Raw genomic sequence first — 142,835 nt, 5'->3', positions numbered from 1 at the left:
TTGTCCTGAGAGCCAGAGGTACTCACTTCCCTTTGCATGAGGCTTGTAGGAGATATACCCTGCAATTTAAAAAATCTGTATCAAACGTGGCAGACTCAAAAGGGGGCATTTTTAAAAAGGCAGGTTTGTTTTCTTTTTTAACTTTATGATCTACAGCCTAGCAAAGAGCTCCCTTTCAGTGTCAGTCGCTTGGCTTTCTCCCCTACTGATGAGGTCCCAGCCTCCCGGTGAGATCTCGCTGGAGATACTCTCAGTTTCCCTCAGGTACGGGGCTGCCCTGGCCCGAGGCCAGCGAAGAAGCTGACTTTGCCCGTGCCTGAATCAGCAACATGTCCAGCAGGCGACTTGCAGAGCCCAGGGAACCCTCGTAAAGAGGTTTGGGGGTGGGGCGCGCCACATCTGCGGCATCGGCCGTGGGAAAGGACCGGCGCAGTAAAACAGGTGGGTGAAACCGCGGTCCGCGCCAATACGTGCTGCTGCCTGGGGCATCGCTTTGCTGCGGGTCAAGTCAGATGCTCTCTGTAAGAGTCAGTCAGGGTAAAGGCAGTAGAAGATTTCTTTTCTGCTCATTTTAACAAAGGCTGGACGGAGCCCATAGAGGAAGGCACTACGCGTCTTGCTGAGTTTGTTTGCCTGCCTTCTCGTAAGCTGTCGCGGAAACGTGCACAAGCAAAGCCTGTGCAAGCTGATGACAGCCACACACGGTTGAAGAGGGAGCAGACGGTGAGAGCAGAGGTGCACGCTCAGGCTGTGCGCTGGAAGCTAATGCTAATGCTGCAAAATAAAGAGTGGATTTTCTTTTTTGGGTTTAGGTGAGCGCTAAACATGACATGTGCGTATGTGCGTGTGTCTCTTGCAGGTTTTTGTCATACACCCCACCCCCCACCCCAAAAAAACAACCCACACATGCCACGCGTTAAACAGTGGTTTTCCATTGTACTTAGAAGTGCTTACATAGGCGTGTTGGTTTTTTTCTTTTTTATTTTTTAATGCAGAAACAGCAATACGATAGATTTAATACAGCTAGCAATTAGATGGGTGTAGCTTTAGAGCGTCGGCTGTTTACAAAGCAACTGCACACCTTCTTTAACTCACAGTTTAAACAAGTAAACTTGCAGTGCATCACACGTGCTTTGTACAGTCACGTTCCGCACGGCAGGCCAGATGCTTCACCCTGCCTTGTCCTTGTTCCCCCGACTCCGACGGGACCGCCGAGGCCATCCTGGGGACAGCGCCGCTTTCTAGCAGCTGGGTTGCTTGCCTGGACGCCCCACAGACAAACAGTCATTTCCCCACTGAACCTCTTCTCAAATATTTTCCTAGCCCTGCAGGCCCCACGTCCTTTGGTTCATATTTCCTTTTTTCCGGGCTTGATGCACAGGACCGACGATTTCCAGAAATAGAAACAGAGGCTGATTCAGTCCAGGCTAAACATTCTCTGACCTAAACCAAACTGTCTTCGAAGAGATAGCTGTACTGTAGGCACCACCTCGGGAACAGAAGTTGCCCTGTCATAAAAAAAAAAAAAAGGAAAACAAGGCATTTCAGGCTGAGGAGGCTGAACGGTGTGCTGGGGGCAGTGGGGGGTTGGAAAGAAACAGTTCAGACGATTAGAGCGAGCTTAGCGTTGCAAAGCGTGCCGTTATTTTTAATTTGGCAGTCAGAAGAAAATAGATTCTGACACTGATTTCCTGCGTGCTGCGGGAGTTCTCTCCTCAGCATTCCTGTGCACCATTTTACTTTTGCGTCCCGTCCGCTTCGCTTTTGCGCTGTAGCTCTCCGGTTCTAGCTACGCTTCCCACCACCCCCATTACTCTTTGACAAGCCCAGCTCTCACTGTGCTTCCCTTCCCTTCCCTTCCCTTCCCATAAAATTCACGGGTGGGTGCTACTTACGTCTCATTTTTAGCGCAAGGGATGAATTCTCAGCACATTCTTGGAGCTGCCCCTTTGGGACTCACGGAGAAGAGGGAGGTTGGCCACGCGGTGCAGCCCAGCTCTGCTTCCCCTAAATGGTTTTACTGTTCAGGTGTTGCCCTAATCTGGCCGGTACCCCTGCAAAGAGTTTGGGATTTCTGCTGCCTCTCCGGGCCAGCCGCAGACCCTGACTTCATCGCAGCGAATGACCCTGCACTCGTCAGAGCGGTTGCCGAGTCACATCCCGCTGCCTTCCCTGCAGAACCGGTGACCCTTTTTCAGCCCTTGCCCCCTCTTCTCTCAGCTCGTTGCCCATCCCTTTATCAGTGCCGGCACCGATCCTGCCTCCAGCTCGCCCTGTCTCCACCTGCGAGCGCCCAACAGGAGCTAAATGTCTCCTCAAGGATGCACGGAAGAGACGCGCAGGTAACCCAGCACAGACCACCTGCAAACATCTTCTTTCCATTTTCTTTCCTCTCCTGACACGAAGAGATGACTTAGGAAAAAGCGTACTGCTCACATTTCACCTTCACTGCTTCTACATTCCCTTTCGCTCTCCTTGGCAGTAATTAATAGCGGTGGCTGGGGGGGCTGGGGCATTCCCCCAAAGCGGCTGCAGTTACATCCGGGCGGTTGTGGCACTCCATTAGCTCTGTAGTTTTTAAATCTAAATCTTCTGGAATTGTGGATAATCCACAACGGGCAACTCACCTGGGCTAACCTGCAGCAGATGATCCGCTCCAGATAACTGACCCACTCCGGAGAATCCATTCCAGATAAGCCCCAGCAATGCCCCTCAAACTGCTGGTGTTTCACCCCAAATTTTCCCCAATTTGGGGTTTTTGGTGCGGTGATAGAACTAAACCCCTGACAGTCCTTGACTTAATCCTTATTGTAAGCATCCTTGTTCTCTTGTGGTTTCCTCCCTTGCAAAGATAGATTCAAAGATTTGAAGAATGCAACTTGGTGCCAGATGGGATTAAAAAGATGGTGCATAAGCTCGTAAATTCATTGATAACAGAGACTCAGGACATCAGTGCCGAGATAAGCACTCGAGGAACTAGTTTAAATCAGCCCCTTGTGGCAGTCCAAGGCTAAAGGACCGAGGAGCTAATTCAATGACTATATATGGGCAAAGGAAACCCAAAGTTCAACCAGCGGATAGGTGAGGAAGACCATCAGAGACCACTGGAGGACTCCCAAAGACCACTAAAAAGACAACTATGCATGCAGCTTGAGCTTTTACATATGTTAATGAATCCTCGTGAATCTTATGAATATGTATGACTTTATAGCATATAATCTTTGGAAGTTTACTGAATCACTGGAGCACTCATGGTGGATCAATCCCCAGTGCTGCCCAGCGCTGTAATAAAGGATGCCTGCTTAATAGTGACTTTGTTGCTATTGAGTTTTATTTCAGGAACTTTCTGGATACTCTGCTTCCTCTTATGGGGAGGTTCGGACTTTGAAGGATAGTATCCGTGAATTTTTGTATCAGTGGTCGTTTGGTGTTGGTGATTTCTGTTTGGATGGCTTGGCTTTTTTTGTTGTTGGGGTTTTTTTGGGGTTTGTTCCTTTGGCTTTTTTTGCTTTTCCATAAGGTCAAAGTTGGGATTGCTTTTCCAAACGGTTCACTTCTGGGTCTCTTTGGCCCTTTCCACAACACAGAAATCAGTGATTTTTGCTCCTGGTTTTGCGCATGAGAATGGTTAGTGGGGTTCCCCCACCACCACCTTTTTTTTCTCCCTCCTTTCCAGCTGCACAAACCCAGCAGGAGTGGGCTTTCCGAGGAGCCCCAAATTGTTTTCTTTCCCCCAAAACTGTTTGGGTGTTTTGTCTGTTTGGGGTTTTTCACCGCCCACTGCAGACCCAGACTCAGGGGCTTTGGGGTGTTTCTCTGCCCTGGCAGCAGCTCCCAGGCTGCCTACGCAGCCCCAGAGGGGGAAGTCCCCATTTGGGGGAATCGGCCCCAAATCGGGATGGGAGAAGGAGAACGGGGAAGCGACAGCATTTGAAAGTGCTTTTGTGCCTTCAGTTGATTGGGGGGTGGGGGTGGGGTGTGTGTCTAATTTTTAAATCCTCTCTATAAACATCTCTTATCAACATGGTTTCTTTGCATTTTAACAACCTTATATAGCATAGACATTTGCACTTATGTGTCTACTTACACATCCTTATGGAGTACATCTATATTTTATATATACTATTTTACATTTACATACAATACCTGTTTAGACTTAGCTATTAAATTTACACTTACACCTATTTAGGCTATTTACACTTACACAGAATATCTATTTACACATACCTGTTTAGATTTCCACATTAACACATACACAAAACACCTATTTAGACTAGCTATCTGCTTACTTACCCTTTGACACTGCAATCTTTTTCGACTTCTCTATTTAGACATCTACTTACAGTTACACCTAGGCTTATTTCACTCTATATAACCTCTATTTAGATTACACATCTGCTTAGACTATGTAACACACACTAAGCGTAGATGCTCGCTCTAGTCAGACTTTCTTCTGCTTTGAATTCCTTCATCTATCCTTTTTCTTCATTTTAAACTCCTTTATTTTTTAATTTAGATATATAGACAGTCGAGTTACTTTTGTGTTTTAAAACCCTATATCTCGATGTAGATTTTTTGTATCCTGAAATCCGTTATATAATATAGGAGAGATAAGTTCTTATTTTAAAATCCCTTTATACACCTATAAATTAATATTACATTTCAATATATATAAAATAAGAGGTTTTTGTAATAGCCCCCCTGAATTTTCAGGCCTCCACTCACCTGTTCCTCTGACGCATTATCAGCTCCCCCAGTGACACCGGGGCGCCCCGCATGACATCATCACCCCCCCCGGGACTCCCCCAATTTTCTTCACCCCCAAGAAGGGCACTAAACAAGGGAATCTGCTCCAACCTGCAGCTCATTACTTTAATAGTGCCATTTACAAAGGTACACACACCCCACACCCCCCAAAAAAGGGGGAGCTCTGCTAAAATCTAAAAGGTGGGGCAGCCCCCCAAACAGCTGCAGCCCCCCCAGCCCCTGTCCGCAGGCTGGTGGCTGCCCCACGGCGGAGCGGGAGCGTGCCAGAGGACGGTGTCACGTCTCTCTCAGGCTCTGCTTGGCCATGCTCCCGGCTCTGTTCCCGCGCTGGGATGGGCTCCCCGGGGCGACAAACAGCCCCGGTCCCTGGGGGCCCCGACTCTCCCCACCTGGCAGCCCTCGCAGCCGCACCTGTGGGGCACCCGCTGGAGACAGAGCCGGGAGCCCCCAGGCAGAGGGATGGCCCCTTACCTTCACCACGCTTAATGACCGGCCCGCAAACCCGGGCCGGGGGGCATCTCTTGAGCATCACGAGACACTTAGAAGACATCTGAAAAACAGAAATCCCAAACTATATTTCAGCACGTGAATAAAATAGCACAGAAGAAAATGGAGGAGCTCAGTCAGCATAAGGGATAGGAAGGAAATTGAGCCGCAGGAAGATTCCAGGCAAACGGGTCATGTCAAAACACAACACATCCTTTAAAAGCTAGAGTGATTGGAACACTTGAAAACGGTATTAAGACTAACCGATACCATTTTGAACAGATCCTTCGCGTAACACTGAACGCTCTGGCTGGTGCTGGAAAACGTCTCATCCCTTCCTTACGGCACCGCTGCAGGGAGATAACCCCGTGAGGCTGCAGGGCAAAGTTGTACCGTAACCGGAACCTCCGCTCACAGATCCACTGCAGCAGCTACAGCCCTCGCCCTGCCGCCGCACGTCTTGCTGCCTGGCTCAATGAAGCCTGAAGTGAAGCGTGTCAAACTTGAAAGAGTAACGTAAAAAATTAAGAATAAATCTCAGTAATTCACTTTGTGCTGAGAAGGCGGGCGCGTGTTTACGCACATCCAATATGAGCGTCTAGGCTATAAAAGCTTTCCATTTTCCTTCTGCGTTCATTTAACTCGCACAGCCGTTCACACCAGCCATAAGATTATCTATCTTCAAAATACACAGCAGCAACGTGACTGGGGGGTTTTGGCGTGTTACGGAGTCGGGAGGGGCGTCCGCCCAGCTGCCCCGCCCAAGAGATGCTGCTGAACTGCCAGGGAAACGCGTGTCGAAAGCGAGACTGAAATAAAATACTTAAGAGCGCTCCCTCAAAACACCGGCGGGAAACACCCCCCCACAACATTCAGTCGCCTCTCATTAAATATTTACAACAAATACCTACCTGCTTAAGTACACCTAACAAATCGTACCCTACATCTGCTTGGCAGTTACAGCTGAAAGAGCGCAAGTCACATCGTAAATCAGACAATGTTAGCTTTTTTTAAACTTTCATTTATGACAGAAGAATCGGTGAGTGAAGAGATCCCCAATCTGGTTTTACTTTTTTTGGGGAAAAAAAATACCACAACAAAAAAACCACACAAAGCAAATCCCCAGTGTTGCAATACATGGGGCTACCAAGAAGGACCGGCAGAGATGCTAATGCGTTTGGCTGTACCGAAGCATGCAGGGGAACCGTATTTTATGGTATCTTGACTGTTACAACTGAGAACACAAGCACCACCAAGGTCAGCAATAAGTATCACACGGGTCAACACAGATCTCTTCCAGAGCACCCCCCTCATCAAAACGAACGTGCCCATCGGCTCACCTGCTCTGCACAGATTCCAGCATCACACCCCGCTTCCGTCATCGCTTGTGGCACCAAATGTATCAACGCACAGTAAACTACCGTTACACTCGTGAGAAATCACCGCCCCGTGACTTCCTCATTACTACCCAGCTCACTTCTAATGCTCATACGCCGTTCCAAAGACAGCCCATGTGTTACCTACAAAACTGAACAGCTCGACAACAGACCACAGCATTCTCTGGTCTTAGATGCTGGCCGCTGCCCCACCTTCTCAGACCTCTCACAGGCATGCGGCAGCACCGCTCCCAGCCTGCCAGCGGCACCTGCAAAAAGCCAAGCGAAAAGGCACCTCCTGAGATGCTGCCCGATGCCACAGCCTGCCTGCACCGATCCCCGTCTCGCACTCCTTTCCCTCAACAGCCTCTTGAGCATCACGAGACACTTAGAAGACATCTGAAAAACAGCAATCCCAAGCTGTATTTTGTCTTCAGTATGCTTAACGACCAGCAGGCAAACCTGAGCTGGGGGGTATCCATTGAACATCACAAGACACCTACAAGACATCTGAAAGACACAAATCCCAAACTAGATTTTAGCATATTGAAAGAATAGAAACAGAAGAAAATGCCGGAATTCAGTGAGAATAAGGGGTAGGAAGTAAATTGAGCCGGAGTATTCTAGGTTAACAGGTCAGCTCTAAGTACAACACATCCTTTAAATGCTAGTGTGATTTGAACAGATAAACGTAGTATTAAGACTAATTGATACCATTTTGAACAGATTCTTCACATAAAACTAAACGCTCCTGCTGGTGTCAGAAGAAGTCCCGTCCATTCCTTACAGCACCACTGCGGTGAGATAACCCTGTGAGGTTGCAGGATAAGGGTGTACCGTAATCAGAATCTACACTTACAGATCCACCACAACAGCTACAGCACTTTCCCTGCTGCACATCTTGCTTACTTGCTCAATAAAGCCAAAAATGAAGTGTCAAACTTTAAAGAGTAAAATAAAAAATAAAGAACAAATCTCAGTAGTTCACTCTATGCTAAAAAGGTGTGCGTGTGTTTATACACATTCAATAAAAATACCTAAGCTATAAAAACATACCATTTTCCTTTTGCAATAATTTAACTTGCACAGTTGTTAATGCACACCATTAGATTATCTACCTCTAAAATAGCAGTAATTTGACTAGGGGGCTTTTGTGTGTTATGGAGTCGGGAGGGACATCCGCCCAGCTGCCCTGCCCAAGAGGTGCTGCTGAACTGCCAGGGAAATGCACCACTGAAAGCAAGACTGAAAGAATGTACTTTACAACAGTCCCTCAAATTATCACGGGAAAAAACCCCAAAATATTCAGTCGCCTCTCTTATTAAATACCTAACTGCTTAAATACACCTAATAAATCATACACTATAGCTATTTGGCAGTTACAGTTTAAAGAATGCAAATCAGTTTGTAAATCATCAATTTCACCTTTTTTTTAAAGCTTCATTTATGATTAAAAAAAAATCAGTGAGATAAGAGATCCCCCATGTGGTTTTACTTTGGCGGCGGGGGAATCCTATCCGCAGTTGTACAATACATAAGGCTACCAAAAAGGACTGGCCGATTTGCTAATGTATTTGCTTGTACTGAAGCATGCAGAGGAACATATTTTATGATACCTCGACTGTTACAACTGAGAAACAAGGACCAGCAATGCCATCAACTTTTGGAAGACGTGCTGCACTTGGGTCTTTGGAAGGAAATTGACTTTTTTTTTTTTTCTTAAAGGGAGTGATGTCTTCTGATGACTGAAAGTCTTGTGATGAGTGAAAAGGCTGATGACGACTACTGCAAAGTACATCATCTCTCTGAGGACTTGGTCTGATGGAAGTTTATAAAATGCAACTTCTTTGAATGAGAAAGATTTCCATTCTGAAAAATCACTTTCCAACTGAATCAAAAATTGCACACTGTAGGTTAAGGAAGAAGTACGCTACCGAACCAGTAACTCACCAAAACCACATCAGGACTCACCGTCACTAGTTACAAGGCTGCTAATGCTTCTTGGGAAAGCCTGGAAAACAACATGCTGAAGTGACGCCGATTTGTCCTATCTTGTCTACATCTCCTCTTTGACCTTGATTACTTTTTAGACACTAGTATCTCAGTAAGGTTTTTGAGTCCTACCATAAGGTATTTAAAGAACTTATTGAATGAAAAAGCATAAAGCTTTTATCATGACGTTGTAGTTTAACCTGGCAGGCAGCTAAACACCACAAAGCCGCTCGCTCACCCCCTCCACCCCTAGTGGGATGGGGGAGATGATCTGAAGGGAAAAAGTAAGGAAACTTGTGGGTTAAGAACACTTTAATAATTAAAATAATAAATTTTAATGAAAAGGAAAACAAGGGGGGAGGGGGGCAGAGGGGGAAACAGGACAAAAGCCAGGAAAAACAAGCGATGCAACCACTCACCACCTGCCAACCGACACCCAGCCTGTCCCTGAGCAGCAATTGCTCCTCCCCAGCCAGCTCCCCATGGTTTACATACTGAGCACGATGTCATATGGCATGGAATATCCCTTTGGCCAGTTGGAGTCAGCCATCTTGGCTGTGCCCTCTCCCAGCTTCTTGTGCGCCTGGCAGAGAACGGGCAGCTGAAAAGTCCTTAACTAGTGTAAGCATTACTTAGCAACAACTAAAACATCAGTGTGTTATCAACATCATTCTCATACTAAATCCAAAACACAGCATTGTACCAGCTACTAGAAAGAACATTAACCCTATCCCAGCCAAAACCAGGACACGTGAAAACAAAGTCTGTTTCTTCTAAACATCTGAACTCTTACTAACAGTTTCTTTCCTCTTTTAGTACAAAATTATTTTCACAGTATCATTTAATAGTAAGCACACAGAAACGGACGACTGTAGAAGTCACATCCTAGCTCAAATGGAATCCAATACGTGGCATCAGAAGCAAGGCTTGCTAAAGCCTTAAGGCCACAAACTGGGAACTTTCACTTAGATATGCTGACCACACACTGAATGTTTACTTAGCAACGTGAAGGAAGGCCCCGGAACCAGTGCGAACCAGACAAGGTAGCCACAACCTTCAGCAGAAGCTGCATCCGTTAAGATAAGAAAAGGGATGTCCTGCCTGGAGACAGAGAAAGGATCCAATCAGGAATAAGGAGACCCCAGACCCAAATATCGCTATTGGACCGAACCATCGGGTAAGGGGAGGGAAACTTAGATTGTAAGGGTATAATTGCCCAGAGGTTCCTTTTTTCTGGGTCCCTCTCCAGGGGCACCCACCTCAAGCTGCTCTTCACTGCTGTATCACTCAAAAAACTTGCCTGGCACACATCGTGTTGAGACTGTGCTTCAGGGAAACCCAGGGTCGAGCCTGAGAGGAGAAAAAGTGCCCAAGAGGGAGTGTGTGTGAGCAAGGAGTCGAAAAGGGGTACCCGTCAGCTCAGTGGAGCTGCCTGCTGCAAAGGGACTCCGGTCCTAGCAGTTAAGTCTCAGGTGGCATCTGTCCGACTCCCTGAATGGCATGTGAATGCTCAGGCTGCAGCTTCTCTTTTAACACGATTACGCTTTCAGGAGGAGAAAACAAATGGAGGGAAGTAAGCTTTGCACAGGCATAACACGCTCCAGAACAGACCTTTTTAGTATTTGTGTTAAAATATTTCATAGAAAAACTATAGAAAGAGAGTTGGTACATTCTTAATGTTAACTTTAAAGTCCATAATACAAATACCTTAGGGAAAACGCAGGCACACATCGCATACATACCTTGTACTGCAGACCACTATGGATTCTTTCCATCTGTCTTGTACTTTCATGGCAGAAAAAGGGTGACTATAGTGAAATGGTGGCAGCTGACATTCTGCTGAGAGAGGAAAAATCCCTTTAGCATAAAGCTGGGTAGGAATCTAAAGCTTCCCTTTTTTTTGTGAAGGCTTCTTAAGACTACAACTGAGCGGAAGAAAAAGTATTTTGTATCATCTTTGCTACAGGCCACCAGAGCTTTTGCATTTTTTTTTAAATGACCATGCCTTTTTTTGACTCCTTGGCAGATTTATTTTCGCTAGAACTCACTTTCATAGATACACACAGGTGAGAGGCAGGGAGATCTCCATACATTGTCTCGAGCCTAAGTATAGCCTAGATTTCCTCACCCTATATGCCCCAAGTTGAATGTTTTTCTTAAAGTGCACAGCAACCCATCTGTCCTTGTGAACTACCTCCTTACAAAAAAGGAATGATTTTTTTCAGGCCATTTCATCAAACGGTCAAGACCTTTTAAAACTGCAGTTGTGCCACCAAGCCTGCTTGGGGTCCTTCCTAGCTTTTGACTGTCCTCACATTTAACAGGCACGTGCTCTATTCCACCTCCAATCAGCAAAAACACAGCACGCTCTCACACTCGGAGCACAACCCAACGGATGTCCACGCACACCTTGCTGTTTTGCTGAGGAGCCACTGAGCATCCCTGCAAGCACAGCTGCATGCACAAGACCAGTTTTACCTACATGGAGTTATTGATTTCAATGACTGTAGTTTCTGAAGCTTTAAACCGACAGCTCTGTCTTGACACTTTGCCACAGTAGAAATGATCCATAACTAGAACTCTACAAAAATGCAGTAACAGAAATGGCAAACCCACAGCAGCAACAGCTTCAGGAACATTTAGACCAGGAACAAGGGAGAAAAATAAAACAGCTTCATCACATGCACAGGAAAGCATCAGAGAAAAGAGTCAGCATTCATAGCCGTTATGGAAAGCAGGCATTTGCCTTCCATTCCTAAACATATTTTAGGTCTAAATATTGCAACATTACTATGGCAACATTGAGAGTAGGGAACAAAAGCCCTGCCACTGGACATGCTATTGACTGATGCTATTCGTGTAGCAGGACACACAGACAGAGGGACATGTTTTGCCACACACAACCCTGAATTCCCTGAAAATTTATGTTTACCAAAAATAGCCATTTGGAACATAATGACAAACATTTGGCCATAAGACTTTGACTTCTTTGATGCACAAATTTTTGAGAACTTGCTATTTGCTTCCTGTTGTTGTTGTTGTTCTTCCTTCAGAAATTCTACTTGTAGCCAAGTTATTCAATACTGGTTCAAGCATTTATCTTCCTGGCATTACCAGCGTATTTACACAGGCAAGTAACTTAGCTGCTCTTCTGAAATCATCCAAATGAAAATTACAGACATGTAATAGGAGTGAAAGATAAGAAAAGGACATGTCGGGCAGCATTAGAGTTCTGCAGGCTACTACTAGTTAACATCGCACTCTTTAAAAAAAAAAAGACAAAAAACCTAACCAAACAAAAACAAACCAAAACCACAACCCCACAAAAAACCAAACCAAACCATGATCTTGTATCTTTTGTTTCTTTTGGAGCTCACCCTGTCTCAGCATATTGTCTTACCAGAGCATGAAGTGCAGATGATCTGTATCCCAACGACATTTGCATGCAACGAATACATGTTCAGAAATAGTCCAGATCTGTAAGACTGGTGTAATTTTTACGGTTTTAATAACCATAACTCAGTTCTATTGGCTGACACATTTGCGAGGAAACTAATTAACTTTTAAACGTAGCATCTCCTTGGGGAAAAAAAATGTGTTAAAGACTGAAAAAAATTGTGAGTCAGAGCTCCCAACCATGATGGAGCAGTGGGGAAATTAATGAAAGTGAAGACAAACAGCAGCTACATTAAGTGAAATTTGGCTTTAATTCTAATCATGTACTTCAGAGACTTTCCAAGTCTGCAGCTGAATCCTATGAATAACTAGCCCCTTCTTTGAAGAGCAAACTTTTTTTTACGTGAAGGTCCTAGACTGAAGGCTCCACGGAACAGAATGTGGATTGAGCCACACAGGACAACATGCCATCAACACGCTAATGAAAAACAAACAAACAAACAAAAATCAACTAAAAGTCAAGTTTAAACACCAGTTTCCGTCATATTTATTTCTCATTTTCTAGCACCTAGATGCCAGTAACTATACTGATGCCACATATTACTAAAAATTTAGTTATGCATATAAAAATAAAAGGCTATTTCCAACTTACCCATAAAGTTAGTACGAACAAACAGAAGAGAAACACTTGACCCTAAAAAATGTAACAGGCAGCTCTTAATTCATCACAGACGAAAGTTCATTCTTTTACCTGAAAGGAAAACATTTGTAACAACCAAGGGACTAACTCAGGAATGAGGCAGGTTCTGCCGACTGCAATTTTTCATCAGCTTTTCTGCAGTGGCAGCAAATTTGCCTTTTCTCTGCATTTGACGTGGACTACCTGTAGCATCCCTGAACTCACAAATGTTTCGCCCCGTACGTGCTATTACCTGAGCAGCAAGTGGAATCAGCCGTGCAGGATTTTCTTCACGATACAGATACACTCCTTTCCCTCGACAGCCTCCCACCCGGCCTACGTCACTTCCAGGTGCCGTGTTCAGCTCGCCCGCCGTCCGTAACACCCAAACGACACGCGTTGCTTATAACTTCACCAGCAACACAACACCTCAGAAAAGAACTGCTACTTCAGCCCCACCAGTCACCACTTGCCTTGCTCGACTTGCCTCCGGTGCCCCGATCACGCTTTGCTCATTGCTACGCTACTTCAAAACCAAAACAAAAGACAAATTCAAGGAGCAACGGAGGCATAGAGCCATCGGTCACATCTTCCCTCTATATACACCACGCACCAACTCACCCGCTTACATCGGTCCCCTCAGTTCCCCTCCATCGCCCTGCACGACTCATCCCTCGGCATCTCCAAAACCAATACCAAACAAGTCGCCTGGTTGCACAGCAGTACCTTAACGGTTCCTGAAGACCGACTATAACCTGCCATTAAAACAAACATATGACATCAAACATGAAGCCCTACGCACGTACAAGCTTGAACACCCTGCAGAGGTAATCTGCTCAGCTGAACTCTAGCTGCCTCTCCCAGATAGCCACGGTCACGGCCTCCGAGCCCACAAAACGTCACGGTGATTACGGTCCTCGCCCGCTGAGGAGGGCCACTCAATCCGAGATGACGGTACAACCTTTCCCCCAACAGCCTTGGCATAACAACAGATGAACCCTAAGCTCTCATCGCTGTGCCACCTACCCGACTCTACACGGCCAGCAAGGCGGTCCGAGACAAACTCGGAAAACGCACACACCAACGCTATGAGAAACACTACAAACCGCGCGCCTCCGAGACGAGAGAACGCTCTCGGCAAACAGAGAGACAACTGGACAGAAGAGCTCGTCCAGCAACAAGACCTGCAGAACCCTGACAGTGACGCAAGGAGGCCCTAACGCGATCCAAAAAGATTAGAAGAGCATCAGGGCCCGTGACAAGAAGTTCCTCTCAAAACTGAGAGGGAGGAGGCACAAGAAGCCCAGCTACAAGACCTAAGAATGTAAGGATGCAGGAAAGAAATCACGCTCCCTGAAAATGGACAGCGACAGAGCAGAGCTGTTCACGCATCTGGGAACGACGCCGCAGACGACAACTGCCCAGAAACTCCTCAAACACCAGAGCGATCCACACTTTAAACTGTAACGCAAAAAAAGAAGCACCCGATGGGCACCGGCCCCACAATTAGAACCTTGCCAGGCCCTAGGGATAGCGCTGTGCTCCTGAGAGCAAAGAGAACAAAGTCACCAGCCCCATGCGTCTCCTCACTGCGACCCGCCTCGCCTGAAATGCTCCTCAAATAGCCTTCAGTCGCATCTTCCCTTTAATCCTGCACACGGACCCGCTGCCTTAGTGTGCTCTACTCAGCTCTGCTCTATCACCCTGCACAGCTCCATCTTCATCCTCTGCAAGAACAGCATGATAGAACAAGTCACCTGGACGCACAGCAACAGCTTAACCATTCCACAGGTCTTGCTTCCACGTAGGAATACCATCTAGAGCCCAACTACTGCATGCCGTTAAAGGAAATACCTTCAATCGAATGTTAAGCCCCACGCACGTACAAGCTTGAACAGCTGAGAGACACCCTCTGCTCAGCTAGCACTCTAGCTGCCTCTCCCAGACAGCTACGGTCATCCCCTCGGCACCCACAAAACACCCCGGAAATTACCGTCCTCGCCCGCTGCCAACGGCCACTCGCTCCGACGAGGGTTGTACGGGCGTTGCCAAAACAGTCTACGCATATTAACATTAACCATATACCCTTATTGCTATTCTTTCCCCCACTCTACCATTGCTACACCCCCAGGCGGAGCAGCTCTGACACAGGCATCGACGTGCACGGAACGACACCGCTCACAAATACTACAAGCGACGTGATCGAGGCACCTAAGAAAATTCTCACCGAGACGACGGACTTCCGGCCCAGAGATGCCACCGGGCGAGAAGATCTGTAGGGCAGCGAGGAAGAAGCTATAGCATCTGCAGAGAAGTCACGCACCATCACCTGCGATAAAACCATATACCCACAACTAGGACGATGCACGAGCGACAAGCCACTCTTAAAGACCTCAGAACGTTCAGGGGCAGGGAACAGGTCCCAGAAAAGGGCTCTGGGTATTCAGACTGCTCTTCAGCAGCAGTACTGAGGCCGCCTTAATCACTGCCGCAAAAAGATGACTTTCTATAAAGGTCTAATATTTAAGACACAAGACAAATCTATGCAGTAGACTTAAAATGCGAGAAAGGAAGCTCTCGGTTACCATTATGCCGATGAGCCAGGGCTTGCAAAACCCTCAATATTGCTACCTAGGTGCCTGCTCAGCACGGAGAACAACAGACACATCGAGACCCGAGTACAGTAAGGAACAAAGACAGACTACAAAATCCACACAACAGCACAAGCACAGGCAGGAACTCCCCTGCCTGGCAGATGCTTCAGTTTTGCAGAAAGGACACCACAACCTCTCTCGGCCCAAACGTGTCCGGTCTCTGAACGGTACCCTCCGCTGATTTGACAACCCCTGCCTGCCCCACCTGCGCTTCCCCCAACCGACCAGCCACCTGCACAAAGACTGCATCGGCCCCTCAGCTTCCCTTCCAAATCAGGGGGCTCAAAAGCCATCCTTTAAAAAGGCCACACAGGCTACGTAGGATGGGGCTGCGGTCACACGGATACTCTTCATCTCCAAACGTGCGGTGCCATCACTCAGCGTCACACCACTCAACGCCGGCCACTTCTGCAACGACAGCCTCCTCGGAAGCGCCGTGAACTTCCGCTCGCCCACACTCTAATGAGGCTGGATGTCGTGGCCGCCGCCACCTACGGTGCCTAGAGAACCAGAGAGACAAGGTGACCGCTGCGCCTGGAAGCGGCCGCCCACTCACAAACAATTCCACACCTCAAAAATGACGGCTGCTACGGTTCCCTGTTCATCGCTCACCTTGCCCGATGAGCTCGGGGCAGACATCCCGCTTTGCATATAGTTTTGTGAGTGCCTAACCCTAACCCCTTATGTTGTGGGGCTGCTGAAGGTTAAAGAAAAACAGGTGCCAATCACCACCACAACAGTGCACCGGTGGCAATATCGCATCAACCGTGACTCCCTGGTTCCCAACCATGAGCTCATTTGTTGCCTGGAGAGCCAAGGAGCCATCAGTAAGACCCGCTAGTCTGGAAGTCTGGCTAGTGTGGAAGCCTAATGGAGAGCAGATACTAACAGTAGACTATCGTGGCCTGAATGAAGTCACTCCAGTGCTGAGTGCTGCTGTGCCAGACACGCGGAACTCCAATATGAACTGGAGTCAAAGGCAGCCAAGTGGTATGCCACAACTGATATTGCTAATGCATTTTTCTCAATCCCTCTGGCAGCAGAGTGCAGGCCACAGTTTGCTTTCACTTGGAGGGGCGTCCAGTACACCTGGAATAGACTGCCCCAGAGGTGGAAACACAGCCCTACCATTTGTCGTGGACTGATCCATACTGCACTGGAACAGCGTGGAGCTCTGGAACACCTTCAATACATTGATGGCATCATTGTGTGGGGCAACACAGTGGAAGAAGTTTTTGAGAAAGGGAAGAAAATAGCCCAAACCCTTCTGAAGGCTTGTTTTGCCATAAAACAAAGTAAGGTCAAGGGACCCGCACAGGAGATCCAGTTTTTAGGAATCAAATGGCAAGATGGTCATTGTCAGATCCCCATAGAGGTGATCCTCAAAATAACAGCCATGTCTCCACCAACTGGCAAAAAGGAAACACAAGCTTTTTTAGGCGTTGCAGGTTTTTCGAGAATGCATCTTCCAAACTGTAGTCCAATCGTAAGCCCTCTCTATCAAGTGACCCAGAGAAAGAATGATTTCAAATGGGGCCCTGAGCAACAATAGGCCTTTGCACAAATTAAACAGGAGATAGTTCATGCAGTAGGCCTTGGGCCAGTCCAGGCAGGACAAGATGTAAAACGTGCTCTACACCACAGCCAGGGAGAATGGCCCTACCTGGAGCCTCTGGCAGAAAGCACCAGGGGAGACCCAAGGTCGACCCCTAGGGTTTTGGAGTCGGGGATACAGAGGGTCCGAAGCCCGCTATACTCCAACTGAAAAAGAGATATTGGCAGCATATGAAGGGGTTCGAGCTGCTTCAGAAGTGGTTGGCACTGAAGCGCAGCTGCTCCTGGCACCCCGGCTGCCAGTGCTGGGCTGGATGTTCAGAGGGAACGTCCCCTCCACACACCATGCAAATGATGCTACGTGGAGTAAATGGGTTGCACTGATCACCCAGCGGGCTCGAGTAGGAAACCCCAGTGGCCCAGGAATCTTGGAAGTGACCATGGACTGGCCAGAAGGCAAAGACTTTGGAATATCACCACAGGAGGGGGTGCCACGTGCTGAAGAGGCCCCACTGTATAACAAACTGCCAGAAAAGGAGAAGCAGTATGCCCTGTTCACTGATGGGTCCTGTCGCCTCGTGGGAAAGCACTGGAGATGGAAGGCTGCTGTATGGAGTCCTATATGGCAACTTGCAGAACCTGCTGAAGGAGAAGGAGAATCAAGCCAGTTTGCAGAGGTAAAGGCCACCCAGCTGGCCTTAGACATCGCTGAACGGGAAAAGTGGCCAGTGCTCTATCTCTCTACTGACTCCTGGATGGGGGCAAATGCCCTGTGGGGCTGGCTGCAGCAGTGGAAGCAGAACTGGCAGCACAGAGGCAAACTCATCTGTGGCAAGACATTGCTGTCTGGGTAGAGAACCTGGTTGTAAAAGTATGTCACGTAGATGCTCACCTACCCAAGAGTCGGGCCACTGAAGAACACCAAAACAACCAGCAGGTGGATCAGGCTGCCAAGATTGAAGCGGCTCAGGTATATCTAGACTGGCAACATAAGGGTGAACTATTTCTAGCTCGGTGGGCCCATGACACCTCAGGCCATCAAGGGAGAGATGCAACATACAGACGGGCTCGTGATCGAGGGGTGGACTTGACCATGGACGCTGTTGCGCAGGTTATCCACGAATGTGAAACGTGCGCTGCAATCAAGCAAGCGAAGCGGGTAAAGCCTCTGTGGTGTGGGGGACGATGGCTGAAATATAAATATGGAGAGGCCTGGCAAATTGACTATATCACACTCCCACAAACCCTCCAAGGCAAGTGTCATGTGCTTACAATAGTGGAAGCAACCACCAGATGGCTGGAAACGTCCTGTGCCCCATGCCACTGCCTGAAATGCTATCGTGGGCCTTGAAAAACAAGCCTTATGGTGACATAGCACCCCAGAAAGAATTGAGTCAGACAATGGGACTGTCATGGTTTTAGCTGGGATAGAGTTAACTTTCCTCACTGCAGCTGGCACAGTGCTGTGCTTTGGACTTAGTATGAAAACAATGTTATTATGATTATTATTTTATTCTAATTAAGCTGTTCTTAACTCACAAGTCTGGGTGTGGGTTTTGTTTTTTTTTTTTTCGCTTTTGCTCTTCTGATTCTCTCCCCCATCCCACAGGGTGGGGGGAGTGAGTGAGCGACTGCGTGGTGTTTAGTTGCTAACTGGGGCTGAACCACGACAGGGACTCATTTCTGAAACATCCTCATAGACAGCTGGGCCAAAGAGCATGGCATTGAGTGGGTGTATCACATCCCCTATCATGCACCAGCACTGGGGTGGGGGCAGTGAACAAGCAGCTGACTGGGGCTAAACCATGACAACACTGAGTGATTCAGGGGAGCCCTAGAGGCATCTTAGGGGGGTTAGAGGGTGGAGGCAATGCTCAGGGCAACAGTGAAGGTCTCCAAAAGGGTTGGTAGAAAAGCAGAGGGCTCCTAAGGGGGCAAGTGGGGCAATACTTGCCCCTGGGGCACAACAATAGCTTCAGGAGGTGTTCTGAGCAGAGTACAAAGAGCTGAAGGAAACAAAAGGACCAGCAGAGGAGCCCTAAGGGGGACAGAGCGAAGCCAGTGTGCTCGGTGGCACAATGAATGACTCAGGAGGGGTTCTAAGGGAACTAAAGAGGTCAGAGGGGGATTACAGAACTAGAAAAGGGCCGTAGGACACAAGGAAGGCTTCAGGAAAGCTCCCGAGTATCATGCCAAATAGATCCTAAGGGGCCCAGAGGGGCAACAGATTCCTCTGGGGCACAAGTGCCTTGGGAGAAGTTTTGAACCAGGTACAGAGGTCCTATCAGAGTTAGGGTGTCATTAGGTGGTCCTAGACTAAGAAGAGGGCAAGCAGACTGCTCTGGGGAACAAAAAGGCTTCAGGCATAGTCCTCAGCTGCAGGCCTGTTTTGATCCAGCCATCAGATCAGGCAGAGCAGAGGGCAGCAAGAAGGGTATATCTCAAAACACTACATCTGGGAACAGATAAACACAGAAGCAACAAGGCATCATGAAGTCCCTGCCTTAGTAAAGAAAATGAAAGTGCTTCCAGTCACAGAATCCCAGCATGGCAGGGGCTGGAAGGTGTCTCTGGAGATCATCCCGTCCCACCCCCTGCTTGAGCAGGCACACCAGACCGCGTCCAGGCGGGTGTGAATGTCTCCAGGGAAGGGACCCCACAGCCTCCCTGGGCAGCCTGTGCCCCTGCTCTGCCACCCGCACAGGGAAGAAGTTTTTTTCTCATATTTAAGTGGTACTTCCTGTATTCCAACCTGTGCCCAGTGACCCTTGGCCTGTTGTTGGGCACCATTGAAAAGAGCCCAGTCTCATCCTCCTGACACCCACCCTTTAGATATTTATAGGTATTTATGAAATCCCCCTTCAGTCTTCTCTTCTCCAGGCTGAACAAACCCAAGTCTCTCAGCCTTTCCTCATATAGGAGATGCTCCAGTCCCCTGATCATCTCCATAGCTCTCCGCTGGCCTTGCTCAAGGAGTTCCACATCCTTTGTAAACTGGGGGGCCCAAAACTGGACACAGTACTGCAAATGTGGTCTCACTAGGGCAGAGTAGAGGGGGAGGATAACCCCTCTCAATCTGCTGGCCACACTCCTTGTAATGCATCCCAGGACACCGCTGGCCTCTTGGCCCCAAGGGCCCGGTGCTGGCTCACGGTCAACTTGCTGTCCCCCAGCACCCCCAGGTCCTTCTCAACAGAGCTGCTTTCCAGTAGTTCAGCCCCCGCCTGTACTGATGCGGGGGGTTGTTCCTCCCCAGGGGCAGGACCTGGCACTTGCTTGTGTTGGATTTCATGAGTTCCCCTGGGCCCAGCTCTCCAGCCTGTCCAGGTCTCACTGGATGGCAGCGCAGCCTTCTGGTGTATCGGCCACTCCTCCCAGCTTGGTATGGTCAGCAAACCTGCTGAGGTTAAATCAGTTAATCAGTAGCTGATTAGAGGTGACTGGGGACCCTCTAGTACCTGGCACTCTTGCAGGCTCTTTGCACACAGTTAGAATGTACTCAAACATGGTGATGTTGGAGCTGCTGTGGGGTGGGTGGGGCTGTTCTTGGGTGTCTTGGGACATTTTGGGGGTTCCTTATACAACTACAGCGCTGTTCAAATTTCCCTGAGACTTTCCCTTCTGCTGGCAAAACAGGACCATTCTATTAACATCTACTCCTGGTACTGCAACTCCTCACAGCTGCTGCCTTTGCAGCTGCAATGTCTGACAAAGGCACCGCTACTGAGAGCCCCCACCAACCTCCATACCCTCTCTGGCACCCTGTTGCAAATGGGGGTGGCCCTAGCCCCTGGTTACAGCCCTAATCATTCCCTTCCAGAACAGTGAAACACACACTGCCCCACACTTGGGGGGGGGGGGTGGGGGGGAACGGGAAGACCTGTATCCCCTTGATGACTTACGTGGACTAGCATGTGAGACACACGAGCGCACTAAGGAACAAACAAGCAGATTGGCCACCACAGGGCGGCAGCGGAAGCTGGAACTACAGCTCCCAGCCAACCACAGCGCGCGACACAGTCAAGCGAATTCCCCTCTGGCAAACAACTGCAAGTCCCAGCACATCACGGGGCATATGAGAAAAAACACCCACCCCTGCGTGCTGCAGGGGCCAACGCTGCGGAAAGACTCCGCGCTCCGGCACGCCCGCGGACCGGGCCGCGCGGCCGGAAGTCGGGTGTCGGAAGACTTCAGCTCCCAGCATGCCACGGAGATCGCCACGTGACCAAGCGGGCGCCCGGTGCCGGAAGTGCTGGCACGCCAGAGAGCGCGGTATGGCTGGCAGGGACGGGCACCGGGAGGCTGCTCGTCCCGGAACGCTGCGGGCTGCTGTCTTCTGAGTTCTGCGGGACACCCTGCCATCCCACCCGGGGGAGCCGGGTGCTCCCCCGGAGCTCAGATGAGAGCGCCGGGATCCCCAGCACGCCACCGGCCGCAGTTCAGGGCCGATGCTCCCCCTGCCGCCCCGCACCTCCTTGACACCGCCCGTCCCTTGCCACGGCCTCGAAGTGTCCCAGCTACGTCCCCCCGCCCCACGCACACCGCACGACCTTTGTCAGGGCTTTCACCGGGACTGCCCTTTTGCACAGCCCCAACCCGACCCAGGCGGTCCCGTAGCCCTACTCTGGTCCCAAAGCGAGCCCCAGCGCTCGGGCAGCCCCGCAGGTTTACCTGCACTCCCCGCCACCTCCTCCAGCCCTGAGCCACCCATGACCCTAGCGCCGCATTCTGCCCTCCTCAGCGCTGGTGTGGGTCTCCCTGGGCCCCATCTCGGTGAGCTCCCCTCTCTCCCCCACCCTTCACCACATTTCTGTCACATTTCCTGGGACATTCCCAGTCGCAGGAACACCCCCACACCAGCCCCATTCACCTGTTTTGCAGTAGTTGTCCCAGTACACAATGCCTCTGTTGTCCTGGACAGGCCAGGTGTGGCAGCATGAACCCCACACCCACAGCAGGAACCCCACCAAAGAGCCCCTCTCCCTGTTGGATGTAGAGGGGCCATTGCCATCAGCCCCACAGGGCATACCTGACACTTCTCATCCCTTGGCCCACAGCTGCAGCCCATGAAGAACACAGGCCATTGCTATCAGCACTATTGAGGACAGCTGTGGCTGCCAGGGTAACAGAGGTATGCCCCAGCTGCTGAGAGCAGCTTGCCAAAAGCTCAAGAGTTCTGGGGTACAGAGAAAGGAAAAAGAGGGAGAACAAAGGGAGAGCTCTGGGGCTCTGGGGGCACAGGAAAGGCAAAGGTAGGGGGGGAGAGCTGAGCCACACAGAAAGGAAAACACATGGCCCCAGAGCACATCAGAAGAGCGCAGGGAAAACTCAGGGGTGGGAGAAAGCTAAATGGGAAGCATTGTGGCTTGCACCAGCACACAGGGCCTTGGGCCACACAGGACTTGGGAGTTCAGAGGGCCTCAGGTCATACCCAAATATACCCCCAAAGGGCCTTGGTGCACACCAGAAGGGCATGCTATGGGGGTCAGTGTGCTTGATGGGAAGTGGCCTGCAGCTGTAACCAGACCCTGTGGAAAATCTGTCTCCCAGCACTGCTTACGCTTACCCCAGCTCTTGAGCCCAGGCATTCCCAGGGCACCTCAGGGTGCTGAGAGCAACCAGGAGCAGTTTGGGGACCTCACACAGCCCTGGAGGGGCTCTGGATGATTGCAAATACCAACAGCCCCAGGTGTCCCTGGCAATGCAAAGGAAATCCCCTGCAGCCTGGTGAATGGCACTGGGGCTGTGTGGGAACCCCCAGTGATCCCAAAGGGGTCTAAGACATCTTGGGACCAGCTCCTGCTCCTCAGACACAATAGGTAACCTCTTTCCCTCAGGCACTGTCACAGGTGTTTACTGAGTCAAGGGAACTGCAGGAGCCACAGCCATGTGTACAAAGAGTAAACCAATCATTTATTAATTATTACACATAAACAACACTTGGGACTGAGACTTCCACAGGTCTTGGTGCCATTATGCGTTCCCCTTCTGTAAAACCTGAACAGTTGCTACTGGATCAGTGTTCGTCAGCCTGGAGGGGAAGGGTCAGTCGTTGCCCTGATGTGGCAAGTCCCCAGGTGGCTGTCAGCCTCCCCTGAGCTTTTTCCTCCTGGGACAGAATTAATTTCTGGTATTTGAGAAGAAAAGCCCTGATCGCACCTGTCTGTGCTCCTGCCTCACCCTTAGATTAGCAGCCTAAAAGCACATTTTACACCTTTTGGCTCCCCACCACCTCACCGGTCTGGCACAGTCCGTCATGCCTGCACAGTGCCAAATCAAGACCTCAGATCAGAGCACAGAACTGAACGCTGGATGGCACAGGGGCAAGTTTTTGTCGTGATCTTGACCACCTGCATTGCCCAGCACTGAACATCAGGTGGCAGCTGGTGGGTGGCCAAAATGCATGTGTGTCTCAGCTGGCTGGGGACATGCCCTGACTGTTGATGTGCTGGTGCGACAGTTCCATCAGAGCGCCTGGCTGCAGGGTTGCACTTGTAGCCACAGAGTGGGCTCAGAGCTGGGCCACCTGCCGAGAAAGCCAGGGCACATACCACTCCCTGCTCCTGTTCAGTCCATCCTGAGCAATCCTGGAGCTGGGGGACAGTTTGCTCCCACCCAGTTTCCAGTTCGGGGCCTGATCCATCCCCTGACCTGGCCTTCTGGAGACCCCTTGGTCAGATGTGGCTCTGCAGTCACTAGGGGTCCCTTGGTGTCCTGGGCACCCTGTTGTGTCATTTTGCTTGTAAAAGTTTCCTTTCCTACTCCTTCATCCTTACTCTCTTCCAGAGCAAATACACTCCCGCAAGAGTAATAGTGTTATAAGAAATGTGTGCCGGAGCGCTCAGTCTTAGGAAGACATCCTTCTGCTTCACACAGTAGGAACAAAGTTGCCACGGGGTTCCCAGAAGTCCTTCGACAATTATTTTTGTCACAGTGGGCATCGCAGAAAATTACCGTACGGCTTGCAAGCTCTCATATAATACATTTAGAGCGTGAAGATTCTGCTTAGCGCTGAGGCTGGTCTACACAAAAGTCTCGGGAGGCCACAACAATGTCTACCCTGCAGCTATAGGAGCAGTCCAGAACTGGGAAAACTGAAAATAGCCTAGGACCATCCTCCAGAATGCACAGTACAGAATATTACTGCCTTATGTGTCTGACAGATGCATAACATGTGGAACAGCTTTTCACATAACTATTTGGAGAAGCAGATATAGGGTAGTTTTGCTCATTGTTTTTGTGTCTATTAGAAATGCAGTCAGAGCTGACTGACTCACAAGAGTGCTTGAGACCCAAGGTGAATGTAATTTTATTTTATACTAATTCTGGCCATTCAAAGAGTGGGGAGAGTCATCGACCATCAAGACTTCACGCTGTCATCTAAATATTCCATACTAATATATATAATAAATGAAAATACAGATTTCAGCAGATATATAATGTTGAAATTCACGTTGAAAACAAACAAGAACAACAATAAGCAAATCCTACCCCTGTGCAAAATGCCATTTTCCAGTTTCACACCGTAGGCAGGAGATCAAAAGCAAGAAATAGCGATTTATGCAAGCCAAGCCATCCCTGACTTGGATGTATCACTTTATCTCCCTGTTCTAGTCATCGATGCATGCGTTTCCAATTGATAGGGCCATAGCAACCCTTTTAAATTTGACTCTAATTCTGCCCACATAACAAGAGCAGAATTTGATCCTTCTGCTGGGGAGTGCTTTGCTAGCGATAAGCACCCTATATGCTGAGCTATCAAACATCACATTTGACAAAATAGCAAGTTCTGATTATGCTCGCTCACTACCAACCAGAAAAAAACCCACCCTCTTTCACAGATGGAGATGGACAGCAGAATAGCTGAAGAGTAATGCAATTATTCTGAAGTGTAGAACCCCAGGAAATCTAAGAAACTCAAAGCCTAGTTCTCACCATTTCCTCATGATCAGTAAGGCAAACAATAGTTTCAGTTACGCAAGATTTGTTTTAAAACCAGAGGAGCAATTTTTCCTCTTGTTCAAGGCCAGTCACTTAGAAAAAGCTGTATGACACTTTAAAAGAGATACTGAATATCAAAATACCAACATCTCTGCATAAATCTTCACTGACATCTTTTTTGACATTTCTACAGTTAAGGTTTCCATACTCCAGGGATGATTTTCTAAAATATTTATTCAGCAATTGAAAGCAGACCACCACTGTTAGCAGAATCACTTTGAGAGAACACTCCAGTACGCTCAAAAATGTGAAAGTCCTCTCTCAGCTGCACACTTAACATGTTGCAGACCTGTGATGCCTTTTCTTTCAGCATCTTAATATATTTAAGTTAAAACAGAGTTCTACTCTGCAGTAAATTGCATATTATAAATGTCAAATCTACGAAACTATTGAGAGTCATACATAAATGGAGAAGGCAAACGTAACAACAACAACAAAAAAGCAACATCAAAGACCTTCACCATTCATTAGTAAAACTCTGAGATATGTACATACTATTGTCCGTTCCTGTAATGATGGAACACTATCTAGCATTTTGCTTTCATTAACTTACAAGGAGTCTCCAAACTAAAATTTCATGAAGTTGGGATATGAGACATACCATTAAGTTGAGCTACCAACCTCAAGTTCCCTTCACAGTGAGTGGTGATATGGTTGTTAAAATTCAACGTGTGATCCACCTGATCGAATGCTGGGGCCTAACTGTGGACAGGATAAATGATCCTTGTGTTTATGAGAGCTCATGTGAGTCAAACAACAGAAATGGCTATCTCAAACCACTTCGTGTATGTGAATGACAATGAACAAGGTTCTGGGGGCACGGAGCTGGCATGCCACAATCATTGAGGAAGAGGGATGCATGCCACTAGGCTGCACAGGAAGGCCACCTTCCAACAGGGTCACTGAGAGAACTGGACTGTGACCGAGCAGCATCACAGATTCTTCCTGCGTTCTGCTATTCTATACATCAGGAACAGTCCAAGATCTGAGCTGCACAAAACTGTATTTCAGCTGGTTTTAAACCCTTTTTGGCTTGATCTCCAAACGTTTCATTCTGCAGCTAAGTATCTGGTCCTTGCTTCGTGAAAAAGCTTCTGCATATATGGAAGACAATGTAGATTTGCAACGAGCGTGCTGATAAACATCATCAGGGCAGTGATCTCTTTGGCATGACAGTCTAACCTTACCACCCCTCAAACTCCTATTATGCTACCTAAGTTGGATCTGTACAGAATAATTATACAAAAAGGATTGTTCTTCCTGAAAGTGGCAAAACCAAATGATGACTTTACTGTAAGACAACTCTTTCAGGTCAGCAGTCTCAAACACAGTTTATCAGTTGCTTCTGCTCTTAAGAGAGGCGATCAGAGTTCATTTTTTGAAGTTTGGCAGGAAATTTATCTTCCAATTTCACCTCTCGAGCACACATACTTGGAGGGTTCTTCTGTAACTCAAGATCGCCAGTAGACTGAGTCAAAGCCTCAGCATTTTTTTTTTAAGGCTTTCAGCTGTATCCTGTCATCACTGTCTTCACCATCAGAGATGGGACTTATTTCTTGAATTTTCAAGAGATCTCCAGTACTGCAAGTCTTCTCTGTGTTACTGGAACTCATTCTCAGGGGTCTTCTTGGAAGGTCTTCCTTTCTCAAGCTAATCTTCTGAAGTTTAAAAGGGAGCTTGTTTTTCTCTCCTCCAATATCAATACAGTCAAGTGAAGAAACCTGTTCTCTTCTGGTTTTGCTATTATCGACAGGACTATTCAAAGGAGATGATAGGGACAGGTTTTCTTCTTGCTCTTTAACACTGTACGGAGGAGTGGGGACTTCAAACGTAGCATGAAACTGAGAATAATCGACACGGAAAAAGCCATCTTCTAGGGACATAACTGGGAGGAATCTGTGACCCCAAAGAACTTCATCTTCTGTATATGAGGTCCTAGCTTGACACGTCATTCCTGGAACAAAAAATACAAGGTGAGGCTGACGGATAAAAATCAATTGTAGCCTGTAAGCTAACAAACTTATAGATTATAAAATGGAACTATTGTTTCTAATCAATCTCCTGACAGTCAATGGAGTGCCTCTGATTGATTGACTAGATTTTTATGCAAATATTTGATTAAATATTGCAGACTCACACCGAGCAAACAGCTTTTGATAAAAGCAAACGCAAAATTAAGACAGTATTAGCTCGCTAGCAACAACAATCTTATAGTTTGTATGTAATAATGTTTCTTAGAAGTCACTCTGGGAGAAAGAACTGTTGCTTGGCAGAGGCTTACAGAACAAAGATTGGGCATGGGGGAAGCCAAAGCTAAATGAAAAATTTCATATTCCATTCCTTCTATAGCCTTCGCTACTTTTTCTCCAAATAGTATGTCAAGATAAAAGCTGTGCAGAGACACTGCAGATGTCTGCCATGCTAGTAAGACATAGACACGGCTGTAAAGCTTGTAGAATTTTTTCCACTCAGTGCAAACATACATCATTGGCAGTATTTACATGTGTGAACTGACAGCTAAAAGGTGTTCTAACCAAGCCAACAAATCTGTTACTATCTCAGCACAACCGTGCTGATGATAATTAATACAAACATCCCCGGTGAGTAGAACTGTAAGACTTTCTGTCATGGTACACTTCAGAGGAAGAATTGGCAGTCATTAAGTCCAAACTCTGATTTGCTCTCCGGGTACTGCTACATTAATTCTCTGACAAGTGTAATATGTTTCCCTTGTGATACTCGGTTAGGTAATTGCACGAAGCGCGGTTATGAATGCTTGCTTATCTAAGACACGTGGTTCAATTGCAGGATGAGAAGAGCCTTCTGTGGGTATCTAGACTGCGGCACTCGACGTGCAAGTGTGTTCTGCCTGGGTGGACTGTGTATTTGTTTAGGGCTCAGTCCATCACGTGGGTTGTGATTAGTCAGTTCTGTTTCTTGTCCACCATGAGACGACAGCACTTGGCTGCACCAAAAGGACGTTACTGTTTCTAAGGCAGGAAATGGACAACCAGTAATCTGGTTGAAAGAAGGATGAAAAAGCTTGTTGATTAATCAAAGTTTAACAAATCCTCAAAAGAAGGGAGAGGAAGATCAGAATATCAAGGAACCTACTGAATGATTTGGACTTTAACAGTACACATGGATCCTCGATGCAGACCATCTTACGTAACTGCAGCGCATTGTCACAGGATCCATAAAAGAATTCAGTCCTCAAAAACAAGGCCACAAAGTCAGCTGTCATGTGGACAATGCCATATTAGAATTAAAAAAAAAAAAAAAAAAGGAAAAGCTAAAAAAACCCCTACTCATATTTGATGATAACCACACTTTCCAACAATCTTTGCGACTATGTGGTCTGTATTTGTACTATAAAATTGGATTTGTTATTTGGCAGTCAATTTAATTCAAGCTAGGCTGAAAGCGATTTTGCAGCCCTGGCAACTTTTGAAGTTCAACATTCTTTCGGAGTGGTGGTCCTTAAAACAGGAGTCTCGTAAGGGTGCTGTACTCCTCTACACGCCATGATCAAGGAGTGGCAGGGTACATCTCGTCTTGGATGTACTGGCCACTTTGGACATCGGTAATGCAGACCCCTATGGGGAAGGGACGTCTCCTGTTGGCTGATAAAGGCCACTGAAGCTCTGTAGCATATGTCAGGATATTCTGGAGCATCCAGGATTAACATCCTGAAAGGATTAACAGCTGCTTTACCAAAAACATCAGGACTGAAAACAAAGACTAAAAATTAGAGCACGCATACATGTTATTCTAAATCTTACCAGTAGTCTCAACGATTCCTTCAAGGATGACAACTATTTCAAATTGCTCGGTTCTTAGTGATCTTTGTGAGAGACAAAAAAAGGGGCTCTTTGAGTTAATTTCGTGACAAATGGTTAACGGAGAAACTAAAAACAGCTGGTCAGCTCCAGTTCCAAATCCAACATCCAGTTCACACTGGTCTAGCGGCAGAAATTCTCCCTCCGGTGTCTGTCGGGACTAAAGACGGAAAGATCATTTAGTAATCACCATGTGGGGCAAAACATGAATGCAATGAATTTTAAACCTGCCTCTTTCGTAACATTATCATCTACATATTAGGTCTGGGGTTTTCATAATAGAGATATAAGTAATGCTAAATACCATAAGGGTACTATATATGATCAATTTTGTCTTATCTTGCCACTAAATCTTATCATCATCTACAAACTTTACCATGATATATATATCTGTAAATTTTGACTAAAACATTGGGTACCACACTACACACCTTATAACTGATGTTTGCCGTGAACATCCCGCAGCAAAAGTTCCCGTTATTGAGAACAAAATCTACAAGCCAGGCACATTTTAATCCATTTCCTGAATTCGCGTTTCGTTATTTTTATGCGTTACTAATTCTTGTTTGGCAGACACTGTGACGTACTAACTCAAAGGTAAGCATCATAGGAATTGTACAGTACATCTGGTAAGCGACATTTCCACAAAACCGTCTGAATCAATATTAACAACGCTATCATCCCTTGCCAATTTGCATGTACCACTTACTGTATGTTGATCTTAATAATGAACTTATGATCATTATTAAGCTAAGTGCCCTGGTTTTATTCACGTCATTTCACAGGTCCAGTAAAATTACTGATAAGGTAGCTTCCCCGTGCCTCATAGTGTTCCCCTCAGATCTTCCTGGTATTCAAAGTATAACTAAAAATTACAACAGTTGGCCAGCCAGCTCCTTGGCTGAATGCTTTAAAGGTCTCTCGTGGAAATTGCCCATTAAAATGAAAAGCTTTGCAGAGCCTATCTAAATTCTTATTTAAAATCCTTTCTGGTTATTGCTTGATTAGAAAGGACTTAACTCTTTAAGAAGCCGACCATTTATTATAAATGATAGATTATTCCATAGTTACTAAGTAGTTTTAACTGTGTTGCATTGGTATTGACAAATGTATCGGCCCCACTGCTTGGAAACTCCACCCATTGGTCCTGAGAGCAAGCCAAAGCTAGCAGTTTCACTACTGACTTAGATCTGATTGGTATTTTTTCAAGAAAGTTTCTGTCTTAAAAAAAAATCCCTAAGCGACTAGTGTACCTTCAGATTGTCTCTCCGCTTCACCTGTACCTTAAAAATGCTGAATTTTTAACTGCCTGGTATTTACTGATGGTTACATGACCAGTTAGAGTACAGCTCCTTATTAAATACAATGCATTATTTCATTTATGTGCTACACGTCTGTTCTTCTGCTGAGGAAAAAAATAATTCTTCCTACCTAATTAAGGAAGTTCTTCCTTACACAAGAGTCAGTTTTTCCACTACTGATGAGGACAGGGAAAATATCAGCTGATTGCTTGTAAAAGGATTCTCTCAGATTATACACTGACTACAAAGCCCTGGGGGAGCAAGTGAAAAGTATCGGTGCCCAAGTCACCTTCTCCGTTTTACCAGCTGGAGAAAAATGGGCAGCCAATAACAGACAAATAATGCAAATCAACTCTTGCCTATGTGGCTGGTGCCGTCACGAGGGTTTTGGCTTTTATGACAATGGGACTTTCCCCAGCAACCATAGCCTGTTAAGAAGGGGTGGAATCCACCTGTCTAGAAGGGAGGAGTGGCCGATACACCAGAAGGCTGCGCTGCCATCCAGTGAGACCTGGACAGGCTGGAGAGCTGGGCCCAGGGGAAATCATGAAATTCAACAATGCCCCTGGGGAGGAACAACCCCCCGCACCAGCACAGGCTGGGGGCTGAACTACTGGAAAGCGGCTCTGTTGAAAAGGCCCCGGGGGTGCTGGTGGGCAGCAACGTGACCCTGAGCCAGCACCGGGCCCTTGGGGCCAAGAGGCCAGCGGTGTCCTGGGATGCATTAAAAGGAGTGTGGCCAGCAGGGCGAGGGAGGTTCTCCTCCCCCTCTGTTCCACCCTAGTGAGGCCACATCTGGAGTAGTGTGTCCAGTTCTTGTCTTCCCAGTTCAAGAAGGACAGGGAGCTACTGGAGAGAGTCCAGCAGAGAGCTGTGAAGATGATCAGGGGACTGGAGCATCTCCTATATGAGGAAAGGCTGAGAGACTTGGGTTTGTTCAGCCTGGAGAAGAGAAGACTGAAGGGGGATTTCATAAATACCTATAAATATCTAAAGGGTGGGTGTCAGGAGGATGGGACTGGGTTCTTTTCAATGGTGCCCAACAACAGGCCAAGGGTCACTGGGCACAGGTTGGAATACAGGAAGTACCACTTAAATATGAGAAAAAAACTTCTTCCCTGTGCGGGTGGCAGAGCAGGGGCACAGGCTGCCCAGGGAGGCTGTGGGGTCCCTTCCCTGGAGACATTCACACCCCACCTGGACACGGTCCTGTGCCCCCTGCTCTGGGGGTGCCTGCTCAAGTGGGGGAGTTGGACAAGATGATCTCCAGAGGTCCCTTCCAACCCCTGCCATACTGGGATTCTGTGATTATTTGTGCTTTGAAAGGTAAAAGACAGTGCTATAAAACAAAAGCAATCAAACCCACTACTACATAGCAATCGTGATAGTCTCTCTTGGATAAAAAGATGTAATCGAACTACTGCAAAAACATCCTTTCTCTCTTCCTGAGGAAACCTGCAGAACTAAGCTGCAGACTATGCCACTGCTTTTGTTGCCTGGCTACTGTTCTTTCAGCGGGTTCACAAATTGGTTGGCAATGTATCATCTTTGCTCCAGGGTAAGAAGGCTCAACATGAGATGTATGAACTGACATCTAAACCTCAAATTTTCCCAAAGTTTTATCAAATACGATTATCTAGACAAAGACGTGTATATTTGCACAAATTGCTGCCTGAACGACTTAAGAACTGATTCATCTACAAACCATTTTTCTCTGTGGAAGAGTCTTCGATCAAATCCACTCAATAGTAAACAAATCCAGCGGAGATGATTAGAGGTAACAGATCTGGGAGAAAGCAAAAGGTTGTGTTTGAGGTATTCAATATCTTACATACAGGACTGACTTATGCAGGGCATGGAGAATTTTTTAAAGAAACTTATTTGTTAAATAAAAAGAAATTAACCTGAATGAAGATAGCTTAATATCCCTAATATGTTAAGACTCCTAGCCAGCGACTTCTGTTGCATATATATAGCTTTACTCAAAGGATCACAAAACAGGGCAGGGGACTATAAACTGTAAGCAGTAAGTTTGGAAAGAACACTGGTGATTATTTATTTTGACCACCATATAACACAAAGCCAAGTAAATTCTGCAGACTAATACACGCTTGAACAAGGGCACAATTACTTAGAAATGCCCCGGCTTTCATTTTAAATGTGGCCCAAGATGGAGAATCCAAAGGTCTAGATGAGTTGCTCCAAAGGTTAATTGCCTCACAGCTAAGAAAAAAAAGATTCCTTCCATGTCCAGATTTTTCCACCTTTACCTTTCTGCTACTGGATCTTTGTTCTGTTTCTTATTACTGGGCAGACTTCTATTGCATCATCACTTGGTCTGGTTTTGTGTCTGACCAAACATTTTATGCTCTTCTAAGTCTTCGCCCCTATCCTTTATTCATTCTCGGTACTTTTCTAAACCTGGTTGTTTATGCACATCCTTCTTGAACCACACACAACGCAGTTTTATTATTATTAACCCTCTTTCAGTTCACTAGTTTAGAGAACTCACATGATTATGTTTTGATACCCAGGTGGACTAATTAAGCATTGGAGTAGAAAATGCAGGATGCAAAAGACAGATGACCGTTGAGCTTAATATTGCAGTACGTTGCAGAGAAGCTCAGGAATCTAGAAAATGCTAAACTGGTGCATGATGATTTGCCATACAGTACTATGGCATTTTCAGTTCTGATATTTGAAAGGCAAAATCCTGATCTCACCTGTCTGTGCTTCTGCCCCACCCTTAGACTAGCAGCTTGCAAGAACATTTATTATATATTACATTACTGAAATAATAGGAACTTGTTACTTTGATACCACTATTAAAGAATTGTATGGGGTTTTCAGTAGTGACTCTGTACCTGGAGCTCTAGTCATTCCCAGGATGACTGCTACTTTTTAACATAGTCGAGTTGCCCCAAGCTGTAAGTACGACCTGCGTGGTCTGAGCTTGTTCAGACCAGAGAAGAGAAGGCATGGAGGTAGATCTAACAGCAACCTTCCAAAACCTAAGAGGAAGGTAATCGAGGATGGAGCCAGGCTCTTCACAGCAGTGCACAGCGGGAGCAAGAGAGACAACAGGCCTAAGTTGAAAGAAGAGAAGTTTGACCTGGATTGAAGAAAAGCTTTTCTATTGAGGGCAGTTAAGCAGTGGAAGTAGCTTGCCTAGCTAGGCTGTGCAGTCTTTGTCCTTAGAGGTTTCCAAAACCAGATTGGTAAAAGCCACGATCAACCTGGTCTGACCTCCTAGCTCACCATGCTTTGAGCAGGAGGTTGGACTAGAGACCTCCTGAGGTCCCTTCCAATCTGAATGATTCTGTGATATTAAAAAACATTTTGTTTCCACTTTCTGCATGTGCACTGTTTATTGAGTTACTGAGATCACAACATAATGGGCCTTCTTTCTTATTTGCAAGGCCTGTCATTTCCCATCTGCAAACTTTCTGTTACAATTTTGTTTGCTTTTAGCTTATTCAAAGCTGTTAATTAGTACAGCTCAAAGAATAAGTGCCTGCTTGTCATAATCCAAAGCGTACCAGCTCTATGGCTACTATGCTTCACAATTCTATTTTTAAAACTACTGCTTAGCACATGTTGAAAACAGGCTACGATGATTTTACATTCGTTGGCTTTCTGAATCAAAATGTCCTACACTACTAGCTGTAACACTTTACAGACCACTTTACACACCATGTTTATCAGTGACATATGTAGTCCCACTAAGAGAAGATAAAAATAGGATTCATAACTAATTTAAAAAAAATCAATACTGATCACCATATGGTGGATGCTGGTTCCTGCTGCTATCACCAGATCACTCAGGCACACTCAGGTACGCCTGACTCAGGTCAGTGTGGGCCAGGAATTAACAGGCAGAAAAATACAGTTCACTGTGACAAAGAAAAGGCCAGGACCTGGAACTGCACATTTTCAGCAGCTAGTTCTAAACAGCTTCTTTCTATTTCTTGCCCCAGGAGTTGGCTTTTTCCTGCTTCTAGAGCGCTCAATGTAAATTAGAAAGACTTGGGCTTCTGGAAAAGTTTTTGCTGAAACATGCACACTTAGTCTTGTAACTCTGTTTTCCAAAGCCTCCACAACTTACTCCAAAAAAGAGCCCCAGACTTTTCCATGACATCACTACGCCGTGCTGCTGGGCAGTCTTCTGGACCAAAAAAAAAAAGCCAGCACAATGTGTTGGCACCACTGTAATCGACCAAATATCCTAGGGCATCTATCACACTTTCAGTAAATGCCATTCCGACAGACTTACATTGGTGTACTTTCTTTACAAATGTAAATCCTTGGGCCTCCATTGGTCCCACTGAAACACTTGATGCTCACTACTAAATATGGCTCCTATCTCAAGTACAAAAGCATGATAAGACGTATCTCTTCACATTCTTTCGCTGTGACACAAGTAAAAAAAATTCTAGCCATCTAATTGGGTGCAGGAGAAGTGTAGCAAGATCAGCTGTCAACAGCACTGCACAAAGCATAGCAGAAAGAGCACAAATCACAAAAAGACAGAAATCGCTAAAGAGAAATGGTGAGTTCCAGCATATTCACCATAAGTTCACAGGACACACAAAGCTGCTCCAAAGGAGCTCATATAAATTCACACACTGCCGGGATGGCCGCTAGGACTGCTGGAACAGTGTGTCCAGTTCAAGGGGCACCTTAACGAACTGAGGATGACTTACAGAAAGACGTAGGAACTAACAACATGCCTTGTAATGAGGACTGAGGAGGCAGCTAGCACGCAAACATTCACTTTTAAACTTTCCTGTGTCCATAGCTTATATTTGCCAAAGATCACAAAGCAGCTTGAAGACAAGTCATGAGCATGATGATTGTTTGAAAGAAATCAACTATTACTCACTTATTCATCGTCTAGTCTATGAAGCAGCTACCGTAAGATGAATTCGTCAAGCAGGTCCATCAAATGTCCTTGTGTTTTCTGTCCTAATCATCTGCACAGCAGCATTGTGTAGCAGCAGAATTATCAGCAGAAAGCACACCATGTTGTGTGTTCAGTGCCTTGTTTCTAAAGAATTTTATAGTGAATTACTATCACTGTAAAAACACAACTGTGACACCGCTTTTATTCCACATTGACTTGCACTCCATCTTGGATGATGGACAGAATTAAATACTTTAGAGGAGGGTTTCGGCTAATTTTTAATAGTTAGAGATCAATAAGAATCATGGTTTAGCTGGCTTTCCAATTCCTACAAAAATTGCTCCATTGTAACTCCTGACAGCTTGTTCCCATATATATATATATATCTCTCCAACCTCTTCTTGAACCTTAGCAAATTCTCAATTTTAAATGGTATTCTGCAGCAAGAAAAATTAACAGGTCAGTCAAGCTTTCCGCACAGAACAGAAGGAAAACAGCCTTTTGCATTTACCATTGCCCCGTCACCTACTGTATCGCGCTTGTTTCTGCAGATTATTAAAATGGCCAAACAGTTGCTCCAAAAAGAGGATTACCATAGAGAATACAGAACATTTATGACATTCAGATATGATATTCTGAAATTAGTGTCAGCAGTGTGATCCAGCATCTGATGCTCCCCATCAAGCGTGCTCCTCTGACAAGATGTAACTGCTACAAGCTGCTATGTTGCTTCGTCTCAGCATGCCACACACAGTATTTTCCTTCCATTCTACTCCTGCCCCACGTCTCTTCTGGACTTCCCTGCCTGCCAAACTCTGCTGTCTCCTGATTATTTTTTTTGTTGCTGTTATGACCTCCTTTAAATTCCAGTTTTCTTGCATTCTGAATCACGCTGACCATTGTCAGTGATTAATAAATAGATAATGTGACAATCAAAGGGCCTTTCCACTAAAGCACCTGCACAATCCCTCTGAAATGCTGCGAGGCTACTGGAGAGAATCATGGGGTAAGGAACTGCAAGTTAAAGCTCCCCAGGTTTCCCCAAGGGGAAGAGGAGGTCAAGGTTTATCTTTGTCCTAATTTACTGTCGCCATGAAATGGGTATAATGAATTTCTTATTCCCAGCTAAGGGACATGCCTCAGTATCCCTCCCTGCCGCTATCCTATATCCTGACACATCCATTCTTCCTGACCAAACTGGCTTCCTGCCAGCCTCACAATCCACTGGAATGCTCCTGGGAGCTCTCTGATGATACCGTCTTTTCCCCTACGCCTGCTTGGTTCTTTCATGGCTCCCACTATGGGCAGCCACAGCAAATTTTTCTGAAGCCCTTCATAATGCCTGCTGTGGTTTAACGCGGCAGGCAGGTAAACACCACACAGCCATTCGCTCACTCCTGCCCCCCAACTCAGTGGGATAATCAGGGAAAAAAAAAGTAAAATTTGTGGGTTGAGATAAAGACAGTATAATAGGACAGAAAAGGAAATAATAATAATAATTATGATGATAATAATAATAAATAATGATGATAAGAGATAATAATAATGGTAAAATAACATACAAAATAAGTGATGCACAGTGCAATTGCTCACCACCCACCGACTGATGCCCAGCCAATTCCTGAGCAGTGGTCCCCACCCCCCAGCCAACTCCCCCCAGTTTATATACTGAGCATAACATCATATGGTATGGAATAACCCTTTGAACAGTTTGGGTCAGCTGTCCTGAATGTGCTCCCTCCCAGCTTCTTGCTGGCAGGGCATGAGAAGCTGAAAAGTCTTTGACTAGTATAAGTACTACTTAGGAAAAACTAAAACATCAGCCTGTTATCAACATTATTTTCATCCTAAATCCAAAACACAGCACTATACCAGCCACTAGAAAGAAAATTAACTCTATCCCTGCCGAAACCAGGACACCGCCCCAGCCACGTCCTCTCGCCCACAGGCGAAAGGACAGGACAGCGTCCCTGAGGCAGGGCAGAGCCCACCAGCAGGCAGCAGCAGGGGCTGGACAGGAGAAGCCCCATGCTACCCACACTATGGGCATGTGGTTGCACTTGGCCTGCCCCCTGCCTATGTTGCCCACCTTAATGCAGGCACCCCACCCCGCCCGCTGTCACGCTAGGCCTCACCTTGATCAGCTTGCAGCGGATCTGGGCAGACACCATGTGGCTGTTGCGGAGGTTGCCGACACGGAACATGAGGCAGAGCTTGCCATCCCGCTGTGAGACGACCGCAGCACGGCTGAACATGAGGGTCTCGGCTCGCTTCTTGGGCTGGGACATCTTGATGAACATGCAGCCGATGAGGAACGCATCGACGATGGAGCCCAGCAGTGACTGGAAGAGGAAGAGCACGATGCCCTCAGGGCAGCGCTCAGTAATGTAGCGGTGTCCGTAGCCAATAGTGGCCTCGGTCTCTATGAAGAAGAGGAAGGCAGAGGGAAAGTTGTACACGTTAGCCACACACGGACTGTAGGTGTCATCATGCACCTGGTGCAGGTCACCTCGCAGATAGGCGATGCCCCACCACATCGAGGCCATGACCAGCCAGGCGACTGTGTAGGTCAGCAGGAAGATGAGCAGGTTCCAGCGCCACTTGAGGTCCACCAGCGTGGTGAAGAGGTCAGAGAGGTAACGGCTGCTCTCGCCACCCAGGTTGCCGTGTTGCACGTTGCAGCGCCCGTTCTTGTCCACGAAGCGCTGCCGCTCTCTGCGGGTGCCGCTGCGAGCCGGGCCCACCACCTGGTACTCGTCCCCAAACTTCCTGCGCACGGCAGACATGCTGCCGGCTGCCGCGGCCCGCCGCGGGCTCGGCGAGGCTGCGGCGGCGGGGGGAGCGGCGGCACCTCGCTGCTGGCGCGCAGCAGCCGCCGGGCGTGGCGCCAGCCCCCGCGGAACGGGGCGCGCCCGACGCCGCGGATCGGGCGTCAGCCGCCGCCAGCGCTGCCCGCCCCGGCAGCGCGGGGCAGGGCCGGCCGGAGCAGCCGCGACCACTCCGCGGGAACACGCCGCTGGGACTGCGCAGCCGGCGGGGCAGCGGGCGAGCGGGGGCGGGGACGGGCGGAGCTCCCGCGCCCCGGGGCGGCGGCAGAGCCAGGGCCGCCTCGCCGCGCCGCGCCCCGGCGGCCGGCCTGCGGCTGCGCGGGGCCCGGCGGCCGGGGCGGCGAGGGCCGCGCCCGGGCGCGCTGGGCGGGCGCCGGCGCCTTCTGGCTCGGAGCCGTTTGCGGCCAGCGCCTCGCTCCGCGCTCGGACACCCTCCGGCAAGGACGAATGACACCCCGCAAATGTCTTTTCACCGTCACACCCCGGTAGCGGAGTTCAGGCTGCCGGAGATCAGAACAATAACGAATGGCACCGAGCCATCCGCTGAGAGGCCGTGCTGCCCGCAGCAGTCGGGGTTTTAAAAGGAAATCCTGAGATAGGTCAGCGCTTAAACAAAGGAATGGGAAGGTGCCGATCCTCAGTTCGCATCTGACAGAAAACAAGTAAACCAGGCCTAGTCCACTGGAGTTCCTGCTTACTGCCAAACTAGCAGAGAAGCTCTTCGAAAGACCGTTCCCGAGAAGCTTAAGCGACTTCAGTGCAGCTCTTGTGTTTCTGAATGACAGAAAAGGTCTGAAATTAGCAGTGTTAATTTCTAATGGCATTAGAAGCTCTAAGTATGGCTATGCTACTGATGTGCCCCCCTGCCCCTTCTTATTTTTAATGTTGTAACTCAAAAATAATCGATATTTTAATTCTGCTACATAAGAACAGTATTATCATTCAGCTCAGTCATTTCAACACCTAATTTTCAGCAAAGCATTGTCATTACAAAACCGTATGCTGCAGTTTTGAGTATTTAGAAAATAAGTCTAATAATTGGCAATTGCGTTTGCTTCAGTTCTAGACCGGGAACTGAATAAACTATTAGTCTGTCTGAAGTTTAATTTCAGTATTTTCACCAAATGCTAAAGCATAAGCAAGTATTTTTAAGATGCTCCACTATCAGTCTTGACATTACTTCATTAATCCTTTCCAAGAAGGCTCTATGCCTAGCTGCAGTAGGTGCCTTGTGGTATTTCAGGAGCTGTATTTTCCAGAACTCAAGAGGATCACAGTTCTCTTCCCTCTAATTTCCTCCCAGACCAAGCACATCACTTTCACTGCAAATATGGAAAGCAAGTATCAGATGGGCCAAAAAATTTGAGAGTAATTTCTCTGGTCAACCAAACTTTATCAAAATATTTCCTTGTCCCTATATATCCATTACCAGAAGAATATTATACTTCTGATATTTCTTGCAAAAGAAGGACTATTGCAGTGGAGTCAATGAAAAGGCATCATCCAAGAGTGGATAAAGCCCTTTAATTTATTTTTTAATGGTCCATCAATAATCATGTATCTCCAGGCATATGCCCGCTGGTTGAGCGGTTTCTTTATACTTGGAAGGGGGAGATAGTAACAGAAGAGTCTACCTTCTAACTCTACATTAATTTTTACAAGCATATACTGTGTCTTTTGGAGGGAGGTTTGCTATCTAACACACACTGAACAGAAATTTGCTTATCTAGCTGTACAGGCTAGAAATATCCAGGTTTGGTAATTCCACGCTCCTCCTTCCTTGCAGGTTAAGTGGATGATGCCAAACCTTAGCACCGAGAGGTGCTTGATGGCTTTTGTCCTCTGATTTCACGCGTATCTATGCTCCACAGTGCAGTAAGGTGGAAAGAATACACAGCTCACATTGGTGTGGCCGGTTCAGCACCGTACAGTTAACAGTAGTTGACCATTCTGGAGCCAGTTCAGACTTTGCTAGTTGCACAGCATATGCCTGATTTTTAAATCCTGCTCCACTCATGGGGTATAATGTCTGCATTTCTTTTATTGTTCCCTGACTGTGCAACATCTTCCACTGCCCTGTCCTCCCTCACCTGTCTCCTTAAAATAATAATAAAAGAAAAAGCCCCCCAAACCTCTCAAATGCCCTTAACCAATCACTTCCAGAAAAATCTGCAGGAACTAAGCACATCAGCCTTAACGGTTTAATGAATCTTAAGACAACACTTGGCTGTATCAGTACGCACTGGACATTATAGATGTAACTCATCTTCCTTGTCAACCATTTTTTAACTCTTCCTCATTCTTTGCAGGCTACATCTAAAATGAGAGTACAAATACATAGCGAGGGGGCAATATTTTAGGTTTTATTTGCTGTCTGTCAGTGGCATAAACCTCAGCTTAACTAGACTCCTTGCAGGCATGCTGAACAGAGAGCTAATGGAGTTTACCTAGAGATTATGGGTTCCATTCATAAAAGGCCATAGGTATCAAAGTTGAAACTTAAAAATTCCTGCACAGCTCCCTCCCTGTTCTGGAGGCTCTCAGGTTTCTGAAGAATGCTCCTGCATTTTGCCTCCTGAACAGAGAGATGCCTTGCTCCCATTGCAATCTGCACTTCCCACGGTCCCTCACCCAATCTGATGTAACAGTCTCAGTCTCACACAGAAGGGAGATGAAACAGGGGTGCTGTGATTCTTCCAAGTGCAAACTGGCTACTTGCACTGTACAAATCTGGCACAGCTTACCCTAACCAAAGATTTAATATGATTATGAATTTGTTTACCACTACCGATAGTAGCATTGCTGCTACCTGCAGTGGTGAAGTTCTATGCCAAAGCAGCAGAGGTTCTGTCTGTACTTCTGTGTGAACAGTACCTCAGGGTATGTTGGAAGTTAGCAGGAGACCCATACTGCTTGCCTGCAGGCACCATCTTCAGTTCTGGGGTGACCTGACTCTCTTTTCTTCACAGGAGGAATACCAGGTATGCCCATCATGGGAACACCTTCTTCTGATTTCCCCCTCCAGATCCCCCTCCTAGGTTGCATGTATTAATCATGTGGATACACCCTGACCTTCTGCTGTCTTAGCTGCTTCTCATAATGTTAGGTAGAAAGTAGGAGCATGGGTTTTGCAGAAAAACTCCTGTGTTGCTTATTGCCAGGGTAGATGGAATTTTTAGATAAAATACAAGGCTAGTCGTGATGTGCAGTTGCATTTGCATCTTGGGATAATGCAGATGGGGCTTCTATCATGTATCATGTGGCTTGAGTATGCATTACTAATGTGCTGGTCTTTCAAAACAGGAGTCATGTTATCACCTCTCTTATGAGGAAAGGCTGAGAGACATGGGTTTGTGCAGCCTGGAGAAGACTCAGAGGGCATCTCATCAATGCTTATAAATATCTAAACGGTGGGTGTCAGGAGGATGGGGCCAGACCCTTCTCAGTGGTGCCCAACGCCAGGCCAAGGGGCCACGGGCACAAGCTGGAACACGGGAAGCTCCCCCTGAACATGAGGACAAACCCCTTCCCTGTGCGGGTGCCAGAGCAGGGGCACAGGCTGCCCAGAGAGGCTGTGGGGTCCCTTCCCTGGAGACATTCACACCCCGCCTGGACGCGGCCCTGTGCCCCTGCTCTGGGGGTGCCTGCTCAAGCGGGGGGGTGGACAAGATGATCTCCAGAGGTCCCTTCCACCCCCTGCCATTCTCTGATTCATGTTACTATTGAACAGCAAACTTGTGAAACTCAGTCCCACTGCCTGGAAATATCTCTTTCAACACCTGCTGCAAGCAAGTTATTAATTTATGCATCAAGTGTCAGAAAGGATGGTTTGTACCTAAGAATTCCAGTTGGTAGCATTCATTTGTCAAATAATAAATAATCTTATAGAATATTTTTCTTATTTTATGTTAACTGCGTATCAACATACTTCACAAACAGTGAGAAACTTCAAGTCTTCCAAGGCTGGACTAGACATTAAAAAATTTCTACAAATAACTGTTTACAAACTGACTGCATTTTCCAAATCATTGTGATTTTTGAACTCATTTTGATGGCATACATAGGAAAAGAGGTTATCCATAACTAAAGCGGGTATGATGGAGGCCAGTTCTGTGGAGTCCATAGCAGTATTTCAATCTGACTCAGCTGCTGCTGAAAAAAGTAAAATAGCTGACAGAACTCTTCTCTTCTAATTCTAGCCAAAGGAAAATCCATCCAATTGTGAACTTTGGATCTTTTTCAGCCTGTTTTCTGCCTCACACTAGTGTTTGAAAACATAATCATCTGAGGTTCAGAGATTTTCTCTCCTAGATTTTAGGCAGGCTTTCCTTCAGAAACTGGAATTTGTCACTTTATTATTTTATTAAGAGCAGACAAAAGAGATACTTTCACCTTGTAAATACTTGCTTATTCTTTGCTTGAAAGTGTAGTTGTTGGAAGAAAGAACAGTCTGTAAAAGGGCAATGCATTCACCTTCAAAATATAAAGTTCTCCATTTTTATAAGAAAATAGACAGTTATTCTGCATGACTGAGAAATCACAGAAACAGCACCTCACTAGCGAATGTTTTTTAATAGGGGTTTCTCATCTCCCTGCACAATGCTTCCCTCCAAAAAAAGCAGTTACTAAATCCATATAATCTGTGCAAAATGCAGTGTTGTTTAAAAGAAAACCTTTTGACTGTCATGCAATAAAATAGTCTAGGGTATTTCAGAATCATGTTTGCATTCAGTGATGCAATCATAGCATGGTAGTGTAAATTTAAACCTCTGTAACTGCCCAGAACTGAAAACTGATTTGCAGGTTTTTGCATTTCATGGGATTTTCCTTCTTTTTGTTGTTTCTTGTTATCTTTTTGTTTTTCTTTTGTAAAATAATAAGTGGAAGAGCGAAAGTAGCATCAGTAAAAAAAAAAGTCCACGGATACAAGAAACAGTAATTTGTTAGATTTTTTTTTCTCCTGGTAACTGAGGCAGACTGGTAAAGTATTATTAGCTGTTCTTGTAATGATTAACTCATATTTGAAAAAAACAGCTGATCCTGTATGCATTTACTAATATTGCTGCCATCATATCTGCAAAACCACACTGAGTAAATCCTTAAACCATCTGCAGTGAAGAACTAACTGTAAAGAAGTAGAACAGATTTGGCAATTACTTGTGTAACTGTGAATTGACTAAAGAAACTGTATTCATGTGTGCATTTTTACGAACAAAGTAAAAATTTTTTAACAACGATCAGAGAGGCCTGCTGACAAGTCTCCACATGCCTTTCTCACTCTATTTTGACAAATTTTAGAAGTTTTTCTACAGTCTTACAATCAGAGGAGTGATTGCTGCAGATGGAAGCACTGCTGCTTGTGCCCTGACTCAGAAGGAAAATGGTTTTTTCTTTCACATTATTCTTTGTTCAAGTGAACCTTAGGAGGATACTGGGAAGCATTTCCACTTTGTCTTTAGGTAATGCCGTTTGTCACCGTAATGACATATCACTAATGAGTATCTTTGGAGAAATTAGTATTTAATTATATATTAAATCTGTAAAGCATAAAATCATCATGAACGTTTAGTAAATACTTTGATGAATAGCTTGGTTACTCTTTCCACAGTAATGTTCTGTGCTGCAGACTAGCCTTCATATGCATATGTATTTTAGTGGGATGCTTTACTCCTAAGAGCTTGACTGACCAAAGCAGCTATACTCCTAATTACTTAGTATTGCATCTGGTGAGTAATAGACCGTCCTATCCTTATCGCTGAGGACTTTGAATGACTGAAGAGCTAGAGAGGACTCTGCAAGCTAAAATTCATCTGTTCCTAGCCTATCCCCCAAATATTATTTTTTTCTAGAAAAAAAAGAGATGCTACCTCTGTAGAGCCTAGCAGATCTTCTGCCATACCGCTGTGACTTTTGTTGACCCTCTCCTTCTGTCTCTCCAATGGCTACCCATTTTACTTCACTGAATACAGCTTCTTGTCTTTAAGGCCTGACTCGCTTCTCGTGCATGCCCTGCCAGCTGTCCTATGCGATCAGTCTGTGAGCTTCTGCGCCCTGGACGCCTGGCCACCAAACATCCGCCGACACTATTTGCCCCGATTATTTTTATGCATGCTCCAATGCCGCGTCCCCCTTTGTGGGATGAATCCCCCTATAATATCCAGAAAGCCACTGCAGTGTCCTCCTGTAAGTCTCCCAAAGCACACCCGACAGCTGCCAGCTAGGGTCCGGGGCGGCCGCGCTCACCACCATCGATGCTCTCCGAGAGTGACTACAGAGAAGGGCCTCAGGAGCGCGGCCGGCGCAGAGCACCGTTACGTCGCGGCAACGGCCCAGCTCCCTACGTTGCCCAGAGGCCTCCCGAGATCCCCTGGAGGTGCGGGGAGCCCCGCACGAGCCGCGGCCGGCGCCGCCACCTCTGGGGCGAGACCTCGGGCCGGAGCTCGCAGCCACCAGGCTTGAGGGTGGGCTGCCAGCCCGACCCTACGCTACCGTTTCGCGGCGAGTCCCCGGCGCCCCACGACGAGCCAGGGGTGCTCCGCTAGCCCCCGGCCCCGCCGCTGCCGCCCGGCCGGCCCTGGGCGGGTTGGGGGAGGGAGGCAGGGGGGCGGCGCGTAGGACGGCTCTAAGGGCGCATGAGCGAGACACGCAGCCGGCTACAGGGAGCGGAGAGGCGGGGAGCTGCTTTACGCCCTGCCGGGGCGGGCAGCCAGCCAGCACCGCACGGGCCCGGGCCCGGGCCCGGACCCCCACCCCCACCCGCAGGTAAGGGTCGCCCGGCGGCAGCACTGCTTCCGAAGCGCGGCGCGGCTCTGTACCCGCAGGGGCGGCCAGGGCAATACCATTTCGCAGCCGGGCGGGGCGGGGCCGGGCCGGGCCGGGCTCTGACGCCGCCTGCGAGGCGCGGTCCCCGGCGTGGCGGGAGCCCGCGGGTCCGATGGGGTTTGCCTGGCGGGCTCTGGCCGAGGCCTCGGGTCCGCGCCTGGCGGAAGCCGTGCGGAGCCGTTCGGGTGGCGGAGATGGCGCCAGAGAGGCGCTCGCAGAGCCGGGACTCGCGGCTGGGGAAGCAGCTCTGGAAGGGGGCGTCTCGCTTCCGGCGTGCGGGATGTCCGGTCCGGGGCGTAACCTCGCTCCATTCCCGCTGGGCTCGCGGCGGGGCCCTGAGGCCTTGTCGCCGCCAGTCGTCGGTGCCCCAGCTCGGTGGAGCGCATGGAAAGCTCTTTCCGAGGAGGGAGAGTGCTGCCCGGCGATGTCCGGGGACCTGGTCCGGCTCGCTGCGCTCCGCCCCTCGGCTTCCCGCCAAGCCCCCAGGTCGCCTATGGGGCGCCCGGCCCAGGCCTGGCCGCGGGCTGCGGCTGGTGCCGAGCGCGGGGCCGCGGGGCTGCTGCGGGGGGCTCGGGCAGGAGCCTGTCCCCGTGGTGCCGAGCAGGGAGTGATGTGCGGTTTTCTCCGTGCTCTGTTCAGCCGTCGGAGCAGTCGCTCTTTCAGTGCTGAAGTAGGTATGGTACCCAGCCAAAGACTAGCTCGGTCGGATCTGGATGCTTTTTGTGCACAAAAGCAAAGTGAGGAGTAATCCTGGGTCACAGCCATCGGCTTTGATCTTATGAGCGTGCAGGTTAGTGACCCAATGACTGGGGTGATCTTCTGGAAAGATGCAACTGCATCTGCTGCAGAACTGCAACTGCTTTCCAAAATGAGATCTTCTACTACTTTGACCAATATATCTGGATTATAGAAGCTTTATGTTGTATTAGGCTGTGACCCCACTACGTTTGTTTTTCAAGGTAATGTGGATATGCCAAAGCATATTATGCTTCTGTTTAATCCCCTTCTTTGACCCCATGTACAGCATCAGTTCAGTTTATTTAGCCCTTTCCAAATATCAACAGCCCTTTTCCTAGGAAAGGAAGGTGGCTCAAACGTTCTGTCTCAGGAACAGCTAGGCAAGGATATGTGTGAAAAATGAATTATCACAGAATCACAGGTTGGAAGGGATCTCAGGGATCATCTAGTCCAACGTTTCTGGGAAGAGTGCAGCCTAGCCAAGATGGCCCAGCACCCTGTCCAGACGACTCTTAAAGGTGTCCAACATGGCCGAGTCATCCCCTTCCCTGGGGAGATTATTCCAATGGTGACTGTCCTCACTGTGAAAAATTCCCCTCTGGTGTCCAATCGGGATCTCCCCAAGAGCAACTTGTGTCCATCCCCCCTTGTCCTTTCCATGTGACTCCATGTAAAAAGGGAGTCTCCATCTTCTTTGTAGCTACCCCTTAAGTACTGGTACATGGGGATGAGATCCCCTCTAAGCTTCCTTTTCTCAAGGCCGAACAAACCCAGTTCTCCCAGCCCATCCTTGTATGGCAGCTTCCCAGTCCTGTGATCATCTCGGTGGCCCTTCTCTGGACCCCTTCCAGCCTGGCCACATACTTTTTGTATAGCGGGGACCAGAACTGTACACACTACTCCAGGTGTGCCCTGACAAGCGCTGAGTAGAGCGGGGTAATGACTACTTTATCTCTGCTGGCGATGCCCTTTTTGATGCAACCCAGCATCCTGTTGGCCACCTTGGCCGCAGCAGCCACTGTTTGCTCATGTTGAGCTTTCTGTCCACCAGGACCCCCAGGTCCCTTTCCACAGAGCTGCTCTCCAGCCAGGTGGATCCCAGTCTGTGCTGCACTCCCGGATTATGTTTTCCCAGGTACATGACCTTACACTTCTCCTTGTTGAACTTCATAAGGTTCTTGCTGGCCCACTCTTCCAGCCTATCCAGATCTCCCTGCAGAGCAGCTCTCCCTTCTGGAATGTCTACTGCCCCACTCAACTTGATGTCATCAGCAAAATTCACCAGGCTACACTTGATGCCGGTATCCAGATCACTTATAAAGATATTGAATAACATTGGGCCCAATATCGATCCTTGGGGGACTCCACCGGTGACAGGTTGCCACTTGGAAAAGGAGCTATTTATCACCCCCCTTTGGGTGTGGCCTGTCAGCCAGGTCCCCACCCACTGCACAGACCCCTTGTCTAGGCCATAACGCATTAATTTCTCCAGGAGGAGACTGGGGGGGACCGTATCAAAGGCCTTGGAGAAGCCCAGGTAGACAGTGCCCACCGCCCGCCCCATGTCAACCAGGCAAGTCACTTTGTCATAGAAGGCCACCAGGTTTGTCAAGCACGATCTGCCTTTAGCGAAGCCATGTTGGCTTTTCCCAATCACATGCTTCATTTGACTTGTGATGGCCCCAGGAGGATTCGTTCCATAACTTTCTCAGGGATTGAAGTAAGGCGGATGGGCCTATAGTTACCCGGATCCTCCCTTGAGCCCTTCTTGTAGATAGGGGTAACATTTGCCTTCCTCCAGTCCTCTGGGACATCCCCCGTTCTCCATGACTTCTTGAAGATTATGGAGAGTGGCCTCGCAATGACATCAGCAAGCTCTCTCAACACCCTCGGGTGGATGGTGTCAGGGCCCATCGATCTGTGGGGGTCAAGCTCCTGTAGTAATTCATGTACTAACTCTTCCTTCACCGATGGTGGGTCGGAGTTTGGATCAGTCGTCAATTTTGTTCCCAAAGCCTGGGACCCAACAGTGCTGGTAAAGACCGAGGTGAAGAAGGTGTTGAGGACCTCTGCCTTTTCTGCATCGTTGGTGATTGACTCTCCTTTTCCGTTTAACAGTGGGCCTATGTTTTCCTTCTTTTTCTGCTTATGGTTGACATGTCTGAGGAAACCTTTCATGTTATTTTTTTATGTCTACAGCCAGTTTCAATTCAAATTGGGCTTTTGCTTTTCTGACTGCGTCTCTGCACTCTCTGGCTATGCCCTTGTAGTTCTCGGCGGATAATCCTCCACTTCTCCATCTCTGGCGTGCTTCCCTTTTGGATTTGAGTAGACCCAGGAGGTCGTGGTTGAGCCATGGGGGCCTCTTGCTCCGTTTATGGTTTAGAGCAGATATTTTTAAAGAGGAAAAGTGTATTTGAGCCTATTCATACTACAGTGATAAAAGGGCAGATCCATGGTTTTGAGCCCCTCTTGCAAAATATCACATGCTAGTGCTGAATTTAATACCTTGAAGCCAGCCCTGAGTCTTGACATAGCACATGCTGGTGACAAATTATTGGATACGGAATGCTTTTCATTCTTCTGGCTGTTCATTCGCATCAGTCCTGGCTAACAGGATTTGTACAGAGTGTGCAAAATCCCTCTAGGGGAAGCCTTCATTTTGATTGCTCTGCCTAACTTGTCTAATTCTAGTGCTCCTGAGTTCGCTGTCAGGTTTTTGAGATGTTAAAATGTATCTTTTCCAGATTCCTGTGTAGGATGCTTTTTCACTAAGAGTCTGGAAAATAACTGAGGTTTTCTTGGGTTTTGGTGCTGGATAGGTTTGACTGTGGTAAGCACACATTCTTACAAAGACAGAGCACACAATTAAATTTCTGTTTTCTTGATAAGTAGAGATTTTAAATACATGACAAATGAAATGCAGTAGTCAAGGAACCAGAGCAGTTAAATGAATTTCCTATAATTTTCTTCTGGCACAAAGTATTGGAGGGGTGTACGATGTGTTCATTTCTTCAAAGCAATAAGTAATAAAAATGCTTTTGAAAGGTAATTAAGTAAGTGTGTAGCATATGTAATAGGCATGAGTGTGATCCATGGATTAGAGTGAAATTCCAGCACTCTTTCAGCTCACTTGCTTAGCGAACTCAGTTCTGTTTTGGACTAATTATGGACTACTTAAGCATAGCAGTAGAAAATACGGGGTGCAAAAGACAGACAACCATCAAGCTTAATATTGCAGTACGTTGTAGAGAAACTCAGGAGCGTAGAAAATGCTGAACATGTATATGCTAATTTTCTAGGCAGTACTATGGTATTTTTCAGGCAGCTAATAAAAATAAAGTTGCATCAGAAAACCATCAAACTCGTGTCATGCGATCAAAATAGATTTATCTACAAATAGAAACTCAAGGAGCATCCTTTATTGCATTTAGCAGAGTTGGAGTATGCCAGATGTCTTTCTAATCCTTTTTGCGTGCTGTTATGATTGTTTATTTTTCTGCAATTAGTCTGATGAATTTTATGAGCATGAACAAGATTTTAAATGCCCTGGAACACACCTTGGACTGGTGATGACAAGCATAGACTCAGTTTTGCAGTTTGAAATGAAATTGCTGTGGAGTCACTTGCTCTCACTGACAAGAAGAATCAGCAGTAAAAGCATCTAATGGCATTTTTGAGCAATGGAAGCAGCCTTATTTTTTGTAGCATCCTTCATGCCCATGACCAAGGTTGTTGGAGTGATGCTCCTACTAGCTTTAATTAGTTGCATGTAACTGTAGTGTGGCCTGCATCAGAATGTCAGGGGGATGTAGAGTCCTTTGCGGTGTGCTTTTAGGAAGCCCTGGAACATCTTGTCATGACAGTGTCTTCCTGCATGCTCTCTCTGTTTCTGTGCATATGGTGTTTATCGTTGCTTTTAGACATCCATTCTGCAGCATGCTTTTTTCTTTTCTGTCTTTTCAGACAGTTGCTTAGGCCTTCTAAAACTATCTATCTTGAGAATAAAACAGGGAAGCATCAGCTTTATCCAAGATACCATATGGTTATTATATAACATAATATTTCTCATGTTTTTACTTACATAGCAGAATAACTGCAGGACTCTGCCTGATTCAGGTTAAACGTAACACTTGAGAGAAAGATGTACTAAGAATTTACTATTTTTACGTGATTGCCATTTTTCTTGCATGCTTGAGCTTAGGTATTATCTTTGCTCATTTCAGGACTGCCTCTGAATCGCAGTCCAGAAAGAAGAAACGATCATCTTGATTTGAACGTTTGTCTCTAAGATTAAGAACAAAACCATGCCAGTGCTTTCGGAAGACTCAGGTAACTAATCTGCATGCTTTCAACAGACCAGTGACTGAAATATTAGTGTATGCGTTTCACACAGGAAATTAATTCAAACTGAGTTAAATAAAATAGAATTAAGGCAATTCAACTAGATTTCTTAGCAATTACCTAAAAGAAAATGAGAAAGGTGGACTATAAAAGGTGGAAATGAATAAAGTTAGATTTCAGGAAATGCCTAGGTTCATAAGAACCCTAGCGCCCCTGGATATATGCTGGTAGACAGGCTCCTATGGACAAACTTGGACCTCTTAGCATAACACTGGCTTCTGTGCATGCTTATTAAAAATCAGTCCTTATATCTCTGCTGCTTGCTGTGCCACTTCTTAATATTTTCTGAATAGGTGTTGGTAAGCTTTGTTAATGTTCTTCCTTTTGACTTAAAAAACTGTGATTCCATTCAAGGCTTGCTAAGCAGTGTCTCCAATACTGTACCCAGGGTGAAGCCATATACACTAATGATAATGAGTTTTAAAGCAGAAATGAATTTGAGACTCCTGGATCCAAATACACTAAAGTTCATGGAGAGAATAGCCAAAGGAGCAGGTTTTAGCTGCCCTACCCTGCTTTTTGTTTTGTTTTCCCAGTCATCGTCCAGCAGGAAGAAACAAACATCTGTCTGGCTCTGTGCACTGCAAAATTAGAAAACTTGCTACAAGCTTTGCTTCCACTGCAGTGGAAATCTACATCAGTCCTTTCCTCCTCTGGTCAGACCTGACTTCTAACAGGTGCCTCAGAGGTACAAAGGGCAGGATAACACTTGTGAGCAAAGTTGCTCGGGAAGTAGAGCTGGTGGCTGTGCAACGGAGGAGGTAGTTCAGTCATTTTGCGAGTCTGCTGTGGCACTCTAGTAATTCAAAGTTTCTTAGAGGGCTAGCTGTTCTAGAAACAAAGAGTAATTAACATGAAGGGGGAAACTTTGAAAGTGATGTCTTTATATAATGCTTTGGTAGCTTTTACCTTAATATGATACCTTAAGCTGTGTTTGCCACTGAAGAAGGGAGCATGAGTGGAAGATAAGCACAAATCTCTCTTCAAACTTAATGATCACCAAAGTGGTAACCAAGTAAATGTAGCTGACGTTAAGTCTGCGATAGAAGGTCCTGTGAGACATACTGTCTGCAAAACTTTTGTTCTGTCTTGAATTTAAATTTAGGATTGCATGAAACTTTGGCCCTTCTGACATCTCAGCTAAGACCTGATTCAAATCATAAAGAAGAAATGGGATTCCTTAGGGATGTCTTCAGTGAGAAGAGTCTCAGCTACCTGATGAAGGTAGAAGTTCATTTATGAACGTACATTTTCTTAGAGGTTACTTATTCTCTGTTCCCTTGATTTATCAACCATTTACTTTGCCAAAGCTTTTTTTTTTTGGTAGAATTCTATTCTGACCAAAGTATGTTGTGTTTAAGCACAAACACTACAAACATTCATTGACGATTAATGCGTTTGTTCAGAAAAAAACATTTCTGCCTTGATTGCCAAAGTACAGATACAATGCCCCATAGCTAAAAAGCAGTGTGAGATGGCTTCATTTTTTTTTCCCTAAATGCTGCTGAAGTCTTAACAGATTTTCTGGCTGTCTGTGAGACTAGCATGAGCAAAAAGGAAACTAAAAGACTTCTAAACAAAACAAAAATAACCCCAAGAGAGATAATTTTTCTGACACTTATCTGAGAAAAATTCTATTCCTTGAATATTAAAAATATTCCAGTGCAGGTATAGTTTTGTATCTCTTTGTAGTAATATCCCTGAATAATCTTTTTCAGATTCATGAAAAACTCCGTCATTATGAAAGACAGAGTCCAACTCCTGTTTTACATAGTGCAGCAGGATTAGTTGAAGATGTGAGTAAAAAATCTTGCCTCCTTATTTTGCTATTATTTAAGCTTGCTTTTCTAACAGATCAAAGCTTTGCAATTGTGCTATATGTCTACATATTTCTCATCTTCCCCGACTGTTTTTAGGAATCTGTTGGCTAGTTTCACTTATGATTGATCAAGGAAATAAGAGCTCAAAAATGTCAAGTTGTTAAATGTCCAGTGAAGATGGACGCAGGCAGGTGGAACTGAAGGATGTTATTAACGGCCTTCGTAAGGGAGAGGCTGCAAAAAGCATTCAGTCTTCTCTTGTCAATAGACTATCCCAGCTAGGCATTCAGTCTTAAGACTTAAATCCATTACAATCCAAGCAGCATTGCTGTTCTCATAGAATGGTTTGGATTGGAAAGGACCTTGAAGGATCATCTAATGTAACTGCCCTGCCATAGGCCAGGCAATCCTTCACTAGGTCAGGTTGCTCAAAGCCCTGTCCAGCTTGACTTTGAACATTTCCAATGGTGGGGCACCCACAACTCCTCTGGGCAACCTGTTCCAGCATCCCATCACCCTTACTGTAAAAAAATTCTTCCTTATATCCAACCTAAATCTGACCTCTTTCAATTTAAAACTGCTGCTGCTTGTCCTGTCACTATAGGCCTTGATAAAGAGCTTTTCTCAATCTTTCTTTTAAGTCCCCGTTATATGCTGAAAGGCAGCAGTTCAGAGCTGGAGCCTTCTCTTTGCCAGGCTGAACAACCCCAAGTCTCTCAGCCTGTGTTCATAGGAGAGGTGTTCCAGCCCTCGGATCATTTTCATGGTCCTCCTCTGGACACACTCTAACAAGTCCATGTCTGTCTTGTCTTAGGGACGCAGTACTCCAGGTCGGGGGGATCTCACGGGGACAGAGTAGAGGGGGAGAATTACCTCCCTCAACCTGCTGGCCATGCCTCTCCTTATGCAGCCTGGGATACAATTGGTTTTCTGGGCTACAAGTGCACACGTACCTGATTTTTTTTTTCGTCCACCAGTATCCCCAAGTCCACAGCGCTGCTCTCAATCAATTCATCCCCCAGTCTGTTCACAGAGTAAAGTTGTATCTTAGACTTGCTTGTAACATGCCATGTGCCTGAAAAACTGAAATTTATACTGCCTTTGACAGCTCTTTACTAGTGGCTTGCATCTGTTTCTTTTGAAAGCGTAGCAAAGGGCTGTGGAAGGTTTGGGAGCTAGAATTCCTTCCTTTGCAAAGCCAGGAGACCCCACTGTGCCATCTGAACCTGCAGCATACCCCTCTCCCCTTTCCCACAAATAGCTTACTGCCTCCATGAAAGTTTTGGCACTGCTGCCTATCAAGTCATATGAAATTACCATCCCCTAAACAGCAGAGGAGACATTTTGTACAGGACTGTATGACTTCTCTCTCTAGAACCCTTTACAGGAAAAGGAAATATCTCTTGCTTCAAGCCGGTCTCTCTTCCTCCTCACTCCCTGCCCCTTCTGTCACCCAACCAGCCTAGTGCAAAAGAGCTTCCATTATTTCTCTAATCTTTTGTTTGGAAGGCCTGAGTCTCCAGGGCATCTTTTGGTATCCAGGCTTTGCAGGGGAAGAAGGGAACTTCTGTTGCACGTTCCGCGCAGGTAATCTCCCTGATTACAGGGAGGATTAAACTTGTTTATTGCAGTACAAGCACAAGAGTGTCGTTTCACACATTGCTTACGGATACCATATAGAATTTAGAATTTCTGAACTTGTTCCTGAAATTATATTGGCGCAGTCACTCTTAAAATCGTGTGTGTAGGGGCTAGGATCCTGATTTCTGATGACGTCTTCCTGCACTATCTAAGAAAAATAAAATAGATAAAGAACTTTCCATTTCTTTTAGGATTCATGCATTATTGATTGGGATTGGTTTCAATCTGTGCACACTACTTTGAAAGATGATAGAAGCTAGCAAATGCTCACCAGAAACACTTACTTGGAAATATATTATCTTGTTTGGTGGGCTCCTTTTATTTTGAGGTTGTTAATTTTTATTTTAAAGGTAATAGAAGAATTGCAGACCACACCAGTGAATAATGAAGAGAAAGAGCTACTTCAGCTGTTGTCAACACCACATCTCAGGGTAAAAAACACACCAGGGACCTTAACAAAATTCCTTTGCAGAATTCCAATGGAACATTTTGTAATGGAAAAGTTACACTGGAGAGTCCCTAAGAGAAAGGAGAAACCTCCTACAAACTGTAGTTGTATTCCACTGTGATTTCCTGCAGAGGCTTTAGGATACAAAGGGGATTGAGATGACACAGTGTAGGCCTTTCGTGCATAATGCACCATGTTGGCTTTCCTCTCCTCCTGAATATTTTCTGAGGGAGCAGAAAAGAAAAGGGTACCATTTCTCAACTTCTTGCTTTCCATAGTCCACCTCTTTTCTGTAAGTTTATTATGCTGAGCTGTGTTATTGCCTGGATTTACTTTAAATATTGACATATACCAACATATAGTTCACGTGATGGGCAAGATGATTGCTAAATCTTTTTTGGGAGGATTTATGGTGAGGGTGGGAAGAGGGAGGTTTAAGTTTGCTGTAATGTTGGAAATAAGAGACTGCAAGCTGTAATATTACCCCATTACATTACTGTTTCTTATTTTCTTTACGCAGGCAATGCTCGTAGTACATGACACCGTAGCCCAGAAGAACTTTGACCCAGTCCTTCCACCTCTACCCGATAACTTTGATGATGATTTTGATGAGGAATCAGTGAAAATTGTTCGGCTAGTGAAAAATAAAGAACCCCTGGTACATCTAACCCATCTCTAGTCATAAAACTCTGTAGTGCAAAAGCGTTACTGTGAGTATGGAGGAGATGCTTGAAGATGTCATCAAATAGCCTGCAAAAACAAGGAATGTTCTGAAGCTAGTAAAATAGCATAAAAAGAAGACTTTACTAAATACATCCTCACAATTTTGCATGAGGGGCTTTATAGGCATGGGTTTATAATGCCAGTTAATGCAAATTGTATATGTTGAGCAATTATGCTTAATATACATAGTAATTCTTTTCATATTGTAGCTAACATTCAATGAATTGAAACCTTTGTTTGCATGAAAGTCAGTGATGTATGGTAAGAGTATGCTTGACAGCTGTATGTAAACATTATATTGACAAGGTACTAATATTATACAAATGGGAATGGAAGAATTGATTTCCTAAGAAAAACCAATTCTGCTGGGGGAGAAATCTGCTGAAGTGCTTTTTGTATATGACAGTAGGTAGTAGAAGAGAGCAGTGACTTAATTCCTGATTAAAGCTTTATATTGCCAGCAGAGGTAGGAGAAGAAAAAAAAAATCTAATTACTTGGTTTTCCTTGCTTTTGTATGTAAAAGTGCTGGCTGTATTGTATAAAGAGTCCGAAGACACATGGATGAAGTTTGTAAGAAATTCTGTTTTGCACGCTTGAGTGACTCTGATCACAATAACGTAGGTAGGGTGAGCACTCGGCAAAGTTGGCAGAAAGGTTTGTGCACCTTCCCACCATCACATGACATGGGCACAGGCAGAAGGTGAATAATGGTGAAAATTGTCAAGAAGGAAGACAAAATTTATAGAACAAAGTAATTCCAGTTTAAAAGACACGTTAGTTTACGTCTTATTTCATCGTTTACTTTATCCTAAGCACATTTCTGATGATGGTTTCGGGGGGGCTATGTTTTATTTTAGGGAGCTACCATCAGAAGAGATGAGCATACAGGAGCTGTGATTGTGGCAAGGATCATGAGAGGTGGTGCAGCTGATCGCAGTGGTAAATTTCTGAAGAAAAGGGGATTTAAAATTGCATTTGTAAACTGTTTTAAAATTTCCAAAAAAATGCATGTGTGCACGTACTGTATACACATACCTAGATCAATAACCTCTAACTAAACTTGATGGTTATTCATTCAAAAACTAATTCTTTAGACACAGGTGTTTAAAATACATATAGACTATTGTGTAAAAAAAAAAAAGATAACAGCCTATTGAAATCTTAATAGGCAACTGTTAGATGTCAAACCTGAACTAGTGTGTAGGCTCTCTGTGTAGTCAGTGGAGGGAGATGGACATTGCTGGAGAGCAAATCATCCCAACGAGCTTTAGAATGGGATAGGTTGTTGCTGGAATTGCTTTTCTTCCCTGTTGACTATAAAGGGAGTCTACGCGGTAAGCTCACACTTGACAGCTGACTGTCAGGTGTTGAGTGGCAGGAGACTTCTGTGTGTAGGCTGTCAGCCTGCTTTTGGGATCTACAGGGTTAATTCATACAGTATTTGACCTTCCATTTTCTAGAAGGTGATCATCCAGATTTTATTAAATAAGCTGAATTGACCATATATGAGATTTATAGACTCCAAGCCTCATTTACTTTTTTTAATATACAAGTAATGCAATACCAAAACTAACTAATTACTGTGATGAAAAAATATTATCTAATTACAGCTTTCTTCTTGATCATTATCATTCTTCAAATTAGTGTATTTGGATTAACGTAATGTGAAATGACTGGAGCACGCACTTAGCATTTCTGTATTTCATCAGTAATCTATTTATTTAATTAGATATGTTTTTCTCTGAAATAGCTGCTAGGAAAAAATGCCAACAGAGATGGGAGAAGTAGGTCTCAGCTTTAGGAGAAAGAAAAGAAAGGAATGTGTTTTACCTTTAATATAGTATCTTGGTTTATTCGGAGTCTCGTGTTGTTTTCAGTTTGATTTACTGAGAAATTCTTTTATGTTCGTTAACAGTAGTTATATAACGTGAGTAAAAATTTTTTTTTTGTGGTGTTTTGGGTTTTTTTGTGTTCTGTTTTTTTGTTGTGGGTGGTTTTTGTTTTTGTTTTTTGGTTTTGGTTTTTTGTTTGGGTTTTTTTTTTTTACTGGACCAGGTAAACAAACCTAAAACTTGTAAGGGCCTCTTCACAGCTTGTTAAAAAATTGAGTCCAGTGTTCTTTCTGGGACTGTGTAGTGTTGGTCTGTCAGTTGACAGCCATGTCATTCCTGGCTTTATAGTCAGTGGCATGTCTCCTGACTGTACAAGATCTGATAATCTTCATGAAACTATTCCAGTTTTGCATTCTTAGTGCTGATCCAAATAACTAGGCAGGGATTTTTACAGAGTATCTGGGCACATGTTCTCTATTTCCATGCTGGTCTCCTATTAGACTGTGCTGCACGGGAAAAAAAGGCCATACAGAGTGAGGGTGGGAGACAATGCCAACAGAGGCATTTGACGCTAGTCAGAAATTAAGCTGGGGGAGGGAGGAGAGCAGGTACATCCTATTGACTTCGGTCAGACATCGGGGTAGTGGTGCTTTCCAGTCTGTAGACTTATTTTCATTTGCTTACCATCTTTTCAGGTCTTGTCCATGTTGGAGATGAACTAAGAGAAGTCAATGGTATTACTGTGCTTCACAAACGACCGGAAGAAATAAGTCAGATTTTGGTCTGCACTGATTTTCATTTCAAGATCTTTTTCTGTTAAGTGATCTAGTAATTGCAATAGATAATGAAATTTAATGATGAGTTTAAAATATGCATAGAGCTAAAAGATGCAGTCCCTGCTTGTTTTTCTTCTCCCAGTGCATTAGTCTTTTCCTTTTGACTTGAGAAACTTCTGTGAACTGAATCGGTACCCAGTAAGATACAGATGGGAAGTTACATGTTACTGTGTCAAGAACTTCCCTTTCATGCTTTGTTTATGACAAGCAAATTGCAAATTAAAAGTGCATTCCTAGAAGATAAGCAGTTTATTCATAATACAGTATGTTAGGAAGCTGAAGAAAATCTTGGTTGTCTGTCCAATAGAGCTATCAGTCTGTTCTGTACCAGCAGATTTCTTTTGACATAAGCGAATTCTTGCTTCAAGCTTCTTTAATGTTAATGTCCACAGATCTTAGTAACTCTTTCTAAACCTCCACATCTGTGGTCTGTCTGCTGCGTTGCAGAAGGCAGTGTAGCTCTTATGCTTATTTGACTCCCCTCTTGTGGCTTGGTGTTCCCCCCGTCTCGGTGTGGAGTGGGATTAGGGACACAGTAAGAATGGCAACACTAGGAAGCTGAAGTATCTGGCACCAGTTCCATCACCTAATTTAAATTTAGATCAAAGTAATCCTGAGTAAGGAGAACGACTGCTTTTCACTTGGGCAGGGCGGGGGTGGGTATGTGTGTTAAAATCACATTTTGAAATGCTGTGTAGTTTTATTTGTGGGGACCCTGGGATGCTATCCATCTGTCCCATTTCAAATGCCTGCAGTGTAATAGTTTTCTTTTCATGGTTTGTTTTTCGAGGAAGATCTACAAATTTTTGTTCAAGGTGGTTGTCTGGCTTTCCTTTTTAATCTGTGCAGAATAGCAGGCTTCTCTAGGACAGCGTTCATCTTGTCTAAAATAAGACATCCAAAATAGATCAGATAAACCTAGTCTGCTTTTCCAAAGCACCTAGAAGTGCTTTTTAATTTACTATAACTGATAATCAAAATTTACTAGCAAAAATTTTAGTGAAAGTACATGTTTACTTTGTAGATGTTTACATTTCACCCTAACCAGGTAGCCGCTCTGTGGGAAAATACAGCAATATTTTTCAAAGGAGCACTTTAAAATGGTTAGTCTGCAGAAATTAGTGTCATACTAAAAGCCACAGAAGTATTTAATGCCCTGTAAACTGTAGTTCAGAAATTAATGCAGTTGCTAAAAGCAAATGAAGGAATATTAACGCAGGTCTTAATATGTTCTAGCCAAGTAGTTACTGTGGATGTATGCATGGGGAAGACCCTGTTGTCAGGGATTCATGGATCATCCTGATGGTCTCTGTAAAGAAATTAAATAGTGGGTTAGCTCGGCCTATTAAAGTTCTGAGAAGAAGAGACAGATGCTAGCTCCTAAACTGGAACTTGAATGGTCTGCATTGTGTCCTTGTCCTGCCTTCAAAGTAAAGATATTTCTCTCTCTCTCAGGCTCAGTCTCAGGGATCAATAACATTAAAAATAATTCCAGCCATCAAAGAAGAGGATCGTCTAAAAGACAGCAAGGTACACAACTTAGTGAAATACTGAAGTGTGCGTTTTCATATTTACACAGTGCTGGCATCTCTGTAAATGCAAGATTCCTGATGTTTCAGTGAGGAGTGTCAGAGAGTCATAACTGAGTTGGAAAGATAACAGAGCAGTTTCCGGTTGTAAAATGCAGTGCCCTTTTATTCAGTACAATGACTTAGATGACTTCTTGCTTCCTCACCATCTTGGCACATATTCTTTCATAGCATTTCTGAAATATACCCTCTTCTTTTTGTTCACGTAATTAAAATTGGTGTTCCTGCCAGTCTCCTCTTACCGTGACAGCTGCTATCTGTCTGTAACCTCTGGGAGTTTTGCCACTCGAGTCAAAACAGACCTATCTGCAAACAGCTGCATTCATCATTTGACCCTATTAGCCCACTGCAGACATCAACACGCTTCTCTGAGTGCCTCATTTGCCCTCCTCGATCAGCAATGACTTACTATTTGACTGGTCCCTTACAGGGTTCTTCTGTCAACTTCTCTTTCTGCTTCCTTGCTCTCAGTTGCCAAGTTTTTCCTTGATGCCCCGCAAATAACTTTTAAAAATAGTTCTTCTGTGATGTGTTAAACAATGCGAAGATCCAAATCCATGGTTGAATAGTAGATTTTGATTCATTAGGGGAACATTTTAATGACAGTTTTTATAATTGGGCAGCTTTGCCATAAATCCCTTTTTGTAGTTTTCTTCCTCCCCTTAATTTTTTCTCCTTTGTTTGTTGCATTTTGTACTTACATAGACTGCGAACTGTTTCTTGGGACTTTGAGCTTTGAGTCTCATGTTCCACAATGCAAGTACATAATGACTGGGTATTGAAAATGCTGGGCTATATTCTGGATATTGAAAATTACTGGGCCTGAAAGTTAGTTTATTTTTTCTGCGTCAGTCAAAATACAGATGTAGATTTCCAGGTTTCAGTATTTTTGAGGACTGTAAAGCACAAAGGTGAGATGAAGAGTGTATGTATATAGTTAGCAGTGTAAGCATTGGGAAAGCCTTTTCAAGGTAGTTTGAAGTTCCAAATAGGGCAAGAAGAAAGTATGTGTTACTTTCTTTTACAGGTGTTTATGAGGGCGCTTTTCTGCTATAATCCCAAAGAAGACAGGGCCATTCCCTGCCAGGAAGCTGGGCTGCCATTTAAGAGACGACACGTCCTGGAAGTTGTAAGCCAAGATGATCCCACATGGTGGCAAGCAAAGCGTGTTGGAGATACCAATCTCAGAGCAGGCTTGATCCCCTCAAAACAGTTCCAAGAAAGGTTTGTCAATGAAGATTACAGAATTTTTTTCACACATACAGTGTCGTGCTGAGTTTATGCTATTTTTTTTTTTCACAGGAAATGAAGGGCAGCATCGTGCCAGGGTGAATAGCAGATGCTTAAAGGAAAATGCTAAAAAGCTTCATCCTCTCCAATCATATAATAAACTTCCTAGCTTTCCTTGGCTAGTTTGCTGTTGCTATTGCTTTGTAGCATGAGGACAGAAGCACTTGCTAAACACACATTATGAAATGAAATGTAGAATATCAGTTTCTTGCCCCACTCGGCCTACGGAGACACTGTATTTCACAGACTTGTACTTCCATAGTATAAGAGGAAGTGATGATTTATTGTAACAATTTTGAATTTATGCATGTAGTAGTAGTCAAAAAAGTGTATCTGATCTTTCTTCTGGCTCCTAAGAGAGTATTTAGCTTGGATCTGAATACCTTCTAGACCTTGAAGTTTCTTTGTTTTTACAGTGAGATATGTATCTCTTCTAAAGCAAAAACATCCCTCAAGTCTTGTATTTACAGTACAGAAGTCTTATATTCAAGAAATCTTATATTTAACAAGGAATCTGATTTAGGCTGCTGGTCACATTGTTTGATTCTTACTCCAAATTACTAGATATGTCTTCTTTCAATCGTAGGTGTTACAAAGGCAGGGTATCTGAGAATTAAACAGGTCTGATTCTATTGATGGCCTCCGAAATTTGCATAAGGTTTCCAACAAAGGATTCACTCCACTATATGAGTGCTCCTTTTAAATTTTAGGCAAATTCCGCCTGAACAGCTGTATCCCTCTTCCTGTGCATGCATATATGTCAATAGATGCTGCTGCACTGCAGTCCCTTTTTTTTTTTTTTTTTTCCAGATGTTGTAAACTACATTTCAGTGTATGTAAGAATATAGAAATTGCTTCAGTGCCTATTTCCCCCGAGTGACTGTAAATACCTGAGCATCTTCTTTAGTCTGTTGTGAATGTTGGTCTGTTGCAAAAAAAAACACTTAGGAAGAAAATGTGGTTTCCTTTGCCAACAGTGAGGGGTTTCCTGGGGGTCAGATTTTTGTGCTGGGTTGTTGAGGGTTTTTTTCTGGTGTTGGGGTGGAGGGGTGGGGGTTTTAGAGCAAATTCAAGACTGGGAGATTAGGAATTGAGCTCTGGTTTATGATTTAAACAGCTTAGAAAATTTTACTTGATACTCTGTTCTTCCATTTTCACACAAGCTGAGTAACTTGGTTTGTTTACTGATAAATACAGAAAACTCCAAACTGATCTTGGAAGGCAGTGGCTGATTTCTGAGTATGCATAGCTGTAGTGATCATTTTGGACAAAGCTTATCTCCTTTTGAGTTCTCTTTGAGGTTAGCAGTTTTAGGATTGTGGCAGACAGGAATTTTGCCCATCCTATCTTAAAATGGCAAATAGAAGCTGGATTCTCAGCAGAATTAGAATAGAGTAGAATAGTAGTTGTTTTTTTTAATCTTTAAAAAAAGATTTGGTGGGGAAAAGGAAACAGAAAAAAATAACATCGATGAAAGTAATGTGCTATTGATTTCTGTGCTCTGATGTATGAAAGCCTAAACATTTTAGAATGTTCTCTCTCAGTCAATTATCAGTAGCAATCTGGGACTGTCACAGTTTTAAAGAAAAAGTATTTTAAATGTTGATTCAGAGACATTTTGTGTTTTTCAAGGAAAAGCACTATTTCATACTTTGTTTTCAACACTGTATAACATGCTATAAATTCTTTATAATTTTGAGCTTACTTGGCTAAAGTATAATTATTGTCTATTTAGACGATTGACTTACAGAAGGACGATAGGCACTCTGCAGAATCCCAGAACTGTGAAGAAACCGTTATGTAAGTCTGTTTTGTTCCTGTTCCTTCAGTGATGTCTTAGTTGATATCAGCTTCTCAGTATTTTTCCGTTATTTAAGTAATGATGTCTGAATGTGTTGTGTAATCTGGCATTGATTGATTGATTTACATGGATACAAGCTGCCACATCTGAGGATTTGGGTTTGAGCTTAATCCAGTGTTAGTTAGTGCCTGTTGTTTTCAAAAAACGTGGCTGTCCCTCTCTTCCTACTCTCAAGAACTTGAGGCCTTACACATTGCTTTAAAATTTGCTAGCGTTCACATTATTTCTATGGTTTGAAACTTAAAAGCTGCAAAAGTAACCCAATGCACACTTCTTGAAAATCTTACGTAGTGCATTGCTTGTATGCTTGTATGAAAATAATCTGTAGCTTTAAGAAGGATAAAAATCACTGGAGCTGGCATCTGCATTTCAGGCTTAGCGTTACAGAGCTGGTCTGAAGTAGACTTTAAAGTGATTCTTGTTTACAGCTCTGAAGCCTCTGTCAGTGAATTATTCACACAAAATATGCTATTTGTGATGAAATTGCTAGTCAGTGAAAGGTAGAAGACGTTCTGTGTTATCTGACTATAACATTACTGTTGCTCTTGGGTACTTCAGCACAGCTGTTATTGATGTGTGAGGCAGCCCTGTGACTGTGTGAAGCCAGGCATTGTGCTAGGAGTGCCACCCTCATGTAGACTAGGAATCTGGAAATTGTCCATCTTCAGTGATATAAGTGAACTTCTGACCCGTGGTGCGTGGCACATCTCATGAAGAGATACAGGTATTCTTACGCTACAAAGAGGGAAGGTACTCAACCAAATTATAAAATAGCATTACTGATTTAAATGAAGCTTTTCCAAATTAGTTTCCATTACATTCAATGTTAGGAGGCATGTAATGAGGATTGCTACTTAGGCTTTTTGTCAGATGTTCTCGAGACAATTAAGCGATAACTTGGTATAATACTAAATTTTGGCAAAAAAGTCTTTAATCAGTTGATAAGGTATATTACTGCATTATTTTTTTTTAAGATAGAAAAGCCTGTTAAGCAAATCAGACCAGAAGAACCTTCCTTTCCATTCCCTCTAATTTTACTCAATCATTTGCCAGTCTTTTTAATATCATACCAACTCTGCCTTTCATGCTAACTACAGATGATCAGTCTTCTGATAAAGGTAGGTACTCTCCTAAATCATTTTCTGTCTGAATATAAACAAATAAACAACCAATGCATTTTTTTAAAATACTTGCTTAGCCCCCAAGAGAACGGAATAGTAGATGTAGCTTGTTCCTACAGCAGTGTCTTCCCGAGTTATTAATTAAACTAATCTAATTTGGATTGATGACTTGGGAGTAAATTTGGAAGTTATCATTACCTGATTCAAGAGAAGAGATTTGTGTCTTCTGATACGCATTTACATGTTCTGGTTTGGTAGGTTTCTGAGTGAGGCTGATAGAGTTGCAAGTCAAATGCAGTCTTCATATCTGGTCACAGAATCACGGAATCACGTATCTGGTGTTTATAAAAACATAGATATTGGGGTTTAACGTTTTAGAGCACCTGTATCAGTCCAAATTGATATCTCTTCAGTGTTCATTTGGACTGTTTTCTGTGTTATTTCCATTATGAGCAACTGTGTCGGGCTTATGCAGGTTATGTCACTGGACCACATGCCTTTCCCAATATCAGGTATTTTCTGTTGAATACCTCGTGCTGTGATTCCTACCCCCCTACCCCCAATTACACATGCTCCTTGAGAATAATATTCCAAGTACTGGTATTCCATCAACTTCTGTGAAAGTACTAATCATATTGTATATTTCGCTGGCCGTGACTGGTATACCCCATCAAAGCGCAGTGTGAAACTAAAGCCTACCTTCAACAAAAGAAAGTAGCTCTGATCTTAGCCATGGATAGACATATGTCGCTACTAGTATCTTCTGTTAATGTTGGCATAATTTTTTTATGAGTATACGTTAGCATTGCTGATTACATACCTGCATCCAACTATTAATTAAAAACCAAAGCTCCTTCTCTGGAATGGTGCATTTTGGTAAAGGTTTAAGCTGCATATATTTTTGCCTACGGTTGGTCTTGTCCCAGAACCACAGACCACCTCCTTAAAATGAATTCTGTGGACATTGCAGGGCACAGATGCCTACATTTTAACAAGCCAGGTAGCCCTCTTTCAGGAAGTATGAGAACTTGGTAGTTATCTTATGATTGCAGAATAGTGTTCTGCAGATAAGTACCATGGTTTTATTTTGTATACTTTTAGGGGCCTTGAGGGTGGTTATAGTTTGAGGAGGGGTAGGTTGGCTTTTTTTAACATAGATTTGCGTATTATTTTACATACATGCATATGATGAAAGCATCAGATCTTTACCTTTTTAATAAAGAATTAATACGTAGTGATAATTTAGTCAAAATGAAGGTGTTTAGAGCTCATATTTCAGTCATCTCTGCCTTTTTTTTAAGCCCAAATGATATTGCAACGTCAGAAGCAGCTATATTCTTACACAATCGCACCTATTTATAAAGTCATATATTAAAAAAGAGCTCTGTGTTCGCAGAATCTTCTTTTTTACTTAGGTTTGAATATTTTAACAGCAGCATTGATCAAATGTAATGAATGCTGAAGAGCATAAATACCGGGATGTAAAATTTTCTTGTGCAATATCAACATCAAGGACTTTGTAAAATATAAACCACTAGCCAAGACAAATAATTGTATCATTAATATTTGTGTTAGAAAAGCGTGTGCATATAACACAGGATATAAAACTTATCCTTCCCTCATCAATGAGCCAGACTTGTATCGCAGGCACTGTTTAAGATATCTCCCTCCTCCCCTCTCACTCTCCTCTCCCCTGTGCCCTTACCCTCTGTCCCGTCCCGCTTTTTAATTTACAGAAGACTGTGACTGTGAAGGATATTTCAACGGACAGTACATAGGTGAGAAACCAAAGTCCCCTTCCTCTTCCCTAACACAGCCCCCCCCGCCCCAAGAAACACACACAAAACCAAAAAAGCCCCACCCCCACCTTAAAAAAGAAAAACTAGCTTATTTGCGTTAGAGTTAATTTCCCATACATTCATAAACTAGATTATCTTTGTGCAGGGGCATAACTGGACTTGGGCTTAGCTAACACTTGGCAACTCAAGGTGATACGAGGGTGGGTTTAGTATGGATTGGGTGCTTGGTTTTTTACCTGACAGGCAAAATTTTCATCTATAAGATTAGCACATGTGCACTGATTTGAATATTTAAAAAAAATTGTGAAAGTAACTTGTATTGAAAGACCGAGTAACTTCTAGCTGAACAAGCTTGAATATTTAGATAAGTGGAGATAAGGTTTAATATAGCTTTTGTTTTTCTCTGCAGCTGGCTTACGCAGGAGCTTTAGGTTAAGTCGTAAAGAGAAGGAGAACAATCTGAATGAAGGAAAGCAAGCAGAGCAGGCAGACGCAGCAGAGTTCCTAACATATGAAGAAGTCACAAAATATCAGCAGCAGCCTGGGGAACAGCAGAGGCTGGTGGTTTTGATTGGTAAGATACATAACTGGCTCAAAATTTTTCACATATCTCCCTCTTCCCTTATCACCTGCACTCCAAGCGGGTTTCTTTGGGTGTTTGGTTTTGGTTTTTGTGGTTCTGGTGGTTTTTTTTAAAGGTTTTTCTGGTTTTCAGCAGCAGCTGTTCTCTTCTTTTAAATGACATTAAAAAAACAAACCACCTAAACAACCCAACTCACCAAATCCTTTTGAAAATAATGATGCAGGACCATTTCTCAGTTTTCTGATTCACTTTCCATTGGTTCTCACTCAAACGTGCATTCTTATGCTGTCAGAACAGCTGATGAAAAGGTCAACGTCAGAATTATCTAACAAAATTTTGCATGCAATTTTAACTCCATGTGCTTAACAGCCTGTGTTAAGCCAGTTTCCAGGATGTCATGCAAATCAAGGGTATGTCATAAAACTGGCTGCTAAGAATACAGATTTTCTGACTTAGTGCCCGAACAGCTGTTCAAGGATTCCGTTTGATCCTGATGATGTTCTTCAAAGCAGAATGTGACAGGTCATGAGGTCTCTCATGTGCAGGTTTCTTCAAGCACATTCCTGTATCGTATTATTTGTGTGAAACTGATACTGTTTATTCTCTTTCCAGTATTTTATTCCACACAGAAATCTGTCAGTGCATTCTATTTTATTAGGTTGTTTGGGGGCCAAATTAAGTGAGCTCAAGCAAAAGGTGGTGTCAGAGAACCCACAGGAGTATGGTGTTGCAGTTCCACGTGAGTAAAATTTACTGACTTGTGTGTCGCCACTTTATTCTATAAATCCTGTCTAATAGTGTAGAGCTAGCGGCATTGATGAATGGTAATTTGTGTTTTGACTATTGATTATATGCATACTTCAGAAGTACTTCAAATTATTTTTCTCATTGTAATATACTTTGCCCTTAATAGCTGAATAGATCACTACACGACTGGGCGCGCACGCATTTGGAATTCTGTCAACTCTGACTTTCTTGAATTGTGTTTTCCCAGGTGAACAGGTTGCGTTTTCTCAGTGTCCATTAAAAAAATGAGAAACTGAATACAGGAAGGAAAAAATAAGATCGTAAATTGCAAAAAGAACTAGTGTGAAAAGTCGTATCTTAAGATTCAGCCAAAATACTATGTGTGTTTAAAAGAGGATGATATTTTCCTCAGAATATCATACCAGCTAAAGGTTAAAAAAAAATTAGACAGTAATAAACCAAGTCAAAATTTTTACAAGACTTTAAATTGCTGATTAGTATATCTAGGCTTCTCAAACACGCCAGTCACAGAGACAGAGAAATGAGTGATCCTGCTGCACGGATTTGTGGCTAGTGTTACACTGAAATTTTTTTTGCTGGATTATTTTCTTAAAAAAAAAATATATTACACACATTAAAAAACATCAATATTTGTGTTCCCCAACAAGCTGCTTTTTGCAAACAAAAAAATTAACATTGAGGGCACTCTTTATATGTTATTTAAGACTTTCAGTAGATGTCTGTCAGGCAGACATTCAGTTAGCAGAAGCACTCATATGGGTAATTTCTACTTGAATTTAAACATGTGCACAAAAAATAGCAGACATCACTTCTATGGTCAGGCATATATTTGTAAAATGATCGCCAAAGCTTCTCCTACAGTAATAACAATTATTAGAAGAAACTAGGACATCAAAGGTAAGGGACACAATTATGTAAGTTTCACAGTAGTGTGTGAAAACAGCGAAGGGTATTCTTAGTCTAAATTCAGAGGCAACGTAATAGGACTTCATGTATTTCCTATTCTTATTTTCCAAGTTTCAAAAAAAATGAGAGCCCAGTATTCCAAACAGTTAAGAGGTACTCTCTTTCCACAGGATATGCTCTACTGCTTTTACCAGGCATAAGTAGTATGCCTCCTAATTTTTGTGTTAGTTATAGTATGTTGGGAGCAAAACAACTTCAGTTTTGGTCTTACAATTTTTGAGATTGAGTTTAAAACAAAATTATAATGTTGGATTTATATTTTATATTAATGTGAACTTGCCAGTGTGTAACTGCCTTGTTTTGAGGTCATGAAAATATGACTGGAACTAAACAGAGAAAATATAGTTGTTTGCAAAGACTGATCTGCTTCCTGTGTCTTGCTTCCATTCTTTTCTAGATACAACCAGGTCAAAGAAAAGTCATGAGAAAGAGGGAGTAGAATACAATTTTGTCTCTAAGCAATCATTTGAGACAGATGTGCAGCAAAACAAGTGAGTTAATTTTAAAATACTGGCATAACTGTATTTAAAAAATATTGCTAGTTAGATCTTACATCATATGAATACCAAAATCAGGTGTGAAGTTGGACTAGCTCTATTAGAAGGGTACAGCTTTCAAAGTAAAAAGCTCTTTATTCAGTCTTGACTGTGTGAACTCAGAAATCTAGGAAGAAGCAATGTAGAAACAACGTAGGACTAGCGGGAGGATCATAAGTTAGAACTTAAGCCTGCATATCATAAGTAGTATGATGGGTCAGAATTTAATCTAGTGAAAGTAACAGATATTTAGTTGGGCCTACTTATTGTCCATTTAATATGATGGGTAACAAGTTTTCATAAGTCAACTTTAAAGTGTGTTATAGACTGAATCCATGGATATAAAGGCCTTTCTGTAAGATTGAGTGGGTTTCCTGAAAGTACAGGTATTTGGCTAGTCTCCCAGAAGATTGAAGAATTAGAGTCCATTTCCTTGCCAGCTTTGTTCTATTTTCTGTGAAAAACATCCTCATTCTTCTGTTAGGCTTGAATATTGGTCAATTGAATTAATACAGCTTCTTACCCTATTTGTCAGTAGCACTGATTAGCTATTAGTGACATGTGAGACGACTATTGCTACTGAGCAACCAGAAGGGGGAAAAAAAAATCAGAAAAAAAAGAAACCCTCCCCCCCCTATTTGACTGCTGTGACTTCAGGAAACAGATATCAAATGTTGTAAGGTAACTTACATTCTTTGTGGATGGTACTTAAAAATATATTGACTTTTTAGATTTGTGGAACATGGAGAATACAAAGAAAATCTGTATGGTACAAGTCTTGAGGCAATCCGGTCCGTGATGGCCAAAAAGAAGGTTTGTTTGGTGGATGTGGTACCTGAAGTAAGTTCTGCAGCTTATTTTAAAGAAAGCAAGTATTTCTTACTGGGCTGCCAGCCTAAGTAACCGCTGTTGTTCACCATTTGCAGCTACTTGCCCCGCAGAGAACAGCGATGCTCTCAGAACTTGTGTTTCTAACCGGTGGCCTGACCGGTAGCTGAGCGGAATAGGACTCTTGAGAAAGCAGTGCAGTAGTGTTTACAGTTCCTAGATGTCTGGCTGATACAGCCTAGATGACACTGTACTGGTTCTCACTGTGAGATTTTTCCCTTGCTGTAGGAGAAACATGCATCACTGTCCCAGCCTGCTGAAGTCCTAGAGAGAATACTAAGAGCGTGGATGGGGTTTTTTTCATTCTTGTTCCTTCCTATTGCCTCTAAAGCATTACTAGCATTGTAACCAGTGCCAGTATACCTGCTCCTAATCCCTCCATACTAGGAGTTAATCTTTGGAGTTTTGATTCAGATTTTGTAACTGGGCTAGAAGACTTGTAATACAACCTCAGATGAATTCCAGGTTTAAAATTCCCAGTGTTTGGCCTCTTAAGCAAAGCAAGCCATAACTTGCCTGTCATGTCAATTTTTTTATATATATATAGACACACATACTTCTCTCAGTATCTTTTGCCATGTCCTTGTTCCTGGTATTGCATTGCAATAGCAGGGCAGGTGTGCAGGTAGGCCACGCTCCAGCACTTCACACCACAGTGTGTGCTATTGAAACTGTTGAACCCAGCTTGAATCGATCATTGACATATAACACCAACAGAAAAATGGTGTAACAAAAAAACCATCTATTCACAGGCAGTAAAGCACCTGAGGACTCCTGAGTTTAAGCCTTATGTTATTTTTGTGAAGCCTCTCATTCCAGAAAAGAAAAAACATGCCCTAAAATCTCCCGTGTCAGAAGAAATCTCAGCCCCCCTTGTAAGTATTCTAACCTTAATCTCTTCTTTTTAAGCATGAAAGAAGTATTTGGGCTAGCATTTCTATGGTAGGAAGAGCTCCTCTTCCATGACAGTGAGAGTCACCGTGGGGGCACCAAGTGGGTCCTGTGCCCTTTCAGCTGGAACTTTAGAATGAGATTTGACTCCCTTAAAACTTGGCTATATAAGTAACATGAAGTAACATGCATGCCTTCCACATGAATCTGTGTACATCACTGAAGGCTGTAGCAGGAGAAGGTGCTACTGAACTCAGATAAACTAATAATTCTACGTTTCTGATGAGCAGCCCCATCAAATGGTAAGGGTAGCCACCTATTCCTGACATCTAACCCAGGCTGTTGATCAGGTACATGCAAAATGCAGCATGTGGGTGCCTTATGAGGACTAAACCTAGACCAGCTGCAAACTGGTGATCTGTAAATGTGAACAGAAATACTGCGAGTGCATAATGTCATTAATTTGGGTAACCTGAACTTGAGTTTATATGTAACTGTTCCCTTGGTAAGTTCTCATGTAAGCCCTTAAAATTATTGAACCTGGGGACAGCACTTCTCAACTTCTTTCTCAACTTCTGGGGAGTATTAGTTCCAGGTGTTAGTTTAGGCAGTGACTTTAAATTCATAAAATGCAGTATCACCATCTTGCATCCCTCCTGTAACATGTTTTTTCCCATCCTTATCACCTCTTTCATTTTTGAAAACAGCCTACCACATTCCAGTAGTAGCATACTGCTCCTTGATCTCAGCTGTAATATCTTACACACCCTCTCCTAATGGTGGCAGCTCTTGTTTCATTTCCTTTCAAAGTAGTGACTTACTGTGCTAATATACTTTAAAATGCTAGTAAGTAAAAAGACATGCTGTAAATTTCATACCATCTTCTCACATTGATCAGCAGGATGAAGAACAGCAGGAAATTATTAATTCAGCAGCATTCATTGAAGAGCAGTATGGCCATTTAATTGACACTGTACTGGTGAAAGAAGACCTCCAGAGTGCATGCAATCAGCTGAAAACTATGTTAGAGAAACTAAACAAGGATTCATTTTGGGTGCCAGTCAACTGGGTTAGGTCATAACTTATCATCTGTTTAAGGGAAAGATTGTATAAAAATGTATTGTAAATATATGGATTTTAAAAGGGAAATATGTCAACCTCACTTGAAAATTGCTGGTCTATCTAGAAGGTAACACAAAGACTGTATGAGGAAAAACTGAACAAAGTCTGAAGCTGACACTGCCTTCCTGAATCCAAATCCTTAATAGCAGCTGTCATTTAAAAGTGAATATTCAGCCTAAACAGATCAGTAAAAGACTGGAGTGACTTTTAGACTGTAAATAGTGCATTTTGTACAGTAAAATTGCACAGAGGGTCCCACACTTCCAAAGCATTTAAGTAGCACTAGGCCACTAACCATCTGGAAGTTTCATCCTTTGGCCACAAGTTTTGTGGCTAGAGTGAAGGTAGCTGAACAAGGTACGTTTCAGGAACCGGTCTGCCTACAGAACGAGCTGCTTCAGTGAGGTGGGAGGGATGTCCTTTGGAGACTGTTTACACCATGTCAGGTACTCAAAAGTTCAGCTGGCTGACAGGCCAGCAAAACGTGGTTCCCTTCACTCAATCATCAGTTGCCAATCCTTTCCAATTACACACTAAAACTAGGCCAGTTATGTAAGTAGTATATATTTTAGTGGCTGAGAGATGTGGGGAGGGGGGAGAGGCTTATGTCCAGCTCACACTTCCCAGTGCTTCCAAGTTTTCTTGCACAGGTATGAGTCTGTTCAGCTGTAGCTTATGCCCACTTTACCCATCTCTTCCTACTGACGCAGGACAAATGTGTCAGTGAACACACCTGCATGACTAGCCAGCTCATAAACCAGACATTTTTAGTCTACATGACATTAACTGCATATGATCTACAAATAGGACTTAAGCAGCTTATTTTCTACAAGCTATCTTTGCAAATGTCACCTCATGGGACTCGACCTTGACCCCAACAGAACGGCTCTTTTGAAAAGGCCACTAAAAGGAGATGGCTGAAGTACCAAGTACCAAGATGGGTCCAAGGCATCATCCTTCCAGCATTTATGACTACTTCTGTGTTAAGTCAGGTAAAGCCTTCCAGAGTATCTAATGGGCTACATCAAGTCCTGAAGAAATCTTAACTGTTAGAGGATTTTGTATACTCGAGTCTCCTGAAATATATACAGGATTTTTAGAACGGTGTTGATAAGAAAATGCAGAGAGATGATTCTGGAAGCACATACGCTTTATAATTACTTGAAAAAAATTTTAGTTCATACAGGTGCATGTTAACTGAAACTAGTTCCAGTTTTGTTGCCTGCTGAGGTCTAATCTTTCCTGTGTACTATGCCCTTCAACAAGGCTTTTTTGAGCACTGGTCTAATTTCTTTCATCTTAATAGTATGATGTTGTTCCATTGCATTTAGCAAAACTAACAACACTGTGTATTAAAAGCACATTTCTTATATACCAGTGTCACTGAATCTACGTTAACTCTATCCCAAGAAGCCGTGCAGGACAGTCGCCCATATCCATCTCCTCCAAACGTGCATACCCTAGCAACTTCCATGTACTGTGCTACAAGGGTAAGCGCTTTCCACAGTCAGATATCAGCTCTGACAAGCCAGAGCAGATATGCTGCCAGACTGGTGGCCTCAGCAAATGTACAAGAACTCCTTTATATGTGGGCGGCCCATCAGCTCTGCCACCAGCTTTCTGCAACCTTGTCGCAGCACAGCCACCAAAAGTAATGTGGCTTGCAAGACAGACATACCTTCATCCTATGAAAAACAGAGTATAATATTTTTAAAACTATTTAAGTAACAGCATTTCAAACTAAGCCATGTTATGGAACAGGCAGAATGATCACACCATAGAGCTATATTGCAGATTACAAGTAAGTTTATATATAAACAGGTTTAGAGGATATAGATTTAAAGAAAACTAGGTAAGATACTATCTAAGGGTCAGCATTCACCTAAAGCAAGGTTGCTAACATCTTAGAATATTCCAGATGACTAGCAGTGAATAATTTGTATGTTTTATCATCTAGCATATTCTAATAGTAGAAATACGCATTCAGAAAAGCAAGGCAAATGACATCTGAAGTACACCTGAAGTTAAAATAACCAAGAACTTAAGATGTTAAGATATACCATTGCTATTAAAAGTGAACTGAAATATTCAGAAGTTAATTTTTTTTTTAGTGTATGCAGATACTCTGTATTGATGTATAGTCATAGATACTAACTTGGGATACTGTCAGAAATGGTTTTTTTTTTTTAACGCAAACTAAAGGCAGTGAGAAGCTATGTATTATATGCTAAAGCTTGCAGGTAACTAAGATGAGCTTCAGTTGTTGGGGCGGGGTTGGGGGGAAGAACATGTTCAATGCTCCTATTTATTCTAAAATCCTAGGAAGGGGGTCCATGCAGAAGATGGTTGTTACCAGGACAAGAATCCAATTCTGACAAGATACTGAAGCCCTGCTGCATTAGCCATGCCTGGTATATGCTCCTGCCATTAGGGGGGAAAAAAAAGGTGAGAAGAGATTCTGAAGAGAATCAGAATGCAAGTTTCCCTTAATTCAAAGGCCTGCTTTGTAAATGGCAACAAAAGCTCAAAGTCAAAGTACTTGAACAAACTCCTCCCCCTTACCCTGCTGCTGACCTTGCTCACACCTAAAACTTAGTCTTTCATATTTCATTTCTATGGTTTGTAGTATTGAAGGCTGAGCCTTGGTTAACATCTACAGTTTCCAGGTGGTCTTCTATATGCTAGCTGTATCTGAAACGGCTTCCCTTTCTAAAAACCAGTTGTGTACAGTACATCCAGGGCATGCTTCAGTCAGTAAGCGCAAACGTGCATTCAGATGGTTTTGAAGAATCCATTTCTCCAACCAAATTTCCAACGACAATTTACTATAAACTACGTACCCTCAGCATCACTGAGGTGTGCACAGATTAGGGCCCTGATACCTCTAACCCAGCTTCTTATGATGTATACATTGTTTTTATAAAGTGAAACCTGCATTAGAACAGCATGCCTAATTCTCTTGTGAGGAGATAAGGAATCTTGCAGCAGTCTGCTGAAAGCGTTTGGTGTTCTGCCATTAAAAAAAAAAATTGCTGTGGCTTTTGTCATCAGAGCTAATTCTAAGAAAACTGTAATCAATAGAAGTATACTTCATCCTTTTTTCCCCTACTCTTACACGTCCTCTTCCCTTTGTACACCAATGACTTATTAGCATCCTCAGTCAACTCTTCTGTGGGAGAATACATAACACCGTTAATATGGACTGTACATTGCTCTTCCACCTCCTGCCTGAGAATATGCCACAGGTTATCTGTAATACCTACAGATTTTGAATAAATATTTTAATGATCAGCTATCAGTGGCTTTTTCTAAACAAAGATAAACTTATTTTGAAAATAAACACATCTTAGTTTGTCTAGAATGGGATACAAAGTATGTTAAATTCAAAAAATGCTCATCATCAGCTACCTTTTACAAACAGGTATCCCAGATACATTCACATCTAAGGTACTAAGAATGCACTGAAATACTACTTTGTTTTGCCCTTTCAGATAGTATAGAAAAACTTGGTGCAGCGCACCTGAGGAGGCGCAAGGGAAATACGCGGGACAGTGACAAAGATGCTTTCCCTTACAGTTGTCATTGGTAATTGAGCACAACCCATCATAAGCAGTAGCCTTTTTTTCCCCCCTATGAGACACAATTATAAGTAGTAAAACCTGTGAGCATCTCAAGTTCCTAATTAGGAAGTTGAAAAGACATACCAAAGAAAAACTGCCTAGGATTCAATGGCTTCCTAAACTGTTCAGTGAAAAGTTGGCTGCGGCTGTAACTGAAATTAGTTTTCATTTCTGGAATGTAAAAGCAAGGTTCTTGTCCTGGTGACCTTTTTATAAAGAAACAGAACACTATGGCTTATTGCTCTGCCCTAACCGAAATTATTATTTTTGCTTAGGCATGCACATGAGTATACAATAGAAAGATTAGGTCTTGATTTATATTAAAATACTGGCAATGCTCATTTGGCATATCAGAACAAAACAGCAACAAAACACAACTTCAGCAAAGCATCCATTAGCACTGAGACAACACATGCTTTTTTTTTTGTGTATAGGCGGGCCTTCAACCCAAATTTCTAACTTAATTTTGTTCTAGAAAGTGTTTTTCTTGCTCCCTTTTCCAATTACCTAATGCTTTCTTACTACTTTCAGATTTTAAGATAGAGGTAGCTGTATATTATAGAATCATATAATCGTTAAGGTTGGAAAAGAACCTTAAGATCGAGTCCAACCGCTAACCTATCACTGCCAAGCCCACCACTAAGCCATATCCTCAAGCACCACGTCTACCCTTCTTTTAAATACCTCCAGGGATGGAGACTCCACCACCTCCCTGGGCAGCCTGTTCCAACACCTGACAACCCTGTCGGTGCAGTTTTTCCTAATATCCAACCTAAACCTCCCCTGACGCAGCTTGAGGCCATTTCCACTCGTCCTGTCCCTGGTGACCTGGGAGCAGAGACCGACACCCCCCTCACTCCAGCCCCTCTCAGGCAGCTGCAGAGAGCGAGAAGGGCTCCCCTCAGCCTCCTCCAGGCTAAACCCCCCCAGCTCCCCCAGCCGCCCCCCAGCACACTTGTGCTCCAGACCCTGCCCCAGCCCCGCTGCCCTTCTCTGGACACGCTCCAGCCCCTCAAGGTCCCCCTTGTCCCGAGGGGCCTAAACCTGAGCCCAGCATTCGAGGTGGGGCCTCCCCAGGGCCGAGGACAGGGGCCCCATCCCTGCCCGGCTCCTGCTGGCCACCCCAGTGCTGACACAAGCTCGGGGGCTGGTGGCCACCTGGGCACTGCTGGCTCATGCCCAGCAGCTGTCAGCCAGCACCCCCAGGGCCTTCTCCGCCGGGCACTTCCCAGCCCCTCTGCCCCGGGCCTGGAGCGTTGCCTGGGGTTGGTGTGGCCCAAGGGCAGGACCCGGCCCTTGGCCTTGTTCAATCTCATACTGTTGGCTCCGGCCCATTGATCCAGCTTGTCCAGGTCCCTCTGTAGGCCCTTCCTGCCCTCCAGCAGATCAACACTCCTGCCCCACTTGGTGTCATCTGCAGACTTACTGAGGGTGCCCTCGATCCCCTCATCCAGATCATCAATGAAGATATTGAACAGGACCAGCCCCAGCACTGAGCCCTGGGGAACACCACTCATGACCTAGTTTTTGAACTAGAAAAAAACTAAGTAGCTATAATTTTAAAACATCCCAACACAATGTATTTAGTTTGAAGTTATAATAAAATATTTATACAAAATAAAAATTAAAGTACATCCCTGCCAACTAGTCTCAGAATTCCTTTCACTATAGGTAGGCTTACAGTCAACAAGTCAAAATACCTTGGTTTTCCACAGTGATGTTCATTGTTTTCCTGTTCTGCTTACCTCTGAGCTATAAACAAAAATGAACAGATCTGAAAAAAAAGAACATTTGCTGGCTAATAAAGTGATATTTGTATGGCACATATATTGCAAAAGTTGCAAATGCCCATGGTCAAACAAGCTTGTGATATCTACCCCCATACGCACACACACTTCCACTGCCTTACCACCCCACCCCAACCTTTCAGTGCATCCTGCAATTGGATGTTGGCTTAGCTCAGCTTTTCCATAACAGCACGTTAAGGGCTGTACCGTTATCGCAGTTTACTGTCATATCCCTTCCCTGCACAGTTCTGTCTTCGGTCAGACTTACATCTAGGTAACTTTAGTTACTCTCTTGCAGCACTCGCAGCTGCAGGCACCACCCAGCAGGTAAAGTAATCTCACTTGGAAAGATCTAAGAGCATAGCTGTATGCAGAAGGAAAGTAGCAACAGAACAGCTGATGTGACTAGGTAAGGGGAGGCAATGATAATACACTGCAATTCGGTAAAAGCATGTGTACTACACATGCAGGCTCTTTCAGTGCAAATACAGATCTGCAAATACAGAAATAGAAATCACCTTTACAACCAGCCATCCAAGGCAAGCCCGAAAGTAAATAAAAGTGTGTGGGAATCACAATGACAAAGCAAGTTTGGGGTTGCAGTCCACGCGTTAGGGCAATTTGGAAAAAAAAAACTTCAGGAGAACTGAGGTTGGCAGAAAACCCAAACAGGATGATCTCTAGTGAAAGATGCGGTTGAGGCCCTATTAAGGAGCAACATTTCCACATCTGGATGGTACAGGATGATAGGCAGCATAAATTTGCACAAAATGACAGCGACTATTGGAAGCTCTGGAAGAAGAATGCAACGTAAAAGCATTTCAGTAGACACATTTTAACAATGAAAAGGGTTAAAATCTCAAAAAAGTGGTTCCGTTTGTTGCGGAGGGTGTGCATGTCTATGAAACAGATTTTGTATACAGAATGGACTGAAAGCAGACCTTTGTAAGGATACTACAGCAGACGAGACTACAGGGAGCTTGAGGATGAGTTCACAATTGCATTCTAAAAATTGCAGAAGAGAACTCCGAAAAGGCATTTAACTCTTCAGGAGATGAGGCAGGAAGGTACTGCCACCTATTAGGTGCTAATTTAGCTCCCTCTGTTATAGACGGCCCCTTCTGAAGCTGGCATGATTTATCAAGAACTCCTTCTGCAGGAGTCCTTTCATGGATGTAATTTTGTGTGGGGTGGTGCAGCTTTTTGGAAACATTGAGTGGAAATGAAAGGCCGACAGCTATAGTTCTGCTTTTGTAAACTGTGGATCCATGCCATGATATTATGCAACACACATGCACACCTCACACCCCCCCCCCCCCCCCACCCCCCCCGGAACAAACAGAACCAGCTCCCTCCTCTGAAAGGCTTCATTCCAACACTCCGCCCTCCCTGTCCCTTCGCTGTGTCCCGGCCAGCCTCTCCAAGAGCTCTTCTCTCTCAATTTGGCCAGTCCACTTTCGATCCTCCTGTGCAAGAGAGAACAGGTTTGTAACACCAGTCTCAGAAGACCCTTCACCAGACTGCCTCTCACAGTTGTTATGTTGCCCTGTCCATTGCCCGTATATATTTTATTTTTTTAAAAAACACCCACCACCTTCTCCTCATTTCTGCACTCAGTCATATGCAAAGCCACCATGTTCTCTTGCTGGTTTTTGTCACTACTTGTTTTCCTTCCCCCAGCATTCCCATTTATATATGCATGTAAACAAATTAATAAGATATGAAAGCAGGGACCCATTCAATTTTTTTTTTTTTCTGTCCTTACTCCATCATTACTTCAATGTAGGGAGTCACAGACTAAAGAAAGCCCTCTGTTCTATATCTACCCGAAGACTTCCCTACCGCCTGAGGCATTGTCACAACACAGACTTCGGGGTACCATTACCTAAATCCTGCCCAGGTTAAAATGCTGGGTCTGTGCATGTGGAGGCTTATTATCCACATGAGATCTTGCTTAAGGCAGGGGGAAGCCTTTTAAGTGAAAACAAGTCTTACAAAATTACTCAGCCTCAAATCCCTTCACCCAGCTCTTCCTCTGTCAGCATCCCCCAACAAACCTTGGAACAGTTTTTTTTGGGGAGAGCATTCCAAGTCTTCATTGTTTTATAGAAGTAGTATAAATAGGAATGTTTCAGACTTGCAGAGACAGGAAGGGGAGAACTCTTGTTTCAGAGCTACCCAAACACTGTTCAGTAACATTTTCCTATTTATGTGCCAAACCAGTCATACTGTGCCTCAGCTCACAGCAAGTGAACTGCAGTATTGTTTAAGGGGTTTTCTGTTCACAAAAGCATGAACCTGGATCAAAACCTTCCTTCATCTATTTTAGCTCTCACTTCATCAGAAGTCAAATTCATTTGACAATATAGTAATTCAACAAGTCCACTTACTGAGATATTAACTAGCGATGGTTTTAAAACATCTAGTGATAAGGAGGACTGGAATTTCCCAACAGGATCTCTACAAATGTTTCACACCAATAGCAGCTCCCTCTTCTCTTACTTTTGTTCAATTTATAGTTTAAATAGTTCAAGATGCTTATTAGCAGTTTTTCAGTAAAAAATACCATCTTGGTGTTTCAAAAATCCCAACCAACCAAATAACAAAATTCTTGACTGAAGCATGGGGCTGCAACAATTTCAGAAGCGTGTACCAAACTCTAGCTTGTTCTTGCAAATCAAATCGTCAACAGCACCTAGATTTTTCTTTACCACAGCTCTTTGCTCACAATTTGCAACTGTGACAGAATAGGCTAAGTACTATACAGTGGCCCATCTTCATCAGAGCTATTGTTCATTTTCACAGGACTTTCACTATGTCATGGACTAGCTTCTGATATCATAGGAAGAGTATGATAACTTCTAGTGATACCACCAGTCAAATTTGCAATATAGTTTGTTTTCCTCACTATTTGAGGTTAGAAAGACAAAGTTAGACAACCAGATGATACCTTTTTTGCTGCATATAAGCATTCCATAACAGGCCTAGTTCACTCAGACCTAAACACTCAATTTTATATTTCATTTCACAAATCCAGAACTGTAGACACTTTTCTTGTAGTTTCTAATAAGGATGGGCGTATGTTTACATTACTACTTTCAGACCTGACTATATTTAAAATTGAATGAAAGACTGATTAAGTTCACTTCCCTCAAAATTTGTTATTACTATAAATAACAAATCAAAAACTAATCAAGGTGGATTTTGGCTCTGGGTTTTCTCCTGCCCCAAAATACAATAGAGGAAGCATTCATTCAGTAGGATTGCATTTGCAGCAAACTGAAGCATGATGCAAAGGAAAACGGTTACTTTTAAAGGGGCTGCCAGCCATTTAATTATTTTTGAAAAATATGCCATTCTTAAAAATGAGGCCTTCTAAGGAAGGCAGATACCAACTGCAGCACAGACCAGCTAAGCAGTTTTGCCCATATTCAACAGGACAGCAACAGACCACATTGTCGTCTCTCCAGTCTCTTCCTTAACCCCAGGAAATGCAGGAAAGAAGTCACTACCGTGGCAACAAGCTCACTGCACAAAGTCATGCCCATCACCAGAAGAAAAATCTACACAGACAGCAGAGAATGCACCAGGCCCATTGTATGGCCTGCTGATCAGTAGTCCTTCATGTCATCTTCTCATGATTGTCTCCTTCCTAGCCTTCCCACCTGGTTTTATGGCATTGTCACAGTTGCCATGGCCTCCAGTCTTCTGAACTTGACTTCCTAGTCTTATTTTCTTGTGTCGATGCCCTGTTGCAGTTATACCTTGCTGATTCCAGACAATCTCAAATTGTGACATACTCACATTTTCCCCAATAGACACTCGGTAGTTTAACAATTCATGCCCTCTGTGATATGTGATAGCAGCCTATCCAGCTGCTATCAGGCACACCAACAGAAACTACTTTCTCTTCTACTCTCTCATAACCTGATACGAATAAGTATTCCAAAGGGACATCTTATAGACCAAAACCAAGATGGAATTTTAAGCAGCAGTCCTTCAGCTGGCTGTAGGCAGATGTATTTCCACTGCTAAAGACATTAAAAACTATTATAAGATCTGACATCTCCATCACAGGAAATACAAAAGAGTGATATTCCAACTATGCAGCCGCTTACATCCGTTGCAAGGCAGACAGAAGCTGATGCAAATGCCCGATACCAGTATTTCTATTCACTTCAGTGACAATTATACAGGCACACTTCTCACAGAAGAAAACAGTTCTACAAAGAGTGACTTTGTGGAGAATAAGCTAGAACAGTTCTGGAGTGAGGTTGAGGTTTATGCGCCTTGTCTTCAGCCATGTTGTGGTAGTGCTCATGACGAATCACTGCTGGTACTCGGGAAGGCACTCCCACTAATATAAACTAACTTGCTAGTGATGAATCATCAAAACATACATCTTGAAAAAAGGGCAATTCTTCTGTTCTGACTCGACAGTGTCCTGTAATGAACAGCTGTCTTTGGACTTGTCACTTGTAAACAAGCACTTCAGTTCACATTTCAAATGTTTTTAATATTGTCCCCAGATTTGATACTTTTACAGTGTTGCAGGCAATGAACCAGAAGTCTTCTAGAGACATTACTACCAAGGTCAGAGTCCAGGCTAACATCTTCCATAAGTCAGTTTTGTTTTCAAGAAAAGGCAGTGAGTTTAATTGAGAGGGGGGAAAAAAAAAAGATTAAAAGCAGCAGTTACCTGTCAGAACTCCATAATGGGATTGGCAGACAGCCAGACTCACCTAGTGGAAAGTCTTCCATAATCAGGACATTTTATATTAAACTTAGTTTTAATCCTGCAATTGCTGAATGAGGGCAGGAACATAGGTTTGCGGAGAGCCCTGTTAACTGTAAAACAGACCCACAGTGTAAACCAGCCAGAAATGACGACTCCATTTCACCACTGATCCTCGCCACAAAATATTTAAGAGCAGCAAGGGGTAACCTAGAGTCTACTGCACAGGAAGTGGTTTTTGTCCTGCCAAATGATCATAGATACACCTCTTCACTACAACTGAAAATTGAAGTAGTAACTCAACTTACTATCTGGAGACACGTAGCAATTTCAACTGCTTAAAACCATCTGAAATAGGGAAACAATGTCACTGCCCAGGGTGACCCTTGACTCTTAACTACATTTAAGGGAACTTGGGTGCCTGGAAGACTCCCATGCCATTCTGGGGAAGAACAGCTTTTCAATAATATCGCAAAATGGAGTATTACCTTATGTACTACCTTATCCTATGCTAAGGCAGGAATTTCAGAAAAAGTCCATGCTGAATGCCATGCAGCAAAAGCACAATACTCTAAGAAGCACTGTGATTTAACAGTGAAAAATCTGACAGTTACCAGAAAAATATCTGGAGATATCAGTTGTGCATAAGGGAAGGTTTGGATCTGTACAACCGGTGGTGGGTCAAACAAGGCACAGACTAGTGCTTGCAATCCCTCCCGTCAAAAAAAAAAAAAAAAAAAACAGTCCACTCCGTTCAGACCAAACAGCCACCTGTAGATTTAAGACAGTGAACAGGAGGCGCCACATAAGCTTTTATCCTGCTGTACTGAAGATTCCATTAGCTGGACTCCCCGCTTCTCTGGGCTTTTATCCCAAAGACCTGGTGTCTGCAGGATCTTTATGACTAGTTCCTCAAAGGCATGTTGCACTCCATCCTGTGTCTTGGCACTGGTCTCTGGTGGAGGGGGAAGAAAGAGAGGAGGGGGCAGGGGGAGAAAAAAAAAGTATTTTATCTTATTTGCAGGGCATATTCCACTTTGTAAGAAGTTCTTTTGGGACCAGAGAGAAGATATAATTTTTTAAATAAGTGAACCTCCTCTTCATTCTCACTTGATTATGATAAACAGAAATGCATCCCAGTCTGAAGCATCTAATTTTTCCATCTAAAAAAATGCCACAGGTCCCCATTCTCTCCAAAATAGAGAAACAGAAATTGTTCTCCAGTTGTGATAGTAAATCTACAAAGTAATTATTCCACTACTAAGCTGGGAAACAAAGAACACAGAGGGAATTACATGTTTTCCCCTATGTGCTTGACCCAGTTCCTTCTGGAAATCTTTTCAAGAAGCTTCACCTAAAATGTACTTTAAAAAAAAAACCACCACAAAAAACAAACCACAATTTGTTCCCCATCTTTATATCTTAGTATTGTACATTTTATTGTTGGTCTAAGAATATCGCCTTTTATGTTGCTGCAACAGACATTACATTGGGTAATGTCTTTTTCATTTCCAAGGTCCCTGCTGACATGAGTCAGGAGAAAAATTCCAGTCTTCTGGGCTCTGAATTCAAAAATCCTGCTAGCTTCAAGAGAATATAAAATTCATGCCTACACAGTATATGAAGTAAACCTCTTTCAGAAAAAAGTAATTCCAATTGCAGTCAATGCAGAGCATCTCTGAAAAAAAGTTAAAAACTACATCCATGCATATGAATTAATGCAGCAAGAGGAACCCATATTGATTAGGTACTAAAAAAATGTAACTGAAGTACAATTGTACGCTTCATTCACGCTTAGCAATACCAAAATAAACGTAAGAATATTCAAGGTTTTGGCACAGAGTTACATACCTATAAAAAGCAGCGAGCGTTTCCTAGCAAATTGGAGTCCTTCTCTTCTCTCTACTTCACGATCAGGCTGCAGAGACAAATGAAGAACATGACTAAAGTAAGCTACACTTGCCACTTTCAGGAAGTCCCTGGAAAAGCACCACTGCAGAAGTATAGCTTTGCTGAAAAGAAAAAAAGTCTATAAAACCATGTAGCAATCAGCAATTGGATTTCCCCACTCTACAGATAGCTTACTGCTAGAGGCAGGCTGTTAGGGGGTCAAACTGAACAGCAGCAACATCAAATCAGTAAGAAATTAATGTGTTGCTATCTTCTGAATCAACTACGAGCAAGACATATGCCAGAAAGGAGGTTTTAGTAGTCAGATAGCTGAAAAGGCATACCATGGAATCTGAAAATTGACAGATTTGGAAGGGGGCAGAAGAGAACCTAGTTCAGGATAGCCACACTGGAAACCTCTGGTAGTAAAGCAAGAGTGAAACATCTCACTAAGCAAACCGGCATCCAAGATACGTCAAAACGGCTGAGAAATGTACAGCAACCAGTGCACCTCACACCCACACAGATGACTACTCTATAGCCATCTGAAGAGCTGAATTATCCTTCCCTACCACCTGTCCAAAACACAGTCTGGTGGTTAAAAAGAAAGAAGCAGTTGTGCTGTTGCATGGCAGTTAACTTCAGCAGTGTACAGCAGTTTCTAGGCAGAACCTCTCACTACCTTAAGAGAATCTCTCTCATCAGTTGCATGTCTTCAAGAGAGTTTCCATTAAAATCTTTAACAAGATCTGCTTCAAAAATAAGGTACTAAGTAGAGCCTGCCCAACCTAGGTTTCTCAGTTACAGAGCATATCACCTCCTCACACAACAGATGCGTTAATTTCAGCACTTAGCTCACATTTATACTCTGTCATGACCAATTAATCTGTGGAAGAGTGTAAGAGGATGCATTTCTAAACTGACCTTATCAGTTTTATTGCCAACTAACATCTTCACAGTGTTGCTTTTGGTGGTATACATTTCCAACTCATTCAGCCAGCTCTCTAGTCCTGTGAAAGTGTCTTTTCTTGTAACATCATACACTGGTAACAGAGGAAAAGATGTTTAACAGCTGTAGAGTCTTGAACTATGTTTACTTCATTATGGCAGAACTTAGTCCCTATTAGCTAGCTATTGCCCCTGCCCCCTTCCCCAAAGCAGTACTAGAGTATTACAGAAATAATGTATCAACCATATCCTCTTCCCAGAGTGGGAATACATTGGTTGTGCTCACCCAAAGTCACTAGGGATTACTGAACACAAGCATCTCTGCAACAGATTTGTGACTGGATATCAGACTTACCATTTGAAATCTTGTACCTGTTACTAGCTCTGAATTGGGCCACACAGAATATTTTAAAATAGGTGTTTTGTCTCCTCATTTAATGTATAGCTAGCTATATGTATGCACTGCTGCTAAAAACATGGATTTGAGTAAAAAGCGACTTTTGGTCACTGGTAACTTCATAACTGCATTCACTTAATCACTAAAGTTTAAAAAGCTGCATCACTGTCAGAAAGGTTATTTTGTACAATAAGGTGTTCAGCCTTCACAATCCCCGAGAATAAGAAATCCCTTCTTTTCCTAACTGGTGTTGTCATGCAGAAAGGGTCTAGCTATCCATTACTTGTGCTACAAACCTCATGTCTTACAGTAATCACATCAATGGTTTCTGGAAAAAAATGTAAAAACATCCAGGGGGGCGGCAGTGCGGGGGAACCCAACACAAAACCCAACTTGCCTTATTACCAGAAACTCACCAAAGGAATTACTACAAAGCTAATAATTCATCCACTGAACAGCTTGCAGCGTGACATACCTGTACCTTTAATTTAAAACATTTTGAAGAAGCATTATTTCCTGCCAGAAGATTTGCACACTCAGTGTTTGAGATAATGATGCGGTAATGTTGTGAAAACCGTAATTGTTCCTCTGATTCTCTCAGACAACCTCCTTTGGTAAAGACATAGACATCTGGGTAGTAATAAAGACCACACTGTTTTTAATTATGTTGTTCTTCTATATACCTCCTACCTAAAACAACCCCTTGAGCTCCTCGGTAATAACTGGGAGTTAGTGTTCTAAAGCGCTCCTGTCCTGCTGTGTCCTATAGAGGAAAAAAAGAAAAAGAAAAAACAAACAAAACAAAACACACACACTTACTCAAATATATTTAGAACAAAAAATGTATTTTAAACTACAGAAGACAAAGGTAAATTCTTCCTGACCAATAAGGATATGTGAAACCATAAAACAGAATGAGAGAAGCAGTCAGAAAGCAGCAGCAGCAGAAAATTGGTAAGGAGGGGTAGAAAAGCATGCAGAGGACTTGATGGAAGGTTAAAGCGATAAGCACAGGCACCTCTAACGAAGAGTGAGGCAAGAAAGTCAATGGGACTCCAGAATTACATAAAAGGCTGTTGCTGCAAGCCAAGCAGCTAGGCTTAATCAGTTAATGATCAGCTGAACTGAATGAGGTGAGGAATAATTGGTTTCCCAGTGAGAGACACTGCAGGAAAGGAGACATAGTAGTTCCAAAAACACCCCTTTGCTCTCCACAGCAGGAAAGGAGAATCCAGTTAGAAAGAACTTCTTAAAATTTGCCAAGATTCTAAGCAGATAAGAAATTTAAAATCAGTAGTTTCATTCAATTATTACTGCAGTATGTCACACTTACTTTCACGAATCTTCGAAATAGCTCCCAAGTGCAACATGAAATTCAAAAACCCGCAGAACAAAGGAGGCAAAAGAATTACACAAATATGATTTTAACAAAAAAAAAAATTATGTACAGATTACAACAGACAAACAGCTATGTTGTAATTTATTTCTTCTTTGTTAAAAAAAAAACTAAAATTGGCGATATATTTACTTAATTTGGGTCTTCGTTGCTAAGGTGATTGTACATCCATGCACACATGGGCACTAAAACAGAAGCCTCTTTTTCACCTCGGTGCACTGTATACGCATTAGAGTTTTTATTTTACATTGTACAACAGCACTCGTTTTTTTTTCCTCCCTAATTAGCAACTTCTCCTGATGCTGTTACAGACTACTGCAAAGTGCCTTTTCCAGCTATACGACTTGTGCAAGTTCTGGCCTTGCTTTTCATTTCACAGCAAGGAGACACACCCCTGTGTGATTATTAGGGCAAACATATCCTGATTACTCTCACCAAAGCTTCTACTTTGTGCGCGGCATGTTCAGAACATGGCCAACACATGTGCTCACTGGCTAGAGCAAGCGTGACTTTATCGCTCTTGCTCTGCGTCCCATGCACAAAGTGTGAATGAAAACAAGAAAATAATTCAAGTTTTTGCATTTATATTAATTTTGTTAATACCAGCCCAAGTCACATTTGTGCTCTTTTCCAATAGTCCCAATTACTTAATTCATAATGGCATCTTCTTTCTCAAATACCTATGACCATACACATAAAAACTCTTCCTTCTAGGGCTCTTTCATTCCATTTAGGAGAATAAAAGTGCTGCTTTAATATTATAAGTAATCCTGTGCATACGGCTGCAATCTGATTTCCCAGTTTGCAGGTGCTGGAAATACAGCATCAGGAAGTTCAGGAGAAATGCTCAAGTCTCCCAGTAAATCTGAACCAAACAGTTCAGGATCAAGTTTGTGTTCCCCCCGCCGCCCATGAATAAAGCACCTGGACTGCTTCTGGTGCAGTATACACACAGAGTTGCTGCATGGCCCCTCATGCAGCTCATCACCCAGAACGTCACTTTTCTGCAGTTCAGTCAATTAAATCCTAAGCCTCGATTTAAAACCTAGAGCAATGAAGCACTTACGAGTGTTTTGAAATAACCCTGTCTGCAACTGTTCGTTGTACCATCAGGACAGACACTCATCCTCTGTGCATTTACACCTTAAGTACACAATCTCAACATGCAGAAGACTTTAGCAAGGGTGGAGGAAAGAGAAAGAGGGAAAAAATGAAGAAAAAACTGAAGAGCCCTTTTTTTACATCTGTTGAGAACAAAGCCTCCGCACACCCGCCTGGGACAAAACCTACCCATATTGCAAGCTGTACTGTATGGCCATCTACCACCATTTTCTTCACTTTAAAATCAACACCTAAGGCGGAAGAAGGGGAGGCTTGTCAGGAGGAACCGGCGACTGCCCGCCCTCGCAGCCGGCGGCCCTCCCCGGCCCCGCTCCCGCCACCGGGACCCAAACCGAAACAAGCCCAAACGCCCCCAGTTCGGGGGCGGGCGGATTCCGGACTCACCGACGGTGGGTTTCAGGCACGGCTCAAACGCGCCGTCAGTGAACCTCAGCAGGAGGCTGCGGGGAAAGAAACCGAGAGCTCAGCCCGATGTCGAGAGAGCCCCGCCCGCACGGCCCGCTCGCTCCGCACCTGGACTTCCCCACGGCGCTGTCCCCGACCATGAGCAGCTTCAGGGTGAGGCCCGCAGCGTCCATCCCCTGCGCCGCACGGAGCCGGAGCCGCCCGCGGCGGAGAGGCGCGGCGGAGACGGCCGGGGCGGGCCGGGCCGGGCGGGCGGACGGCGGGAAGCGCGCGAGGGCAGCGCGCATCCCTATCTGAACCGCGCGCTCCTCGCGTGCCTGCGGCTCCACACCCGACCCCACCGGGCGGTGTCGGCACAACCAGCTGACGCGCCTCCGCCAATCAGGCGGTGGCCGGTGCCAGGCGGGGCGGGGCGGGCGCGCGCCAGGCTCGAGCTGCTGCGCCAGGGGCCCCCGGCCGGGCGGCGGGGATCGGCCCGGGCCCGGCCATGTCTGATTACCGGATCTCGGTGGAGGAGCTGAACGACCTTCTGGCTAATGGGAGCGGCTGCTATAGCCTTCCTAGCGCGCACAGCAACGAGGTGGTGCCACGCATCCACGTGGGAAACGCGTGAGTGCGCGGGGCCGGGGCCGGGGCCGGGGCCGGGGCCGGGGGCGGGCGAATGGCGGGAGGTCCGTGTTTGCAGGGCCGTGAGCGGCACTCTCGTAGGCGCTTGAGCGCAGAGGCTGGGCTGGGCGGACTGCGAGACCGCGCAGGGTTGTGGGGCGCAGGGCGTTCACTGAGTCGTAGCCCGAGCGACGCCCGAGCGGGCGTTAGAGCCGGAGGGGGTCAGGCTGCAGGGCGGAATCTGCTGGGCCCGCGGCGGCCCCGGGCCGCCCTCGGGAGCCTGGCCCCGGCCGGGCAGCCCGGAGGCCTCCAGCTCAGGGGGGCTGTCAGCCGGTAGGCCTGTGGCTGCAAGGCCTGAGCAGCCTGGCAGCAGGCGGCCTGGGGCTCCTGCTGGTGCCTGGCACGGCAAGTGACAAAGACACAGCTCGTAAATGGCATCTGCTAAAACGTTTGGTACCCTGTTGTCCCAAATCTAAGCTAAAATAGAGCTGAGGCAAGATTAAGACTAATTAAATTGCTTAAGAATGAAATGCACCTGCTCAGTCGTGTTAGTGCTGGGGTTTTTTTGTCCTGATATTTCCTACTCTTTCTAACAAGTTGTGGTCATCCGCACAGAGGAGGGAGGAGAGACAAGATGCCACGAGGTGTATGTACAATATCATCTGCGGAAACCCGGTCACAGCACCAGTGTAATAACCATATGTCAGATGAGTGGAATAAGCTGGAACGTGAAGAATGAGCAAAATAGGAATATGGATGTTAGATCTCGGTTTAACCATGCGCAAAATTACCTAAAAGGAGCAAGGCCTTAATAGGAGTCACCACCCCTGTCTGTGATTGGTCAAATGAATGTTTCAGAACTCTTTTCCCTAAAAAAACTCATCCTAATTAAGTATTCATGGGCAGGATGGGAGCCAGAGTGATGCAGGTATGGATATGATGAAGGCCCTTAAAATGGGAAAAGTGCTCAGGATTCACCAATGCCACCTCTTTTCTCAGTCATATGATGGTTATTCTTTGCACTAAGCTTATGATTCCAATTATCTGTTCCAATCCTATCAAATCCTGCTGATTCTCTTTCCCCATTTTGTCCATCTTTGTACACTTTATCTCTGTGAAATCGGGGACTTCTTGATACATGTGTAGTATACTGGATCCCTGTTCTTATTTGAAGCTTGTAACTCCTAAAGAAATATAAGTCAAACGCATAGGTTTTCATTAATTTTCTCCTAAGCAAACCCAATTGATGTTTGTCACTGCCAGTTGATCCAGGACATGCACATCTAGGGATAGGACTTAAATTACTATCTCAATGGCCAATCTGACATCTGACAGCCACCTTCTCCTTCATATTTTTAGCAGTTACCTGGAAGAAATTAAGTCATAGCCTGCAAGGTGATTTGCACAGTAAATAATTAAAAAATAATTTTGAAAATAGTTGGCTACTACAGAGTAGTTTTCACTGTTCAGTAATTGATTTTAATTATATAGTATGGACTTTAATACATTCAGATGCAAGGTTGTCTAGGAACAGAGAATGCACGTGTAAGTTGTAGGATAGAAAATGTCTAGTGGAAAGCTTTACCACTGAGAAGGGCTTTTTATGTAATAATTGACAACCAAAAATATGGGGACCACCAGTGCAGTTTGTAGCATAAGAACAGTGTAACTGTTAGTTGGACTAACAGACTATGTGCAATTCTACTGTCCCTGTTTTTAAAAGCATGCTGAAAAATTGTGGAGGACAGCTAGAGGTAAGAAATAACTTTGTGGGCTGAAAAAGCTGTTTCAAAGTGGGAACAGACAACCTACTTAATTTATCAAGACTTAGTAGGCAATGATATCCTTGAAGCATCCGCAGAGAATTAAGATAATGCTGATGTCTAGTTGAATGGATGAATATCTATTAAGATTCCAGTCACTGCAGGGTGAACTTTGATATTCTCAAACTGGAAATAATACTAATTCTTAAGAGGATTTTTTGTATGAACGGGGGTTGTTGTATACTGCATTGTAAGTAGCATTTGCTATAGTAGTTGTCATTCTGAAAGAATTTGAACCTGTGCAGATCTGTTCTCACACCATTTCCAGCTACATGTCCCTCTTTTGTACTCTCCTTGTATAAAGATAAGGCTGAAGAGAGATCTGTTTTTCTGTCTTGAGTCCTCCTACAAACTGCTGGGGAAGTGAACCTCCTTTGCGTTCAGCCTCTCAGACTTTGTGCACATGTGGGTCCAACTGTGTGCAGGGCATCAATAAAGCTTTTACTGTTGCGTGCAAGAAATAAGCCATAGCTTTGGGGCCTGTATTTGCAGTTCATTAGCCTGTCTTGTCCTGCTCTAGCATCTGCAAAGAGCTTGGAATATACCTCATGTGAGAAGCTGTCTTGGTGCGGTGTGCATCCGATTGGCGCCCACCTCATATCTCAGTTTTGGCCTTTGTTGCACAAATCTCTGTACTGAATCTCTGAGGAGTCGCTGGAAGCACCTTGCGCTGGGCATCGGGGAAGTCTGGGAAGGCAACATAGCAGGAGAGCTAAGTAATGCAGTCATTTGATCTGACATTCAAATCGCTGCTTTGACTTGGATGGATCAAACCTTTCTGCAAAATAGGGCCACGTTTGTGACTACAAGCAGCAGAGATTTTATAACAATAAGAATTCACAGAGTAGCCACATCTGTAGAGTTTTAACATGGGGGGATTGGAGTCCCAATACCTGGCATAAAAGCAGTAGATTTTGAATAGGAACTCACAGGAATAAATTAAAATGTCTGAGTGAGATTCATAAACTTACGTTGGAAACCTTTTAGAATATTTTGCACAGGGGTGCTGCTGTCTTTCCTTACGAGTAACTCATCTTTAGATAAAAATGGCAATAGGGAGACATTCAGGTGGATGAGATTAAGTTGGGTCATAGTGTAGGACAAAAGTTTATCTGTCAAATGATTTCAAGTTTCAGGCGGAGACAAAGTACTAGATCTGCCATGCAATACATGAAAGTCATAGTTAATGAAAACACAGGTACAATGATACAATAAAATATTTTGAAAATAATGTTTTTGCATATTACAGTGGACAGTTCTAACCTCTCAAGAAGATTGGACAAGATTGGTGCAGACAAGGGTAAAAATGTAATATCACTAAAACAAGAATCATTACACAGGTGACAGACAAGTGCAATTAGATATTTTTCAAGCAATAACAAAATAAGAATTCAGGATACACTGGAAGTACAAATTTTCTGTTTCTGTAAAAGTGAAGATGTGTTTCGGTGTAACATGTTAATCGGTGACCAGGACAGTTGGACAGAATGCATCTTTATCAGGCTTGCAGATGACACCAAAATGGGGGGGAGCAGTCAGCGCACTGGAGAATAGGGTTTTTATTCAGAGCAACAGTGTCTTGTCAAAACCAGTGTTTTGCCAGAAAGCAAGCGGGCTTAGCTTTTTGAACTACCGACTAACGGAATCTGTTCGTGGGTTTTTTCACAGACTATTGGAAGCCTGTAACAATTCAAGCCATGTCTCCAGAACTGTATTTGGTAAAAAGGTTCCACTTACAAATGCCCAATCTGAGTTTTCTGTCTGTTTTAATGTGCCTGGGTAACCCACGAAGAAATTCTTTGTTCTTAATGTGCTAGAAGTGCAGGTACGTTGTAAGGAGTATGAAAGGCATTCTCCCCAAATTAATATTAAATTTAGTGACTGTAAGCAGTGAGTAAGTGGTGAAGCGGTGAGGAAAGAATTTTGCGTGAACATAACAGTGGAAATCAAAATGTGTTAATGTCCCGGCATTTTTTGCCGTTAAGGACTTGGTTTATTCACTTACAATACCATATGGCAATACTTTATAGCCTCATGTACCCTTAATTGCTGATGTGTGGTTCTCTAAGGCCTGTGTTTTGTAACTGGTAAAATTGTTCATTCTGTCCAAAAGAAACACTTCTTACTAGTGTTACTCACGGGATGAGGAACTCTCAATCTTCCATATTGAGAACAGACAAGATTCTCTGGTTCTGGAAAGGGAGGAAAAAAAAGGGCATACAAATACTGTCTTTTTTACCTCTAATTGTGTAATAAAATCGTCTATAAAATCTGCAAAAATCGTTCACTGGGAATAAGTTTGCCTCCAGGGGAGCCAGTCTGTGTTGCCAGATTCAACCATGATTCTAAGGACGAGTTTATGTTGATCCTGACCGCTATCAGATATATACTGATCTATATACTATTAATTAAACCATATACTAACCCCACTAAGCATAGGAACTCACAGCTGAATTAACCATTTTTTATTTTGGCCTTGCGCTGTAGGATTTACTTTGTGTTGCAAGCAGATTTCCCCAGGCACTGATACATGCCCCCTGGCACAGATGATGTTCTGCCAGATGGAAAATTTGTCAACATTTGTTTGGCTAGTGAAGTCTTTACAAATATTTGGCTATTTGCCATAGTTGTTTGGCACAGACAGCAGAAAATGTAGAAGCTTCACTCATGCATAGGGATTCATCTGCTTACACTACAGTTTAAGGGGTGAACAGTCATTAGGAGAAAAGGAACACTCTAGGTGTTCATACAGCCTTGAATTATGTGAAAACTGAGAGTGAATGCGCTCAGAAATTCATACAGATATAAACCAACTAATTTGGCTATTTAACTTTTTTAGAATAGCTAAGTGTCCAGCCAAAACCCTTAGGTGCATTGCCGTGTCTTAGAAACTTGTCCAAAAAGATACTGCACAAATGCTTATTTGGAGCTCAGCTTGATATTAAGACTCCTTGTATTTGCAATTAATGACTTGAGACATAGGGAGATTTTCTAAAAGATTTCTATTTCCACATCCACTTAGACACATAGTGAAAGCTGCCTTTGAAAACAGTAAAGGGATTTCTGTCTGTTTAGGCTACCTCTTTTCGCAGGAGCTCAGATATCTTTCAACTAAAGCCTTCTGCCACATTCTGCTAATGTTGACCAGCGGGCTCAGATTTTAGCAGGGGACCACATGGCGTGATAAAACATATGCAGGTTTTTTTTTTCCTTCCCAGGAAAGTGAGGCAAATATTGGGACTGACATACGGAAATAATCAGACTCAGAATCAAAAGTAGTGGTTTTACAACAAAAAGGAGTCAATGGCCTCCTCATATGATTTAATGGTTATGTCCTTTTACTGTAGATTGTGTTCCAGTGCACAAGTAGAGTTTTGTGCATTATCAGTGGTGTTACTAAGCAGATGGATGGATTGCCATTGTACAGCCTGGAGCTTTTCTCAGAGCTTATGGCATTATTACTGGATCTAACTCATTGTCATCATCAAGCCTGAAAGGCATGATTATTATGTATCATCCTACTCAGTTGTTCACTAGTAGGGTAGGGTGTCCTTTTAGCTGCTTAAAGATGAAAGCAGGTGGTTTTGCTACAATTATTTGATAGAACTGAGGAGTTGGAAAGGGCTTAGCTGACCTAAAAGTACCAAATGCTTTCTTAAGCACTTAAGCATCTTAAACATAACTTATTGGGATTCTTTCTCACCTTTTCCATTTTCCACACTGATTTCAACTAAGGCACTAAAAATTATAATACCTGTGATGACAACACTGAGTGGCAAAGACTGATCTATATCACTATATTGCTGGCCTTTGGATAGCCTTGTCAGATCTTTCCATGACTTCAAAGATGTTGAATAGCACAAGGACAGAGGACTACACCTCACAGGAGTCTTCAGATGAGACCTTTGAAGATGCATTTCTTCATAGTTACTTTCTATGTTCCTGTGGCCTATGGGGAGCCAATGCTGTTTCACAGTAGTTAAAATTGCTGCCTAAAATGTCTGTCTGTCTGGACTGTCTGCTAGAGTAGCAACCACTGCTTACCTAGCCCTGCAATGCTGGTAGCTGACAGTACAGGCTGTTTGTAACTGGTTTTCAAATTACCTTATGTAGATAGCGGTTAATCTTAAAAGTGATTGTCCTGGGCTTTCTGTTATCGCCAGTATTTTCTTACTGTAGTCAGAATTTTATGTTCAGAAAGAGTTATAATTTTATGCCACAGAAGGGTGTAACAGATTAGGTTTCATGTGTGCTCTGCTTGGTTGTCAGCCAACAAAATAACATTCTCTCATGCACAAGTAGTGACCGTGGCTCTAAATATTGCTGTGAATTTATAATCTGTAGCTAATTCGCTCCTGGGCACAGTATATTTAGCATCTATTAACAGAAAAATCAAAGGGTTTGGTTAACAGTACCTTCTGGGGACATCATAAATTGGATGGGGCTCTGAGCAACCTGATCTAGTTGAAGATGTCCCTGCTCACTGTAGGGCAGTTGGACTAGATGACCTCTAAAGGTCCCTTCCAACCCAAACCATTCTATGATTCTGTGATTCTAAATACTGAGGTGATTCACCGAGTTCTAATAATTTTCTTGACGCTTTTTATCATACAGGTTCATAGCCAAGAACATTATGAGGCTGCAGCGTCTGGGGATAACCCATGTTCTGAATGCAGCAGAGGGGAAGTCATTCATGCATGTGAACACTAATGCAGAGTTCTATGAAGGCACAGGCATCAGATACCACGGCATTAAAGCTAACGATACACAAGAATTTAACCTCAGTCGCTATTTTGAGGAGGCAGCTGATTTTATTGAGAAAGCACTTTCCCAGAAGGATGGTAAGGCAAACTGAGATATCTTTCTACCGTGTTTTCTGTGCACTGCATATGTTTCGTAGCAATTTATTTTACTGTTTAAAATGGCTCTTTGCTCAGATTATCAGCTGAACAACCAAGTCAGGAATTCAGATTAAGGTTCTGGATCAAAGACACCAGAATAGGCAATAAGACATCTTAATCTTCTGTCTGTAGTCGTAGGTCTCCAGTACATGGCAAATGGAAGTCTGTCACTGTAGGGGTGACTTTGAAAAGTAAAACAGCTGCTGCATCCTATAATAATGCCTTTCTGGAAAGATATGTTCTTATTTTATCATAGAAGTGGTAAATTACATAAAAAAAAAATTAAAAAAAAAAGTTCAGGATCTAAAAGTTATTTTAGGACACTAGAAGTTATAAATTAAAGGCAGAAGTGATAAAAGTAATGCATTGCTGAAAAGTACTCACACAACCTACTATATGATTTTTATTTCCAAATGTACAGTAAGGATAGAGACTGTGGCCTTTAAGTTTTATTACATTAAGTCATTAAATTATTTTATGTGATGATTACCTCATTATTCCCTAGGATTGCAGGAAGGCTGGAGATGATATTTGCAATGCTGTTGATTGCCACATTTCTCTACAGTGTGTTTCCCCAGAGCAGAAATCCTAGGACATAGTGCAGTGGGCCAGAGGATGTTTGTTGTTGTCTAACTATTTCAGCATACCAGTTATTTCTACACGTGTTTAATTTTTCTTGCTTCATGACTGAACATGAAAAAGGAGGAATGAGAACTCCCACAATTCTAGAAATTCTTTTTCTGAAATGGGCAAAAGGGGTCCTACAGCTGTGATGTGCTTGTGACAGATGGAAAGAGATTTTACCACCAGTTTGGTGGAGTATGAAAAAATTCTAAAAATTGAAATGTAGCTCTTCCAGTTAGCGCTGTGACTCACTGAAGCAGGTTGCAGTAAGAAAGAAGAGTTTAACAGTGCCCGCTATGCCATGACTGTCCCTACTCAGTTTGATCTAAATAGTTGCAGATTCAATCTGAATTTACAATAGCAGTTCTATTTGCTGATTCTTTCAGTCCTAGGTCATTGTCTACCATGCTTGCCACTGTTTTCTTACTGTGGTAAATGAAGAGGAACTTTGTAGCTGGGTGATGCTGGAGCCAGTTTTAAGATTAACTCACTACCAAAATTTTATAGTTTTGTTTGACATTGAAGTGTAGAGTAAGAACAGTGAAGAGGGATGCGGTAGTATTTTCCTTCAGTTTCAGTTTAGCATTGTAGTTGCGTGAAGTTCTGGAAGGCAGGCCTGGTATGCTAAACGTCTGGAAGGGAGCCCTTAAGACACTGCCTTTCACAGAGGAAGACTAGAAACACTTCTGCTTCTGATCATATGCAGATGGGAAGTTGATTCTCTTCCCGTATATGATCAAGAATCTCTAAATCTTGCTAATTTATGGCTACAGGCTCTCAAGAAATGTTGAGAATGAATTGTGTTAGCTGTTTAACTGGCTGCTGATCAGAGATTTGCCTTGAGCTGGGAAGCCTCTGTAGCTCAAGGCAAATGTGGTAACAGGCTTTCTGCTGCTGTGGTTCAAAGCAAGTTGCGGCTGAGATGAAAATGTGTGTGTATGGTTCATCTGTTCTGTTGCCTCAGAAAAAAATTTACTGTGGAGAGTAGCCTGGGGCCATATCTCTCACTGCATTTGCGAAGGGGAAAATTTTTGTGTCTGGAAAAGCAGGTCAAAGGAGGAAGCAGATGAGAAGCAATAATATCAGCTTAGATTTCTCAAAAGGAGCAGTGGCCTGCTTTATTATTGTTGGATACCTACCTACAAGATTTACGCATGTGGTGCGTTGACCCTGGCTGGACGCCAGGTGCACACCAAGCCACTCTATCACTCCCCCTCCTTAGCTAGATGGGGGTAAAAATATGACGAAAGGCTCATGGGTTGAGATAAGGACAGGAAGATCATTCAGCAATTGCCATCATGAGCAAAACAGACTCAACTGGGGAAATTAATTTATTACCAATCAAATCAGAGTAGGATAATGAGAAATAAAACCAAATCTTAAAACGCCTTCCCTCTACCCCTCCCTTCTTCCTGGGTTCAACTTCACTCCAGATTTTCTCTACCTCCTCCCCCCAAGCGGCCCAAGGGGATGGAGAATGGAGGTTGTGGTCAGTTCATCACACGTGTCTTTGCTGCTCTTTCCTCCTCACTTTCTTCCCCTGCTCCAGTGTGGCGTCCCGCGCATGGGAGATAGTCCTCCATGAACTTCTCCAGCATGGGTCCTTTCCATCGCGTGCAGTCCTTTGGGAACAGACTGCTCTAGCACGGGTCCTCCATGGGGTCACAAGTCCTGCCAGAAAACCTGCTGCAGCATGGGGCTCCTCTTCACAGGGTCACAGCCTTCTTCAGGCACATCCACCTGCTCTGGTGTGGGGTCCTCCATGGGCTGCAAGGCAACAGCCTGCCTCACCATCGTCTTCAGCACTGGCTGCAGGGGAATTTCTGCTCCGGTGCCTGGACCACCTCCACCCCCTCCTCTTCAGTGTCTTTGGTGTCTGCAGAGTTGTTTCTTTCATTCTCCTCTCTCCCAGCTGCTGTTGTGCAGCAGGGTTTTCTTTTTCCCCCCTTCTTAATATGCTATCACAAAGGCATTCCACCATTGCTGATGGGCTCAGCTTTGGCCAGTGGTGGGTCCATCTTGGAGCCAGCTGGCGGTGGCTCTGTTGGACATGGGGGGAGCTTGTGGCGTCTTCTCACTGAAGCCATGCTGAAGCCCCCCCACTATCAAAACTTTGCCATGCAAACCCAAAGCAACCCGACAAATATGTAGAATGAGTTCCCTAATCAGTTAGCTAGATGCATTTTATTGGTGCTGGCGTAGGTGTGATTAGATGTTTCTGGTTCTTGTTGCTGCATGGTCAGCAGTTTCATTTACCTGAGTGTTAATGTGGCTTCATAAATAGCCAGAGGAATAGCCAGGTATGTTCCAACGTGGCGTTAGCATAGGAACTGGCAGCAATGCAGCAAAAAAGGCTGGATATCTTTGAAGAGATGCAATATATGACAAACAGCATCTTTCTCTGTCTTCAGTGTATTTTAAATGTTGCATCATTTACTAGCCATCTTTAGGGGCCAAGGCTTATTCTAAACTACAAAAGACTGGAGAAGTGTAGTAAATAGACACAGCTTGACTCCCTTTAATACAGCAGCAAATATGTTTCAGTGTGAATGTTTGATATACAACCACTTGTTTTCTGCATTATCCTTGATGACAAACTCTGTAGCTACTAACACAGTGATAGCACCTTTCTTCCAAGTTCTACATGTCTTCTCTAGCATTCTTGAGCATTTACATTTCTCAAGCTGCTGAAGGACTAATATTATTGCACTTTATATCCCAGCTATTTCATGTTGCTTTTCAAACATATATTCCAATATAACACAAATTATGACCTGTCTTCCCTGCAGGACAAGTATTTGTGCATTGCCGTGAGGGCTACAGCCGTTCTCCTACACTGGTCATCGCCTACCTCATGCTTCGCCAGAATATGGATGTCAAGTCTGCATTGAGCACTGTCCGGCAGAAGCGAGAGATTGGCCCCAATGATGGCTTTCTAAGGCAGCTTTGCCAGCTCAATGAGCAATTAGTGAAGGAGGGCAAACTGAAGCCCTAGAACAGAGCACTGTAGTATTTTTTTGAAGTTTCTCAAACCATCAGAGGACAACTTAGGTGCTTTAGGTTCCCAAACCCCAACCACCAACCTAAATCACATAATGCGAGGGAGAAAGGATTCCTGCTCTTGTCTAATGAAAGTATCTTTCTCAGATTCTGGGTCTGTCTTTTAAGACGGCACAAAATTGTGTCACTGTTCAGAGCTGTTGCAATAAGGAGGTGTTTTTAGAGGGGTAACTCCAGTGATAGCTGTCGTCACATGTATTTCAGAGCCCCCTACAGTCTCTGTAGTGTATGTGGTTTGCATTGACATTTGAGTGTGATTCATTTAAGCTTTGTCGTGTATCCCACCAGAGCACCGTTTTCTGAGAGCCCCAACAAGTCTCTTCACTCACTCTTAACTGAAGTACTGTATTTTCTAAAGCTTCTTTTTCATGCACACAGGTGCCTAAAGTTTGAGTGTAGACGCTTCAAGGAATGGAGAACCATATATACAAATGCACAGATGCACTTGCCTGTAAAATGAAGTGTATGCAGTGTTGTGTTTAGTGTGCATTTATGCAATACACAGTGTTTGGTAGTAAAGCCATTCAGAGCCCAATCTTGATGCACACTGTATCTCCAAGAATATTCGTACCTCTTGCTGTTGTGATTGACATGAAATAGTCTGATATTAAATGCTCTTTTATTTTTGTTTTGAAAACATGCTAAAAAAAAATGTCAAGAGCAAATGTTGAGGAAAATACTTGAGCAAGGAAGAAATAATGTCTGTATTTTAGGAGTGCTTGTACTGGATGTATGATAAAGTCCTAAGTATCAGAATATAATGGCTCCCGAGGCTTGTATTGAGTTACAGCATCTCTCTCCCTTTTTACTATCGCTGTTTATTAACATAGAAGGGAATGAGCACATATGTGGGTTACTTCCAGGAGGGCAGCACAGGTGTGCTTACAAAGCAGTCTGCAGAAGTATGCTCTTGACTTCTTGGATTGCTTGCATGGTATCATTAAGTAGAAATGAGCATTGTTACATACCACATGGAATAGGAAGCATTTCCTTTCTATTAAAATAAATTATGTCTTAATTCTGTTTGACATACAGATGAAGTGAGTCATTGCAGTGTTGGGAGAGGGAGCTTTGTTTACAGCATGCCTGACTTAATGTGTAAATGTGTACCTGTGAATTACAGCACTGTATTAACACAAAAGGATCTCCCACTGCAAACCTGGAGTTGTTGGTTAAACTAACAGAACCAGAGATGTATGTACTCCCTCTTTATGCTTTAATGTAGTTCTAGATTGAAAAGCTTAACACTATTTTAACCAGAAACACTGTTGCGTTAGTAACACACGTAAGCCCAGATCTAGTTTTGTATATTTGGTTCACTAATCAAAAGTCACACAGGATGTACATTGTTTTACTTCTGGTTGTTGGGGTCGTGTGGTTTGCGTGGGGTGGGGGGTGGGGTGGGGGGTCTGTGCAGCTAGATAATTTTCTTGAAATTAAAATCCAGAGGTGATTATTCTGGTTGAAGACCAGGCTTATTTCTGTTTCCTTGCACAGGTTGGGAACTGCCGAGTCAAGTAGCCTTTCCTCTTTTGTGTCCTTTAAAGGGATACCTGGGGAACACTACATAACGTCTCCCTTCACCTCCCTACAGTCAGTCAGTATTTAGCGCTAGCTTTGAATCAGGATGGTTCGGTCATAGCAAGCAGTAGTCACTTTCATTGGCTCATTGCCTACCTGTTTCCTTTCTCCCATTATATCGGTATTAAATGAATTGCTTCTTCAAAATTCCTAGTTACTAATTTCATGCTGTGTAGCTTGGGGAGTAGCAATACTGGCCTTATCTTTTCTACTATACTGACTTTTTTGTACTGCGGTCTTATTTATAAAACATAGTTTTAAAACTTTTACTGTGGACGCAGATTTTTTTTTCTATCTCCTCTCACACCATGTATTGCTAGTACTTGTCTGCACTACAAGAAAAAAAAAGTTTCTTGTGCATGCACTTTTTTTGACCTGTTACATAGACCTTGAAAATTCCAGCCCATTAAAGAGCTAAGAAACCATTAGGCACTGGATTTTTGTTACTCTTTCATAGATGGTAAGAAGGCTAATAGCTGTCAGATTAAAACTGGAATGCTTTATTAAAATCGAATCTGTTTACCTTATGGTGATGTTTTGTATTTGTCAGCGTCAAGAGATACTGACAAATCAAGACATACAGGAATTTGTTCTGATATTCAGGATGTTCTTTTAATTCATAGGACACTGCTCACTTCTAGTGGTAACTCCAGTGGTACTCTGGCCCATTTATCTCAGTATAACAAAACTGATTTAACAAACATTCGTAATATGTGGGTGGAGAGGAAGAAATAAGACAATGCTATAAGCTGATTTTTAAAATTGAGTTCTAAGATGGTATATCCTATTTTGAGTGACTCAGTAAGGAAACCATTTCTAGCTCTGCTTTTGGAACAGCTAAAAATAGTTAGAATGTCAGGCTACTGCTCCATTAATGGATCATACCCTTCCTCTTTTAGTCTTATCATGCTGTTTAAGTACAGTAATGTTGCAAATTTCTCTGCCTATTTTAGCTGGCCAAATAGAGCTTGTATGCCTCTAATACATAATGATATGCTGTATACTTCTACATTTCTCATTCTGATTGTAGAAGGAAAGATTGTATAAAAAGGGAATGAGAGCTTTCTTTCCATGTAATATGAAATTGAGAAAGTATTAGAAGAAATGCACTTTTTTATTCTTCTGAAATTACTGCACGCCTGCCCTTTGCTGTGATGTGTTCCTTACAAGCATGCTAATTGGGGAAGATTTTTTTTAAAACAAGTATTTGTTGCAAATCACAACATTACATTTTTGGAGTTGAAACCTCTTGATTATAGCTAAAATAGTGTGATTTAGATTTACATTAATGTTTATCCTGAATAGCAGTGGGATACTTTTTGTGTGGCTAGCACTCTGGAGAAGGGATGGGGTCTCTGGAAAATATTCATCTATCATAGAACAACGACATCTACCTGTCAAATCCAGCACAAAGAAAGAAAAAGCAATAGCTTGGGGTTTTTGTACTTAAGAGTTAGTGAAGTTGGAGAGGGGAGTCGAGTGGAGGTGAGAAGCTATTGGCATTTTATAGCAAGGAACAAAGAATAAAGTCCAGATAGATAAAATTATGGTGTATGTAAAACTAAATTCACCTTCCACTCATACTGAACTAAATCTTTCTCAGCCATTGCATAAGCACAGGAGAGAAGTTTGTAACTAAAAATTAAGATTCAAAGCAAAAATAACATTTTCTGAGTGTTTTCTTCATCCTTTGGTCCTGCAGCTGAGATTACAATGTTGACAACATACTGTCAGAAAATACTTCATGAGTGAATGCTGTAATAGCTGCTGAAATATCTGTCACTGCTGAAGAGCAAACATTTCATGAAGTTACTTCAAACTCAGGATTAATAGTGTCTGAATGCAGGGCTAGCAGCTGCAATATGTTGTATTATAATTCTGTTTTTGGATGTTGAGCCTGTGTTAGTTCTGGACATGTTTTTCTCCTACAACATGAGTATGCCCGTCTTACCTCTCTTGGTGTTGTGAGAATTAATTAATCTCATAAAAGGCTTTGAAGATGAAAAGCACAGTGTATAAGAACACTACATGCTCTCTGAATTGAAAAGCAAACTTGTGTCAAATATATCTTCCTCCTGCTGAGCAAAGGAGAACAGCAGAAAGGATATTTGCAACTTCTGTTTTCATCATTTAAATATTTTCATTGAGCTGTCTTCTGTTGTCCAGATCTAATTAAATCTCTGCTGCTAGAACTAGAAGCAGGAATTTTTTTTCTCCTTTTTTTTTTTTTTAAATTAGTTCTGCTAGTTTACTGTGTTTTTAGCACACAGGGACTATCTCAGTACGTCACAGAGATGTCTTTTATAATTCCTTTCTGGGCTTCCCCAGTGAGTAAAACTGAAAACAGAACAGGCCTGAGAGGTATCTTCTAAGGATTTGTTTCATGAGCATTAGTCCCCTATTCATTTCTTCTATTCTACAAATAAATCCTGGAAATGCAGATTGTGTGAGTAATTCAATTAAGTGTTGGGGTTTTTAATATTATTTTAATTCCAGTATGCCAAGGTTACTGGCTAGCTGACTCACCAGATGGAGCTGTAGGCTTGTTATTCTTCAGTAGATAGTCCTCATTCCATCCCTGAACAATGCTGTTGTGCGGATCTAATGTATTCTGGTCACTGAAAACGGCAAGCCACCAGAATGATTTATCAGTGCATTTGCTGGTCTCGGGGGGAGAACACTAAGATTCCTTTTATTCTTGGCTACTTGAAGGAGATCACATCATAGCATTTAGACTGATACATTCACAAGGCAGTATGTGACTCAGCAAAATTCTTACGAAACAGAGAAAAGTTGCTTGGGCAAGGGTGCCTTCACAGCATCTTAGAAAAAGGACTGTTTGAGAAGCGCTCAGGTTCTTCTTGAAAATGTCAGAAACTGAATTCCTGGGCAGTGTGTAAATTATAAGCCATTGTCCACAGATAAGCTTAAATTGCACACGTATATCTCAGGGCCTGGATACCTATCGGAGCGCCCCTTGGCCCAGGTGTGGGCAGAGGGGGGTGCACAGGGAGCACCAGAAGTGCCAAGTGACAGAACTGATTTCAGAAGCAGGTTTATGTGTGCCTGCCTTCATTGTACAGTGTTGTGCAATGCAAGTGCGTCAGGACAGAAGTCTCAGTCCAGAAAGCAGCAGCAATGGATTCAGGCTAAGTGTATAATGCCAGTTTAATCCGTGTACCTGCTACCCTGATATGCCTGACTCCTTCTCCGCATGGCTAAGGGTGGTGCTTTTTCAGCTCAGAAAATGACATCCTGGTTCTGGATACAGAGGATCCAAACTGAGTTCCTCTGTGGTCGGGGGGGGGGGTTCATTCTGAAAGTGCCCTTCATAGGTCTTTTTTTTTTTCCCCTGTACTTTATTAGCAGTGCAAAAATCAATTGATTGTGGGGGGGCTGCAGCCCAGACCATGCCTGCTTTGTTGCAGAAAGTACTGTGAGAAGGCAAGCAGCTACAGGACACGGAAGGCTGTTTTTGTAGTTAAGGAATCTGAATGTCTATGGGATTTGGATTCTTTCCTTGCCTCTATTAGGCTGCCCTCCGAGCTTGTGGACGAGAAGTTTTAAGCTGGAGGCTAAATATAGCTTCTGATTTTCACTTTTGTACATTCTTTGGTGTGATTTCTCCCATTGGGTAATAGAGATAAATGTTAAGACAGTTAATAGAGGAGATTGTTTAAATACTTAGAAAAGCTACATCGAGATTTTTTTTGTTTTCTGTGGCAATTGATTACTGTAAATGTGGTTGTCTGCAGGAGGCCTACACCGACCAGTAGCTTTTGGAAATACTCTCTGGGCAGACATTACATGAAAAGAAAATAACAGAAACTGAACTTTGATAGCTACATGCAATTCTGAAGTCATTTAAATAGGGGAGTGAATAGGTAGTAATGGTTCAGTGATTACCAGTGCTCCATTTTCTTCTGCTCTCCAGTTCTGCTTTTCAGCTGTACTGCATTGTGTCACAAGCTGTGATCTCACTTTGGACCAGGTCACTATTGATGAATACCACTACAAGGCGGTATTCCTATCTGACAAAACTAATACCAAGTTAAAAGTCTTTGTTTAGTTCCTAGTTATCCTTCCCAACTTGTTCAGGTTAAAAAAAAAAAAAAACAACACAAAAAACCAAAAAACACAACACCCCACAACCCAACCACCCCACCTAACCAAAATGAACTAAAAAAACAAAATAAAACCCTACACCATTTTATTCCTTTGAGGGCCATTAGAAGATCACATGTCAGTATTTCCAAAGAAAAGAAAAAAATAGCTGGATTGTAAGGCCTAAAAGCAGAGCTTAAGATCATTGTACACAATTTCAAGTATAATTTAATCATGGTAGTCTAGCCTACTCTTTGATGGAAAAACGAAACAAAAACCCAAACCAACCAACCAAAATCTGCAAGGAAGGTGATTCCACAGCTTTCCAAGCTGGTGCCTGTCTTTTCTTTGGAATCCTTTTTATTTGGTGGGCAATTGTGTGATACCCTTGTGAAGGTGTGTATCCTGTTCTGTTGAATGGATTTCACCTGTTGCTCTATGCCAAAAATAGACTTACTTGTAAGTAAGAAAAATTATGCTTGGAAAAACATTTGCAATGGCTGAGTGTTTGGGTTTCCTGTATTTGTGAGACCATCGATAACTGCTTTGAGTAAAGGAGGCAGTTATGAGTGAAAGATAATCAGTGCTGCTGCTGATGATGATTATAGGGAAAAGGGAATCAGCATATCTGAGGCAAATTGTGTGACAACAGTCTGTATTAGAGGATGATATCCTGACTGGCTGTGGAGAAAAAAAGAACTCTTGTAAAACAAAAATAGTATGTTGTATCCCTCCATAAAAAGAGTAATTTCTGAGGTGGTAGGACGCATAAGATGTGGGCTGGCGGAAGGAGGAAGGGGAGCAGACAGTAAGGGCACACAGTTACATGCAACACAATGCGTGGTTGCTTTTAGAGAGTCTTTGGAATATTTGGAAAGGCAGGCTCTTCTGAGAACGCTAACCTCTATAATTTTGGGCAGAGAGACAAGGTAGGAGAGAAAGCATGTTGCAATATATTTCAGATGCTATTACTGTAGGAAAAGACCATTGTACAGAGCTGGTAGGCTAAAGCTCATGAAACTCTGTACCGCCGGCGCATCTGCTGTGTGTGTCTCTGCGTATGGGTTAAGGTGAAGAGGTGAAATATCCTCAGGTCATTGCCGTTGTTTAAATCTATTATTTATCATCAAGGTCACACCAAGGGAGAATACACCTCCACTTTAACTTTGGTGACACCTGTTTTCTGTGCAAGGTCAGGAGAATTGTCAGACTGGAATGCAAGCCTTAGGTAATGAGTCTTACAGTAGTAGGGAAAAGCCAGACAGTGAATCACTTTTGAATCTCTTCTACATGAAACATTTTCTTGAGGATGTATGTGACAAGCATTGCAGTAGCAGACTTGGGTGTCCCTCTACTGCTTTAAGCAAACATTTTGCTTTCAGTAGCTAGGATGAGCTCAGTGTAGTGTCTAACCTTACTAAAAGCCGAGATGCTTTCCAATTAATTACACAGAAACAATGCAACTGTCACCACTATCATATTACTTCTGCAAGGAAGAAGAACACCACAGGTAAGATTTTAAAAAATGACACATCAATACATCTGGGGCATAGGTGCCCTAGATGTGAGGTCATCAGTTCTCTTTTTGTGGATTACATCATGAATGGAAATCAGTCTGGTCATGTTTGTGTGTTTAAAATAAGCAAATGTCCTATATTCAACACTTGCAGACAATGTCAGCAGAAGCAGTAGTATGCAATGAATTTGAAGCAAATACAAATGCTTTTTTTTTTTAAAGTGGTAAAAATGTGAGAAAGAGCACATAAGAAGCACAATGTACAACATCCTCGCTGTTTATCCTACCTAACCTGGTCCAAGTAGCCTATTTTTAAGGAAAACTAAACAAAATTACTTCTCATTTTGAAAAGCATCTTTTTCGTGATTCTTCCAGTACCTTTGTGAAACAAAAAGTAGAGGTCCTTGTTTTGTAAAGGAAAAAAAAGAGTTACACACACCCACCCCCCACCATGCCAAATCATTTGCCTGCAGAGACTGAAAAGCATAACTACTGAGCTACAGCTTCTAGGTTTGCTTACTTTATACCAGAGGTGGGGGGGGAAGAACAACAGTAAAAATAAAAAGTCTGAAAAACCTTTGGAAAATACAGTAGCCAAAGATTCAGATGTGGAGGTAGAAGCAGGTTTTAATTATAACATTGTTAGAAATACTTGTCAGGTTGCAATTCATCCTAGTCTTGTCAATCACCATCGTTGCCAGGCACAAAAAATGAAGTGCATATGAGAAATTTTTACATAGAAGTTGTAGAATATTGTCACTAACCCACCCCCACACACCCATTTTATTTCACGCTGACAAAAGCTGAGATGAATGAGTTGTCTGGCCCTTCCCACTTCGTATAGTCATTGGCTGGCTTGGTTCTAAAAAGGGTTTAAAAAAAGGGAATAATGTGCCTTTGCCTGGGATCTGAGACTGTCAGAGGGCTGAAAAGCTAATCTGTGAGCTGCCACCATGCAGATCTCTTGGGCTGTGTGCTCTGTCTGTGTCTTAATACAACTAGCATTTCGACCTGTGGAAGGGTGGCAAATGTTTAAAAATGATGCTACAGAAATAATTCCTGAGATCACTGAAAATACAGAAACACCGATGGAGCAGACTTTCAGCAACAACAACACAATGAACCAGGCAAAGCATGGAGGAAGACACATACAACAAGCTCCAGACCCTAACGGTAAGAAAAATATCATTATTACTGGTTTGGACCCTAACAGGCAGTTTGTAAAAGAATACTTTTTATCATATGTTTATTTATTAAAACCTTTAGGTGTGGACCTAATGCTGTAAGTGACACAGAGTTACATCTACTGTTGAAGAAGTATCAATGTAAATGTTAGAAGGGCTATACCGGAGTTTACTGATGGAAAAATGGGGTATAACTATTGAGCAATCCTTAGGTACTACAATATGCATTCCTATTCTGCCCAGCTGCTCTCTGCAGACACAACTCCAATACATAAACATGTAGAAGATGTTACTTAAATTTCTCTACGTTTTGTGCTTGCAAGCACTGTGAGGAAAGATCATAAGTCATCTTTCTCTTTTTGATGTTAGGATGGGGCAGCGGGTTGGCAGTGGAGATAGATAATATAAATTCTTAATATTTAGAAGGAGACGCGCTAGTGGTGTCTAAGCTCATACAGCAAAAAGGGCCCATGGAGGTTGCATTCAGCTGGATGGGAGAAGTGTGCTGCTCTCTGTCCTTTGCCAACAGCCAGATTTTCAGCCAGATTCCAGCAGCCAAAAAAGCTGTCATGAACAGTTAAGCACTCCCAAGGGGAATTAACGCCCAAAGGAACTGGACTTGGACTTTATTTTGCAGAGGTGTGCTATCTAGGGATCCCTTTGGCTACTTCCAACAGCACTGATATACTTCATAATAGATTGTCACTGCATTTGGTCCAAACGTCTATTAGCAACGATGCAAAACAAGCTTTGTGAGGAGAGATGGAAGATGGGGAGTTAGCACCAAACAGAGAAAGGTAGTTTTGAAGAATTGTTCTACTGGCAAATAGGGTGAACTTCGTCCTCCAGGTTGACACGTTTAGCTACCAAACGCATGTAGCAACAAGTCAAACTTAGAGCTCCCACTGCTGCACATTGCAGGTCTGAGCTAGCCACCTTTTTCTGGAGACAACTGGAAGGAAGTTGTGTTTTCATGCTGCAGCTGTCAGTTAAGGTGCTTAAAACCATAGCATTAACAATATTTTAAAAGAAAAAAAGAGAAGTAATGTTCTTTGACAGTGCGAATTTATAAGGGTCTTGAATCTCTAAAAGGGGGAGCGCTCTGCTTCTCATGGGCAGCCCCACCAACCACCAGGTCCAGGAAGGTTGGTTTTGTTGTTACATTTGAATACCTTCATTTTTTAGCCTCTTACTACACTGACATCAACTGGGCAGAATCTGTTCCACTGATACGTGCATGTTTTTTGAAGTGGAAAGGACATTTACTTAAGAACGAGAGAGTGAAGGAGACTGGACAGTTATTCAAGATATAAAATGATCTTGCATACTTATTTTCACATCTTTAACACAAGGAATCAAAATGATGATCCAAAGTGGCCAGACCTTCCCAGGACACATGACATTGCAGGAGACCATGAATAGTTTTGCAGTGTGTGGAACCTGCACACATACAGAAAATAAACCAATATAGCTGAGGCAAATGCCTGTGTATTTAACTGTCTCCGCCTATGGTGGTACAGTACACCTGATTCAGAGCATTATTTTTTTACAGACACAGACATAATTTTCTTAAATGCTTAGCAAACTTGGGAGGATTAGACTAAGCACACATGGAGTTCAGTTGTCAGCATTTTTGTCACAGCATTGTGAGAAGGATTGATTAATTTCATTGATGCAGTCCCTCAAACTTTCAAAAAATGAAATCTGCTAGCTGTACTCTGATAAATATAAACCTGAGCACTAAAAATCATGTTTCTGTACTTCAGTGGAAAGCCAAAAATTAAAATGCCTGTACAAACATTGTCCTATCACTAATGACTCAGGGTCAGAATTCTCTTGATGTGCTAAGGAGGGAACCACCTCGTGCACAGCGAGGAGAAAGGGCCTAGCAGACACAGCCCTCTATTTGTAAGCTGACCTTTGAGGATTTCCACCACAAGTAGTGTTCCTGAGTTATAGCTATCCTTTTGACTAGGAGAAGAACATTAACATGTGTTTGTCTAGATGAAGTTCTTTGATAAACATCTTCAAAAACCAAATTCTATGTCCTCCAAACAAGTCAGTTAGCCAAGCATGTCGCTTGGCAAAAGAGACACCTTTGGAAACAGTCTGTTCCTACAATCAGAAAGTCTTTCTAAATCCTTAATGCTAAAAAAATCTTGCATTTTTCATTGTGTTTCATTTGCCTATGGCTATCCATTGAGATGAAGCAGGAATAAAAAACACTATAAGGTTCCTAATCAGCCAGAAGATGCCTCCAGCTGCCTGAAAGAAATGATGTGGGACATGTGGGATTATCACAGAGAGCAGTAAACTTGGAAAACCTAATGCCTGAAGAGTGGGAATTCCTTAGCACTGTTGTTACCTGCTAATTTCCCTAACCTGGAACACAATATGCTAGTTAAAAATCACTTAAGGAATACTTTCTTTGTTGCAAAAGGATTTAAATCTGGAGTCAACCGCTGAAGTCAATAGAGTTAAACTAGAGCAATGGGGGAAGGTTTTGCTCGCAGGTAAGTGAAGCCAGTATAATCCCATCAAAATTTCCCATGAAGTAACCGCCACTGCTAGGGTTCACAGTTCAGAAGCTCCACTGCCCACCTGCACAACCCTGATGTGGAATTTACCTAGTGGCAAGAGAAGGATTTTATTCATCGGTTTGTACATTGTTATTCAAGGGACTCATAACTAGAGTAGCCAAATATTCTGAAGCTGCACAAGTGAGTCTTTGGAGATACTTTTCCCAAAGTCTGCCATTCAGGATGTCCAGCTTGTATCTAGTTCAGAGCTAGATATCTGCTACAGAAACAAGTGCTTTCTCAAGGATGGGGAAGAAAGTAGTTGGTAATCGATGTGTTTCTTGTTTGCAGATGCTTCCGACTTCAGCTGCAGAGAAATGCGAACCACCCGCTACATCACAGAGGGGCCTTGCCGCAGCCTCAAGCCTGTCAAGGAACTGGTCTGCTCTGGTCAGTGTGTCCCCTCACACCTCCTTCCCAATTCCATTGGTAGAGGCAAGTGGTGGCGTCAGAATGCCCTGGATTATCGCTGCATTCCTGCCCACACTCGCACGCAGCGCATCCAGATGGCTTGTCCTGAGGAAGAGACTCGGACTTACAAATTCCGAGCTGTCACGTCCTGCAAGTGCAAGCGCTACACTCGCTACCACAACCAGTCTGAGCTGAAGGACTTCGGAAAGGAAACTGTCAGGCCTCAGAAGAACAAGAAGCCCCGTCTCTCCAGAGCCAGGAGCAGCAAATCTAACCAGCACGAGTTAGAAAATGCTTATTAGAAGGTGCCTCTGAGTGACACAGCCTAGCAGCTCTGGATATTTTACAAATCATCAAATGGCACTCACAAGCCACAGCATGACATTCTGACTGCAGTAGGTTCCAGTTCCTTCTGCTAAGCTGGGTCAAAGGCTCACATAGTGAAAAAATCTATCAGATTATAGCAGTTATGGTCTGATAAGAGAATGAGATAAACCGAGTGGGAGGTAGCAACACCTAAATTCAGTCTGAGAGGAGAGGAACACCTTGGAGATTCATGTGAGATCATGTGGCTTGTACAAGTAGGAAGGCAGAGGACAGGGAAGCTGTTAGGGTGACAACCACGCTTTGTTAGAAGTCATTCTACTCACTTTATGTGAAAAGAACGCAGAGATACCTTTCCCACTTTTGTAAGTGCCGTGACGCAGGGCAAGCATGCGATTAGGAGAGTTACCGCTCTCAGAACAAGTTGTACAAAGTTAGTGATAGCAGGGACTTCAAGAGTTATGGTGACTGAAGTCAAATCGTTGGGAAATTAGCACCCTGTCAGATGTCTTCATGCCCCAGTTGTTTCCTCTATAACACAAAAATCAAAATACGACACTTGCATTCTCAAAACACTTTTAATACTTTTTATTAAAAGACTAATCAACAGATTGAAAGCTGAGATTTGACAACTAAAACCATATTTGTTTTAGGGACAATGATTTGTTTTAGGAACAATAAAACAAATTCTACTAAGTGGAGCAGATTTATGCAATGGATGCTCCTCTCAGCAGATTTATGCAATGGATGCTCCTCTCAAACCAGATAACCTCACTGGTGGTTGTCCGGTAAACAGCTAACAATATGCATAATTTATCGTAAAAGATACTGATTAATCCTTATTTCTTAGAACACAAATGTCTTTAGTATCAGCTTAGATATCTCAGTTTACATTTTCTATTCTGTAGAGTTTGGATTATTGGGCCACACAGTTTGTAGTGCTAAGACTGAGCAAGCCAAGTCCCGGGAGTAAGGTGCTGGTTCTGCATTAAAAGTGAGCCTCTAGCTAATTTTAACGTCATGAATTCCTCTAGAAAAGTCTTTGATATGTGCAACCTTGGTAAGTCTTTAGTTTTACAGCAACTTTCCTTAGCCTCTCAACTTTGAGTCTAACGTTCATGTTTTTCCATTAAAGAATATTATTAGAAAGTGAATCATCACATGCTGTATATATCCTGTAGAAGTGCTAAGCCTAGTATCAGATGAACACAGTTTGGGATGAAGACAGTTCCTCGCTGTTCTTATTTTCTACGTAGAGTTTATGCTGAACTCATATAAACTATGGAAATCTGTGATGTTGATAGATTTTGCAATTATTTTATGTGGGACCAGAACCTAGAGAGAAAAGGTATTGTTTCAGAGAGTGAATTACATATTTATTTTTTCTCAGAAATTATTTATGCAATATTTTCCTTTGTAGAGAATAAGAAGTAATACTGCTTTAAAAATATTAGCATGTTATTTTTAATTTTAAATACATTGTTAATAAAGTAGAAACAATGATTAATTATAGGAAGACTCATTGATTTTCAGCTACAGAGTAAAGCTGATCTGCTGCAAAGCTAGTGAATTACAGAACAGTCAGGGCATTGACTCCAATTTCTGTGACAGAGAGTGTCAGGGTCCTTAACTCTCAATCAGTAACCCACAGATCTCTAAAGAAACTCCATCCTAGAACTTCTTGCTCCAGTCCACAACATTTCTCATGGAAAAGTTCTTCCTGGGCAGATGTGGAGCTCAGAACTATTTCAGTATTCTCATTTCTACTTCCCATGGGGAAGAAAAATTCGGCCGATTTAGGTTTCCCCCCCTACTCCCAGTGACATTTCCTGATTCATATGTTCACAACCTGATAAAGCCACCAAAGAAAACATGAAGTCTGTGAACTGTCGCTCAAGATTTCTTGATTGAAATCTGGTTGCTTCAGATTTCTCTCATTGAAAGAGAAGAAGTGTGGAAACCTCTTGCAAGTGCTGCCAAGCAACAGTTAAACTTTTTAACGATTTAGTATTGTAGACCTATGCCCATTTTCATTTATAAGGCCATGTTCTTCAGAAACAAAGACATTTTCCAATGAAGTCAGGGAAAACTGAGCTTGGACTGCGCATGGCATACGGATCTTTCAATATAGCTGTAAAGATGAACAGCTCTTTGAACACAGCCAGTAGATAAGGTGTCCTTTCACTACTATTAATTGATAATTCATATAAAAACCTAATACAAAGAGTTGTCATACCTGTGACAACGTTTTCCAGACTTATCTTTGACTTCATGAATGTGGCGCTTGGGGCTTGATTTTCTGAAATCAGCATGAATAACTGCCAGTGCTTCTTACATAAGAAAAGCAGTTCAGTTCCTCTGAAAAGTCTCAGTGGCATCTAAAGTTGCTGGAATAACATTTTTAAAATGTTGGCTATGATAAGCCAGGCTTACTCCACTTTATCTGAGACGTCGTGCTGTATCCCAGGCAGTGCAGACGTACAGGGCCTGCTGCGGGTGAACCGGCAATACCCTTCTCCCAAACGTTTCACCTGAAAGCGTCCTCTTCCAAAAAACACCCCACTTCTTGCGTGCAGTTCCCTTCTACCAGAAGCGCAAAAGTTTCCTGCTGGTAAGCTGCCATTCAGAATCTTGCAGTTTTCTCACTTACAATGTAGTGATTGGCTCTTTGCATGTTACAAAAGCTTTTACAAGAATACCAATGGACAGGGAGTCCTGAGGCACTTTTACATTACTATATTTCCTCTCAACGCCCATCCTGTTTACAGTTGCATCTCAGTGGTTTCTTACCACAGGTTAAAAGTGGATTAGATGAACCGTTTGCAGATATGCTTAGTCTTCTGTAATCTTACTCCTGAAACAGTCCCTTCCAACACCTCTTTTGCAATTTATATTGTCAGGAGAGGAACAGGAAATAGTAGTGTTCTGCAAACAGCTGGAAAAATCAAAATCTGGGATGTTTCACACAGGTAGAACTGCTACATTCCTCCCCACCCCCCACCCCACCCCCTTTGTGGGTTATTTTCAAACAGAGCATTTGTGCTTATTTATTTTTTTTCCTCTCTCTCGCTCAAGTCTCTAATAAAGGTTTACATGATTTTAGCCTCGAATTAGTTCATATTAGTTCATATTAGTTCAGTTAGTAGGGCTCTAGAGCAAGACAGGAATTTAGAGGGTGACTTACTGGTCTAATAAACTATGTCAGTGTTTGCTGGAAGCATTATTTATGACTCGAGGGACATGCTGTACAGAGGAGATGCCACCTCTAACTCGGGGTTTGAGAATGAGCGCCTGCAGGAAATTTCAGTTTGTCCTTCACACCAAGTCTGTACACTTCCAGGTGTTTCCAGAGACAAAATCTTGATAACATACACAGAAGAAATAACTGAAAACAGAGCGACTTTATAGATTGTCCTTACACCAGTGAAACATTTCTGGACACGAGACATACATAGGACAGGGTCATTCAGAGTAACAAATACTCCAAAGGGGTAATGGGCAGACACCTGCTCCTTTTGCAGAACCATTAAACAGCTTTTCTTCAGGACTATAAACCTGTCAGGCAAAAGGAAATTTCTTCATTATAATTTTTGCAATAAAATAGCGCAGTGGCACGTAATTTAGGTGCTACTGAACTGTAAGTAGTAACAGGTCACTGAATTTACCTTCACTTGGCTGACGACAGCTGCCTGTCAGCAGCTGAACAACTGTCATAATGGGTAGTCCACTGAAAAACAATCAAGTTGCTTTTTTCAGACAGGATTCAAGATTTCTCCAAATCAGCTTTGAACATTCACTTGTCCCCCATTTTTATTTCCGACTTGTGTAGACAACAAACCACGGTGCATTCTCTACAATATACTCACTGACTTACAATAAATAGTGTGCCTACTTCATTTCTTTTTCTGGCAAAACCACAATTCTGCTATTATTCAGTGAAGGATAAACTTACGAGCAGCACGAACAGCCTGCCGGTATCCACAGAGTCCCTAAGATTTTGCATGAAGTTCAACTTTTTAATTACAAATTGCACAATAAAGAATATAACTTTATCCAGTGAGGTCCTAGGCCCAGAAAACGTGTGTGTTCTGCACATGTGCTTGGGAAAGTCAGCATCATGAAATACGGAAGGAATAAACATGTATTTTTTTAGCCATATGACATCAACTTGTAATTAGCTTGTTTCACTCAAATTAGTGCAGTATATGAGCGCACAGAACAACTTTTCTATAGTAAACAGGGTCAAAAATCTTAAATTAACATAGAACATATTTATATATAGGTTGAGTTTGGATTGAACATACTGTGCAACTGTAACCTGAAATTTGAATAAACTGAAACTCCCCCTGAAAGGCAAGTAATGGAAGTCCACCTTTAAAATAACTCACAGGTTAAAATAAAGCCAGTACAAGTTGCAGAACTTGCAACAAACACAGCCAATGATGTTATTCAGTTATACAAAACAGTGCAACTGCTCCCCTTTCGGTCTTAGCACCAGCAAAGGACAATTCTGCGGAAGGGTTTTTTTGGTAATATACAAATGGGTGGACATTTCTCTTCTATTCCCAGAATTGTGGGAAGAGTTTTTCCACAGCATGTTGGACAGTTGTAGCATCAAGCTGCAATGTTTCATGGACAAGGCTCATGATGCCTTGTTGTCTTTTCATTGAATTAAGAATATGGTGCTTTTCTGTATTTTTTGATGCCACAATGAATTTTATTCTCACAAGAGTATAATAAATGTACTGTGCCTGAAGCCCAAAGGGAAGGCGGTAACGCTGATTCTTCTGTCTCCGTTAACCATTTGTGACCCTGTGTCATGAACTAGCTATTTCTTTCAATCCTAAAAGCTCCCACTGCACTTTTATGAGGACAAGTTATTACTGTGAAGGGAGGATAATAAAACTACTCAGTAAAACCTGAGCAGAGGTAAAACTCATCAGCACAAGTCCTGTTAATTCTGAAATAAAAGTATAAGGAACACAAAGACAATCTTCAAAACATTATCTCAGCTGTACCACATCACAATGTATGGCTAAATTGCACAGTTCCAGGGAGGGGGTGTCCGCAACTTCTCTGGGCAGCCTGTTCCAGTGTCTTACCACCCTCACAATAAAGAATTCCTTCCTAACACCTAACCTAAATCCACTCCCTTTCAGTTTAAAACCATTGCCCCTCATCCTATCACTACACTCCCTGATAAAGAGTCCCTCTGCATCTTTCTTATAGGCCCCCTTGAAGTACTGGAAGGCTGCTATAAGGTGTCCCCAGAGCCTTCTCTTTAGGCTAAACAACCCCAACTGTCTCAGCCTGTCCCCATAGGGGAGGTGCTCCAGCCCCCAGTCATCTTTGTGACCCCTCCGTTGGACCCACTCCAACAGGTCCATGTCTTTCTTATGGTGGGGCCCCTGAGCTGAACGCAGCGCTCCAGTTGGGGTCCCACAAGAGCAGAGTAGAGGGAGAATCGCCTTCCCCAACCTGCTGACCACGCTGCTTTTGATGCAGCCCATGATACTATTGGCTTTCTAAGCTGCAAGTGCACACTGCCGGGTCATATTCAGTTTTTCATCCACTAATACCCCCAAGTCCTTCTCTGCAGGGCAGCTCTCAACCCACTCATCACCCAGCCAGTAGCCATGTTTGGGATTGCCGTGACCCAGGTGCAGGACGTTGCACTTGGCCTTGTTGAACTTCGCGATGTTCACATTGGCCTACCTCTCTAACCTGTCAAGGTCCCTCTGGATGGCACCCCTTCCCTCTAGAGCATCAACCACACCACTCAGCTTGGGGTTATTTTGAACACTTTCATATCTAAGCTCATAATCCATCCCAGCCCTCCTTCTCCCTGGTGGTACCAGGGGCTGACTGGTTCACACTGGTGCCATGAACATCCAGTACGTGATGTGAATCGCTTTTTTTGCCACATATTTGCTACTCAGATTCTAACTGACCTAGGTGGGGCTCTCATGACACTTTAGATTGAAATTGTCCCTTTCTTATGACGTTGTACAGCACCCAGGATGTGGAAACATTGGTCTGTGCTTGGTGTCCATAAGGGTAATGCGATCATTGTAATCTCAAAGGGAAGTAACCCCAACTCCTTGACTGAGTTACCAGTCCAAAGCCCTACAGCTCCCTCCTGAAGACTCCCACATCAGGCTGTTCGTAGTATTAACCTTCAGGTTCAAGCTTTCTTGTTCATGGCTTTCCAGGCAATTTAAATATACTCTCAAACCAAGGAATAAAAGTGTATTTATTTCGTGGTTATCAAGCCCCCAAATTAAACAGACATCTTTATCACTTTGCCAACAATTTAATGCTTGTGGCATGAGGTTATTTCAATGTCTTAAGAAAACATCTCAGCTCTGGCTAAATAAATAAGTGATGTCATTCTTCATTCGGGCTACCAGATTCTTTGGTGTAAAAACTTCCCTCAGGAGAGGCTTTGGGACATAGTGGCTCCTCTGAGACTATTTACATCTGTCAGATTCTCTAATGTCTTTTTCCTTCCTTCCTCCTGTCTATTTCCTTCCCTTCCACTATAAAATGGTCAGTATTTAACTCTAATGCTTCCAGTCTGCACAACATGCTTTTAGAATTGGGTGGTTGTTATGTTTTTTTTTTATAACCAGAAATAAGGCTTAATTTAAGGTAATTACTCTCCCATTTGGAGGGTTTTGCTATTTGCAGGGCCTTATTTTTTTTCTAGTCAAATTAGCAGGAGAAGTTAGTTTTAAAAGTGATAGTTTTCTTCTAAAATTGTTCTTCAGCTTAAGGGTGGTGCTCAGAACCAGAAACTTTGCACTCATTATGAATTTCTACATGTCTAGAAACAAAAGTAGTGCTATCAGGAAATCATTACTGAGGGGAGAGAGGGGACAGACAGCTGCATAAACTTTCAATGAATTGAGAAAGTGCATGTGAAATTTCAGCCTGCTCATCAATTAGTATTGGCCTCTGAATAAATTAATCTTCAAATCAGAGGTGTCCAGGGTCCTCCTAGGAGCCAAAAATAGGCCCCGTAATTTTAACAAATAGATTTTTCTACAATTAGTTTTGTCATTAAAATCACTAATATGGCATCAGGAGCTAACAATCAGTCATAAGGATTATTCTTTGGACTTGCACTTGCAACAAAAACAGAACAATAATACTTTGTGCAGTGAAAAGTGTTAATAAATGCAAGCGTTTAGTGGAGCATAGTTCAGTGACAGGAGTTAGCGAATAGGATACCCTTATTGGGAAAACTGGTGTAATTTCAGAATTTAAGCGTCTTATCCTGAAGCATATCCCTTTCTTCTAGTTGGAAATGCTGTCTGTCTAGAATTTAACAATTTTAGCTAGTTTTTCATTATTTTGGGATGCTTGGAACCTCAAAGTGGCCATCAGGTGTGTATGCAACTGATCTGCAGCACAGTGTGAGCGGGCAGTCTGCACGAGCAATAAATTCGGTCCACGTCCAATTTACTTTTAAGCTATACAGCTCTCAAATAGATAATTCTGTCTTGGTCAGCAGTACCATCACCCTATGTTTACTGAAATACACCACTATGATTTTGAAGTACGCGTTACATACAGACATTGACTTTCAATTTACTTGTATTTCTCTGCAAACAGTGAAAATATAGCTTTTAATATCTATAGAATGCTCTGCTATTTAGAAGGCAAATAGGAGGCCCAAGAGCAGTGGAAATGACATATGCCTAAGGGCATTCACATAAAAACCCCTAACTTATTATAGAAAGTTTACGGGTGGTCTTCGGCGCAGTGGCAGGTATACTAAAAACATATTTGGAACTGGATGTTCAGTGCGAACTTACACACAAGTCTGATGAAAAGCTGGTACAGGAAATTTTATTTTAAAAAAAAATAACCAAACATAACAAAGAAGAAAATCATGTCCAAGAGAAACTGCAACCAATGTGGGGTTCAGTGGAGATGTACTGATTTTTGACATCTGGATCCCAATAAAATATTTAAAGGGCAATCACACAGATTACATTTATGCAGTTCAAAAAAGATCTTTCTACTTATGAAAGGCCAAAAAAGACATATTAATCAGCAAAAAGAAACACATTTAACAGTAATAATGGAAGGATTCTTCACATCTGCAGCACCTGACAATTTAAAATGGGTTAACATTCAAAAAATTCACTTAACAGAAAAAAAAATTTAGATAATTTCTCGAGTCATGGGCTATGAACTCCTGGACTCTGGGGACTACTTCTAAGGGGAGCTGGTCTGGAAGCTGACTGAGAAAAATTACCCTGTATTGAATATGTTCACTACACAGGAGAGTACAGCTCCAATGGGAATTTCCAGATGTCTGCAAATTTAGAAAGCTTGGAAAAGCTTTATTCTGATTACTTAGGCCAAAAAAAATTCTCATATGTAATTATGACATGTTCCCAAGTAAAATTAAAAAAAATCTTGCAAAATATTCATCAGTGAGGAGCTCTTTGTACCATTAATCCACAGTTGCCAAAGAGAAGCTGTTCCTACTATAGCTGTGTCTGCCTTTCCCCATGCTAGCTTCCATTGTCACTCCCTTCGTATTAGAAACATGGTGGAGAATCACATTTTAAATGCAGTAGTCTTAAAAATCTTCTGTTGTACTCTCAGAACTTTTTCTACTCACACTCTGTTCTTTCTATTTTATAGAATGGACTTCTGTGCAGTTCACAGGAGGTATGGATTAAGCAAGTCCCGTGTTCTTAATAAGACAGAAGCTGTCTGTTAGACTCAGCTGTACGTCTGCACGCTGCGCTTCTGGAGAGGTAGCTTTCTCAGCAGCAGTGAATGTAAAATTAGTGATGGTTTGCAGAATCCAGCATCAACCATTTCAGTCCAGTTACATCCATAGGCATGAGTTACATCTCCTGAGAGCCAAAACTGAGAATTCCCAGTAACATTTAATCTCTCAAAAAGAACCTTGATGTACAAAGCAGTTAAGAATATTTGAAGTTAACGCTTAAGCTCAGAATATGGGTAAACAAAGATTAACTTGTCAATTGGTTTAAGCTGAGCTCTCTCCTTTGACTTCATTTCAATTACATTTTTTGCAAGCAGTTGAGGAAAAGGCCAAGTACATGGTTTAACTTAAAAAACCCACACACAGCCTTCTGGACATACTTTGTACGTATCAATGTTATTTCAAAATATTTTTACTCATATGTGATATTAAACTCTGCCCAAGTACCAGGTAGGATGTTTTGCTAGTCGTCTTCTATTATTATATTAACAAATATAGCTCTCATCCTTAGCATATTCAGTATTTTACATTTTAAATTTCAGCAGGAAAAAGAAGTGTACATTGTCTGACATTTTTCTGATTGTAACTTCAGAAAGAAAATTATAGCATGCTGTCTTGCCCATGGTTAAGAATCACAGCAAATGTGAGGATATTAAAAGGTATATCAACAAACATAAAATGGATCTATGTTTTCTAACTGAGGAAAAAAGAAAAAAAAATGAACTTGCTGGCCTGATTTATTTGACTGTTTCTAAAGAAAAGAAGAAAAAGCACCTGATCGTGCTTTGGCTGAGAAGCTGAATAATCTGTTATTGCCTTACAGGAGTGCATTGAATAAATGTATTTTAAATGCTAAATAATAGAGCAGTGGGATTTACCCTTAGACTAAAAAAAAAAAAAGACCCATACATACAGTGTTGCTATGTATTCTTTTTCCTACTGTCACACACATCAGTATGTTGCCACTGTTAAAAGTTAAATTTAATTCTAGTCAGGTTGACAAATTTGAAAGGTCTAAAACCACCTGGAACATTTAAAATAGTTTTAGTCTTGGTGTTCATAGCACTCATCTGTAACAAATAACAGGTATTTAAAACAGTCCCTTCTCTGTAGATAAATTATACTAAATGCAAAACATGGTAATATATAGTCAGCAGGTACATTCTAAAAACTTTCAGACTGCAAGCTCTTCATGTACAGGACTGAAAAATCCCAGCCCAGTGAAGGCAGTTAGGTCTGTACAGTATAAACATAAAATAACAACAGAATAAAATAACAAAAGAAAAGCAGGTTAAACATTCTGACACTTCCAAGAAACAGCAAAGTCTCACATTGTGAAAGGCACTTAGTGCCCTTGAAGAGGGTATTTTGTGCTGCCACCAGCTTGAGGGCTTTGCAAGATTTAATTGCAGAGTGGGTTGCCTCAGGAGACTGTCACTGTAACGGGAAGGGGAGAAGACATAGTTAGTATCTACTTTTTCCTGAGAACAGAAAAATTTTTTGCTTGCTATTTAATTACATGGGAGAGGGTTTGCTTTTTTTATAGTGCCTTTCCTTTTTCTTTTTTCCTTTAAGAACACTGGAAAGTGTTTTTAACAACAGTGAAAATGATTACGCTGGGTATGGAGGTCTAAAAGACCCTCTTTGTGTAAGTGCCATGGTGACTTCGGAAAGGCTGCTGCTCTAGGGGAAGTAATTATTTAGCTGCCACTTTCTTCTCACTCTTGTCTCTCTTCTTCTCTACCTAGTTTCTCTATCTATTGTGATATATCACAATACTGGTTTTTTGCATTGCCTACTGTAGATCTCATTCTGGTTTTCATGCAGTGACTGACTCCAAGCCTCCTTGGTCAGCCGTTGTATTTTTCCTATTGGGAATGCATGGCTTGAGGTGCTATCGCATTGCTGCTTTTTGAAAACGCTCAGGCACAAACCTCATGGCAGCGGCCAAGGCTTCCACACAAATGGCTCCTCCTGTGCTTCCTGGCAGCTACCTCAGACCACACAGATACATGTGGTTTATTTCATATCTGCTATATATTTATGGAAAAGCAAACCCTACACATCTGCTAAAGTTAATTTGAAAAACATTCCCTGATTTCAGAACGCACAAGCTGCATAACTAGGGAAGAAAAAAGCAGGGAAATTACCAAGCTCTAATACTGCAGGAGGCATCGCCGCAGGAATGGAATGTATAAAGCAGTCCCTAGTCACTAAGACCTGCTCTGCCACCATGTGAGTGCTACACCTAAATCACGGCTTAACATCTACTGTTAAGCATCGTGGACCAGATTCCCATCTATATTTTTATATTATATTTTTATATTTTTTTTTATATTATCCCAAGGTAAAATGACATCAAAATAAGATTCCTGACCTTGAGGCAAAGTCTGACTTTCTGATAATAGGGCTCTTTTTCATCTGCAGGCATATGTACACTTAAAGGCATGCACACATGGACTTTTTACAATATTTGCAAATGCTAGAAATAGGCCTCTGTAGCGAATACTGCACTGTATCATAATTCCATTATATGGAAATGCACAGGAAGAGTAGAAAAGACCCTGTGAGATCCTCACTTTCAAAAGTGGCTCAGGATTTCCAGGTACTAAGGTCAGCATTACGCCCCCGATTCCTGAGAGGCAGCTGTCAGTGTGAGACACCCGGCTAGGAGCTGCAGGAGCACCAGGGTGGGAACGCGTGTGGCCTGTGCTGCTCTCAGACTTTTGAGGCTAAATGCAGGAAGGAAAGCTCCTCTACCAAACCTTCAAAACAGGCCCTCAACGCTTCTAATTTTTCATAATTTCTGACATTCTTTACTGTGACCCTTTACATAAACAAAATGACTAATCACAAGAATTTAAAATGAGCTTTCCTCACATAACTTACTGCTCAAGGGAACTTCAGGCCTTATAAACACGTAAATGGCTGACAACAGCCTTTCAAACATAACAATAAGTTTAATATCCCAGGGAGATGGAAATTTTATGCTCCATAAAAATAACCATCTAGTGAGAGGCCGGAAGCTCTATATCAGGTCCTCAAAAGAAAAGAAAAGGGCACATGTATGTTAATTTCGAACTCAACGTATAGCTTGAAGAAGACCTAAAGTGAATAATGTAGTAATTTAAAATGTATAAACTTCCAGTTCAGAATATGTCTTTTTGACTACAGGAGCCAAGTTGAGCAAGACAGATCAAATCATCTGAGGGATGATACTTTCTGGGGGTTGCAAAAAGTCGCAGCATTTGCTTTGCTGGAATTGCCTAGCAGCTTGTCACTGCTACTTGCAGCCTTGGCATGGTAGAAGCTGGGCACCTGTGTCCTCAGCACTAGCCCCGCAAGTCCTGGCAAAGGAACAGGCCAGAAGTCAACTGATATTAGACACCTTTTCACCACTACCACGACCCAGCAAGCCCAGACACCAAGAATCCCAGTGCTTTAGTTTTGGCTCTTGAGGAGAAAGACTATTTTATAGGCAGACACTCCAACCCTCTTCACTGTGCTGGGCAGGGGTCCAAACCTGGGTGTCTCTTGTGTGTCTCTTGTTAGCATGGATGGTGATTCTATGTCTAAGCCACGTTACTTTACAATTTAAATAATTCAGTCTTGAACAACAGGCTGCTGATTACAAGATACAGTATAACTCTAAGCTTTCATCGTCCTTCATATTGGGTCCGCAGCTGGTAGAAATGTGAGGGTGGTCAAACACTGGAACAGATTTCCCAGAGAGACTGTAGAATCTTCATCCACAGAGATACTCAAAACCTGACTGGACACAGCCCTGGGCAACCTTCTTTAGCTGACCCTGCTTGAGCAAGGTGGTTGGACTACATGGTTTCAAGAGATGCTTTCCAACATCACCAGTTCTGTGATACTGTGGCTGTGTAGCGAGCAGATAGTTTGCTTGTATCATGGCCGTTTTTCTCCCCTTTGGCCCCAAACTGGGAACCTCTGACCTGCAGGACCTCCAATGCTAGGGATTAATTCAAAGAAGTTCCCTTAACTCACATGGTTAACAGCAATGTTATTTTAGACCACTTCAGCTCTTTGCCAGTGCTTTGTACGGTGTTCTGAACTCACTTGAAACATAAAGCTTGAAGAAAGTGTCCTGGTCCATTTTAAATAATAATGATTAATAGCTACTGTTTACTGTTTACTGAGAGTTTCTTTACTGCTTTATGCGGCAAATGCAGACAAAAATCATCACAATCTGTATTAGCTAAGTGAATTAGCTCAGCAGGCTATTCTTATACAACAGAATTCAAAAGGGACTCTAAAAAGAAAACTAAGGCTCAGTTAGGCAAGTAACTTGGTGAGAAATTGGGTATATATTGAATTCTGAGTAACTGAGCAGTATATAGACATAATTAGCTCCAAGTAGCACATACATAAAGGATATAGATGTGAAAGATATAAATGAAAGTAGAACAGGATACATGCATAGCAATTGTGGGCAATGGGTTTTTTTAAGGAAGAGAAGCAGCTGGAATATTGGCAAATCAAATCAGAAAGGCTGAAACGGGGTGTTACTCCCCTGAGTCCATTCTGTTTGACTGACCAAAGCCTGGAGCCCTGTGTACGCCTGGTGTTTTGTATCCTGAATTACAACATCTGGCAAGAAAAAAAACATTTTTGCCTTTGATCCTTAGTCAAAGCAGACTGAGAAAATCCCTTTATAATTAGTTAATAGTTCATGGGGCTAAAATTGTTGTTGTAGCACAATCTGTGGGAACAACACAGGAGAAACATTTCCTGCAGAAAGAATGCTGAAGTTTAATTACTACACATCGCATGAGAGAGGATTTCAATTTTTAGGGCCCTGCGTTCAGGCAGTTACTAGGTAGCCAGCTTGTACTGGAATATGGATGCTTTAGTCTAATCTCTGCTGCGCCAGAGAACAGTGGAGGGGCCTCATTCTCATGATGGGGTAGAAGGAATGTTACACATTTCTTAGGTCTTATCATCGTGTACATTGCTATGCCAGGCGGTTTAATTAATAACTGTCGACATCTTGTCATTTATCATTACCAAAACGGGAGGTGAGGACCCTTCCGTATGCACGCTGTACAAATAAATTAAAGTTGTCTCAACCAGTCTCACGCGTTTGCTTCTGTCAGTCACTCATGTTGTCCTTCCCGCAGTTCAGAGACTTGCGTCTTATCTTGCTCTCAGGGCTGGGCAGCTATTTATGTAATGTAAAACAAAAACACATGCACATGCACGCCTGGTGGATAATCAACCTCAGTTAATATTGTTGTAGAGAGTTCAATTGCTGAGTCCACGGCAAGACATTTACTACTAGATTTGAAATGCACGTCAAGGGAGAATGTTTCAGGAGCAAAGACATGCACAGAAATGGGTCCCTGAGACAGTGGGAGAATGCTGCAGTCAGATAATGACGTCAGCATAAGCTTTTTCAGTGACTTCAACTGTCATTAGAGCGGTATCTTATTTTCATATCACATAGCGAAATACTAAGTAGTTCAGTGTATGTAAAGTGTTCATCTTTCTTGGAAATCAGATTACCATTCTGCACGTGCCTTATGAATACGCAGAATGGCTCTGGGTACTAGGCAGGATTTTGTTTCTAACAGTCACGGGGAAAAACTTCCTCTCGATGAATGCTTTGATTCTTGGTAGCATTTTACAGGAACGATCAATTCCAACTGAAATGAGAAGGTGGACATAGAGTAGTAGTGTGAGTAACACGCTTCCAAACACAATCCATTTTTGGTAAATAAAAATAAACTGTTCATCAGAGGTGCTGCTCTACCTTCAGGGGCGCAGTGTGCAGGGGCTGTACACAGAGAAACGAGCGCCCCACAGAGCTTATCATTTAAGTTAAAAAACAGTAAACTGAGCTCTGTTTACTTTGTACAATAAACTGAATTGTGAGAAATTTTCAAGTTAATTTGTGGATGCAGACAGAGCCTCCTGTGCCTGCTGAAGGCAAACGATAGGGCATCTCTGGTTTTGCAGGCACGTTTGACTGATTCTGAAGGCATTGCATCATTCTTGGCTATTGAAGGCCAGTAGGAAGTGCTGGATTCCTGCAAGGACTGATGGAACCTTGCTTCTAGAAGGAGGGTTCTGGCTACCTTATAAAATCATATTAAGTGGCAACTCGCTAAAGTCCCTGTTAAAGGCACTAGCATGATTCAGGTCACACTTTCATTTTCATGAGGAAAATAGTTAAGAAAATTGTGGAATATGGCAGTTTGACCGCACTGAGTGTCCCAGCCTTGTTCTTTGTACTGATTTCATGGGGGGGGTTGACCCTACATGCAGGAGAGTTTGTGTGGCACCAGATAATATCTGTTTCAGACAAACTATACGTTAAGATTTCATGAAGACAAGGACATGATCGAAGAGACCCCAGCATACAGGTAAGTGCAAACAAGAAAATCCTGCACCCAGAGCTTGTGAATTTCCCATCTTCAAAATGTCAAAGGGATAAAAAGTGACAGGCATAAGATGGACCAAAATGAAAGAGACCTTTCACATGACATCCTTAGCAGAAGCTCATGGTAGACCTAATACTTGGGGGTCAAATGGCTGAACTAACTATGAGAGCATTTTGATAATGTGATATGGTGATAATTCTGGCCCCTTCTGGCCACAGTAAATTGCCATGTTTGGCCGGAGCCAAGCTGAAATAGCATGTTGTGCATGCATCAGGAAATGATCTCATAATATACGAAGCCTCAGTCTGTAGGTGATAAGTAAGGGCCCGACAAATTAATCGCATCAGCCGCATTCATCTTTGGATGCTACTCTGTGCCAGGCCACAATGTGTGGGCTGGAGTCTATTTTTTTCATTTGTCTAACTTAAACAGGTAGTTTGAATTACTATGATACAAATGTTCTATTCTGTGCTGTCTGTGTCCTAGATTGTTCTTGCTGAAATGGGAAGAGCTATCATGTCGTATTTTACAGACAAGGAAACAAATTATTACGCTGACAGCTGGCTTTTGTCAATACATTTTGAATTATGCATTCTGTAAATCTATTGAAGTGAATTTATTGTTTTTGTTAGTATTTTCCTCTTTAATGGCAAGCATCTTTATTAATAGTTGTAATTTAATTATTTATTATGCCATTCAGAATGCATTAGGTTCTCAGGCTATCCTTTAATTGGATTCCGCACTGTATTATTAAGTCCTTGCAACACCAGAAATCACATCTAAGTGAAATGGAAAGAAAGAGCTGCCTTAGGCTCAGGACTGGAATTTAGGAGATAGTATGCTACTAAAGAAAAAAAGGGAAAAAATAACACATTAATTTATAGAGAACAACCCCACCCTCATTTTAAAGAAGCACATTTCTTTTTCCAAAATATGTCTGTAAATTTTGCTGTCATATGAATGTTTTGGCAGCAGAAAGAACAAAATCATTACAACACTCTCCCTTTTTTCCCCCCTGACACACACAGTGACTCTATTGCAGACATAAGGAAGGCAGGCAAACCTTTTAGTTGCCTGCATTCTATCTTTCTGGTGTTCATTTTTGAGTTAGCAGAGAGAAGATTTGGGGTTTGGTTTTTTTTCCAAACTTACTGTTTGTTCTCAAAACTAACCATTTTTAGGAACATAAAGACCAAGTTTGTGTGCAGAGTCTTTCAACTAGATAAATTTATGAATGTGTGCTCAAGACATGAAAGACCACACATTACTGTGAGAAATAACTATTTTACTGCAATATCAGAGTCCTTTCTGATTCATTTCTGATCCTTGGCAGATGATAAAAAAAGTATGACGGTAACTGGAGAAGAATATCTGTAATATTAATTTTGCCAGCTCCATTCTTTGCTCTGCAAACAGTAGTGTGCAGGTTTTGGCTGGAATAGAGGCCATTTTCCTCACAGAAGCTGTATGGGGCTGGCTGTGTTTTGGATTCACGCTGAAAACAGCGTTGATAACACAGGGATGTTTTTGTTACTGCTGAGCAGGGCTTACAGAGTCAAAGCCTTTGCTGCTTCTCACCCCACGCCACCAGCGAGAGGCCGGGGGTGCACAAGGGGATGGACGTGGACACAGCCGGGACAGCTGACCCCAACTCACCCAAGGGGTATCCACACCATATGAGGTCACACTCAGCAACAAAAAGCTGGGGAAGAGGGAGGAAGCCAGGGACATTCAGAGTGATGGCGTTTGTCCTCCCAAGTAACCACTACACACGATGGAGCCCTGCTTCCCTGGAGACGGCTCAACACCTGCCTGCTGATGAAGTGGTGATGAATTCCTTGTTCTGCTTTGCTTGCATGCACGGCTTTTGCTTTACTTAAACTGTCTTTATCTCAATCCATGAGCTTTCACACTTTTACTCTTCCGATTCTCTCCCCCACCCCACCGGGGTGTGAGTGAGCGAGCGAGCGGCTGCATGGGGCTTAGTTGCTGACTGGGGTTAAACTATGACAAGTAGCTAACAACATATTTAACAAGTCATCTCCTAATAGTGGTTACACACGATAGATGTACCACAAGTTAATTTTCAGTTTTTCTCTGCTTTCTAGAAAAGGGAAATTATTCCCTTTGGATAAAATCTAAGGCGCGCAGAGATTGGAGCATCAGAAGTGTATACAGGTAAGAACATGTGAATATTTCTATTGTTAGACTCTAATTATTTAGTTTCTTCTGTTTTTATATTTTGTTTTAGATTCTTACTCTACAAAACCATTGGAACAATTCTCTTCCAGATAAGAATGCCTTGCTGGCGTAAGTCCATGGGAGGAGGTTCCCAGGCACCAGTCTATGGCAGATGACATGAAAAGAGTGGTTTTTCTTGTGCTGGTGGATTGCATTGTAGGAGAGACAGTTTTTGGAAGGATACGACTGTCAAACATTCCTCAATATCTAACTTCAGTTGTATAAGCCATAATATCTCGTATAAATCTGCTCTGGCCAAACCCAGAATTACCTGACTTCCAAACTGAGCTGAAGTTCTTAGGTGTGCTAACTGCCTAAGTAGAAATAGTATCAGAGAGTTTGATCAAACTCTGTGAGAAAAAGACCCTGTGCAGCATTAACTGTGTCAGAAGCCTAGGATATTGGAAAACATACCATTATCTATCATAATTTATGAAAACCCCCCAACCTCTCATGTGTCTGAAGGCCTAGGACTGTCTCCTTTGTTGAGATGATCTTTGGAAAGAGATAATTCTTAGTCTTACGACACTGATCTAAAGATGATCAAGATGTGAGAAATTATAAATGCAAGAATTTTTTTTGGCTTGCTTAAAAGCAATGTAACACTTTAACTCTTAAGCTAGGAAAAATTGTTCATGTTCTAAAGGAAATTCAATATGTTTATCCATTTTGGTTGTCTAAACCGGTTGAAAAATAAAATGTTCAGCATTTCTCCACACTGGGTGAGGCAAAGCTACTTCCTCAAAAGTGAAAAAATATTGAAAGTGACTGTTAAAAGTGTATACACAACAATATTTAGTCGGTGATCCTTGACTGATGATACACAAGAACAACGGTACCAGACAGCCTCAAAGGTAGTAAATGGAGAAGTGATAATGAAGCGGGATAGTTATTCTACCTAGGAAAGTAAAAAGCTCTGAGGTACTACATTCTGTATTTTGGCTATTAGACAAGAGACAATTACATTTATGCAACTCTAAGAGGAAAGGGGAGAGAAAAGGTCAAAAGCTGATTTATTCATTAGCAGGTACAACCGCATGACACTTAGAAACTGTCACTGAAATAACAGACTGCAACTATAGGGACTAGAATTCAAATATTAGGACAAGAATCTTGTTTTTAATTCTCTGGGCAAGGAAAAAACATGCAGGTTTAGTTTATGCTTGCTATCCTTTTGTTTACACGTTTGTCTGCTGAAATACACTGCATCAGCCTTGTATTGGTCTGACTGTTGGTCGTCTGACTGTTGGTCATCTGCCTGTTATCCGCTGGGGTCACTATAACATCTCGAAAAACACTAAACTGGTGCATTCAGGAAGTCTGCTCCTTACTACAGGGTTATATTGGGAGACCCCTCTATTCTCTGCATTGCTCCTTCCACCCGGTCTGCTCCTGCGAGGGGACCAGGTGAGCCAGTGATGGTCTGCACCCTCAGGGGTGCTTGCGGAAGACATTGCAGCTCCTCTTGCATGACAAACCAGCCAATTTGGCTTCAGCAAAAATTCCTGTCTTCAAACCCTAATTACTGTGCTGGCACAGCACTCTGAGTGGTTTTCTAATTGTTTGTATTTATTTGCAAAGTCTCTACTGCACAGGGTCCTGTGATAAATATAATTCCACTCATGGCTAATTCTATGTTTTTTGGGGGGGAGAGGGGAGAAGGGAGGGCAATTTCATGGTAAACCATAATTACTAGTACAACAAGTACCTTAATTGCCAATCTAATCCGAGGGGGTAGCTGAGGCTTAAATCAGCCTAATTAGAATTCTACTACTTCTTCATAATAAATAAGCGGTAATTGCTAATTAGATCTAGCCTACATTATTTTCAAATGGGAACCATTTGAAAGTGTGAATTTAATGTCAGTTTGTGTTTAATTTTGGCCATTTTCTACTTGCATTAGCCTGACAGTCTAGCACAGAACTGAACAGAGTAGACAGCTAAGAAGTGCTCCAAGTCTTCTACTGCTATTAGCTTCTAGTAGCATAGAACCCTGGCAAACAGAGGACTTGATAAAGCAACCTATAGCTGTATGTTGAATGTTGAGCTCCTTTGAAAATCCAGTTCCAGTTACAGGTGCAACGCATAGAAAATTTGGCCCTAATTTAATTGCCTACAGCTATATCGTAAGTCAGTCACCATGTGGAAATACACTTTTGAACTTCAGGTCTCTGCTCCTCACTTTTAATGAAACCACACTCCTTCCCAAATTAAATGTGTCATATTTCATTATTTGGGTCATTCATGGCTAGAAACCATGATTTCTGATTGAGCCAAGTAAAAAGGGGAACTATCTTTATGATATACTGATAACTTCACTCCAGCTGTATCTCTATCCGATATGTATTTAATGACAGGCATAACACAAGTATATTTTCCACACTTCTTCCGCACACCTTAATGACCTGAATTCCTGAGTTATTCTTGCAGACCTGAAACAACACTAGCAAGCATAAAGAAACCATTAAAAACATATTTCTTCTGACATTTTCCCTTATTTTTTCTCTCTAGGATCTCCACTAGTTGGTAATGGGAATATTATGCTAGAAGTCATTCTGGCCTCTGATTGATACGTGTGTTCAGCTGATTTGAGATTTAGACTACTATAGTTATGAAAATTCCGTCAAAGATTTTTCATTTCCAATGAACCTTACCGTTCTGTTGTTGTCTCTTGAATACCAACAGGGAACAGAAAGTTTGTTAATTACAGTAGGTATAGCAGCAGTAGATTTGTATCTTAGGAGTCCCCAGAAAAACATATGGGTAATAAGCAACAGTGAGAATTAGAACAGAGAGCATTTTGTGGCATCAACCAGAAGCATTGTAGATCTAAAAAGATCTACGTGAATAAGAGTAACGCTAACTGCAAGACTGACTGGCCCAAAGACAAATATCCTCTCCAAGTCCTATCCAAAAATTTGTCCTTAGTATAGTCTAGAATCTTTAGTATACTAACATGCTACTCTTCACAAAATTAAGCGATTTCTCTGACTTCTGAGCATATACAAATATATGGTAGATGCAGGAAAAAACAAGTGTCAGGGTGCTTAAACCTGCCAGCAGCAGTACATGACCCTAGCTGCAGCTAGTCACAGTATCATTTATACTTTGGAGCAGAAGGATCAGTAGGTCCTCTTTGCCCCAATTTTAGCTCTTGTTTTTGCAATTTGGAATCCTTCAGAGATAAATGGGGTTTTTAGATAAGCTTCTGTTCTCATAGCTTCTGGGCAAATACCTCCTTCTTTGCAAGGGGGCTTGGGGCCCTGGGAACCCAGCGAGGGGCAAGTGGAGGAGCTGCTCACACTCCTTACCAAGCTAAAAATCACTTTTTCTATCAATCAAACCCTACATGAGGCCTCCTTCAACTTACAGGCTCCTCACCTTTGTATTATGATCCCGCCAGTCACTGTCATGGCAACCACAGAGGCCATTCCAGCAGAGAAAACCGCCTTGGCAATTAGGAGGGAGCCTGTGGACTGGGAATCCCTGCTCTGGCGTTACAGTCCTGTGGAAGGGATCGCAGGGCAAGGGTGAGGAAGGATTCAGTACAGTGGGAACTTTGCATGATAACTGCCAGTACATTTTCTGTAAGTAAAAAAAAAAGCAAAAACCAAACAAAAAACAACAAACCCCCAAAACCCAACAGGGAGAGCACAGTGGTTTCCTCAAAGATGAATCTGGGCGCAGAGAGCCCTTTTGGCTGCGGCTAGTGGGAAAGACTGTGCAAAGGTCCAGTCCCTACCCCTCCAGAAATGCTACCCTTCTTGTTACACAAGCTTCCCTTAGCACCTGCTGCTGACATTCCCCAAGTATACTTCAGCGAAGCCTCAAAGACATTTGTGCCCTTCACCGAACTCCTCCAACGACCTATGAAGGTACACAACAGTTCCAGGAAAACAAACATTATAATCCTGGAAAGCTCGTATACCTTACAGGGAGTTTAATCGAAGTTCTGATTTAGATTAGGCTTTTATCAAACTGTTTCTGATACTGTAGAAGACAGCTGCACTTTGATATCTTGCACATTCTTTTCATGGCCCAAACTTATATTTACTTGTCCTTCTCTGATGAAGCGCCTAAGAATCAAAGATAGCTTTAAACCTTAGAAAAGACATGCTCTCTAATATCTGGAGACTGTCATGTGAAAATTTCTTCAAGAGAGCATTTCCAGCACAAGTAAACTCTTCACAGCACTCTCTATAGATAATGTTGCCTAATTTATCTTCATCTTTATAGCAGCCTTGAATGCGTCTGTCCTTTTGCCCAAAGAGGAGTGATAGCAACAACTGTAAAGTAACTGATTAAGCAGCCCAATCCCCTGCAGAAATCTCATTTCATCTTTTGGAACATATTAACTGCATTTTCTTCTTGTTTGCTTACAGAAATCGCTGCCAACAGGAGGAGAGTGTCCACAACATCTCATTTTGATGTTTTGCAGCATTGGGACTGACCAAAGTCTCCCAAGAGCTTTATAGCTTCTGATATAGACACATCTATTAGATGGTCCTTTGTATGTGATGTTAAACTTAGAGCATTTTGGCAACATCTGATGCAACTTCCCTGTGGCAAATTCTAAAGGAATAAAAATCAACCCAGTTCCACTCTAAGCTTTTCAAAGTTTTTGCTTTGATTGCTTATTTAAATATTTGTACTTACAGAAGGGTTTTTACCCTACTGTAGAAGTGCCAAGTTTACTTCCTTATGTGTACGCTGCTTAACATTGGTGTCTCTCTCTCGGAGGGAGGAAAAGGGTTCTGTGCTTCAAGGCACCTCAGGCTTGGTTTCTGGTTTACAGATGCTTCTGATACTAAGAATTCTGCCACAAGTGCCGACAGCCATTTTTGTGACACGAACCCTGGCTAACTGGTGGGATTGGTGCATAGGTGTTAAGCCTGAGCCGGCAGTGGTTGATACGATATAATGGCTGTTAAGTGACCTGTGCTAAAAGGGCTGGTTGGTCACAGAACAGTTCTGCCCACGGACCCTGTCATCTGCCTCGTCAGAGGAGGGAGTGTTTGACGTAGTAGCCAAGGGCAGAGGTGGAACTTTCACTCCCAGCGTGTGTCTGCTTTCATCTTCCCAGGTGAAGTCTAAAGCTTACAATTCTGGAAGATTATCATTTATCTTGAACTAAACATTTATGCAGCCTGAGGTGGATTTTCCTCTCTCTGTCAAATTTAATATTCATTCATGCCCTTAGTGGCTGATTGCAACTCACTCTCCCTTGGTCATTCCTTGTTCTGGCCCGTCTCCTGCAAGCGCTTAGTAGCCCTACTCTGGTGTAACACATGTTCCTTGTTCTAACGTGTCCTGTAGCATCATTATCCTATGCAGTTCTTCTTCTTTGGCATGTCATGTTCTCTGCGTGTGAGTGGGTTGTGTGTGTGTGTGTGTGTGTGAACAAATGTCACCTCAGTTTCCCTGATCTTAAAATTTAGTTTGTTTTTTTTTTTTGTGAGCCAGTTGCCTGACACTTTAAAAAATAAGGCATTGACTCGAAACAGTTTACAATTTTTTCATACATGGAACTAAAAAAGAGCAAGACATATAGTACCCAAGAAAATGTGACAATCAAATTTTTTCTCCATAAACCATAACTGTTACATCCTGAGTCACAGCAGGAACCATGGTGCCTCACTGTCTTCGAGCAACGAACCACAGGAATGACTGTCGTGGTCACCTTCTAGCAAAGGGTTTTGTTCCTCAGAGACATTTCTCCCACAATAGCAACAGTCCAATGACAAGAAAAAAATAGCTTCTTCCTTTTCTCCCAGACAACAATCTGGCAAACACACTTATAATTTGCTGAAGGGGCCTGGTGTGCATAAGTTATAAACATAAAATAAAACCAAATGAGGATACAGCCACGAGGCAAAGGTTGTAGCTAGGGAGGGGGAACATGAATTCAGCAAATCTGTGGCCTTACCTCTGGACCCAGTAGCCGCACAGGACTCAAGCAGCCCGACAGTGCACCAGCTCCTGAGCTTGCCCTTGTTTTCCTTTTGCAAAAAACCAAGTCTTCACATTTCTCTTTTGAGTAACCCAGAGTAACTGCCCTACCCGAAGCTGTGATTTCCCTTGCCCTTTGCCATTAGCTACAGTGTACGGGGTCTGGACTTGGTTGCTTTTGCTAGCTGAACACTTAGAAGAACTGGTCTAGCTGGGAGTTTATTGACTACTTCATATGCTTAGGTGTGGACTTCTCCCATGCAAAGGAGCTCCTCACCAGTTCACCTTGCCACTCAGCTTGAAAGCACGCTCTCCAGCTCTCAGCTGCAGCCTGGTGGTTGTGCAAGCAAATCTTGCCAGTGGGTCTATGGACTGGACACTGCAAAATTACATGGCAATGCTCACATCCACCCAGCAGTGGACAGTTGCTACAGTTCAGTTTGTTGGTTGTTTGTTTTTTTTAAGTGCAAAACAAAAGAATAATGGACCTTCTTGATGAAGCATCTGCATAATTTTATTCTATTTCATTTGATTCGTTTATTTCTAAGTGGAAGGAGGGGGATGGCAGCATTTTATTTAAACCTTAGCTACAACTTTACACTTAAAAATTAGGGTCCGTTTACCAAGAATTGCAGGTAGACGTCACCACCTTGTGGTGTGAAATTGAAATGGCTTTAGAAAAGATTGTGACATGCTGTTTTATGCAAAGGCAACATTAAACTGACCTTTGTAAATTATTTTCTAAGGCAAACGATGCTTGTCAGCAGCGTGCTGATGCAAAAAGGCAGGGGGGAAAAAGGTTTTATGGCAAATTGACCACATATATACATATATGATGGTGCATCATATAACATAAGCATGTTGCTCTCAGTTACCCTTTCTGTATACAATGATCCATATCCTGCACAGCATGAATAGCTCTCTGATGCCAGGTTTAAAGCCGTCTTGTCTTTTAACTATTTTATTTGTTTAAAAATTTATTTAGGACAGTCCTGTGTAATTCCATACAGAAAACAAGACATAAACCCTCAACTTTTCCTCAGGTCACTGTTACTTAAGTATTTAGGCTTTTAAAAGTATTTATAGGTATAGACTGATTAACCCCGTGCAACTCTGGAATGTATGTGAACTTCCATAACCGTGTTCTGGCTAGCTCACTGTCATCTTAGAGTTAGCTTATATACCCAGGTCCTGTCCCCCTGCTCCATCACATTTTTTGTTTCCAGCCCATAAGCTCCCAGTTTATAATAGAAATTCTTGTTTGGCAAATTCATTTGCCTGATTTGTAAATTGTTATCTGATTTTTGTAACTGTAATTCTCATTATAAAGTAATCATCCATCGAAAGAGATAAAATTAATCGAAGACCAGAATGGCTCAGTTTTCTTGGGCTATTAAGCAAGCATCCACCACTTGCTAAGGCACGCACATGCTTTGACCTAGAGGACAGCTAAAATCAGGCTTGCCAGAGCACAGGAATTGCCAGTCACAGAAATGGAATGTAACATGGAAATCATCATATATCTCACTGGTTATTAAGTCTTCCTTTGTACTATGTTTCCTAACTTCACATAGCATCCTTTCTTCCTACTTTTGTGATTTAAAAAGGTCTTGGTGTCGCATTAGTCATACATAATAAAACATTCATTTATATTGTGTGTATAAATATGCCAAAAAAGGCGAAATGAGGATACAGAAAATAAAAGCACTATAAAGACGATTTAGCATAAAGTAACACAGCAGATCAGTGGCCAAATTAAGATGAAAATACAGGTCTTAAGTGCCAATTCATGAGCCACATTGTTTCTACAGAAACAAAAAATCTAGCAGCTAACAAGGGCTTTGTGATTTTACACACTTCTAATTACTTGTTGAGTAGTGGATGTGTGAGGCTTTAGACTACAGCCACTGTCCACGTGTACAGATAAGCATTGCATTTTGTTTCCACTTACATCGACAGGATGCTGACTTGCAAATACTAATGCAAAACGGATCATTGAAAATTAATTATAAAAAAGTTTTGAAAAATCCATTTTTCTCAGTCTTAATCTCTTTCAAAACATACTTTTCCCATGTAAGCTGGCAGGCTGTAGAAGGGTCCTACCATAGATCCTAATTTTCTAGCTGATACTCTAAAAACGTGACAAACAAAACAGCCTTTTGATTATATATATTTGAGAAACTTGCTCTGAATTTCCTTTAGAGCCCATTCGTTTGGAAAGAACCTCTTGGAGGATGGACTGTCAGGCAGTGGAACAATGAGAGTTCACATTCGGAGCGCTGGGCACAGCAAATACCACCCAAAGGAAGGCCAGCACGTACCCGCGGCCTCGCGAGCCGCACGGCGCGCGTCCCTCGGGGCCTTGGGCTTCTGCACGCCGAAACGCGGGCTTTGCTGGTCGTGGGCCACGGCCTAACTCGGAGTGGTTCAACAGCAGCGGAGCTGGTGCGCAAGGAAACGGAAACCGGGGTGACACCGCATTTACCACGGCTATCAGTAGAGGGAGGCACTCCACCACTAACCCCTTTGCAGCAGAAATTACGGGGAGAAAATAATTTAAATTGGACAGAAATAGGTCCTCATTGCTCTGCCTCTAAGGTGTAAGACAATACACGACAATAGCTGTAATGTGTTCTATGGTTTCAGCAGAAATCCCTAACGAAATTACAAATGACTTATCACTTGGCAGATAATCCTATACATTAATTTATTCGTATCTCCAGAAATTTATGGGATTCTTATTACAGCAAGAACTCAAAATGTAAGTGTCGCGCTCTGTCCCACATCAAAATGCATGAACTATACACTAACATCTAAGTGTAGCTTTGTTAAACTATAACCACAAAAAATGGTTTGAAAGGTTGAATGTTTTGTTCCTATCTGTTCCTTGGGAATGCCATGGTTCCCTGTTTCTTTCATGTGGTCTGATGAAAACAACAGACGTGTTTTGCAACCTGCCAAAGGCTGAGCTAGTTTTATATTTTTCAAAATATTTGCCCATCACACTCTTTAACTGTTCCTTTGCTGATCCCCCAAAAATATCCTTGATTTAATAGAAAGCTTCTGGTGCCTTGGACCTTGTTCAGGACATTCAGCTCTTCATGTTATAGCCACAACAGCATGCACAATGTAAAGACAGGACTCATTATGTTAAAAAAAGATGATTTATCAAACTTTTTGGCAAATGGTCTTTGCTGTCTTAATGATGAATGTTGTAGCTGAAACACTGCTTTCTTTTATGACCTTTCAAGGAAAGGATATTCCTCATCTTTACATGGCACTGGGCCTTGAATCCAGAAAAAAACCTGAAAGAGGAGAGACAAGCAAGGAATACAGAAGCTGGTGTCTAGACTTGCAAGCAGACATCTTTGCTCCCTTAGCTCAACTTAGCACACAGCTGCTGAAACAACGGAACATACTCTGCCTCCTGTAATTGTCAAGTCTCAAGACATGGATGTGTATTTACCTACTTTTATTCATATTCTTTTCTTGATAGTAGAGAGAAGCTGAAAGACAATGTTTTAAACAAATTGCATGAGAAAATCCCAGTTAGGTGGGAACAGCTCCAAGGCACAAGAAAAACGTGTACACATCTACCCACCCTAGAATTTCCTGCGCCAAATTTCCCAGTTTCAATGACAGCAACACCACCAAATTCTTTGAGGGATTCACGTCAATTTTTTTAGCAACAAGACATTGTCAACGTCTCTCTGCCAGAGGCTCTTTCTCCAGACCTCAAATAATATTGCTAGTTGCTCACTCAACTTCTGCAGGCTTCAGTTTTTTGACCATCAACTTTCTTACATGCTTACACAGTTGGACGAGGTGAGAAGAGCTGGGGTATTGTTTTTACCCTGGTATAAGAGAAGTACCAGGGGAAAACAAACTGAGAAATGCTAAGAGAAAGGTAAAGCTCATTTACTGAATATAATTATTGCAGATGCAACTGAGTTTTTCCTGCGAGAAACCCACTAAATCCAGCTAACCCAAGTTTGCCATCATTTGCCTGTAACTCCTATCACACCTTTCATTTCTAAAACCCAAACCGCTTGTTGTAGGAAACATAGTCATAAAAACAGCTAAAAACCAAAACAAAACAGTGATCTGCCAAACAAAAAGTGTTAAAATTGACAGATTATGGAATGTGTAATGTGGTTAAGCAGTTTCCAGCTAGTGTTTCTTCCTTTTAATATTTCTGCAAACTGAAAGCTGGCCACCTCTCTCTTCTGCTTTTTGCTTCTGCTGCTCTCTGTCCTAAGATAAATTACCATGTAAGTGTCTCTGAACACATCTTGATGCTTCCTGTTCCTGAAGCAGGTTTTTTTTCACTACTGTGAAGCCATCAAGTTTAATTAATACCGGAAATATTGACTTAGTGCTAAGAGAAACATTATCATTAAATTAGAAATTCTTGTGGTAGTGATGCCAGCTCCCCATTGCATTGCAATGCATTGCAGAGCAACTCAGACACTGAATCTCAGTAAAAGTATCAGACGAGACTGTGGCAAGAAAAAAGCCTTAATAGTTCTGCTCAGTGGCTTGACTGTACAGCTCCTGCCTTTAAAAATTTAGGGGAAAACCTGAGAAAGTTAAGGAAAGTGAAAAGTTCAAGCAGCAGAAGGATAGAAGTTGAAGACTGAAAAAAAAACCTGGATAGACGAACTGAATCAGAGCAGTAGGAAATAAAGAGATAAAAATGAAGGAAAAAACGCAAGGTATTTTAAAATACTGTTGTGTTCAGAATGAGTATGTTATTGCATGTACTACTTTAATTTGTAGAAACTTAAGTAGAGAGGTTGACAAATGTGAGAATGTACAAGTGCTTTTGTAGAAAAAGAAAAGGAAAATAAATCAGAAGATCACTTCAGCCCATTTAGAACTGTGCACATTACAAGCATATTGTCAGGAGAATGTCAGATTCAGTTTGTAAATGACTTCCTACAACAAAAAGTAAATAAGTAGCAAATATAATTCTTCAGTCCATGCTTTAGCTACTCTGGATATGAACGAATAGGAAAGTATGCATTCTGTTCAATTTATGTTCAGCTAGTTTTATTGAGACTCTGCCAATCCTACAGTCAAAGCAGCTGGATTACATGGCAACAACTCTAACCTGGTGCACAGCCCCTGGGTTGGGAAGAAATTAAATGGCATAGCATGGATTCAACCACCTAATCAGGTGAAAGGTCCCCAGATGTTATGCTGTGGTCACTTCTCATGATTGCTAGAGTATCAGTGCTGAATAAAGCAGTAGGAAAGAAAACCAGCCAGCCAAAACTTCCAAACTGATGCCGAAACAACGTTCAGTCATTTTCCCCTTCTTTTTTTAATCAACTGTTTGGAATGGAACAGGTGAAATAAGACATGGAGAACAATAACTCAAGTCATTAAATCAATATGAACTGAAGTATTTCAATAAGATCTCTCTTGAGATACAGCTTTTCAGTGTATCATATTTGCATAGCAAAGGAGCCCCACGGAGAAGAACAAAATGCATACATTGAATAGAGTTGTATCTGATTCTGTGGCAAGTTTAGTTAATGTATCAGAAGCAGCTTATCATCTTGATTCAATATTCTTGGTCATTAGGTTGCCTGTATCTCTCAAAGATGCAGCTACAGAAGATTAACAGGCTCAAGAATTGTATGTTTACAATTCTTTTACAAAAATATTTCTTTTGTATGATTTTATAGTTTTAACCGATCATTCATCTTGGAATGGCTGTTCTCAGATCATTTGCTGGGCTAAGAAAGCATTAATTCTGCAGATATTTCCTTCAAATCACCTTTGTGTGCAAAAGAAATCGAGTGTTGCAGTATATGACAAATACATTCCCTCAAAACTCAAGAAATGCAAGAGAAGCCTGGTTTAATATACTTAGGAATTTTGCAGCTGGAGCATAAAAATTATTATGTGGTGAAAACATGGACAAAACCAGATATTAGTATTGTCATATTTTTTTAAGTGTACTGTGCTTTTGGTAAAACTTTTCAGGGTTAAAAGCATTGAATACTCACATAACCTAAGATATTCATTGTACCACTTCAGATTGAGAAGCTAGTTGTTTGGCATCTTCTCTCCAACATTATTTCTCTGACATTACATATAACTTCTGCTTGGACACTCCCTATGAACTGATGGAAAACCTGTTTCGAGAAGTTTGGGAAGAAGAGAGGTAAGTATAACACACAACCATAATATCGCTGCTGCAAAATAGCTTTTTTTTTGAGAAGGAATGCAGACTTTCTCACTCTCTACATCTCCTCCTCCAAATCATCAAAAACCTAATACTGATTTCCCACGAATACAGGCTTTTTAAACTGGACTAATTTGTCATATAGTATTACAGCAAAATGCAAGTTAACATTTCCTGATGTTTTGTCCAATATCTAATGTCTTTTAATATAGCTCTGTAACCACATAGCTCTTCAACTTTCATTGGCAGGAGATCGTTTTTCCCTTCTAGGTACGCTGCCTCTATTAGTCTATGCTTTATGCTTTTTCTGTTCTTTTGGTCCTTCAGAATGGCTGAGAAAACTGTTAAAATGACTGATAGACCCGAAGAGCCCATTTTTGGGCTCGGCATTTCCTTTCTAACTCACAGCGCTGTTTTAGCCCCCTTCTCCTCTCCTTCACAGGCGCTGCTGCTTCTCCTTGACCCAGCCTCCACCAATCCTCTACCCTCTGCTGGGTCTCCTGTGGTGGTTCAGATTCAGCAAAGCGCCTAATTCTCTCCTCTGCTCCCTCCTGCTGCGTGCGTCACTCTCTGTAGGTTTACTACCTTACCTACCACACATTTCTCCTATCCACACAGGCTATAATTTCTCCAGCACATTACGTTCATGCACTATTTAGCATCATGGTATAGGCATCCTTATTCTTAATACCTACAAAGCAACAGTCACAACAAATGTGATAGCAATTTTTAGCACATCAGTGTTCTGCAAAATCAGCTGCTTTGATTATTATTCACACAGATATATCTGTGTCAGACACTGAACTCTACTACTGCCCGTGGCGTAACCCAGAGTTTCGTATCAACTGCAGTGTAAATAGATCCTTATATACCATGATAGCTACTTTGGGATACAAAATGAAGACCACATAGAGAACTCAGGAGTCCTGTCTCCTAAAATTCAACTATAATTATAAGTCACTTCCTTTTTAGGAAGCTACTAAGTGAAATGCTTGATGTCTTTATGCCTCAGTTAATCCATCGCCAAGCTTCACTGGCCAGTTGTTTCCCTCAGAAGTGTCAAGTTCTTTGAGCTCCCCATATGTAAAACTGGAAGAGCCTTAGTGTGTGAGCAGACCCTTAGGGAGACCCACTCTATCACTGACTCAACACAGGCTGCTGAGTGCTGAAAATCCTTGCTGCAGCTCTGCTTCCTACCATGGGATGTATCTGCTGAAACCCACTACAGCTGAGACATTTCTACAGTGTATGCTCAAGACATTTATTCTTGGAAAAAAAGATTTTCTGTTAGCATGGGACTTCACTTTAGAGAGAAGTCAGTTGACTACAGTGGAAAAGAAAATGTATGGTGGAGACTGAATTGTCTTCATAAGTGCACATGCAGTTAAAAGAGACCTAAGATTCAATTTTAGGATTTTCAGTTTGGTGCTAGTTTCAGCACTTTCAGTTCTCCAGCAGACAAGAATTGGTGCTAAAGCCTTGCCCATGTGAGTTAACAGCTATGTCCTACTGAATTCAGCAGGTGTAAGCTTAACTAATCAGATGTAGGAGATACAGCCTAGTCAGTGCAAGGGTCTGCCTCAGGTCATACTGGCTCAGCTTCCACTCAGCTGTAAGAGAGAACTACCGTCTCTGACTATGGCTCTACTTCCTCAGCCTTTGGAAAGCTATTTAGCTTGTTTCTGCCAGCTAAGAATAAGAACTGTAAATATTCATGAAGCATGTCTGCAAAATGCCCTGAAAATGAACTTCAGAGATGCTGGGTAACACGACCCATTCTTGCAATACTTTAACATGTCAAAAATGCCCAGCAGATGAGGCAAACCCAGAGCCAGCTCCAGTCTTTTATTTAGACTCCCCATCCTCCCTCTTCGTGTGGCAGTGCCAGCACATTGTTTCAGTTCCACAGTCTCATGAAAGCAGAACAAATATGAGATTGCCGAATGACCGATCCTATATGTGAGAACAGCTCAGGAGGAGCAGCTCAGTGAATAGTCAAGAACACTTTTTCCTCACTTTGCAATGCTTTTTGTGTGGCAGAAGACGACTTCCTAATGGAATATTGAACTGCCTCCAGGAGCGTCTGCTGTGCCAACAAGTATAATCCTGTAGCAGTATCAGTGCACTTACCACTGGGTCTTTGCTGATACAGCAGCATAATTTTTTTTCATCTCTACTTCTGAAGGTGTTGCTGCAACAATTCATTCTTCAGGGCAGTGCTATATTCAGCAGATATACAACATTTGGGAGCATTTGCACAGGAGGTTCTAGGCATAGGGGAGCACATCTCACATATAATCCCTTGGAAACCGAGCTTCGTGATCCTGCAGTGCTGCACTTTCCTTCAGAAGTTCTTCTCCCTTCTTCACTGAAAGAAACTGTACCAACAATCTGAGCTTGGTGCCAGTGAATTTTCATTCCTACCACTGCAACTTGGAGACAATTCAAAGCACCAGAAACATGGTGAAGAGTCCATAGTGATTGACTTAGAGGAAAGATTAAAAGTCTGAAATACATCTGGCTTGTGTTTAGGGTGGCTTATCATAGATACAAAAAAAAATCTAAAACTCACTTGAATAATTGCTCTCCACCTGTGCAGTGCCAACAGGTTGTTACTCAGAATAATGAGATGGAGTCAGTAAAAGTCAGAACTGAGTCTAGACACTAGGGAAGAGTGAATAATTGTCTTCGCCAAAGGGAAAGTGGAAGACAAACTGACAGTTACTGGGGTCGGGGCAATATCCTAGGGCAATGACACTGGAGCAGGTTGCCCACAGAAGTTGGAGATGCCCCATCCCTGGAGGTGCTCAGGGCCAGGTTGGATGGGGCTTTGAACAACCTGATCTAGTGGAAGGTGTCCCTGCTCATGGCAGGTGGTTGGAACTAGATGATCTTTAAGGTTCCTTCCAACCCAAACCATTCTATGATTCCAGTAGAGAACAATTAAACAACTATCCGTAGGGAGACTAAGTAACCTGATAAACTTTTTCCATCTTTAACTTCTGCAACTAAGCAACGGCTTCCTGAATTTAGTATTGGCTATTTCTTGCCCTCCAGCTTTCTTTCCGCAGTACAGAAATGTACAATGGAGTTAATAACAAGGGTTCTTCTATGAATGAGGAATTCCTCAGTCTTGGTCCAGTACCCACATGGAGGAAAACTTTCCCAGTTACTTCATTTTCATGCATGACAGGTCATAGCATGGTATCATTTAGGATTTATTTAAAATCAAAAAAAAAAAAGCTTGGAGAGCACTGTTTTTTAATGAAGGGTGTTATTAACTTGCATATTAGTAGCTCATACAACTTCAAGAGTAGATCGTGGTGCCTAGAATTTTCTCCATGACAAGCGTGTAAATTTTTCTTAAACTTCTGACAAGATAAGCGTCTAGCCAGTGTCTCTTTTGCAAAGCTAAATCTTCCTTTGCCTTGCAGTCAGAGTAAAATCCATAATCTAAGAAATCACTTTGGATTTCAAGTGCAAAAGCACAAGGCAATTGTACTGGGTCAGGTGCAGGGAAAGCAGAGTGGGTCCAGGGCTCCTTCCCTAGAGGGCTCCCATGTTCGAAGAAGCAAGTGGCATGAGATGGTTCGGGTCTTTCTTTACTGAGAAAGAAAATTGCCTTGCCAGAAAAAGGAGGTGAAGACATGGCACAACTTGTGTTGTTTCACCTTCATGAAGTTATGCAAGTTACTGCGCAAGGTCTCAGGGTGAGCCAGAGCTCAGAGGCTTCTCGGTCTGTGAGATGGCTGAGAAATGCTTTCCTAGGGGAGTCACAGAATGAACTGATAAGAAAGCTCAAAGATAAATCCCCGCTTTCCA

At 42.9% G+C, this 142,835-nt stretch overlaps 5 protein-coding genes and 3 long non-coding RNA genes across 24 annotated transcripts; 4 read left to right on the top strand and 4 right to left on the bottom strand.

Annotated features, from left to right (window-relative positions):
- Positions 1-963: 963 nt before the first annotated feature.
- On the bottom strand, positions 964-15,954 carry LOC142067765 (uncharacterized). 7 transcript variants are annotated; one of them, XR_012664145.1, is made up of 7 exons: positions 12,670-14,293; positions 10,364-10,457; positions 8,580-9,971; positions 6,774-7,028; positions 5,239-5,317; positions 1,896-3,606; positions 964-1,508 (listed from the first exon to the last, which is right to left on the bottom strand). It is a non-coding gene; the product is annotated as an uncharacterized LOC142067765 (long non-coding RNA). The 7 variants fall into 7 exon arrangements; XR_012664142.1 differs by lacking the exons at positions 6,774-7,028; positions 8,580-9,971; positions 10,364-10,457; positions 12,670-14,293 and adding exons at positions 5,518-5,663; positions 7,483-7,497; XR_012664141.1 differs by lacking the exons at positions 6,774-7,028; positions 8,580-9,971; positions 10,364-10,457; positions 12,670-14,293 and adding an exon at positions 14,302-15,954.
- On the top strand, positions 2,682-5,877 carry LOC142067766 (uncharacterized). The gene is made up of 2 exons (XR_012664149.1): positions 2,682-2,761; positions 5,536-5,877. It is a non-coding gene; the product is annotated as an uncharacterized LOC142067766 (long non-coding RNA).
- An 8,235-nt stretch (positions 15,955-24,189) lies between the features above and the next one.
- Positions 24,190-45,023, bottom strand: LOC142068062 (G protein-activated inward rectifier potassium channel 1-like). The gene is given in 5 exon segments (XM_075117289.1): positions 24,190-26,400; positions 26,402-26,859; positions 28,688-28,904; positions 37,084-38,550; positions 44,592-45,023. Coding segments are annotated over 4 exon segments (1,470 nt in total). The 5' UTR covers positions 37,735-38,550; positions 44,592-45,023; the 3' UTR covers positions 24,190-26,256.
- Positions 45,024-49,562: 4,539 nt separating this feature from the next.
- MPP3 (MAGUK p55 scaffold protein 3) lies at positions 49,563-71,825 on the top strand. Of its 7 annotated transcripts, none has more exons than XM_075117285.1 (18): positions 49,563-49,668; positions 50,846-50,964; positions 51,459-51,536; positions 53,552-53,632; positions 54,170-54,307; positions 55,231-55,312; positions 56,901-56,986; positions 58,497-58,571; positions 59,658-59,854; positions 61,656-61,720; positions 62,879-62,899; positions 64,639-64,680; positions 65,111-65,275; positions 65,943-66,023; positions 67,416-67,509; positions 68,286-68,367; positions 69,195-69,317; positions 70,235-71,825. In XM_075117285.1, the coding sequence occupies exons 1-18, from the start codon at positions 49,644-49,646 to the stop codon at positions 70,412-70,414; spliced, it is 1,734 nt and encodes a 577-aa protein (XP_074973386.1). In that variant the 5' UTR covers positions 49,563-49,643; the 3' UTR covers positions 70,415-71,825. The 7 variants fall into 7 exon arrangements, with proteins under 7 accessions (XP_074973386.1, XP_074973385.1, XP_074973384.1 ...); XM_075117284.1 differs by having other exon boundaries at positions 70,232-71,825; XM_075117283.1 differs by having other exon boundaries at positions 68,286-68,394.
- A 3,807-nt stretch (positions 71,826-75,632) lies between these two features.
- Positions 75,633-87,113, bottom strand: LOC142068063 (ras-related protein Rab-18-B-like). Of its 3 annotated transcripts, XM_075117292.1 has the most exons (10): positions 86,864-87,113; positions 86,735-86,790; positions 86,519-86,580; positions 85,166-85,186; positions 84,523-84,595; positions 83,412-83,530; positions 82,449-82,515; positions 79,752-81,552; positions 79,450-79,707; positions 75,633-77,328 (listed from the first exon to the last, which is right to left on the bottom strand). In XM_075117292.1, the coding sequence occupies exons 1-8, from the start codon at positions 87,040-87,042 to the stop codon at positions 81,377-81,379; spliced, it is 753 nt and encodes a 250-aa protein (XP_074973393.1). In that variant the 5' UTR covers positions 87,043-87,113; the 3' UTR covers positions 75,633-77,328; positions 79,450-79,707; positions 79,752-81,376. The 3 variants fall into 3 exon arrangements, with proteins under 3 accessions (XP_074973393.1, XP_074973392.1, XP_074973394.1); XM_075117291.1 differs by having other exon boundaries at positions 75,633-79,707; XM_075117293.1 differs by lacking the exon at positions 85,166-85,186 and having other exon boundaries at positions 75,633-79,707.
- A 48-nt stretch (positions 87,114-87,161) lies between these two features.
- On the top strand, positions 87,162-98,803 carry DUSP3 (dual specificity phosphatase 3). 2 transcript variants are annotated; one of them, XM_075117295.1, is made up of 3 exons: positions 87,162-87,364; positions 93,799-94,025; positions 97,499-98,803. In XM_075117295.1, exons 1-3 carry the CDS (start codon positions 87,243-87,245, stop codon positions 97,702-97,704), a joined length of 555 nt encoding a protein of 184 aa, XP_074973396.1. In that variant the 5' UTR covers positions 87,162-87,242; the 3' UTR covers positions 97,705-98,803. The 2 variants fall into 2 exon arrangements, with proteins under 2 accessions (XP_074973396.1, XP_074973397.1); XM_075117296.1 differs by having other exon boundaries at positions 87,165-87,335.
- LOC142068066 (uncharacterized) lies at positions 95,980-103,331 on the bottom strand. Of its 2 annotated transcripts, none has more exons than XR_012664205.1 (3): positions 101,877-101,965; positions 101,302-101,425; positions 95,980-97,189 (listed from the first exon to the last, which is right to left on the bottom strand). It is a non-coding gene; the product is annotated as an uncharacterized LOC142068066 (long non-coding RNA). The 2 variants fall into 2 exon arrangements; XR_012664204.1 differs by lacking the exon at positions 95,980-97,189 and adding an exon at positions 103,257-103,331 and having other exon boundaries at positions 98,380-101,425; positions 101,877-101,968.
- Positions 103,332-105,923: 2,592 nt separating this feature from the next.
- On the top strand, positions 105,924-110,978 carry SOST (sclerostin). The gene is made up of 2 exons (XM_075117294.1): positions 105,924-106,143; positions 109,025-110,978. Exons 1-2 carry the CDS (start codon positions 105,924-105,926, stop codon positions 109,444-109,446), a joined length of 642 nt encoding a protein of 213 aa, XP_074973395.1. The 3' UTR covers positions 109,447-110,978.
- Positions 110,979-142,835: the final 31,857 nt, after the last annotated feature.

Source organism: Phalacrocorax aristotelis, chromosome 23 (assembly GCF_949628215.1).
Source record: "Phalacrocorax aristotelis chromosome 23, bGulAri2.1, whole genome shotgun sequence".
NCBI lineage: Eukaryota > Metazoa > Chordata > Aves > Suliformes > Phalacrocoracidae > Phalacrocorax > Phalacrocorax aristotelis.
This window is presented reverse-complemented; position numbering and strand designations above follow the sequence as displayed.

Excerpts from the sequence above, each read along its gene's own strand:
- MPP3 (XM_075117282.1), top strand. The coding sequence starts at position 49,644 with ATGCCAGTGCTTTCGGAAGACTCAG. Across the intron at positions 65,276-65,942 it reads GAGGCTGGTGGTTTTGATTG|GTTGTTTGGGGGCCAAATTA; the intron begins GTAAGATACATA and ends CTATTTTATTAG. Across the intron at positions 69,318-70,231 it reads AAGAAATCTCAGCCCCCCTT|CAGGATGAAGAACAGCAGGA; the intron begins GTAAGTATTCTA and ends CACATTGATCAG.
- LOC142068063 (XM_075117291.1), bottom strand. The coding sequence starts at position 87,042 with ATGCGCGCTGCCCTCGCGCGCTTCCCGCCGTCCGCCCGCCCGGCCCGG. Across the intron at positions 82,516-83,411 it reads TTGGCAATAAAACTGATAAG|CCTGATCGTGAAGTAGAGAG; the intron begins GTCAGTTTAGAA and ends TTGTCTCTGCAG. Across the intron at positions 81,553-82,448 it reads ACGCTCGCTGCTTTTTATAG|AGACCAGTGCCAAGACACAG; the intron begins GTATGTAACTCT and ends CCCCTCCACCAG.
- DUSP3 (XM_075117295.1), top strand. The coding sequence starts at position 87,243 with ATGTCTGATTACCGGATCTCGGTGGAGGAGCTGAACGACCTTCTGGCT. Across the intron at positions 87,365-93,798 it reads CGCATCCACGTGGGAAACGC|GTTCATAGCCAAGAACATTA; the intron begins GTGAGTGCGCGG and ends TTTATCATACAG. Across the intron at positions 94,026-97,498 it reads AGCACTTTCCCAGAAGGATG|GACAAGTATTTGTGCATTGC; the intron begins GTAAGGCAAACT and ends TCTTCCCTGCAG.
- SOST (XM_075117294.1), top strand. The coding sequence starts at position 105,924 with ATGCAGATCTCTTGGGCTGTGTGCTCTGTCTGTGTCTTAATACAACTA. Across the intron at positions 106,144-109,024 it reads ACAAGCTCCAGACCCTAACG|ATGCTTCCGACTTCAGCTGC; the intron begins GTAAGAAAAATA and ends TCTTGTTTGCAG.